The sequence below is a fragment of the Telopea speciosissima genome, chromosome 1 (genome assembly GCF_018873765.1).
Source record: "Telopea speciosissima isolate NSW1024214 ecotype Mountain lineage chromosome 1, Tspe_v1, whole genome shotgun sequence".
NCBI lineage: Eukaryota > Viridiplantae > Streptophyta > Magnoliopsida > Proteales > Proteaceae > Telopea > Telopea speciosissima.
The window spans coordinates 77,113,414-77,235,309 of NC_057916.1; the positions used below are offsets into that span (position 1 = coordinate 77,113,414).

Here is a 121,896-nt window from a genome sequence, read left to right on the forward strand (position 1 = left end):
CCGACCTAGTCCGACCCTTTAACTTGTAAACTTTGCTATGTGATTGGGCCCTGTTTAATTTATTGGCCCAAATCTGTTTATGACATCTTTCTGTTGGGCTGGGCCTGATGTATTGGGTAAATTTTTATGACATTAATTTTATGTTGGGCTGCTAGGCCTGAAGTATTGGGTATATTTTTATGATATGTTTTTTAGCTTAAATTATATCATGAGACATGAGCCAGCACAAGTTGCACTATTTCAGCCTATTTCTAATGAATCAGTTATGTTCGAACAGTTGGAATATTCAATTTTAATGAGAAAATACAGAAAAGAGGTGGCAAGATGGTACACCTCTTTGTAAAATTAAAATATTCAGTTTTAATGGACTACACCGTTTGAAGCCCGTTTTTATTTAAACAGGCCCATAGCCTGGTTTTGCACCGTTTAAGGCACAGTTAAGGACCGATTATATTACCCGATTATAGTCCAAAGCCCGGTCCGAATACTTACACGGGCAGTCACGGTGCAGGCTTTAAGAACTGTGAGGCCTGGCTAGGCCCGACCGATCCTGACCAAACCCGACCGGTTGACACCCCTACGTGCTCCCATTGCCCCCTACACGCGCAAGCAAGAGAGGTTACCGCTTGGAGATAATGGATTTAAACTCCAATCGGTAGCAACACATGTTTATTCATAGCAGGGATCATTACAAAACTTCCCTTAGATCACAAATAAGACTAACCGGCAAGGTTAGCAGCACATGTTTATTTATAATAGGGACCGTCGAACTTGTCTTCCTCCTCCGATCCTCTTCCATCTTTGCACATCTCTCTCTCTCTCCGAGCTTCCTCTGATGCCTCTCCGATAAAACCAGATTCTTTCTCTCTAGAGTATGTTTATCTATCTGTCAATATATATTCGGTATGAGTTTGCTGTGAGTGGAAGAGGAGGGAGGGTGCAAGTCGTCGATGGTGCGTGATGGTCGCCTCCCTCTGAGTTGCAGGTCTCCAACAATGAAGAGAATGGTTTATATTTGGGACTTTACCCTTAAGGATATTATGAGAAGTTCACCCTGTGGTAAGGGTATTTTTACCATTGAAAAGAGTTAACATTGACTTAATTGCATAGACCTAACGGAGTGGACTAAGTTGAAATAAAGTCATACTATAAGGAGTATCTATCATATTTTGATAGTTTTTGGGGTGTTCGTGATATATGATAAACTTATAGGGGGTGTCCATGAAATTTTCCCTTTCTTTTATTTTCTTCTCTTGACATCAAGTCATTAGGGCTATTAACGGATCGGATTCGGCTCGGATAGTGCTATATCTGCATTCGCATCCGATTAGCTATCGGACGGATTCGGATAGTGCTAAACGGATACGGACACGGATACGGATCGGATATTTTATCCGTTTACATGTAAATATAGCTTTTTGGATAGCTATAGTCTATCCGTATCCGCATCCATTTTGTCACGCCCCCATCCCAGACAAGGGATAAAATACATTATAAGGGGTGACTAGGACGACGCTTGTCATCCTACTAAGCTGCCAGGATCACTAACACGGTGTCCCAACGCACAGTCATAACTAATATTAAAACAATATAATATCAGAGTGCGGAAAGGGAAATATTACATTCCAAATGATCACTAGTTTTTGGAAGCGTATAAAATCAATAGTTACAAAATGATCAAAGTCTAGATGATAAATACGTAGTTAATCCATTTTTCATTACCATCTAATAATGATCAACAAGGATATAACAAGAATGTTTATACATGGGCCTACGCCTAAAATAAACAAAAGGGGGTACAAGTCCCTAGAATTCTCACGCCGTAGGCACAATCGTCACAAGGTCACCGTTGCCATGTTCCTCTAACACGACTTAGGCTCCTCTCGCATCATGATCTAAAAATTGTGTACACGAGGGGTTAGCTCCACGAGCGTGAGGGGATGGGGATGCACAAACACGTAATTCACATAGTCCAATGATGCATGCACATGTTAAGTCCATTTTTCCACCTAACAAACAACTAAGTCAATGGCATATGCTTCGTGACAACTCGGGAGACATGTGGGTCACTTAACTTATCGCCACAATGAAACCTCAATTGTCACGTGGGACCTACGCCGATCGAAGCCTCCAAGACCACTCGGTGGCGGACCCCGATAACCAATACTACCATGATCGGCCTCTCCCACCTCCACAGATCCGGTGTCTGATTACCCAACACCTAAACCCCTGTTGGTAAGGGTCGTAGCATAAGGGTGTGAAATCCTAGCCACAATATACTACATGCGGTCCTATCGTCCCGAGAGGTAATCCGGGCATCAACTTTTCATCCGGTTTAGTGCCCGGTTACCGTACGGACGCACGGCGCATCGATTCAACATGACATTCAACAAAATTTCTTCATAAATGTATATAGTGTTCGGGTTCCGGACTGACACCGAGACCCATCAAGGTATCACATTACCAATCAACATTATAACAATTTTATATAAGAGTATGCAATATGCACAAACATGCTTATTAATTATAATGATTACATAATATATAATGCAATAATAATAACAAGCCCAAACAACCAAACCCACTCACAATATGTGTTATGCCCCGATGTTATGAGTTGTCGCCGAAATCAAGTAACACGTCACAAGATGAAAACTTTAAACCTAAATAAAGAGTGAAAATAGGGTTAATTAAGTAAAGGGACGGATCCCCAAAAAGGTCTCCCATTAATCATTTAAGTAAAAGGTTTCAGAAGTGAAGTGGTTGCAGGTGTGGTTTCATGCCCAAATTCTGCAACCACATGTAAATCCTAGGAAACCCGGGGCCGGTGAGTTTTAGTCAAGGTCGGATGCGGATGTGGTTTTAAAACTGAATCCGAGTGTAAATCCTAGGAAACCAGGGGCCCAGGACAATTTTAGTCAAGGTCGGATGCGGATGTGGTTTGACAACCAAGTGAATCCGACTTCCGAGCTTTCGGAGGTAATTTGGTGGTTTTAAAACCAGGGCTTAGGATAGTTTTAGTCAAGGTCGTGGTGTGGTTTACGAATCCGAGTGTAAAACCACATGCAGAACCGAAAATTGAAGGGTTTCTCACTAGGGATTCATTTTCCAAGGGGTTTAAAGGTAGGGAGGCTTCAAGAAAGCTTCCTCCTAGGTCCATTAGGGTTCTAAGACCTCATTAGGTCCATGTAATCCCATGGATTTAAGAGAAAACCAAGAGGACCTAAATTAGGACATAATATGTTAGAAACCTTAAATTTCTTAAATGGAAAGAGATTACTTAGGCTTAGGGCTTGTAATGGAGTGAAATAACTCCACCATAGTCTAGGTTTAGAGGTTCCATCGATTCCTTGGGTTCCAAGAGAACCCTAGGTTGAATTTCTCCCATTTCCCAAACCTCAAAAATCAAAATAGATGAAGAGATGTGGGTTTGAATGACTTACCTACCCCCAATATAGAAGGCTCCATGTTGAGGCTCCAAGAAGTGCTCTTCCAACCTCCAACCAAGTTTCTCCACCCTTCTTCCTCCTTCTCTCCTTCCTTCTTCCTTCTTTCTTCTTTCTTCTTTCTCCTTTCTCTCCTCTTTCTCTCCTCCACGATTTAGGTTAGATGGGAGAAGAAATGAAAATGAATCCTTCTCCCCCCCCTTTGTCTTATTTATAGAAAATGGGCTTGGGTCCTCTAAGTTAGATGGGTCAAATAGAGTCAAATGGGCCTCTTAACTAAATGGGCCTGCCCACAGGTTTCAAATAGAAAAGAACCCACTTGGGGATGGGTCCATCCACTATGGGATTATAAGCCCATCACACGCTCCCTTAAATAAGTGGGACCCACAAATGGAATATTCCCAACTCAACTAAAATAGCCCGGGCTGTCCAAATCTTGACCCGTACTTCGAGGGCATCAAGAGAAAGGGTAAATAAATAACCTTAAGGGCTAGAACTTACTATTTCCTTGTCATGGTTTGTCCCCGTGACCCCGAATAGTTTCCTCCACGGTAAACCCGCTGTGGTCAATAATTTTGTAGTCGGGTTTGACCACCGGCGAAACACTCAAAGCATACGTGGGCGTGATAACCACACGTCACGGGAAGAAATAATAATTAATTATGATCCGGTGCGGGTGTAACATCCTCCCCACCTTACAAGAAATTTCGTCCCCAAATTTGAGGCAACTAGGGTCTTAAGTGAGAAGGGCTGTTGGATAACAACATCCCAAGTCACCCACATCTTGAACTAAGTCAAAGGTCGGGTCAAGATGAGGCGGTGCTCTACGTGGACAAGCAAGTCGAGTTCCACAATTCTCTTTTCCTTACAGGTCACATTACCACGGGGTGTGGTTCACAATAACCCTAGAAAAACAGGGTTCCAACTACTAAGTTAAGTCTCAAGGAACAGAGTTCCCTAAATCTTCCAGATCGGTGATACCATTCTAGCCTTCACTACTCTGGTCATTCTTGGGTTACAGGACTTAACCTTTCCATGCCCCAACATAGGGTTCACATTCTGAAGGCTTTCACATCTGGTTGTCTCATTACCTAACCCAACTTTAGAATGATTTGGAATATTGATGGAATCTCCTATTGTTCACTCCCAGTACGGAGGGAACGCATTTGGTGATCCATTACCCCATTCATATCGTCGTTGGAGAAGGTCTTGTTACATCCTTCGATTTTAGCTTTCACAACCTTTAAACCTACTACACGGTTATCCCACAGGAAGAATCCACATCAGTCCTCTTTCGAGAACCAACAACCTTTACTAGCTTTTGTCCAAGTCAACTCTTCAAGCAGTCTCCATAATTTAACCTATCCGGTCATTAAATTCATTATTCATTACCCTAAGGTTTGGTCAACCAAGGTCAGGGCTCCAACTAGTTTCACAGCAAGGTCGAGGTAAGTCATACTTGTAGTACCAGAGAATCACTCTAGTCACACAAGTCCAAGGTTCTAAGGTATATCTATATATATTTATCACACTAATATGTAGGCATAGATTCAATAATTACATTCAAATCCCTATGGACATATCGTCATCTAGGTCAATCCACAAGAACAAGAAGTTCTCAGTACGGTTCACTAAGTCTTTTTTTTTTTTTTGGAAAGTCAAATCACGGTGTAGGACTTTCTCTATGAGTCTAAACAAGGTTTGGATAAACCAAGTAAAGTTCAAATAGAGTCGTCACTAGCTTGAGGTGTTATGAATGACTTCCAAATACACGTGACCTTCATGGCTTACTCGAATAAACCAGTCTATTACTTTCCTTTCCTACGCACCCCATTGAGGGTCTCTACCCGTATAGGTTTAGGTTTCTCTATCCATAAGGTTCGGGTCTTTAAATTCATAGGATCGAAGGTCTTTATCCTCAAAGGTAACTCTTCTTCCTTTATGTAAGAGAGGAGTCACAGTGTTACCAATGCCTGCTACTTTTTATTAGCTGGCCCGATCGGTACAAGTCCTAACCTCTTTCAATTCAAGGTATTGACTAGACTTAGGTGGTTCCCACAAATGGGTCACACAACGGGTGTCCGATCTAGGGTATAGGCACATAATCATCACATATAAGTGTAGTCAAAGGTCTCCAAAACAAGCAAAAAAATCCTAAAAGAAATCGGGTGGACTCACGAGCGGTGTCAGTACTCTGGGTCCGTTCGTGGCTCCTCCGCGAAAATAGGGAGAAGCAGACTATCGGGCGGATGTGGAACGCGAATCCGTTCGTTTGTCCAATCTCAAAAGTCTCAATGGCCGAGAGGGTTTAAGTCAAACGGTTTACGGAAGGATGCATGAGTGTGGATCCGTTCGTTGATCCGCATGATTTATAATGATAATTTCAAGTTTTATGCGGAGCGGATTCACGATAAGTGGATTCGCTCGTTCGTTCATTTGCAGAAATTTAACATAACGAGCCGCGAGTTTTAAAACTCACTTTTGGCTCCAAAGAAAGGAACATAACCGCAGGAGAAAAAGCTCTACGGGGACTTCCGTTCAAGCTTCCCTCGGGTGGTTTTCTTGTAATCTTAAGCCTCAAGGTTTAACTCTCACTTGTTCAAGATATGGCTTTCTTCCCATTCCTACTTTCTCTTTTCTTGGATTTGGGATGAATCATCTCAAATTGTGATCATGTCTTGATTTTGCTTGTAATCCCATAGCCATGTACACCAAATCCATACCAAATCGATTGAGACTAGGGTTTTTGGGTGTAAATCAAGTCCTATTTGACCGATGACACTAAGTTGTTGGATCCTTGTTTGATTATTGCATCTTTTATAAATTTACAAGTCTTTGGAAATATTTTAGGGATTATTGCTATGTTCGTCATATCTAGTTGAATTTTACTTGGATTATGTTCAGGTTTTAGTTATAGTAAAATCCTCAATTCACAATATTTTGGGAAAACTCTCCAAGTTCAAATCTAATTCTTTTACATGCCATAAAATCTCATAGAAATTTATCACGTTGTCTTATCTTCAAGCATATTCTCTTGTATACATGATTATTGATAACATCTTTAGAATCTTTCCTTTTTTCATCAAATAAATAATTCTTGTCTCTTGTTGGGGTATTTTCATCCAATAACTTGCTTGTTTGATATTGGTTGGGATGTAAAGTCGCCAAAAGTATATGTTGTTCACATTGATCTCATTATTCACATCCACGCATTAGGAATCTCACATGGATTTTACATGTGCATTGATCTTATTCATTTCTCTTCACTCCAAACATCTTCCTATGGTTATCATGTCTCATTTCCCTTACATGCTCTTGTCACAATACAATTTTCACATCTTATAGGCATTTCACTTCTATACTTTTATTTGCCAAGATAAAGCTTAAGTTACCGGGGTAAGATATGCCACAAGAGGGGCGAGGGAAACATCAAATAGAAGTAATAAAAGCCTAACATAGGTTGGTTCATCAAGACAGGGCAAGAAAATCCTTTATGGCTTGGGCGGTTTTAGGTGTGGTTTCAGTAAGTTGCAACCACAGGTAAATCCGAGCTTTCACAGAACCAAATTTGTTATTAGAAATTCACGGATTCTCAGTCGGTTTCACAAAATTGAATCCACGGATGAAACCGCATGGCCCAAAATTAAAATTTTAAAACCCACGACTTAGAGGTTTATTTCCCTCCTTCAAAACACAACTCTAATACATTTGAAGAACCAAAAGCCGTGATCGTTCTTGCTCTCTCTTCCCTCGGTGGATTTTAGTGCTCCAAATTACTCCTCAACAACATCCAATCGCATTCAGGTAAGATCTTTCTCTCTCCCATCGAGTTCTCTCAAGGAGAAACCCCAATTTAGGTTTTGGAAACTTGGGGGTTTTGCTTTCTTTTGCTCAGTAGACTGTTCACAATCTAATCTTAACCATTTTCTCACCATAAGCAACCTATACAAGGGCTTGCATACGATCTTGGCATCTAACTCAAGGATTTAGGTTGGATTTTGGAAAAACCAAAACCTACTCGAATTTTCCTCTTCTCTTTTGCCATGTATGAATCGGTCTCACTAGATAGGGCTTAGTTTACATCCTTTGAGTTGTCACAAGCCAACTTTACTTGTTTCTCAAGATTCAAACTTCCAATCACAAAATCTAAAATTTTTTTTTTGAAGCCCAAGGCATGCTCCATGATCGAACAAGTCTACTTCTTGTTTGAACTTACTACTTTGTATAAAATATCATGTCCTAGGCATAATATGACCATGAATCTTCATTATTTATCATGTCATTCACATAATGGCCATGCCTTTCCTTTTTCCCTAACTTCTTAGATCACAATTGGATAAAATCAAAATTTTCTAGCCTAAGAATCCTGCTGAAATTTAATTTGCTTTGGAAGGAAAATCAAGGACTAGGTTTTGAACTTCACAACCTTACATTGATCATCTACTTAGGCCTTAGCATTCAAGGTACTAATTTGCTATCAATCTTAGCTTTTGGCTGCAGGTTAAAATAATCAATGGCTCCAAGAACATGGCGTGCATGCGTTGAACAAGTTGCACCAACTGTCCTAGATCCACTATGGTTTCAAAAGATAGAGGACCAAGAGCTTTACCAAGACTACTTCCGCTTCAAAAATATAGTGGAAGGGCGGGATGTAGTGTTGGATGATCTCAAAGCTTACATGGTGGGGCAGAGATTCGAGGCATTGGGGTGGACCAACATTCTCAACCTTCTTGAACCATACTACTTACAACTCATTTACCATTCTATACAAATCTGGACACCGAGAACCCAGGCATACAGAATTATCAGGTTGTTTCATCTGTCAAGGGGGTTCCTATAGCCTTCATTGCAGCACAGTTGGTCGGCGTTATCAAACGTGTCCATTGGAGGAGCAAGGACCTATTGTTCACTTAGAAGGAATCCCTATACCTTAATCAAGTGGGAGGTATTGACATTCGATGGCCATCGGCGGCTGAACTGCGAGTGGTGGATGGCTTCGATGAGGTCACGAAGCAACTCTCCAATCGGACTTGGCGCCTAGAGGGTATCGAGAGAGGGTAGTTGACATCAACACCTTTCTTGGTCGCGATGGTGGCGGTGGTGCAATGTCTAGCTCGACTTTCTCTCAACAATTAAAGTTATCCCGGATCGAGTTCTTATAGTTCTTATCTTAGGATAAACAACTCGGGAACTTTTAGAAATGGTAGACTTGTATATTTAATCGAGATGACAGAATCAAATGTTTTGAGTTGGAGCAGATGAGATCTTGCATTTCGAGTTGAGAAAGACACGATTATGCCAGGCGAGAGAATCGGAACAATCATGGTGTTTAGATAAGTATCTTTTGATTGAGCAGGATAGAATCACATGTCTTTATTGGAATAGATGAAATCATGAATGTTGAAATGGGAAGGATATGATTGCCTCCCAAGAAGATTTGGAATAATTGAATATTTGTAATTAATCTTACATGTATCTCTATGTATTTGCTTACTTCTTTCTTGTTTAAATCATTATTGATAATTATGCTTGGTTATAATTGATTCATTGTTGTTTATGGATTTTAACATATAGTCGCCCATTTATAACCTACTTAAGACTCAACCAAGCAATTACGTAGTTGTAGCTTAATGACCTATGGTTCAAGTCCTAAGTTCCATGTTGCCTATTATCTTCTAAGTTCTTGTTTCACCACAATCAGTCTTCTCCTATGTTCGCACACAATCATTTATGTTCTTGAAGATTTTTAGTTTAGAACCTAATTGTGGAGAGTAAATCAAGAGTCCGCGAGGCGTGGTCGGTGCAAAGCATCATTGCTCGATACCACTGTCACGCCCCCATCCTGACATAAGGGATAAAATACATTATAAGGGGTGACTAGGACGACGCTTGTCATCCTACTAAGCGCCGGGATCACGACACGGTGTCCCAACGCATACGGTAACTAATATTAAAACAATATAATATCGAGTGCGGAAAGGGAAATATTACATTCCAAATGATCACTAGTTTTGCGAAGCGTATAAAATCAATAGTTACAAAATGATCAAAGTCTAGATGATAAATACGTAGTTAATCCATTTTTCATTACCATCTAATAATGATCAACAAGGATATAACATAAGTAAATGTTTATACATGGGCCTACGCCTAAAATAAACAAAAGGGGTACAAGTCCCTAGAATTCTCACGCCCGTAGGCACAATCGTCCAAGGTCACCGTTGCCATGTTCCTCTAACACGACTTCCGGCTCCTCCGTACTCGCATCATGATCTAAAAATTGTGTACACGAGGGGTTAGCTCCACGAGCCGGTGAGGGGATGGGGATGCACAAACACGTAATTCACATAGTCCAATGATGCATGCACATGTTAAGTCCATTTTTCCACCTAACAAACAACTAAGTCAATGGCATATGCTCTTTGTGACAACTCGGGAGACACTGTGGGTCACTTAACTTATCGCCACAATGAAACCTCAATTGTCACGTGGGACCTACGCCGATCGAAGCCTCCAAGACCACTCGGTGCAGCGCACCGATAACCAATACTACCATGGTGGCCTCTCCCACCTCCACGGGATCCGGTGTCGATTACCCAACACCTAAACCCCTGTTGGTAAGGGTCGTAGCATAAGGGTGTGAAATCCTAGCCACAATATACTACATGCGGTCCTATCGTCCGAGAGGTAATCCGGGGCATCAACTTTTCATCCGGTTTAGTGCCCGGTTACAAGACGCACGGCGCATCTGATTCAACATGACATTCAACAAAATTTCTTCATAAATGTATATAGTGTTCGGGTAGACTGTACCCACAACGAGACCCATCAAGGTATCACATTACCAATCAACATTATAACAATTTATATATAAGAGTATGCAATATGCACAAACATGCTTATTAATTATAATGATTACATAATATATAATGCAATAATAATAACAAGCCCAAACAACCAAACCCACTCACAATATGTGTTATGCCCCGATGTTATGAGTTGTCGCGAAATCAAGTAACACGTCACAAGATGAAAACTTTAAACCTAAATAAAGAGTGAAAATAGGGTTAATTAAGTAAAGGGACGGATCCCCAAAAGGTCTCCCATTAATCATTTAAGTAAAGGTTTCGAAGTGAAGTGGTTGCGGTGTGGTTTCATGCCCAAATTGCCGCAACCACATGTAAATCCTAGGAAACCGGGGCCCGTGAGTTTTAGTCAAGGTCGGATGCGATGTGGTTTGTGAAAACTGAATCCGAGTGTAAATCCTAGGAAACCGGGGCCCGGACAATTTTAGTCAAGGTCGGATGCGATGTGGTTTGAACGAAACAAGTGTAAATCCGAAGGGAGGTAATTTGGGTGGTTTCTTGCAGTGCAAACCACATGTAAATCCTAGCTAATGGGGCTTAGGATAGTTTTAGTAGTGGTTGCAGGTGTGGTTAATCGAATCCGAGTGTAAAACCACATGCTGCGAGAACCGAAAATTGAAGGGTTTCTCACTAGGGATTCATTTTCCAAGGGGTTTAAAGGTAGGGAGGCTTCAAGAAAGCTTCCTCCTAGGTCCATTAGGGTTCTAAGACCTCATTAGGTCCATGTAATCCCATGGATTTAAGAGAAAACCAAGAGGACCTAAATTAGGACATAATATGTTAGAAACCTTAAATTTCTTAAATGGAAAGAGATTACTTAGGCTTAGGGCTTGTAATGGAGTGAAATAACTCCACCATAGTCTAGGTTTAGAGGTTCCATCGATTCCTTGGGTTCCAAGAGAACCCTAGGTTGAATTTCTCCCATTTCCCAAACCTCAAAAATCAAAATAGATGAAGAGATGTGGATTTGAATGGCTTACCCACCCCAATATAGAAGGCTCCATGTTGAGGCTCCAAGAAGTGCTCTTCCAACCTCCAACCAAGTTTCTCCACCCTTCTTCCTCCTTCTCTCCTTCCTTCTTCCTTCTTTCTTCTTTCTTCTTTCTCCTTTCTCTCCTCTTTCTCTCCTCCACGATTTAGGTTAGATGGGAGAAGAAATGAAAATGAATCCTTCTCCCCCCTTTGTCTTATTTATAGAAAATGGGCTTGGGTCCTCTAAGTTAGATGGGTCAAATAGAGTCAAATGGGCCTCTTAACTAAATGGGCCTGCCCACAGGTTTCAAATAGAAAAGAACCCACTTGGGGATGGGTCCATCCACTATGGGATTATAAGCCCATCACACGCTCCCTTAAATAAGTGGGACCCACAAATGGAATATTCCCAACTCAACTAAAATAGCCCGGGCTGTCCAAATCTTGACCCGTACTTGAGGGCATCAAGAGAAAGGGTAAATAAATAACCTTAAGGGCTAGAACTTACTATTTCCTTGTCATGGTTTGTCCCCGTGACCCGAATAGTTTCCTCACCAGGTAAACCCGCACTTGTGGTCAATAATTTTGTAGTGGGTTTGACCACCAGCGAGAACAGCTCACCAGCATACGTGGCAGTGATAACCACACGTCACGGGGAAGAAATAATAATTAATTATGATCCGGGGTGCGGGTGTAACACATTTAGCTTTTGGACGGATTCAGATAGTGCTAAACGGATACCGACACGGATATGGAAACGGATTTTGGCTATTCATTTACACACCTACAAGTCATGCCTTAAATCAAATTTGAACATGTAGGTTGTGTTTTGTGTGGAGTCTTGGATTGCATTATAAGTAAGGGTGTCAATCGGGGTACTGAAACCATTTATCGAACTGGTACCGTATCGAATTATCCGTACCATACCGTATCTAATACAATTCGATACGGTAATGGTATGAGAAAATGGTACCGTACTCGGTACGGTATGGTATTGATATGACGGTTGATATCGACAGTACATATAGATACCGTACCGAATTACTGAATACCGGTACCATACCATATTATCATAAAATATACTTATATATATATACTATATATATATATATATATATATATATACTAATTATATATATAATAAATAATATATATAAGTATATATACATTATATATAATAATAATTAATATATATAAGAATATAACATACTAAATATAATATATTTCATACCATATATACTAATTTATATATATAATATAAAAAACCCTATAACAAATATTGTATACCGTATAATATATATACCTAATAAAACTGTATACCATACTGATACTATACCATATAGTATCGATATGGGAGAATGGTGTCGTATGCGGTATAGTACAGTTCGGTATGGGATGTTTGGCTTTGGTACTATATCATATCGTACCGAATATTGGATACCATACCAATTGACACCCGTAATTATAAGTCGATTTCGCATTCTCGATAAAAACAACTATTTTTATCATCCGAGAATGCGAAATCATCCTAGAATGCATTTTAACCAAATACAATTGAGTCGACTCGGTTCTATTTCACTTTTGAGTCTATGAAAATTATTTGGGTTTGATTCGCTTTCGATTGACTCAAACCGGAACCGAAACCCGTCTCTTCCCTCTCCCCCACCCCGGGGTTTTCTCTCTCTCGTCTCAGTTCAGTTCTGGGTAATTTACACATACCACCCCTGAGGTTTGACGAAAGGATATTTTCACCCCCAAGTTTTGGAAAATTCTGCGTACCCCCTTGAGGTTTGCAAACGGTAACAAATAAGCCCATTCCGTCAGTTCATGACTAACACTGTTAAAAAGTAGACTTGAATTAACGGATTTGGCCTTACAGAAAAAAAAAAAAAAAACACACCTGCAACTCATCTTCCCAGTCGATTTTGGGGAAGATGAGTTGCAGGCTATAGATAGAAGGTCTGTCCATATCTAAGGGTACTTGAGAATGGTCAAAAGCTCCAATGTGGAGAAGCATAAGCAGTAGATGATTCCAAGCTCAAAAGCAAATACATCTTTCATTTCCGAAACCTCCATTTCCGAAACCCCCATCACTGACCCTCTCTCAAAACCCATCTCTGCTAAAACGGCCATCATCTCCACTAACCCCTAATTCTCCTTTCATCCCTATTCTTTTCTCTTTATTTTTTTTTATCATTTTCATTCTAAAAACCCTCATCCCACCATCACCGATTCTCCTTTCCATTTCTTTTCACTTCTAATCTAACCCACATCCTTGTCTAAACAAAACCCCAATCTGAATTCCAGCCATGACCACCCCCATCCTCAACTAATTTATCATTTCTGATCCCATCATGTCTTTGATTTCCTTTTCCATTTTCCCTCCCAATAAGCATCGGATCCCTATTTCTTTTCTTTTATTCCCATTTTTCCAAACCCAACACAGAATCATAATCCATTGGCTGCCATCATTTTTTTCTTCAAGCTCTCTGGAATCCATTGTCGGCTGTGGTGCAAAGAAATGTGGAGCAGAAAAAATAGAAGAAGATTAGGAAGAAGAAGAGGAAACCCGGGCGGAGAAGAAGAAGATGGGGAGGAAATTGTGCGGACATAGAAGTTAATCGAAGCACAGAAGAGACCCGAGAAGGTGTGGGTCAGATTTTTCCAGGTTGAATCGACCTGATCTTGGGGACATCGAAGACAGCCCACAACTCAACTCCAGGAGGTTTCGCATTTGCGCTTGATACAGGATCAAATCCATCCCATCGTTCGTAGTTCCAGCGACCTTGCGTGAATGACAACTCCAGCTCACGAATCCGGAATATTTTAACCTAATCAAAGCAGCATAAAATCCCATTAGTTATTACTCTTTGAACTTAAACTGCAGTTTTGAAAACGGTAACAATTAACAAACCCTAGATTCTGAACAGAAATAAAGCTGATCGTAGAGTTAAAAACAAGAGCTAGAAACACAGATACAAAGGGGTTAAAACCTAAAGCAAATGGAAGAGGGAGAGGAAAGAGAGTGAATCAGGATCGGTTCCACGGTGTTCCCTACAAGGATACCTGCAACTTATCTTCCCCAAATCGATTGGGGAAGATGAGTTGCAGGTTTTTTTTTTTTTTTTTTTTTTTTTTTTTGGGTTCTTCTTAGAAGGGCAATTCCATTAGTTCAAGTCTAATTTTTAATAGTGTTAATCATGAACTGACGGAATGGGCTTATTTGTTACCATTTGTAAATCTCAGGGGGGTACGCAGAATTTTCCAAAACTAAGGGGTGAAAATATCCTTTCGTCAAACCTCAGGGGTGGTATGTGTAAATTTCCCTTCAGTGTTTCCTCGTATTGTTCCTCACAAAGCAGCATAATCGGAAGGGAGAGGGCTTGCAATCCAACAACGTTAAAAACCATTGCCGGAAGACGTTTTCCAGGGTCCTACAAAAGGGTCTATGGAATTTCTCTGCCGAGACTTGCCCAATACATTCAATAGAGATGTTTAGATTATCTAGGAACTTGGGAGGACTGTAAATGGTGCGATGAGTTTTAAGCCTCAAAAGACTGACTAGTGACAAACTCATCCATGTACAGGGGTGATGAGACTGAATTCAAGCTTCTCTGAAAGATCGAAAGCCCTCAGGGAGATTGCATCTCTGTCCACGGTTGGATGGGCCTATGTGGGGCACTAGTGATGATGTAAGACAGTCTCAGTGCAGATTGCATTATACACCCGAGAAGGATGACCAGCAGTGGGCACCAGTGAGAAAGTTCCATTCTCTTCCCGATAATAACACCGTGATCCTATGCGACCTGACAATAACTTTCGAAACCACCGGTGTGACATGATCAAAGACTCTATCTCCTTGGCACACGTTATTCAAACCTACGCACGAACCAGACAACTAACCAGAGGAAAGCAGCTCCACGCTCAGCTAATTTGCAGTGGTTACCAGTTATGCATCTTTGTCTCCAATCATCTTCTCAACATGTACGCCAAGTCTGGAGAGCTGGACTTCGCGCGGAACATGTTCGACACAATGCCTTACCGAAACCTGGTTTCTTGGACCGCTTTAATTTCTGGACTTTCGCAGAATGGGAGATTCGCAGAAGCTTTGAGCACCTTCACTCAAATGCGAAATACTGGAGAAAAGCCAACCCAGTTCGCATTTTCAAATGTAATTCAATCTTCCGCCTCCCTGGGGTCACTTGAGATTGGGAAGCAACTACATTCCCTTAGTATGAAGATGGGTTTTAATGATGAATTATTTGTGGGCAGTAATCTTGCAGATATGTACTCGAAATGTGGGGCTCTGGCGGATGCTTACCAAATTTTTAGTGAAATGCCATACAAAGATCAGGTTTCATGGACGGCGATGATTGATGGGTACACTAAGAGTGGTAATTTCGAGGAAGCTTTGTTTGCTTTTAAGACGATGATTCATGAAGGGGTCACCGTCGATCAGTATGTCTTTTGTAGCACGTTAGGCGCATGTGGGGCGCTTAAGGATTCCAAATTTGGGAAGTCTCTTCATTCATGGATTGTGAAATTAGGATTTGAATCGGAGACTTATGTGGGCAATGCACTCACAGACATGTACTCAAAAGCAGGGGATATGGAGAGTGCATTTCATGTGTTTGGGATTGACTCTGATTTGAGGAATGTGGTGTCTTATACTTCTTTGATTGATGGGTTTGTTGAGACTGAACAGATTGATAAAGCTTTGAGTATTTTTGTTGAGTTGCAGAGACAGGGAATTAAACCTAATGAATTTACTTTCTCAAGTCTGGTTAAGGCCTGTGCTAGCCAAGCTGCGCTTGGACAAGGGACTCAGCTTCATGCCCAAGTGATAAAAACCCATTTTGATATTGATCCATTTGTTTCTTCTGTCCTTGTTGATATGTATGGGAAGTGCGGACTGCTTGATTGTTCGGTCCAAGTATTTGATGAGATCAGGAACCCAACTGAGATTGCTTGGAATTCATTGTTGGGTGTGTTTGCTCAGCATGGGTTAGGCCAAGAGACCATTAAGATTTTCAGTCAGATGATTAAAAAAGAAATTCAACCGAATGATATCACGTTTATTAGTCTTTTGATAGGGTGTAGCCATGCTGGCTTGGTAGAGGAAGGACTGGATTACTTCTATTCCATGGAAAAAACGTATAGTGTGGAGCCTAGACATGAACATTATTCATGCATTATAGATTTGCTAGGCCGAGCTGGAAGTCTCAAAGAAGCTGAGGATTTTATAAATAGCATGCCGTTTGAGCCAAACACATTTGGTTGGTGTTCTTTTCTTGCAGCCTGCAGAACCCATAATGACAAGGAGAGGGGTGAGCTTGCTGCAGCAAAACTGATGAGGCTTGAACCCAAAAATAGTGGTACCCATGTCTTGCTGTCAAACATCTATGCAACAGCAGGGCAATGGGAAGATGTCAGGAACATCAGGAAGATTATGAGAGATGGCCAGGTGAAGAAACTTCCTGGTTACAGTTGGGTTGATGTAGATAACAAGACTCATGTGTTTGGAGTTGAGGATTGGTCTCATCCCCAGAAGAGAGAAATATATGAGAAGCTGGAGAGTCTTTTCACTCGGATTCGGGAAGCTGGGTACGTTCCTTACACAGGTTCTATCCCATTTAATATGGAAGAAAGCATGAAGGAGAGGCTGCTCCATCATCACAGTGAGAGGATAGCTGTTGCATTTGCATTAATAAGCATGCCAACTGGGAAGCCCATCATTGTGAAGAAGAATATAAGGGTGTGTGTGGATTGTCATTCAGCCATGAAGTTCATTTCAAAGGTTGAGGGACGAAAGATCATTGTTAGGGATAACAGTAGATTCCACCACTTCGTGGATGGATCATGTTCCTGTGGAGATTACTGGTAGGAGCTTGAAGATAGTTAGAAGGAACCACTGCCAAAAATTCCTGAAAAAACTTCTTGAACCCTCCCCTCTGTCTCTCCTAACAGAAGAACCTTCCCCATCGCTTCAAATACACTCCTTTAGAGCAGCAAGTTGTTGCTCTTAAAGCCAAGTATCCTGATGTTCTCTTCATGGTCAAAGTGAGCCACAAGTACAGATTTTTTGGCAAAGATTCAGATATTGCTGGTAGGGTTTCTGGTGATTTATGCCCATGTTCTCTTTACGAGAGAGCATTCCCATGTTCTGGCGGAATGTTCATGTCCGGAGACTTGTCAGTTTTGGGCATAAATTTGGTGTAGTTAAGCAAATGGAGATTGTGGCCATCAAGGCTCATAGGACTCATTGGTTGGGGGCAATAACTAGGGCAGCAGAGGGGAGGAGAGTTGTGGGTCTAGAAGTTGTTATCTGCTTTGTGTTGTTGGGAAGAGAGTTTTGGTTGAGATTGAGGACTGTGGTGCAGAGAGTGGCTTAGACATCAGAATTGGGTTTTTATCTGTGGAAATATCAACTGGGGATTTTGTTCATGGGGAGTTCAATGATAATGTAATGAGATCAGAGCGAGAATTCATTTTTTTGAGCTTGTCTCCTACTGAGAATCTGAGATACTGGGCATCCTCTTTCTAGACAAACAGAGAAGGTTAATTCACCTCTAGAATTGTTTTTCTAAGAACAAGCAAAAATTAACTGGAGGAATTAAAACTATTTCAAAAAAAGGTTGATCAGCATAACTGGAGTACTGGAGAGAATGAAAACTTCATGTCAGCACCCATGAATGATAACGTTCGCTGGAATTGGATGCTGTGATTTCTTATTTATAGGGTAAGTGATGCAACAGATGGGGGAAAAAAAGGAAATGAAATTACTGGTAGCTGTCAAAACTCACGCTCCCCCTCCTTTCTTGTTTTTAACTTTTTATGGGTAGACGGGCTACATAAGAGAATTCATAACCATGGCAATTAAACACTTAATTATTAGCAGAGAGCCTTGAAAAATATGTCAGGGACAGTTAAGTATAGTGTGCCTTTCACAAGTTCAGATTCTTGTCATGCTTTAAAATGTCCCTTGGCAACATTAACCAAACTAGCTTATATCTTTCTTCAGTCTCCACCTGCACACTTACGGTATTCGCTTACCTGATTTCGCCTGTTTGTCATTCTCTCATTATCCTCTGTTGGATCTCCAGTTGTTGTTGGCCTATGCTGGGCCGACATCCAATGTCGTAGTTAAGTGTGCTTCATGCAACTGCTCTTTGATGGTGGGGCATTAACTGAGGTGATGTCTTTATATCAGAAAACATGGGATAAGGTGCACTTAATTATGTGGTGTTCTTTGAGTCCAGTTGTGCACAAACTAAAAGGTGTACTCAGTGCACTAGGCTCTCGCTACTGCAGGGTCCTGTACGCAGCCATACCCCGCTTTGTGGAGAGACTGTTTCCTGATTCGAACTCGCGACCACCAGGTTGCAATAGAGCAACCTTATTGTTGAGCCGAGGCCTACCCTTAAAGCTAGTAGTTTGTGTCCAAAGCTAGTAGTTTGTGCACTACTAGCTTTAAGTTTCATTTTGCTGCAACTCTTGCTGCCTTATGATTAGCATGTCATCTAATTATTATTTCAATGCCAGAGTTGGTTGTCCAAGCATTGGCCTTGACCAATCGTCATCTACAGCAATTTGATGTAAACAGGATTCTGTGCCTTGGTGCTTCATTTCATTGTTTCTCTAGGAACATGGAAATGGCTAAATCAGCCAGTGCCCCTAAACAACTACAGGTATTAGTGAATACTTTTTTCAGATGTGGCATAGGGAATATTATTGACCCGCAACAATTCTTATTGTCATGATTGATTTTCCAGGTTTGAACCATCCATAATGAGTAAAGTGCTAGAGGGCACAAATTGCTAAAATCAGTTTATTGTGGTTAACTCACACAGCTAATTTCATGATGAAAAAAATTGAGAAGAATCAGTTGTAGTAGTTATTCTTAGTATTAATTCCTGACATAAAAAGAAAATATCAATAGTGAAGGCTGAATCCCTGCTGCAACCAATAATGTCTTTGCCATTTATTCAATCCTGTTTTTCCATCATGGAGAGCATTTGAGATTTCTCTTTTCCTCCTTTTCACTGCTTTTCTTCTTCTTATAGTCATTCTTTGGGGTGGGTTGCAGATACTCCCAAAGTACTCCCAGATTCTGACCCTTATATTCTCCGGGTACAAGTCCTCGCGGGTCCAGGACTAGTAAGAATAGCAACTCTAGTATGATAAAAAAAAATTTCCTTTTTTAATGACAGTGGCACCAACACCATATAATAAGTCTTGGTATGCCATAATTTATTATTTATCTCATGTTCAAAAGGATTATACCTTACCATAGAGGAGGTCCTACCTCAAAAATTATCTATACCAACAATGAGCTTGATCACTTTATTGCTTGGCAGGGTGTCGGTTGACATAGATGGGGTTTTATACTGCTAAGTTGAGGCATCAGAAGTCAGCAACTTAGCGGTTAAAATATTTGTTTGTAATAGATGTTGAAGTTACAGCACTTAAATTTCTAAATGTATTTTACTTAGGTTCACATTTCAGTTGGCAAGGGAACGTGCCTAAATCGACATGCGTCCTAAGTTCGACTCCCCTTACCCCTTGGGGCCAGCCCCACGGCTTCTATGGTTCTCATAGGAACCAGTGCTGATCTAGTCCGTATGGCCGGGGGACTAGTTGGGCCGAAGGTCTGGACACCCTCATTAGTCTCCCCCCCACCCTCAAGGAAAAAAAAAAAACATTAACTAATTAAAACCCTCTACTTTTCCAAGCGATTAACTGACAATTGATACCCAGTGGCCACTAAAATTAGACCAGACACTTAAGAAGTCCCACAAAACATGATTTCAGACTTGACCTGAGGGTTGGACCTGGAACATAGTAATTGGAGCCTGGTCCATTGGGTAATCAGGTAGCTGGTACCTGTTGGCAGCCCTTTATCTTCTTTTTTTTTTGGTAGGGCATTAGACCCCTTTATTTTTGCTTGGCCTGTTTCTTGCATATTTTGGGTTGCCCCCCACCCCCCCTTTTGCATTAAATAGAACTTTTTATTTAGAAAAGTAAGTTATCAATTTCCTTAATAAGAGTATGCAATCTGAATGTTTAGCCCTGGTAGTTGATGGTCCAACTATCCAATCTGAATGTTCCAGACCATAACATCATACCTAAAATGATTAAACACCTGAGAAAAAGGAAACAAATGGTTGTGTCCAAATATCTTCACTAGTCCAACCATCCGAACTGTTATGAACTGATCTTGCACCCTTAGGATTAATGGTCAGAGGGATGAGACAGGTTGTCCAGGCTACATCTCAATGTGTTTATATGATCTGACTGCCCATTCTGACATCTATGACAACTACGATTTTAATTTTTCCTTCTCCTCATTTAGCTTTTTTATCATTTTTTTTCCTGTTTGTTTCCCTGTGATTTCTGTTTAATAAGTTGGTATATTTGTCTTTTATGTGTTGAAGAATAAGTTTGATGTGTCTGAGGCTGGATTGTTACAACAGTTAATGAATACAACAACCACCTCAACTCAGCCTTATCCCAACTAAATGGGGTCGGCTACATGGATCCTTTCAAAAACAAAGTAGAGAAAACTGAGGTCCTCACAAAGGGAAAGGAAAGTAGGAGAAACCTAAAAAAAAATGGGATAAGAAAGGTAAGTAATAGAAAATGAAAGATGAAAGTAAGAGGAAAGAGGATAGCCCAGGAATTCAGGAAAATCTCAGCTACATGGTGTCGATAACGTTACCATGTATATGAAGTCGCCTTACAGTCTGCTTTTGTTTTGCTTGCATTTCTTTCAGTATTTCATATAACTTGTGAGATTTATTGCATGATGCAGTTAACTCTTCCTTTGTGTGATAGAAGCTCTATATGTTCTCATCTTGATGCTGTTTCTGAGGTTGCAGAGTCATGTGACTATGTAGAGCGCCTCCGAGTTTTGGTGGCCTTATGAGAAGGATTCCTGTGTGACTGCACAGTCTCAGATTGTCTAGTTGAGTATTTGATTTCTTCATTTTTAATAACTTTAGGTAGATTGTCTGATAGTGTGGGATAACAAAAAATTTCCATCGGACATTCCCTGCATCGAGGTATTATGCCACCTTTTCCAAGATATATTGTGATACTACATCTACATGAGAAGGAGACTTCTTCCCCTCTGCTATAAACATGTGTGCCTATAAATTCATCTTTCCCTACCCATTTCTTTGTATATCTATCCATCTAAACTTGAAATAAGCATTATGTTCTTGTTTAAATAATTTCTTGCTTTACTAACCTTCCATATCCGTTGAAATTTTGTAAAATATGAATCAGCTTGATTCAGATACTTCCCCTTTTACTCTCGTGATTGTTGTAAGAAATGGTATGACTCACTTTTCTTCTCCTGGATGCAGTAGAATCTGTGCAATCTGTCTGGTTTGTAAGTAACACTAAAATATAAATTACTAAAATTTGGCCCTTAATTGTCAGAGGCTTTGCTCTCGTGTAAATAGTTCTTTGTTTCATCCTCTTTTCAATAATTTTTTTATTATAAATGTAAAAGAGAAGCAAATAGATTTTGTGCAGCTGCAGTTAAATTAAGTGAACTAATTTTTTTGTATGACAAGTAACATCTATAGTATGTTTAATATTGCAAAACATCTCAAATTGTTTATCTGGTGCTCTTCACCCCCCCCCCCCCCCAATAGATGTTTACCTGGTACATTATTGATTTTGCTTTTCTCTCCAGCTTCAGTATTCTGCTTTAATCTCTATTAAACTACTCAGGTTTAGTGGGGCAATCTATTTATTTAGTACAGGAATTGTGTAGGTTTCTCACATAGACTTTGCTTGATCCTTGATATTTCTAATGGCCAGACTTTGTCCTTCCCAACTATCTTCTTTTGCTGGAAAGGTTATTTCAATATTTATTTCATTAGATTTTGGCAGTGTTAATTATTAACTGTATATTTGTGTGATCATCAACATTATCGTCATCATACCATTATCCAGTTTGTCTGTTCACAAATCAGATCAGGGAAAAGGATTTGATAGAAATTTTCTGCCACCATCCAACCTGACAAGACCTCTATCTGCATTTGCAAACCCAAGCTCCATTTTAGAGGAGTTTAGAAGTTTTACTTTAAATTTATATATTAGAAAATATTACATGGATTGTCTTTGAATTTAGTGTTTAAGTGTTCATGTAATGACCCTAGATGTATGCATTTCATTTCTGATACTGGTATTTCGCTGCTCATGCATTTGTATCTGCTTAGTGGTCGGGCCATGAATTGTGCATTTCAATCAGTAATTGGGTATCCTGTTATTTCTTGAAAAAACAAAAAAATAAAATCCTCTTCTATAAATGAGGTGTAGTTAGAGAAAGCAATGGTGAAAGTTGTGGTTGCCATGCTGACAATCTTAAGTGTCAATATCGCTGCTTCAAAACTGGCTTTTCTAGGCAAGTAGGTGCTGATGCTTCCTAAATTAGTTTTTTATCACCAGCTTTCTGAGTTTGTAAGTTTCACCTGTCTTACGATTGTAAGCGATTTGAGTCTATTTGTCCTATTTTTCCTGAATTCTGTTATTTGGCAAAGTTTGCTTAAGTTTGTTTGCCCTTTAATGAGTTACTGGAATTTACCTCTCTGCAGCTACCTTCTTAGGTTGCGTTTGGTAATGGTCTGAACACCGTTCTTTGCCGTTCTTCCGTTCTTTAAAAACAAAAAAACATGAAAATCTGTTTGGGTTACCGGTTCGTTTTTATGTTCTTTTAGAACGAACCGGAGGGAATCTTTGCCTAAAGAACGAGAACGACTAGCAGAAGGCAAAAACCGACCAAAACCCGTGAAAACCCGTGTAGGTCTTGGTTTGGAGATACAACCTTGCGATCAAACGTTGGGAAGAGAAGGGGAAGAGAAGGAGAAGAGAAGGAGCAGAGGAGGAGACCTCTACCTGCAATCCGGCCTTCAAGGTAAGAACAACAAACCGCGATCTCATCTCTCTCTCGCTCTCTCTCCCTCTCTCTCCCTCTCACTCGCTCTGTCTCATTCTCTCTCTCTCTACCCTGCTGTAGACCCTCTGGTGTTAGGTCGAAGCAGTCGGATAAAAAGGAATGGATTTCAGAAGAAATTGAGCAATTTTAGGGCTTTTGGATAATGTAACATTCTCTCAGTGTAATGTATTGATTTAGTAATTCTTCATGTTTAAGATTTTAGGGTTCTTTGTTGAATAGATAATCTGTGCCTCAACATGTAATCCGTGCTTCAAATTTTTTAGGGTTCTTTCTCTATTTCACTATTTAACAAAACCCTTGAGGTGTTTTGTGTCCTAGATGGGTTGTGATTCTTTGTAGGTGGATGTGTAATGGAGAAAGATAACTCAATTGTGTTTTGAATATGTTGAAAAATTAAAAGTTATACGGAATATCCATCTCACAGGAATATCCCAGTTTCCTGCTGAATAGGATGGGTGAAATTCATTTTGCAGGAATATCTCCTAACACTACTAAATAGGACGGGTGAAAATCTGCTATGGGAAACAGTACCTCCATGTAAAGTACAAGCAGCAGCAAATGGACCAGATAAGCTAAAGTTCTTAGCAGTCCAAATTGAGGGTAAATTGTAAAACACACTAAATGCAAGTTTTGTTTGTATGTCTTGGAAAGTGTCTGTAAAACCAGTAATTTTTAGCAAGTCTTATCCGGTACTGTTTATTCTATATTTTGTTGATCTCAGATAGTATCATTCTATTGAACAGGTACCACCAAGCCTGCTACACACTTGACAAAATGTTTCTCTCTTTTTGGATTTGATTTCGTAAATGAAAAGATTGTTTACGGAGAAAAAAACAAATATGGATTCGCATTTATATACATGAAAATTATATAGGAACTTTCCTCTTTTTTAAACAAAATAGTAAAGTGATTCAAGTCCACATTATAAGCTTGGTAATCATTGGATGTTCATGTCTCCCATTCTCTCCACTATTTTGCTTAAGTTTTGAGGGCTTCTGGTACTTGTGTAAATAGGGTTTTGTGGTTGCAAAGCCCCCCTAGATACAAGCTAGTAGGCAATTAATCATTTCCTTCTGTGTCTTATTCAACTGATGAATCCGAATGGTAAAAAGTTTCTAGATCGATGAGGCTCTTCAATCTGTGGATCTGAATAGCAAAATGCTTGCTGAGTGGTGATCTAGAATTTGCAAACCTGTATATGAAATTTCAGTGCTAGATTAGGAAGTCACAGTACTTTCTAAATAACACTTCTATGGGTTTTGAATATGAAATTTCAGTGCTAGATTAGGAAGTCACAGTACTTTCTAAATAACACTTCTATGGGTTTTGAATATGAAATTTCAGTGCTAGATTAGGAAGGAAAATGCAAACCTGCATAGCCATATGGAAGAGAACATTGGATCTACCTCCCAACCAAAATTTCAGCTCCCTTAAGACCTGTCATTGACACAAACAGGCTATGCCCTGTTTTTTTAAGACAATCTTTTTTTTCCATTTCTAGAGGATCGGCCTGTAGTGGTACAGAAGCAATCCCCAATACCCATTTATTGGCTGCCAAATGGGGCTTCATAAGGCTGCCATGTGGGCTGTTGAGTCCCTTCCAAGTTATGTTTCACATTGCTGTTGCAATAATAGCACGAAGAGGAGGGAAATGACGAGGAAGAAATCCATTAGACTGTGATGTTGTGAAAAGTGCACTCATTCTATGTGGAGTGTCTGAACTCTGAAGTCCCAGGTAAATTTTCAAAGGGAAGATGGGAATCTGGAGTTTCATCTCTTTTCCTTCTCTCTTTCTAGTTATGCTGGTCTTTTTATTTTCTCCCTTTCTAGTCTCTCTACCCTAACTATATATGATAACAAATCAATCAAGGGTCTTTCCCTTTTCAATTGCTGCCTTCAAACCTGCACAGCTTTGGGGAAGATATGGAAGATGAGATCTCTTTTCCTTCTTGTGAATGGATGTATGCATAACTTCCCTCCTGAATTTTCATTTTCCTTTTTTTTTTTCAAGTTAGATGCATTTATGTTGACTCTATTTATTTCCCATTTTGATGAGATCATAACTCACCTGCTGAATTCCTATTTGGAAATTTTGCTTGTTAACTTTCTCATGCAAAGATTCATTTCATTGCGACTCTCTTGCTGTATTTCTGTTTTAGACCTTTGCTCATTTCATTTCTCTTGTGAAGATTCATGCTACTGTGACTTTTTTTGTTGTATTTCTGTTTTGGATCTTTACTTAATGGGTCTTTAGCTCAAATTGGTAGAGCACTTGGAATATGAGCATGTTCCAAGGGGATGGTGGTTCGAATCCACCAAGACCCTTTTTATTCAACTGTTCATAGTATAGTCAGTTATGGCACTAATCCACACAAGAACCCAATATTAATGGTATTTTTGAAATTTGACATATTTTTATAAGTGTTTTGGTTATGTTAATGAAATATTTTAATTTTATGCTAAGGTTGGTAAGAGAGAAAAGGTTTTTACAAGTATTTTTGGTATAATTTAGAAGGAAATGACATTACTGTAATTAATATCAAATTTGGAACAGGTTTTACCAAACACCATTTTCGTTCTGAACAGCATTCTTGAGAACGTTACCAAACGGTCATTTTCGGTCTCAGAACGCCGTTCTAGACCAAGAACGCAAAAAAAGGTTTCTATTCAAGAACGGGCGTTCTTTGTTCAGACCGTTACCAAACGCAGCCTTAGTGTATCTCATGAGCTGCTGTTTTTTATGCGAAGTTGGAAGAAGCGGTAAGCACATGAGCAGGAACCTGATTGGCATTTGGCGTATAAATTGCTGCTGGGGACACCACACCTCACAAATTCATGAAGAACATGAAGCACATGAAAATCTCTTTACATCTGACAATTGTTTGAATGGAGATGGATTTTCTGCTTGTTCTGCAATGTAAGGGATGAAGGGCGAATTTGCTGATCTTGATTAAAAAAAATCCATTGACTTGAAATCTGCATTAGCTGATGTGGACCCTGAGAATAGATACCAGTCCTTGAAGCATGCTAGGATCATTGCTTTGAGTGTATTAAACAGGTGAAACTGTTACTTTCCATGGAAAGGAAGGGGTTTTACTTGCAAAGAAACAAGAGAAAGGGTGGGGTTGTTCTTGTGAGCATCAACTCATGTGTCTGTAAAATTTTTAAGACAAAAATTGCAGCATATCTTTAAATGTGAAAAGAAATGAAAACTCCAATTGATTCAAATCTCTTCTCTGGATGAATAAAAAAGTAATATTAGTCTCTTGGACTTTTTTGATTTTGTGAGTACTGAGGAAGAAGTTTGCAACCCTACATGATTACTTGTATATTGCACTAATTCAAGTATTTAAATGCCAGGCATATAGTTATTATGGCTTACGCCTTACAGGCCTTGTCAACCGTAAATTATGGTTACCCCGAAGCCTAAGTATAACAGTTCTGCCCACTGTGTCATGTGTTTGAAAAACCCTGCAGGCTATACAGTCCATCTCTTAAAAGTTTGTACAGATCTCTATACTTCTGTTTCCTTTACAACATCTTATTATTCCTTTAGAACACTTTTATCTTTAGAGGATTAAGCTCCTGAGAACTAAAATGTATAGCCAGTGTTTGCTGAGAATCAGAAGTGTATGCCATTTACTTAGAAGCTCAACAGATTTTTTTTTTAAATTGGAATATTAAGTTAATGAGTCATGGAAAATTTCTACTTGTTGGTTGGTTGTGCTGCATCTGTAAGTTTGGGCATATATTCTCTCCCCATCTCCCACCTTTCCACCCAGATTATGGCATCTACTCTCCTTTTTTTCTTTTTTTTTTTTGGTGTCTTATGGAACTGAGAAAGCAGAAGGAAAGTCCTTATCTTGTTGGCCTGTTATTGATTTTTCTATTGTTTGACAGGAGAGATGGTTGTGGTGATCTATAATCCAAGCATCTTACATTTGACCAATTGACACCGCCATCAGGAACTGCCAAAGAGTTTCCAAATGTTAGTTCTAACCTACAAGAAAATATTTTATTCAAAACCTGCAGCCCCCCTCCCCCCTTCCTTCACTGGCTGCTACAGTATTCTTACAGTAACTGGTGTTGCTTAATATCTATCAGTGCCCAATGCTGCAATGCGCTGCCTGCCATGCTATTGGCTGTGCCGCCTGGCCTCTCTGAGCTTAACACCCCCCTCAATAGTGAAAAAAAAGAAGAAAAATAACCCCTTCCTTTCATATGGTAGCATTCCTCACTGGTGAATGGTTGGTGATAGTTTTTTGGTTTTTTAGATTAAGAGATTAAACTATTCAATCAACTTACGTGTGGGAGGAGGTTTAAAAAATGCTTACCAAGAACCAAAATGCTTGAAATGAATGTCCACATTATAAGTTATTTAGGTATACAATTCAAGGGAAGGGGCGTTGCGAGAATCGAACTCACGACCTCTTGCACCCAAAGCAAGAATCATACCACTAGACCAAACGCCCAATGTGGATTTAGAAATGCTGAAAATCTTATACATTTCCAATTTGGGAGGAATTTAACTATTAACAACACAACAGTGCTCGGAGGAGCTGGGGTCACCTATCTAACCGATGCTTCCCCTCCTCTGTTCCCAAATCCCAACTATAATGCACCTCTTTTACCAAACAAAAAAACTATAATGCACCTCATGGTATCTCCTGTTTCATAGTCCCTTTCAAGGAACTTATTATTCATGTGAAGCCCAATGAACCTTGGGGGTCCCTAGATGGCTGAACTTGGATTCCCTTACAGTTTGTATTAATAAAATCTTGGGGAAGGGTTTGGTACCCAATCATGTGGTCCTTGCAACAACACGAGGGCCAATGAGGGGCACACAGGGGCATCTAACAGGAGGGCCATAGTGGTCATTTTTGCCTCCTTGTGGGAAACGTGACCAGCCAATGTTCTTCCTCACCAAGGGCAAGGGGTCACTCCCTCGTTGAGTGGCCCCTGCACTAGCGCAAGAGCCAATGGGAGCGTGCAGGGGTATCAATCAAAGGTGATTTCTCATTTTGTAGGGGAATGGACGGTCATTTCAGGGAAGTTGTGCCTTGGTGCAAGTTGCACGCAACTAGACATCGTTCTTTTTCCCAGTAAATAAATAAAAGCTATTATTTTCTACACAACCTACCCATTAACGGCTTCTTGTGCAGCCTTACAACATGCAATGTGGCAGCTCATATAAGACCCAAATCATGTGGACAAAGAAGACCCCAAGGTCTCGTGCTCATAATTTGAAATTTCATCTCAAACAGAATTAACCATGTGGCAAAAAATGTTTTAAAAACCAAGGATTACCTATAAGGACTTCACTAAGAGGGGGGCAATGGAGATGATGCATGTCAATGCACTGGAAGATATTTGATAGAATTAGATTCTGGAATTTTACATGTTGCTAATCCAAATCATATTCTCTATAGTGGAATTGCCATGTCATCTTTTCACGTGGCAAAATGAGGTCCGCCTAATGAAGCCCTTTTCTAAGTGGATCAGTCAAAGGCTACCTTTCCACCCAGATAAATAATTAAATGGGAGAGGGATGGGTATGCTAGCACCCTATGTGTCTATCTCTCTCTTCCTCCTTTTAAATGATCCCTTACCCCTCAAAGGAAGGAAGAGAGACTACTGAGAGACATAGATATATAGGGTGCTAGCATACGGTATACCGCTAGCATACCTAGCCTTTTCCCATAATCAAAAAAGCAAAGTGAATCAATGATGGTCTATTCTTAATTATATATATCAACCTGTATATCACAAATCGTTATCCCCTCCAATTCCTCCAATTCCTCCAATTCCTCACATAGGTCTTCATGGAGAAAAACATTTTATTTTAAAAAATGCTGACTTTGTCAAATTGGTGAACGTCATGAGCCTTGGAACCTAATCACTTGCCTGAAAAATAAATTTTTATCGCCCTTTGCTGTGGGTTTCAATGTCCATTGTCATATGTGAATACTTCGAATAGGGAATGAATGATTTATGAGGTTAGCAAAACTCGACCTTTTTTATTTGGTGTGCAAAACACATGAGAGTTTTTTTTTCTCTGATGTGAGTAAAGGAAAAGTACAATCATATAGGGTCATCATCGCTACCTCTTACTATATAAAGACGATAATTACTTTCCCACTATTTCCAATACCCATCCCATGACACCCAAACCCATAGGTAACGGTGAAGGAAACTGCCTCCCAAAACATATTGCATAGCAAAGAAGAACTTTCAAACTTAATTGTCAAACAATGGGAATTCTTTTTCATGCACCGTAAGTGCAAAGTGCAAACTTGATTCTTGTGTGAGTGCTTTTATGTTGTAAAAAAAAATGGGAGAAAGTTCTCTGTCCGGGAGTGTGGCCTATGCCAATACTCACATGAGTCTATCTCTCTCCTTCCTATTTGAAATGACACCTCTACCCCCTTGTCTTAAGGAGGAGAGAGATAGACACATGGGAGTACTGGCATAGGCCACACTATCAGACAGAAAACTGCTTCCCAAAAAAAAATATATTGTAACCCACATCCTAAATTTCTTGGGACCTTGATCCTTGTTTATAACACATGAACAAGAACAACATGTAAAACATGCAAGGTCTTCTCACCTTTTTTTTCTTTATTTTTCCACAAAAACACCCTCACAATTAAAAGGAAAGTTATTAGGTAAAACCAAAACAAAAGAATGAGATTTTACCCGAAATTTTCGTTTTATGTGATTTTAACCTCAAAAACAATTTATTTAAAGAAACACATGTGGAGTTTAAATAAGAAAAGTTTGTCTAGACAGCCCAAACATTTACCATGCTTTCCTTTAGGGTGGACTTAGTTAGTAAGTACGCATATAATACGGGTATTATATGCGTACCCGAACGTTTAAATAAAAAAAATTCCGTCCCCGCATTTTCCCGTATTTTTACAAAAAAATGCGTTTTTTAAACGTTCGAATATTAAACGCGTATAATTAGCATATTATACCGTTTTTTTATTTTTTAAACCTAATGTTTAAAAAAAAAAAAAAACCCAAACAGAAATATCTATCGTTTCACTTTCCGTTTCTCCATTCTCTGTGATTTACGAACTGTCGAACTCGAACCCTAGCAGCTGCCCCCCCAATCTCCAATCATTCTCACCATCTCCGTTCAACAGCCACCGGCGATCATCAAATCCTCGACGGCGACGGCGATGACGACTACTTCTCTTCTCAATTTTGAAGGCCTCACGGTTCTCTTCTCTTCTCAATCTTCAAAAACAAGAGAGATACATAGCAGATTTGTATTTTTCCCTTGTTTGATCTCACGATTCCTATGAGTCTATGACCCATCTTGCAAAGAAAATTGTTCTTCCTAATTTGTACATGGTTTTAAATTTTGTGTGATAAAGTGTTATTACATCAAACAAAATCATGGGCTGAATAAAAGTGTCACTTGATTTTTCGGTCAAGAATATAAAGCTAGTGTGTAGGTGATCACACTAAAAATCCTCAATGATTAGGCATGAAAATATACCTTTTGATAGCAAATCGAGAACACGATCTTTGAATTGGAAAAATAGAGCCACCTGAATCCCAAAAGAAAAAGGGCTCACAGCTGATGAAGACGCTGGGAGTATTGTTGACCCCGCAACTGCAAAGTCACACCCATTTCGGAAACTTGGTTTGCCAACAGAATCCAAGTACGCATTTAGAAATGGTAGGTCCATGGCTTCCACTACAAAGAAAACAAAAAGAACACATGAAAATATATGCCCGTTTTTTTAAAAGTATTATTGCTGTCTAAGCCGTATTAAACACGTATTAAACGCATATCGTATTATTACTGTATGCGTTTTATTAAGCGGGATTTTTGAAAAGTATTATTGCCGTCTAGTCCGTTTAATTGCCGTATGTATCCGTTCCCGTTCAATTGCCGTTCCCGAACTTACTAACTAAGGGGTGGAGCAGCCCAAAATAATTTGGATAGATGCACATGAAGATCTGTTGCTCATATTTAACGGTTCTAGCCCAAATTAATTTGGTCGAATGGTAATTTTTTTTTTAAATTCCAATGAAAATTTTAAAATTTTGAAGATGGATTGAGTTTCCCTTAATTGATGAAATTTATTTTGTTTTTTTGTCAGGTCCAACCCTCACCAGAAGATGAGTCCTTATAGGGGGAGGGGCGATGATGTAAAACATTCGATTGGGTGTGGTGGAGTCGAACAAACGACCTTCTAGGACTTAGGCTAACCCTCAATTTCGATTGGCAACCACAACCATGCCAAGAGGCATTTCCCCAAATGAAGAAACTCACATACCCAAAAGTCCAATTATAGAGTCACATTATGGTGGATTGCTTGGTTATCAGAAATCTCTCTTTTGAAAATTTGATTGAAAAGAAGAAAATAGTTGCATATAAATGATACCATTGCTTAATATCTAAAGGGAAAAATAACACTGACAACAATATTCTTTTTATACTAAAATACAGGGCATCATGAAATGACCACCACACCCTTGGTTGGATGCCTATGAATTTTCATTGACGCCTATTCAGTGGCCACGCAGCCACACAGCCCGGCAGCGATCCCTCTCCCATATCCAAATTACCATATCAACTTGACACCTTCTATGTGACACCAACTAGATGTATTGTAAGATTCATCCTTCAGCTTTGGAGGAAAATACGTCCCATAAGATTATGCAGAAGGGCTATAAGAATCTTCCATATTTTAAGAATATCCCAATTCAACGAAACGTTCCATATTTAGCCTTTGATAGCGATTCGCTCATCAGAATGCGTCTAAATTGTTATTGACGCCGCCTGTGCGGTTCTCCGCCAATGAGAAATTTTCTCTCCCTTATTCGAAATTTTCGTCATTTGTAGTTGGGTTGGGAGTTGGGACACGTGGGATGAAACAAAAAATAATAAACGTTGGTTGTTTGTCTGCTCTACTTCTCAGTCCTCCCCACTACTCCTCATTTCGTGCATTTATTTATTTTCTTGGACCCTAATTTTGTTGAAATGCGCCATGGATTTCTGCAACTCGAGCTTCAAATTTACTTTTCATGATCGGTCAGTACTCCTCCACATCACTGTTTTACGTTCACTTTCTTTTGGTTCGTTCCTTGGTCTTAACTCTCTAGGGCTGCAAGTTGCTGTATTGCTTATTTGACTTTTGCTGTAATAATCAATTCAACTATCATAGTGTACAACTTCGAGTAGAGCAAATATACAGAATTACAGATTCATTTCACTGCTGTTTTGATTCTTTGTATGTGATATCTTCTTTTTAATTTATATGTTTTTCAAGGGGAGTTTTGATATGCTTAGTTTGAAACATCGGTGATGATCTTGATGTAAAACAGGGTTTTTGTTTTCAGTTTATTCATTTCGGAATTATCTTCATAGAAGTCTGCTAGAAAAAAGACGGGAGATATGGATTCTGCCTGTTGTTTCCGGCTGCCAAAGGTTATTCTTGGTGTTGATGGTTCAAGTTCTACGACGTTGGGGTGTTCTAGTTCGAGTCTGACGTATAGGTGCAGAAGTGTAAGTTATAATTTTGTTGGCCATCCAAATTTTGGTTCCAAAACATATGCATCGAAGGGTGTGAAGAAAATAATAAGTAAGCGTTACAGAGCTGATAATTTATTGCTGACTTCACATTTAAGGGGATCTCTGGACGCCAATGTGGGCAATATCTTGAAGGTGTCCAGGACAGTAGTGCGTTTACAATGTCAAGGCAATGATTCTTTATCATATATTGATGGCAATGGTCGAAACATTGAATTCATGGAAAGTTCCAATGGAGGAATGAAGAACTCTTCCTCAGAGAGCTCAGCAAGTGGGCCTGTTTCTGATGTAGAGTCAAATAGTCTGGTAGTGGAAGAGGAAGAGTTAGAGACACCTAGTACTGATCGTTTGAAGGAATTGCTTCAAAAGGCTCTCAAGGAATTGGAAGTTGCTCATCTAAACAGTAGTATGTTTGAGGAAAAGGCTCAGAAGATATCAGAAACAGCAATTGCCCTAAAAGATGAAGCAGCAAATGCTTGGAATGATGTCAATACCACCCTGAGCACTATTCAAGAGATTATAGCTGAAGAGGCTGTTGCTAAGGAAGCTGTTCAGAAAGCAACCATGGCTCTCTCAATGGCTGAAGCAAGGCTTCAATTGGCTGTGGAGTCTTTAGAGGTGGCAAAAGGAGTGAGAGCTTCTCCTGAAGCTTGTACAGGGAATGATGCAGAAAATGTAAGAGCCATGGAAGCATTGAGTTCATCGAGAGAGGAGGAAGAGGCAATTATAGAGGTGCAAGGTGAGATTAGCGAATGCCAAGTTACACTGACAAATTGTGAGGATGAGTTGAGACGCTTACAAAGCAAAAAAGAGGAGCTGCAGAAGGAAGTAGATAGATTGAGTGAAGTTGCAGAGAAAGTGCAGATGGGTGCTTTAAAAGCAGAGGAGGATGTAGCGAATATTATGCTTCTTGCTGAACAGGCTGTTGCTTTGGAACTTGAGGCTACCCAGCGTGTAAATGATGCAGAAATTGCTTTGGAGAGGGCTGAGAAAGTTCTCTCCAATTCTAATGTTGAAATGTCTGACAGTTCAACACATCCACTGGTACCATCATCACAAAGGCAGATGTTAAATGATGAATCCATTGTTCCAGAGGATGAGATGAGTCGAGGAGTTAGTGATGATATTAGTTTGGAAAGAGACAAAGATGGGTCAGTTGAAGATGCTTTGTTGGGTGGTGAACCTTCATTGGACTACCAATCTGATGCATCTGGGAAAAGCGTTGAGGATTTAAATTTCTCTGATGGCCTGCATGATCAAGAGAATGGGAAATTAGGTGTGGATTCTCATAGAGAAGAAGCCGAAGCCGAAGCAGAAAAATCGAAGAATGTTGGTCCAATGAAGAAGCAGGAAATTCAAAAGGATGTAACTAGAGACAGTTCACCTCTTATTGCTCCCAAAGCATTGTTGAAGAAATCTTCTCGCTTTTTCTCTGCGTCATTCTTTTCCTTCTCAGTAGATGGTACTACGCCAGCCTCAGTTTTCCACGGTATCGTTACCTTTGCAAGGAAGCAAGCACCTAGGCTGGTTATTGGAGTATTGTTTCTTGGGATTGGGTATGTATTATTATTAACCTTCGCCTTTCATCAGTTTGTAACTTCTTCACTTGTTTCTCTTTTTAACTTCCCATTAGCTCAGTCATCAAAGGCCTTAGCAATTTTGTGCTCTTTGCTCAACAAAATTTAATTTATGGTTGAAACTTTAAAGATAAAAACACTACTTTTGTTTCTTTTAGGATTATTGTCTTCTTCTTCTTCCCGCTCCCATTTTTCCCTCTCTTTAAATGAATATCTTCTTCTTCTTCTTCTTTTGGACTGGGAAGATCTACTGTATTTTGATAGTCTGATTTGAATAACCATAATTCAAATGCAGAATCCAAAGCAACGGTTGATTGAAACTTGAAATTTGAGTTCGAAGTAATTCTAAGATTTGAAAGTTATGTTATGCTGCTGAGTATTGGAAGAAAAATCTCCCAACATAACACACACAATTAGTTTTGATGGAAGCCTCGTTCGGTAATAAAAGATGGTTGATCTTCACTTCATGTTACCAACCCCGGCCCTCCACCTCCCCAGCCCCTATCCACATCCTCTCCCCCATCAGCACCAGCCATATACTGATATACCCCCCACTCCCCCTTGAACCTGGTGAGATCCCTCATCCGGAGGCTACCCCTCGTCCCCTCCTCATTCTCCCTAGTCATCTCCCTTGTTTGACACCTCGGCCCAATGGTCCTTGTTGCTGATCCCCTCCGGGATCCTTTGCTCTTTTGCCTTTTTACTGTCATTATTTCCATGACTCGAGCAATCATTTGGAATATAAGGGGTAGCAACACCCCTGCTAAACCAGTTGAATTCAAGCTTCTTCTCAGAAGGGCACACTCCTCCTTAAGCTTGTGTTGGAGAAAGAGGTTGTCAATATAATTAGCGGTTACGCACCCCAAGTAGTATTGGATGAAAGTAGTAAGTTACAATTTTGGGAACACATGAATGGATTAGTGCAAGAAAAGATTATTATAGGGGGTGATAGGAGAGATCGTAGAGGCTATGAAGGTGTACATGGAGGATATGGTTCTGGATAGAGGAATGAGGAGGGGACTTCAGTTTTAGATTTTTCTGTGGCTTATGATTTATCCATTGTAAACACATACTTTGAAAAGAGAGTGGAGCATGTAGTTACCTTCAAAAGTGCGCATCATAGTAGCCAAATAGATTTCTTTCTAACTAGAAGGTTCGATAGGCTGTTATGTAAGGATTATAAGGTTATACTAGGGGAGAGCCAAACCACACAGCATAGTGATGCAGATTCATCACCAAATAGGGCTTGTTTCATTGGGAATAAGGCTAGGGTTGGGTTACATACATGTTGGGCCTTTGATCCCATGGGTTTTTAATGTAATAGGCCACTTTTATGGGCCTAAAATATGGGTATATAGGTTGCATACGGGATTAGCCCAATACTTAGTTTATTTTTATGTTTTTTAATTGAACCGATTCAAATTGGTTGCATCAAATTGGTTCAATTTAAGTGATCATGTGACTTGGTTAAGTGGTCATGTGACAACTTAAGTGGTCATGTGATGTAAGTTGGGTTGGATTAGGACTCTATAAGTCCAGCTATGTTTTGAGTCTATTTCTTTTAGTATTTTAGTTTTCTAGTTAGTTTAAGTTGCCTAATAGGTTAAGGATTGGGTTAGGCCTTTCCTTTTTAGTGTGGGAGTCTAATTTTGAGTCTTTTATATAAGGTTGTAAGGGGGCCAAGTATGGAAGACGAATTTGATTAATAAAAATTAGCTTTATGCTTGCTGCCATTGCTGCTACTCTTTGTGAGTGTATATCCTTGTGGATCTCAAGGTGGATAGGGTGGGTGGACTCCTACGACTCCTTGCATCTGTCCAGTACCGGGAGGTTCTTCTTCTTCTTTAATCGAGCTTCTTCAAGCTGCTGCTGCTGCTGTCTTTGAAGGAGATCAAACCAGTAAGTAATCTTAGTTCCCTACATATATTCTTCCCCTCGTCATCCTCTAACCTAATCCACACCCCTGACCCCCCTCCATCCATCACACCCTAATTTCCATTAAACCTGCAACTCCTACCTTAATTAGGACTCCTTCATAATTTCAGATCTGTCCATTAATTCCAAACCAAACTTCTAGCCTATAACCCACACACCTCTCTCCACACTCGATCCAAAATCCAGTTCATAACTCCCACTCTATCCCCTCCATTCCTCCACTCCATTAAACCCAAAACCTGCAATTCAATTCTGTCCAGAATTGCAGGATTGTAAACTTAACCAAATCCAATTATTTTTATCCCATAATGACCTCCTAGACCTGCATATTAAAGCTATATAAGACCCATTCCCAAATTCCCATCCTAAACCCTAGAATTAACCTAAAACCTAGTGCTGTCCATTTGAACTAGCAACCCCTTTTGCTATTGATCCTATTATCTGGCTCTTAGTAGGTCTCCTACCTATCTAGGACTACATTACATAGATTAGTGATCATGGATATGTGTCATTACGTTGAATCGTAAGAAATGTGAGCTTATTTTCCCTAGAATAAGGTGGTGGGGCTTAAAAGGAGATATCTTGAAATCATTTACTGATAAATTGGTTAAACAAGGAAGGTGAGACTTTGATGGAGACAATAATACGATGTGGAATGAGATGATTGCTTGTATTAAGAAGGTTGCTAAAGATGTCTAAGGCAAATCGAAAGGAAAATATCATTCCTCTAGGGAGACTTGGTGGTGGGACTGGGATGATGAGGTTCAAGCAGCCATTAAGGCTAAGAAAACTAGTTTTAAGACATGGTAAAGGACAGAGGATGTAGAGGATCTAAAATGGTATGAATTTGCCAGAACTGAAGCTAAGAAAATTGTTGGAAAAGCAAGGGCGAAGAAATATGAAGATCTTTATAACAATCCGAGCACAAAGGAAGAGGAAAAATCTATCTATAAGATAGCTAAAATGAGGGAAAGGAAGAGTAGAGATTTCGACTATGTTAGTTGTATTAAAAGTAAAGAGGGTAAAGTACTAATAAGACTCATATCTTAGTGAACCAAGTTGACTTTATGTCGGGTAGATACACGACAAAAGCTATCTACTTATTGAGGAGGCTCAATATAGAGATAGCAAGAAGGATCTCCATACGGTCTTTATTGATCTGGAAAAAGCCTCCTATGACCGAGTCCCTAGAGATTTAATCCGGCATGTTCTAGTGAAGATAGGGGTATCGATTAAATATGTGGATATAATTAAAGATATGTATGAGGGCGTGGTGACTAGTGTGAGAACTGTGGGAGGTCAGGGCAAGCAATTCCCAATTACGACTAGGTTACATCAGGGATCAGCCTTAAGCCCTTATCGTTTTGCACTTATCATAGACGACCAAACCAAGAGCATTCAAGACAAGGTCCCATGGTGTATTCTCTTCACTGACGATATAGTTTTGGTAGATGAGACAAAAGCAGGGATTAAAGTGTAGATAGGGGTATCGAGTGATATAATTAAAGATATGTATGAGGGCGTGGTGACTAGTGTGAGAACTGTGGGAGGTCAGGGCAAGCAATTCCCAATTACCATTAGGTTACATCAGGGATCAGCCTTAAGCCCTTATCTTTTTGCGCTTATCATAGACGACCAAACCAAGAGCATTCAAGACAAGGTCCCATGGTGTATGCTCTTCATTGACGATATCGTTTTGGTAGATGAGACAAAAGCAGGGATTAACGCTAAGTTAGAGCTATGGAGATCAACCTTGGATACAAGAGGCTTTACGATTAGTAAAACGGAGACGGAGTTTATGATGTGTAATTTCAGTTAGACTATGATGGATACTGACATGGTGCGAATTGGGGAAAGAGAGATTCAGCAAGTGACTATTTTAGATATTTGGGGTCAATCATAAATAAGGTAACATAGAGGATGATGTTGCACATAGAATTAAAGTGGGATGTTTGAAGTGGAGAGGTGAGTCCAGAGTGTTGTGTGATTGCCATATTCGTGTAAAGTAAAGGAAAGTTCGATAGGACTATTGTACGACCAACTATGATGTATGGGGTAGAATGTTGGGCTTAAGAAGTGTCATATTAGAAGCTATGTGTAGCAGAGATGAGGATGTTAAGATGGATGATTGGAAAAGCTAGGAACGATAAAGTAAGAAATGAGCGGCTTAGAGCTGACTTGGGAGCTGCCCCGATCAATGACAAGCTTTGAAAGAGTCGTTTGAGGTGGTATGGTCATGTTTAATGGAGGTCTAGGGACGCCGTAGTAAGGAAGAGTGATATGATCCCGATTGATGGAGTTAAAAGAGCTAGGGGCAGGCCTAAAATGACCATAGGAGAAGTTGTGAAGAAGGACATGCATAGTTTAGGTCTTGTACCAAGTATGACCTTGGATAGAGCCTATTGGAGGGCAAGGATCTATATAGTAGACCCCATTTAACTGAGATTCTCCTGACTTACTAGGTTGTGCCTCGTTCTTACATCTTTCATTTTTCCTTTTATTTTCCATTTTTGCATTTCTCATCTCATTCCCCATCTCTTCATACCTCTGTTTTGTTTAGACCTCAGTTTTCCGTACTTTGGTTTTGTTTGGATCCATGTAGCTGACCCCATTAAGTTGGGATAGGGTTGTGTTTGTTGTTGTTGTTGTTGTAAAGTACTAATAAGGGATGAGGACATTAAGGAGATATGGAAAGATTATTTCTACAACCTCTACTAAATGAAGACATTTTGAATAATAATGTCCCGAAAAGCTGCATTACTCATCAAGACACCACATCCCGTAGATATATACAAAAATTAGGGTGCCTGAAGTAAAAGAAGCTTTAAGGAGGATGAAAGTAGGCAAGACACCAGGTCCAGATGGGGCCCCAATAGAAGTGTGGAAAAGCTTAGGAATTTGTGGTTTATCTTGGCTAACCAAGTTGTTTAATAAAAAAAATGAGCACAAGGAAAATGCCAATTGAATGGTAGTATAAAACTAATGAATCATATTATGAAATTATAGGAGAGAGTTATTGAAATTCACCTGAGACAAAAAGAGCTATTTACTTAAGAGACTAATGGAAAGATTTGGAGATTGCAAAAAGGATCTCCATATGGTTGTTATTGACCTAGAAAAAGCTTATGATAGAGTCCTTGGAGAGGTAACATGGTAAGTACTAGAGAAAAGAATATGTGGACATAGTTAAAGAGATGAATAATGGTGTGGTGACTAGTGCAAAAACTGTTGGGGGGGTCAAGGTAGTGAATTCCCAATTATAATTAGGTTATATTAAGAATAAAATTTAAGCCCTTGTTTGTTTGCGCTTATCATAGATGATTTAACCAGAGACATTAAGATCAAGTTCCTTGGTGTATACTTTTTTCTGATGATATTGTTTTGGTGGATGAGACAAAAGCAGAATTAACGCCAAGTTAGAGTTATGGAGATCAGCCTTGGAATCAAAAGGTTTTAAGATAAGTAGAATGAATGGTTTCAGTATGGTTTCATCTAACCATCTCTTCTTTGATTGCCCCTTCTCCTCCACGATTTGGAATGGTGTCCTATCTAGTTGTTGCCCTTTGAGCGAATGGATTTGGGTGGACATATCCTTTGTGGGTAACTCAGTTTGTGACCATGTGGGTAAGCTCGCATTTAGAGCCGCTATATATCACATTTGGAAGGAGCACAACCTCAGAAGATGGGCATCCAAATCTAGATCTTTCCATCGGATTTGGGCACCATTCTCTTTGATATCAGAAGTAAGTTGTCCATGGCCCCCTCTAGATGTGCTGACTCTCCTAGAAATAGGCTCATTGTTGTCTCTTGGGTCCTCCTTTACTTGTTCTAGTATGGGTTGGGCTTTGTATTGCTGTAATGTGTATTGTTTGATTTTCTCTCTTTTCTTCAAGGGGAGCCCTGTATCTCTGTCTCCTTTTGGTAATGAATTTTTTATTCACAAAAAATAAATAAATAAAACCAAAATAGAGTATATGGTGTGTAGCTTCAATTACACTAGTACGGATAATGAGGTGGTGAATATTGATGAGAGGGAGATTCTACAAAGTGATTATAAAAACGGTGAGATAGAGGATGATGTTTCACAGAGAATTAAATAGGATGGATGAAGTGGAGAGGTGCGTCTGGAGTGTTGTGTGATTGATGTATTGCTTTAAAACTTTAAAGGAAAATTTATAGGGCAATCATACAATCGGCTATGATGTATGATGCAGAATGTTGGGCAGTTTAGAAGTATCATATAGTTAAGCTCATGTAGCTGAGATGAGGATGTTGAGATGGATGTGTGGCAAAACTAGGAAGAATAAAGTAAGGAATGATCAAATTAAAGCTGATTTGGGAATAGCTCCGTTTGAGAGAGCAAGAGACTCTCAAACCTGCAAGAGAAAGAGGGACACGAGAAAGAGAAAGAAGAGAGAGACGTGAGAGGGAGAGAAAGGGAGAGTCGTGAATCAGTCAATTAGACCACCATGCCTCTTATTTATTCAATTGAATCAAACATAAAGAGAAGGACATAAATGAAGAAGTGATTTGTTCATCGAAGGCCTTTAAATGCTCCAGTTCGGAGGAGTGATTTGATTCAGATTGAAGGAACCAAAAGAGCCAGGGGCAGACCTAAAATGAGTATGGGAAAAGTGGTGAGGAAAGACATGCTTAGCTTAAGGGACTCCATTTGGATAGCTGCCCCTCCATCAGATGCTTCTTGGACTTGGACAAAGATCCTCAAGTTCAGGTACCTCGTTGTTGGGTGTATCACCTCTCGTATTGATGATGGCAAGGACACCTTGATGTGGCTTGACCAGTGGCACCCCTTTGGTGTTCTTATTTCCACCTTTGGTGACAGAATCAGATTCGACATGGGTTCCAACGGAATGGCTATAGTATCATTCATTATCAGAGAAAGAACTCTGCACCCCGGCTCCAGTTCCTCACCTAGCCTCATTGAAGCATGGAACCAGCTCCACAGTATCCCCAGAAGGACTAGAGGAAGTGGGGACCTTGTGCTTTGGACTACTTCAGCTTGGAACCTGATAAGATCCAAAAAAACATGAAGTTCCTTGGGCCGGTGTTATTGATTTTCAGGTTTCATCCCTCGTCACAACTTCACTGCTGGGGGATCTCTTACGTCGTCTCTTCCCACCAAGCTTTCCTTCTTTAACTAAGCATCACCATTCAAAATTTCTGCTTATGTTGGAATGCTGCCCAAGACATTGATCATCTTTTCTTTGCTTATCCGTTCACCAACTTGGTATGGAAAGGAATCATTCAAAAATGTTGGCCTACTTCTAGAGCAATTCGCCCCTTTGAAAGAGAATGGTTTTGGATCAAGAATAACTTCAAAGGCAAAAGCTTATGCAACTTGGTGGGAAGGTTGGCTTTCTGTGCAGCTATTTACCACATCTGGTTTGAGAGAAACAAAAGAAGATGCTCCAATTCCTCTCGCACCATCCGTCATATTTAAAATGCAGTTGGCTTCAACGTCAGACAGATAGTATTGGCAGCCCGGCCTTCTAGTGAGCTCCACAATGACAGAAATAGCCACATAGTCTCCTCCTGGGACATTCCCTTGTCTCTGTGTCCCCCCCTAGCTCTATTGTTTTTTATATATCTCTTTGCTCAAGAGCCTGTTTGTTTCTAAGAGAGCTTTGATATTTTTTAATTTCTGGTATTTTGTTTACTTCTTGGGATTTTTTTTTGGGTTCACTGAAGGCTTTTCTCCTCTCCCCACCCCATTCAACTTTATAGCTTTTCCTAGTTGTTGAGTACTATCATTGCATTTCTCTGATAGCAAGGGCTGAAACTTATGACAGGGTCTCCTTGCTGATTAATCGGGCTGAGAGGAGTACTCAGCTGCTTCAACAGCCAGATGTCATTACCACTGGTATTGGAGAAGTCTCTTCAAATGCAAAGCCTTTGATCAGAGAAATACAGAGGTTTCCTAAGAGAGTGAAGAAATTAATTGAAATGTTACCTCATCAACAGGTGCATGCCCTCTTTCCTTTTTAACATTTTACTTATGACTTAAAAGACCTAGCATACTTTCTGGATTTTCTTGAGCTTGTTGAGTGCCACTGTCTTCTTATTGTGGGAAAAGTATAAAAGAAATATTCTGGACTTACTACAAAAAGAAATTTTAATTTCTTACTATTCTGTAACTCTTCTTTCAGATAAATGAGGAGGAGGCTTCCCTCTTTGACATGCTGTGGTTACTCCTTGCAAGTGTTATATTTGTGCCTCTATTTCAAAAAATTCCTGGAGGTTAAGTTGATTCCTGTATTCTGTCTTTTACCTTCGGAATTTCTGTATGATATGCCATAGACATCTGTTCTATTTACTTCTTCTCTCCCCCCATCCAAAAAAGTCTGTAAACATAGAATCATAAAACAGAAAACTTTTTTAAATATGATTATTTTTTGTTCCTGGATTCCCTGCTGATTTTAGATAGCAAACAAGAGGTCCCAAGCTCGTTGCTTCATGAGTTTTCCATGATTAAACAACTGATGTCTACCTTTTGTCCATGGCAATGTAAAATTGTATTGCAGTTCTTCACAAGGAATTCATATTGCTCCCATTTCATAACTATTGCTGATTTATGAATTTCTTCAACTGTCTTATTTTTTTCTATGACCATCTTGCAAACTGGTTTGATTGTAGTTGTAACGGTTAATGATATGCTTGGTTTCTGGCTTCTATTCACCAAATGCACTCATTTAAAAAGGCATACCCAGTGGACGTGGCTCCTACCACTTCGGGGTCTGGGGAGGGTCATAATGTACGCTGCCTTACCCCTGCTTTGGTAGAGAGGCTGTTTCCAGACTCAAACCCATGTCCACTTGGTCACAACGGAGCAACCTTACTGATGCAGGAGCAATCCCATGAATCGGCCCAAACCTGTTGGGGGACCCATATGAAGACGAACCGGTTCCAATTAGGTTTTTGGGTTTAATTGAATATTTAGTTATTTATTTATTTAGATTTATTATTGGGATTTTCTCTTGTAATCTTTTACTTTGAATGGGTTATCTATTAGCGGTAGAGTCCTTTCTAAATTTTAATAGGTTAATTAAAGATAGAGTTGATTAGGATTTTATTTCAGTTATGAGTCTCAATTAGGAGTCTTTATTTTCTATTCACATACAAGTTAGAAACTGTTGTTTTACGAAGATTTTGGAATGAAAGTTTTGAATGGTTTTATAACCAGACTGGTACAAATCAGGTTGTGAGACCTCTCTCTTTCTCTCTCGGTTCTGATCCTCTCTCTCTAAATCTCTCTCATCTCTCTCTCTCTTTACTTCTCCATCTTCATCATTATTCTTCTCTCTCCTCTTCACTTCCCAGCAATCATTCTCTACTCTTCTATTAACCATTCCCTTTCTTTTATTTCTGTTCTTTAAATACCTATACTGTTACTCTGTTTCTGGCAGTAACAGCAGGTCCTGTTTTGGGCCTCCATTATCTCTTCTCTCCTCTCTTTTCTCCCTGTGATTAGGGTTGAAGAAACCCCTTTCCTGAGCGACCCAAACCTTGGAGTATTATTTGCAGAATCTTTTCTTCCTGAGAGAATCGAACTAAACTTCAGATCAGTTTTGTATTTGCATTAGACAATTGTTGCAGGCTATTTCTAGGATTTTTAGGTTGCTGAATTCTTCTATCGCGTACTGAATTTAATAGATGAATAAACCAGTAACACATCTCTTGAATTTTGAGTTCATCCAACTCGATTTGATTGAGTTCCAACTTCGAAGCCCATCTAGTATTTCCGCTTCTGGTTTGAGTTTAGAGGTTGAAGACGATAGCCTCATTGCCATGATTTATCCTCGCTAAACCCTTAATTCCTGTTATGCCCCCACCTTTAACCTTTAGTCCCTTTTGAGTGTCATTAATTTTTCTTCCAAGAATACCCCTCCACCTTACGTATTGTTCCATTCACTTTTTTCTTTTTATATAGTTTCCTTGTATATAGTTGATTCCATTAAATTACAATCCTGCCATTCCCTTATGAACTCCAACTTATTTACAGAATTGCCACCCCCTTTATAGATATTGAATTATTTACCATTCTGCCGCTAAACCTTGGATTTGAGTGTTTCCTTGCTTGGGTGGCCCCGCAAGCAACCCAATAAGGGTTATTCGAACCCGGGTTTGCATCACTTACCGTTGCACCAAGGCCCACCCTCTTATCACCAAATGTACTCATTTGTCAATCATAAATTCTGTTGTGGCTGATGCTGCTGTAAGCAGCAGTTTCTGAACTTGTATTTGAGTATGATAGAAACTACAAAAGAACATTTACAAACGTTCTGTAGTTCTATTGTCTGGGCAGTCACCAACAAGACTCTGCCTAAGAGCAAATTTGGGTGTGAAGGTGCTTGCTCAATTAGCTGTCACTGGGGTTGTTGCCTAGGCCTGACTAGGCAATAGGCATTGCCTTGATGACACTGGAGAAAGCGCGAGCTTTCATACCTGAAAATGCCACCAAATGCCTCGTGGCCCTATCATCAATTTATCAACAACCACTATCATCAATTTATCAACAACCACTGATAAACAAAAGCAGATACCAACCTGACCCACCTTGCTTTTGCGGATGACCTAATGATCTTCTCCAAGACCATCCCCTCCTCCATTGAGCACATTATGTCCTCCCTCCACCTTTTTCAGGATCTCTCAAGTCTTCGCATTAACCGTCTTAAATCCCAAATCTTCATTGCTGGGGTTCCTGACACGACCAAAGCGGCCCTCTCCACCATCACTGGCTTCCCCATTGCCACCTTACCTGTCCGCTACCTTGGCCTGCCCCTCATACCAGCTAGACTGACTGCCCATCACTGTAACCCCATCCTTGACCTTCTCCGCAAGAGACTTCAGCTTTGGAAAGCCAAGCTTCTATCCTATGCAGGTCGCCTTGAGCTCATCAGATTGGTTCTCCAGTCTTGCTATATATATTGGTATGGTCTCCCCAAGGCAACTATCAAGGCTGCCGAATCCATTATGTGTGCTTTCCTCTGGAAAGGTGTGGACTCTGCCAGGTTCCTCCACCCTAAGAGCTGGTCCTCTATTTGCCTCCCCAGAGCTGAAGGAGGTCTGGGTCTCAGAAGGATTAAAGATGTCAATCTAGCGGGCTCTATCAAGCTGGTTTGGAAGCTTCTCTCCAACAAGTCTAGTATTTGGACTTCCTGGGTGTATGCGGGGCCTCTGCATAGAGACTCTATTTGGACTGTCAGCTATAGCTCAGACTCTTCCTGGATTTGGCGCAAAATTCTTCAAGTGAGGCACATTGCCAAGGCTGCTATTTCTTGCAGGATTGACGATGGGTTGCAGACCTATCTTTGGCTCGATAATTGGCATCCTTCAGGTGTCCTGGCCTCTATAGTCAGCCCCCGTGCCATCTATGATTCCGGCTTGGACAGACTTGCCCCAGTGGCTTCCATCATTACCAATGGCTCATGGTCCCCTCCCACATCTCTCCCCCCCTTGCCGTCCTCTGGAGTTCCCTCCCCCCTATTCCTCCCGGTCATAGAGGCAGAGGGGACACCACCATTTGGCTTCCCTCCTCCACAGGCACATTCAGCGCCCACCCCGCTTGGGACATGGTTAGACATAGAGGGACCCCCTGTCCTTGGCAAAAAGTGGTTTGGTACAAAGGCCACATCCCTAGGCAGAGTTTCACTGCTTGGCGTGTCATAGCAAATTGCCTCCCAACTCAGGCCTTTCTCATCCACCGCCACATGCAAGTCTCCCCCAGATGCTGTCTTTGTTGGAATGGTTACGAAGACATAGACCATCTTTTCTTCACTTGCCCATTTGCTGCCTCCATCTGGAATCGGGTTCTCCGCCATTACTGGCCTGCTCGTAGAAGACCTCTTCCGCTTTCTCGGGAATGGGTTTGGATTCATATGACTTTTGGTGGGAACTTGCTTTGTGACACGGTTGGAAAACTTGCCTTTTGTGCTACTATTTCTCACATTTGGATGGAGCGTAACCTTAGAAGATGGACATCCAACTCCCGCTCTATGGACAAGATTTGGAAGGCCATCTTCTTTGATGTATCATCTAAAGCTAACTCCCTCCCCTTGACTAGTGTGACTGATTCCCCAAGGAACAGACTTATTGTTGTCTCCTGGGGTCTCCCATCCACTATTTTGCGCCCTACTTAGTTTTGGGCCTCTTGGCCTTCGGGCTTGTATATCCCTTCCCCCCCTTTTCTTTGCAATTAAATTTTTATTCATCCAAAAAAAAAACAAAAGCAGATGCAATATTCATCACAATGCCCTTAAACATCTATCTCACTTGGCTGTTCCAACCATAGTTTTAAAACTTGTTTCGGTAGGCCATTTCGGTCAGATCTAAATTAGCAAAATGCACTGAAAATGGTAAAATTTTACCAAATTTCCCCGCAACAATGCATTTATGTCTATAATTTAGACATAACAGAAATGACCGAAATTTCGACCGAAATGCGCGAAATTTCGGCGAAATGGTGTGCTGATTCTGGGTTTCGCCTTCTATTTAGTCTTGGACATGTAGCGAAGTTTTGGGGAGTTTTTGAACTATGGTTCCAACAGCTGCATTTCCATGATCAATAAAAATAATGAACAATGGAGGCCTGCAGATATTGTCCAACAAGATGACTATCAGGTGCTCAAACTAAACTGAATTCCAAATTTCATGCTTGTTTCGTTGGTCTGATAGAAACAATTAAAAGAAAAACAAAATCAACTGTCACACCCCGGCCTGGTTATTAAGGGCCAAGTGTGGCGGGATGTCTCTAACATCCAACCAATCCCCAAGGATCACAAGTGCAGTACCCTATTTACAATCATTGCTCACAGACATAGTAATCAGAGGCAGCGGAAACAATTTAATTAATAGAGATAACATCATTAGTAAGAGAAGTCTAAGTGATATTTCATTTATATAAATGATAAGGCTTGTGATACAACTATACAGTTCTCAAAAGGTACCACTGAGTAAAAGTATACAAGAAACTATACTATAACTATATAAAGCATTTATAAAGCATAAAAGAGTGGGCAGGTAGCCTGGACTATCAGGCCAAGATCAGGAGGTTGCACAATCATCACGTGCGCACAAAGTATCGTGCACTTCAAACTCAGCATGCAAATCCAACATTAGAAGTAACTAAATCATTGAAAAATAAGGATATCCACAGGGTGAGCTCTCAATGAGCCCATGAGGGGGTACAAGCATACAAATACAATAAATCCGATGATCGTGTGCTAAACTAACATTTTCCTAAGACAGATACTAAGTCTCATGGGGTATAAGTATTACTACTAGTGGTAGATGCTAACCTCGGTCCCGGAACTAACCCTTCGGTCACCCGAGCGAAACCATTCTACCACGGTGAGGACCCGCCAGTTTCGGAACTAACACATCGGACCCCGACAGACCCCCAAATGACCAACCCTGCCTATTTATTCCCACAGCGGAATTAGGGACCCGCTAACATGGGACAGAAGATGGCATCGCGGAACTAACACATTGGTCTCTGCCACGGGTTGTCGATACCTTTCCCCTTGTTGGTAAGGGCGCGATCTTGGGTAATGAATATCAACCTAGCCCGGTGCGCGTCTAAACATGATGAAATGCGTGATCCGAGTTATAAATTACCGAATTCCATCATCATAAATTCACATCATATAAATAATCAATGCAAATGCAATGCAGTATGTCTTTGTGTAACCTATTTTACATGCAGTCTAATGCATTAAATAAAAGCTAAAAAACTACATGCTCCAGGTATAGAGGTAATGATGCATGAGTATGGCATTCAGCATAAAGTTGAAATTAATGTGATAAACACGCAGGAAATTAAGGTCAAATCCCATTACCTGAGATAGTCGATAAACCTAGTCAGTTAGAAACCCAAAAGGCCAAGTAATCCTCACAAAAAATGGAGTAAAACAGTCTTAAATAAACATCAAAACATCATATATCAGTGAGGGTAATAGTTTAGGTCAAACCCTAAGGAATCAGTCCAACAATCACACAAAAAGAGGCAGCCGGATGCAGACTTCTAGTGAGCCGGTCGACCGCCCCTAGGCCTGCAACAGCATCCGGGTCAGTGTCCGAATTTGGGGGTTTTGCTTCAATTGGCCAGATCTTTGCATGCATGGCCCAAATTAGGAGTTTTAACATTAATTCAAGGTGGGTCAATCTATTTTGGGTTCCTATTTCATAATTAGTTAGTTAATTTAGGAATTTTTTCAATTAAACCTAAATTTCTTATCTAGGGTTCATGGACTAGTCATTGGGGACAGAAATTGGGCTTATTAGAGGTATTGCCATGGAAATTCAGGCATAATTGAGCCTAAATAGCATTAGGATAGCAAGCAATTGGGTAAGATTCTTATTACTTGAGCTCAAACTTAGAGCTTTAATGGCAGAATTTTTATTTCAGGTATACTTGGATTGAAATCCAGTAAATTAAGAGGAGAAAGAAAAGGAAACAGCAAGAGTTTTTAGGGCTTACCAGAAATTAGAGGCAGAACAGATGCTGGAATCACTTCTAATGGAGATTCAAGTTCAAGTTCAGTTGTAGGTGGTAAGCCCTCAAGAACAACCTCTAATCCCTCTTCTTCTCTTCTCTTTTCCCTTTTCTTTCTTCCTTCTCCAAGCTAGAACGGATTTTTCAGCTTCTCTAACTTGTTATGTGGTTTGTAAATAACTTAAGAGAAGTTATATATATATATATATATATATATATATATATATATATATATATATATATATGATACTTAACCACTAAGGGGCAGAATGGTCATTTGGTTATAAATTATTGCTAAAATTGATTCTTTTGTATTTATTACCTTATTCCAGCTACAGAATGATGTCATGCGACATTAGGGATGATCCGGATACGGGTAATTGTCCGGAATTACATTCCCCACTGGGGAACTGGGTCCTACAGAGTCAATTTTACTAAAATACCCTTTTAACCCTATTTGGTCGTACAAAACGCTATATAAATATATTTTAAATTATACTTACATTGAGTTTAATTAAGGGGGAGGTCCTGCAGCCTGTCTAGCCAGCAGACCCGACACAGGTAGCTCTGGTGCGGGGTCCCACTAGGTAAAAATTACTATTCTGCCCCTAATACACTAATTAATTAAAAATACAACATATATACATATAAAATGGGATTCTTACCTGGGATTCGGCCCAAGACAGAGAGAGGCTTCGCAGGCCATCAAACCAGCATGCCAAGCATAGGAAAAAGATGTGATGCTGCCCATAGCTTGAGGTTAGCATGGGAAATATTGAACCAAAATCTGAAATCACTCGGGTTCCAAAAGTTCAATATATATATTTTTTTTGCGGGTTTCACATCGACAACTCGATGGCTAAGAACTGCTTGGACGAATTTGAGAATCAGATTTCCCAATTTAAACTGTTACAAGAACAAAATTCATCTGAACTTCAATTTTTTACCAAACATGACGTGGTATCTCCCTCTAAAAAAAAGAGGCTGTGTGACAGTACTCGGGACTCAGGAGATAATCTTAGTTATTTTTCGCTTTTATAATCCAACAGAAACACCAAAACTGGAGCCTACAGTAACATTGAAGATAAACATTAGATGGATGAGACACATCTCAATGTCCAATCTTGAATTTAATGGAAACTGAAAGGCTACCAAATTGGGACACTTTTAGTCCTGGATTCATCAGACGTCCTCCATGACCAAAAGCTGCTATCCAGGTTAGAGACCATGGATGTTGCTTAACCAGAAACAATTTCAAACTTCAAAACCCAAAAGGAGAATTTGCAGGAAGCAAGATTGATGATTCATTCTCTTGTGTTAGTATGGTATAGAAAACATCCATGGTCAGATGATGTTGAACTCTTCTTGTTCATGAATTCCCCTTTGATGAAGTTGGAAAGTTGGATTGGATTTAGGGTTTATAGAACAAGCAAGAAGAAAAAAAACAAAGGAGAAGAAATAAAGAGAGAAGAGTGAGAGCTTTTGTGTACTCTCCTTGCACTTTATTCACTATTAACCTTGAATCATTCAGACAATTATGCTGTCAGTGAGAGAATGATGATTTTCACATATACAATAATCCCCAAAGAAGAAAAATACTGTTACATATAGCATCACACATATCAGAGCACAAATAGTGCCTTCTAAAGTTGTTTCTATGCGTCCATTTCTTCTAATTTTGTTGTTGAGGGCATGTCTTCTATTTGGTGCAATGTTTAGGTAGTCCTGTACTTGGATACCTGGCTGCTGGTATCTTGATTGGGCCGTATGGTCTCTCTATCATTCGTCACGTACATGGGACCAAGGCAATTGCTGAATTTGGAGTTGTCTTCTTGCTATTCAATATTGGTCTTGAGGTGGGGTTCTTGAAATCTTGATCTTAGTTTCCATGCGGACATGCTGTTTTTTTCCTGTGTATTCAATTGCTTTATTTCCCGAAGAATCACAGACTAGACCCATCATTCGTATTTTGCAGCTCTCTGTGGAAAGACTAAGTTCAATGAAGAAATATGTTTTCGGTTTAGGTTCAGCCCAGGTGATAGGCAAATTTATTTGCGCTTTCGTCCAGATGTTTTTCTTTGCATGTATCTGATGCATAATTTAACTTCTTGAATATGTGTAATGGAGTGCAGGCCTTAGTTACTGCAGTGGTTGTTGGTCTGGTTGCTCATTTTGTTTCTGGGCAGTCGAGTCCTGCAGCAATTGTCATAGGGAATGGCCTGGCGTTATCTTCAACTGCTGTAGTCCTTCAGGTGACAATCATGAGTTTTTTCTTTTTAGATAAATTATGAATTTATTAGTAGAAAAGAAAAAAAATCTACAGAGAAAGAGCCATCACATGCTCAAAACAGAGAAGCAAACAAAAGGGAAAGAGATCTTCATTCTCATGAAGGCAATTATCCACAGTATATAATCATGAGAAATTTTTCCATTTTGAATAAACAAAGTGGTTCAGATTACTGTCAGTTTTTGTCTCCAGCGTATGTGAAACTTCTTATTCTAGAAGTAAGATTTTCTTTACCACAGAGGCACATTCTGACTAACCTGGGGATGAAACTCTTACATTGTCCTTTTCCTTTTGTCAAGGTTATTTCTTTGATTGTAATGATATCTATCTTTATAGGAACCTACTAAGGTCAACGAGGGTTTGTTGACAACATCAATTTGTATGCTTTGGCATTTGACCGAAGGATTGATGATTTAACAATTGTGCTTCAAATTCTTAGGTCTATAGAGTGTAACAATTCTGTTGGGACGGCACACACCCAAATATGTCAAGTGGTTGTTAATTGCTCAAGGTCCATTGGGCTTGTTGGCTCATCCTGTGTCCATTGAGTCCATGACTTGATACTCCATCATTTATATTATACATGGCTGTGGGGTTGCATGGCCTTTTGCTGCCATTCTGCTTCTGGAGGCATGGTTGCTACATCAAAAGCGGTAAGGCCATTTCTGGTGTTATTTCTTAATGATGTTAGGTTCATGGATTTTGTAACCATCAACAAGGGTAGTGGTAATGTACCTTCATGTTGTGTTGTAACCTGTAATCAGTTTGCTGGCTGCTTCCAGCAGTTCCATTAGCTGTGGGACTGTCTGGAGTGGTCAAAGTTTCCTTCACTATTTACTGTTGTCCTATGAGCTCAATGTACAAGCAAAGTCGAGGTCATTGACTTTTTCACCAGCCATTTCTTTTGTCAAGTCTGGGGATTTTAGGATTTTGTGTCAGTGGTTTTAGCTCATGCAACCTGTTAGAGGGTCACTTGTGGCATATTTTGTTTAGCATTGTATAGATGTATGCATTCATTTTATTACCTTGTCAAAATAATAACCATACGTATGGTAGGGGGAGTTGAGCACTTTCTCACGCCGATTAAAAATTGCGACTTCCGAAGAACAATGCATTTCAAGGTTGGATATTGCATCTACCAGAGTTATGTTTCTCAAATCTGAAGTTTTCTAATGTGAATTTAGAATCTTTTGTAGATTTTTGGAGGGATATATTAGATGCTTGTTATTGATTGAGTTGCTTGTTTTACATGATTGTAGTTTCTATTGTATTCTATTGGATGGGATAGTTCTTAAGCTATCATTCATCGTCAAGTGCTGGCTGTATACATGCACGTGTGGTACTATACTACTATGGTGTCACATTAGATTGATATTACTAACAAAAGCAGCACGGATATGTATAAGAGCATAGAGACACAAGGACAATATGTTGTAGAAAATTCTATAATATTTCTGAATGAAATGTAGCAACATCAAGCTCTTGCATTGAAGGAATTCATTGGTTTGCATAGGGGTTCTTTAGCTTCCAATTGGTTTTTCTTGCTTGAAAACTGTTGTATAGGGGATCTACTTTTTATGAATGTTTTGTTTCGAGGAGTTATTTGTAAAGTGTGAACAATTTCCGATATACATGTACATGATTGATTTAGAGATGAATGGATTTTTTCTTTTTATTGCTGATTAAAAAAGAGAGAGAAAAGAGCTGTTAAATTCTTGTAAAGTTTTTTATTGCTGATTAAAAAAGAGAGAGAAAAGAGCTGTTAAATTCTTATAAAGTTTTTCCTTAATGCTTTACTTGCAAAGTATGTTGTAACTAAGTTTCAGCAAAGATGATTCAGTAAAAAGTAATTGATATTTCTGCTGAGGCAAAAGTAAATCAATACATTGGTAACCCTGGACTCTTCTTCAGGTGTTGCAGGAACGAGGTGAGAGCACATCACGTCACGGACGTGCTACTTTTTCTGTTCTACTTTTTCAGGTAGTACTTCCTTTCTGGGGTGAATGTTTTCTTCACAGGTTTTCTAGTGCACTATGCTACCATGAACTCGTCTGAGGCAACCTGTGTGCAACTATCCTCTGGTCACATACCTTGTGTTCAAAGAAAAAAAAAAGGAAAGATTAAAAGAAAGGGATAATGGGAGAGAATAGGTCTTACTTATGATAAAGCTGATAAACTCTTCATATTTTTGTTTCTCTTCCAACTATCTTCTTCAGAGTAAAATGAAATTAACAACATTCTTCAATATTTATTGTTTGCATATTTTAATGGGTAAAGTACACGTATCCCCCTATAATGCACCCAATATTCCTCGTACCCCCCTAAGGTTCTGAAAAGTCCATGTACCACCCCTGCAAATTCCACGTACCACCCCTACTTTACCCCCCTAATTCCAGATAAGTCCAAACCGTTAAGTTTAGCCGTTAAGTGCTAAAAACTTGACCATTTTACCCTTTTTTCTATGTTTATAAATTTGAAAAGACCTAATTGCCCTGGCCTATTTGTTCATAATATGAAAAGACCTTTTTGCCCTAACCTAATTTGATAAGACCCTTTTAGCCCCACTATTTGTTCTTAAGAACCTAACCCAACTTAATTACCAAAATGCCCTTGCTAGGGCATAATTACCAAAATACCCTCATCTTCCCCAAAATCCATCTTCCATTTCTGAAACTTCTCTCAAACTTCTATCAAATCATCAAAAGGGATCTATTCAAGTCCGGTAATGGAGAACGGAGATCAAGTCATCAAAAGGGGGCAAGGAAAGCCATCACACCTGCAAACGAAGCAAGCAAACAAAAATAGTGCGTTGAAGCACACATTCCACCTCTTCATTCACCTAATAATAATTAATTAAGGCCACAGATTGATAAAGATTATGTTTAGAACACTTAGAGAGGAGAGGGTTTCTTCCAGAGTCCAAGTTTTTAAACCAAAACTGTAATTAGTCATAATAAAACATGATTTGATGGAGAGGGTTTCTTCTTCATCATACCACTCTTCGAACCAATGGCTCCAAGGTTGAAATAAATTTCTGGAACGATTTCAGCATCATAACTTCTCCAATTACACTGTTAAGAGATTAGAAGAAAGAAAAAAACGAAGTAAGTAATTAATCCTTCGTTTTAAGTCATTCCAAAAAAATTAGGACTCCAAAAACAGATTGCACCAAGGGTTTGTTTAGATTGCCAACAATGAAATTAATTAAACACAGTATGAGTCTATCATTTGTAGGAGAAATGAGTAAATAGTACAAGATAATGCATGAAATCAGTAGGAAACAATAAAAATCAACTTCCCTTAAAACTAAACTCTGGAAATGTTGGGGAAGATATATTTTAAGAATAACAAAAGTAGATATAAGGAGAAAAGAGAAGGGGATCAAATAGACTTTTCCGATAAAGTTCGATCGATACGAACGCTGCGAAAGAAGGTGTAGTTCTAATCTTTTTGGGATCTGGCTCGTTGGGTTCACGACAGGACTCATCAAGAAGCCTCTTAGCCGCCATTCTTTCTTACTGCGGCTACTGAGGGGGACGGTATAAGAGTTAATTAGGCGGACAAGGACGATGATGATGACGATGACGACGACGGAGATGGATTTTGGGGAAGATGAGGGTTGGTAATTATGCCCTAGCAAGGGCATTTTAGTAATTAGGTTGGGTTAGGTTCTTAAGAACAAATAGTGGAGGTAAAAAGGTCTTATCAAATTAGGTTAGGGCAAAAAGGTCTTTTCATATTATGAACAAATAGGTCAGGGCAATTACGTCTTTTCAAATTTATAAACATAGAAAAAAGGGTAGAATGGTCAAGTTCTTAGCACTTAACGGCTAAACTTAACGGTTTGGACTTATCTGGAATTAGGGGGGTAAAGTAGGGGTGGTACGTGGACTTTTCAGAACCTTAGGGGGTACGAGGAATATTGGGTGCATTATAGGGGGGTACGTGTACTTTACCCTATTTTAATTTCAGTGCTTTCCTTCTTAAAAGTTGCTTCGAGAAGTAAGATGAAGATTTGCCCTTTAAAAAAAAATAAAGTTTCTTTTACTATGGTTTATAAGTAGTCCTAGTTCTAGAGTAATTTCGTTTCCACACTTTTTATTACTTGGATTAGACTAATATCCGGTTGTGTGTCCAACTATCAAACCCAGATTGGCATAACAAACAAAATCAAATACAGTGAAGCACTAAAGTTATCGGCTATTGCAGAAGGACCAGTGATTTACAATCAAATTAAACTAATGATGTGTGTAACAATAACAGAACCTGAATCAGTACATAGTCATAAGAAAGAACGAAGAGAAGAAAGGAGAAGAGATAAGTTGAAGAGAAGATGAGAGAAGGGAAGAGAACACAACCTATGGTTTGAGTAATGGGCATAATACTCAAACCTTGGGGTAGGGAAGTCTATTTATATTAATCAAAGAGCAATTACAACGAAAAGACTGGGTCCACACCCAGAACCGACTTAAAAGTAAAGACTATGACAACTATGACAACAGTACTCCTAACATATAGAACTGACACATACATCTAAACCCATAAAGTTGACCCACATAACTACATAACTTATCCTTCCCTTTAAGCTGGAGCATAGATATTACCCATGCTCAGCTTGGAACACCCTTGGAGAAATGCATTTTGAAACAAGGGTTTGGTAATCAAGTCTCAAAGTTGATTATTAGAGCTGACAAACAGAGTGAAAATCAATTTCTTCATCATTACATCCCGAACAAAATGACAGTCCACTTCAATATTCTTAGTCCTCTCATGATAAACAAGATTACCAACAATATAAATAGCTACCTGGTTATCACAGAATATGTCCATTGGTATACTGATCAGAAAACCAAGCTCCTGAACAAAGGATCTAAGCCACATCAACTCAGCTGCAGTGTGAGCCATTGCTCTATAGTCAGCTTCAACATTTGAACGAGCTATTGTAGTTTGGTTTTTACTCTTCCATGTAACAAGATTATCCCCGACAAAGGTTCAGTAGCCTATAGTAGATCTCCGATCACCATCAACACCAGCCCAATCAACATTAGAATAACCAATAATATTGGTGTGACCATTATGACGATAAATAAGACCTTTCCTTGGAGCACCCTTAAGGAATCTTAGTATATGACTTGCTGCCCCCCAATGAATCTGCTTAGGTGATTTCCATAAATTGACTAATCACACTGATATTAAAGGATATATCAGATTGGGTAACAGTAAGATATAAAAGTTTGCTGACTAACCTCTGATACTGATGTTTGTCTGCAAATTTCTTGTCATTAGGCACCCCAAGTTTGACACGAGAGTCCATAGGAGTATCTATATGCTTACAGCCTAACATTCCTGTCTCACTCAGAAGATCAAGAACATACTTCCATTGAGACCATTGAGACAAACTAAGCCCTTTCTTATTTTGAACAACCTTCGAATGAATATCGAGTAATCTGAGTAGCATTGAGAAAAGTCTCAACCAACAACAACTCTACTAAATTTATCAAACCATGCTCTCGGGGACTCTTTCAACCCATAACTTACTTTATTCAGCCTGCAAATTTTCTGAGAACTCTCCCCATGAGCAACATGCCCAAGAGGTTGCTCCATATCAGCCTCCTCAGGCAAATCACCATGCGAAAAGGCATTCTTGATGTCTAGCTGAAAAAAAGGCCAATTAAGATTAACAACCAAAGAGATAAAAACTCTCGCAGAATTCAAATGAGCAACAAGAGGGAAGATTTCAAAATAGTCTATCCCATAGGTTTGAGTATAGCCTTTAGCAACCAAATGAGCTTTGAGGCGCTTAACCAAACCGTTAGGGTTATATTTAATATTATACACCAAATGACACCGCACAAAATTCTTATTGGGAGGTACATCTACTGGGGTCCAAGTCTTGGAAGAACTGAAGATAGCAAGTCATCCATTTTCACATCCATGGTTGACTTCCACCCAGGCTGAGATAGAGCATATTGGTATTTTGTAGTAATAGCGTGGGAGATCAATGAGAGGGCAGAAAAAGAGAAATAGAAAGGTGAGAAATGGAAACATAATTAGCAATCAGATAGGCAACCAAAGAGTTCTTAGTACAAGAACAAGTACCTTTCCGAAGAGCAATAGGCAAGTCGTCAATGGAAGAAGACCCTCTAGGCAAAGAATCGGATTGGGAGAGCTGAGGAATGACTTGAGGTGGCGGTGACTGCTTGGGATGACACTTGTATACCTTCAATGGTACTCCTGCGGATTTAGGGTTAGAATCTTTCAGAGGAATGACTTGAGGAATACGTGGGAGACTAGGAGAAACAGGCCCTAAGTCAGAAATAGAAGCACCAAAGTAGGGAGTATTCTCAACAAATGTAACATTAGCACTAACAAACTGCTGACGAGTGATAAGATCATAACAACGGTAGCCTTTTTGGGTGCGAGAGTATCCAAGAAAGATAAACTTTATAGCATGAGAGACAGTTTATCGATGTTAAGACGAAGATTATGAACAAGACATTTGCATTCAAAAATACCGGGCGGTAAACTAAATAAGGGGTTGTTAGGGAAAACAACAAAAATGAAGATTTATTATGAAGAGCAGAAGACGACATCCGATTAATTAAAGTATGACAACTTTTCTGCACGTGTCATATCTTGAATGAGCAATGAGCATTGATTGGCTTTTGTACTGGTGTACCCTCTGGTATACTACCAAGTCACTGATTTGCTATTACATACTCTTGATGAGCATCTTTAGCATATCTGAATGGTATTTCTGGTTAGTATGCATGAATGATGCTTTGAATATTGCAATTGGGTCTTCGGCTTTTCTTTTTTAAATTAAGTGTGATCACCATCATTATTGTTATTGTTATGATTTCAAGTTATGCTGCTTGCTTTTCAATGTTTCTCCCCCCTCAATCTATTGCACCTTGAGTCATCAAACCTTGGTTTATTTGGTATTTGCATTGTGAATTTTGAAGCTGATAGGAACTGTTTCAACTTATTGTCTGCCTTTCTTTCTTTTGCCTTTTCCCTTTCCAGGACTTGGCGGTTGTTGTTTTGCTAATACTGATACCGCTCATTTCACCAAATTCTTCCAAAGGAGGGGTAACTTTTATTGAAATACCTTATGTTATTCCTGGATCTCTTTATTACTTTCTCAGCATTAGATCATCCCTGAGGAATGGATTCATTACATATCTATACCTTACATGTTTTGGAATTTGGCCCTTTGTATGTTACATGTGGCAACACAGGTTAAAATCCTAATGAATTTGACATTTCCTCTACCTCACCTTCTGTTCATGTGGAAAGTTCACTGAGATGGTTTTTCTCCATGTAACAAAAAGATATCTCTTTTCTCGTCATCTCATTATTTTATAAAACAGAAATTCAGTGGTTACTTTGGGCAGAGAAGTCCAAAACAGGATAGGACATGTGGCAGCATGGGTCAGAACCTTAATGAATTCAACATTTCCACCAACTCACTGTAATAAAAAGATACCTCATTTTGTGCCGCCTTGTTTATTTTCATATACTTGGGCACTATTGGGGTGTCCAGTTCGGAAAATTTCCAACAGATGGATGTTCTAGGTTGTCCATTCCATCCTTCCAAGTGTCTGAAAGAGAAGAGGGAGGGTGGCCTCTTGAAGAGACGCTTTCTATATGTGCCTTTGTATGATTTTTTTTTTCTCTTACCATTATAATTAATGCTCTGGTGGTGTTTGGACCAGCCTTGACGTGCTGTCTCCACATGCACACCCTGTTAAGAAATGAAGGTTTTTGTTATACACTTATACCATAGGGGTATTTTTGTAATGGTTTCTTATTATTTTGGTCTTGTGTTAAATATGCATAAGCCAGGGAATTTATTGTATTCCTTTTATTTTTAGTATTTATAAATACAATACATATCTACCAATTGGGAGCATAGTTATCAAGGCGGCAAGGCGACCATGGTGTTTTAGAGGGGCTAAAATCAAGGCGACACCAGCAAGGCGGCAAGGCGCCCAAGGAGCCTGGACGCCTAGGCGACGCCTTGATAACTATGATTGGGAGTATGCTCTCTACTCTTCCAACCAGTAGTTCTTTTCCTATTCTCTTTGTCTCTTCTTCTTCTCTTTCTTCGCCTTTGCTGGTTATCTTTATTTTGCTTTGTCACTTGGTATCAGAGCAGAGGTAACAAGTAACTGTATATCCATTGTTGCTGTTTTGAGAGTCTTCAAGGAGATATGTTTGGTTGGCAACAATCTTGCTGCCTGTGTTGCTGCAATGGTGTTTTCTTGATCTGCGGCTGGACTCTTTGGAGGTTTCTTGCTCCATGGTTGCAATTTTGGAGTTCTTGGTCATCTACTGTGGCTGTTGATGTTTTTCTGATATGGTTCATCTACTGCAGTTGTCCTTCATCTGCGGTTGCTATCCTTGATCTGCTACAAATGGTTTTTTTATCTGTTGTTGGTATTGAACTGCTGGTGATATATTGTTTTCCCTTGTGGTTGATGATTCTTCTGCTGTGCATACTATTTTTCATTTGTTGGTGCTGGTACAAGATCTGCTGCTGCTGAGTTAAAAGTACCATTGAAAAATTCTCTGCCCATGAAGTTTTACCTTGTTTCTTATGTTGCCCGTATTTGATCTGAATTCTTCTTTTATTGTTACCATTAATCTGCTCCTGTAGCTGGAAGATATGATCAGATCTACTTTAGTCTGATCTACTCTACAAGTTATATATGACCAGATCTACTTTAATCTGATTTGATGAAATCAAATATACTTTACTCTGAAACTACGACTGTTCTGTTTTTCCACTTTTTCATCTTGTCTTTGACTTATCTGAATTGCACCATTTAGCCATCAGAATTAAGTCATATTTTGGGATATCAATCACTGCCCTAAGAGGAGTAATTTGACCCTAAGCTGACCTATGGTTTGTCAGATCCGGAAGTTCCTAATTTTAAGGTTGCATTTGGTTCTGGAATTGTGTTCTTTTGGCAGAACTATCTTTTTCATTTCTGTTATTGAACTGTGTTCTTGATCTATATGAGATCAGCGTTTGGTAAATCTGTTCCAGAACTAGTTACAGAATAGAAAAAGAATAGCAATGGCATTTTGTAAAACCTGTTCCGGAACTACTAGTTCTTAACACTGTTATCAAATTTTATAGAAATGCCATTGCCATCATAATTATCCCAAATAATTACGTAAATGCCATTACCACCCAACCCACCTTTACCAAAATTTATGAAAATGCCAATACTATTCCACTTTCGAAAAATAATTATGAAAATGTCATTGTATCTAATTTTATTAAGCATCCACTTGAAGCCAACCGCAGCTGAGACATGCTCATGTTCCAGTTGAATAAATAGGGTCTTTGTGGATTCGAACCACCTTCCCTTGTAATATGCTTAGGACATGCTCATGTTTCAAGTGCTCTACCAATGTGAGCTAAAGACCCATCAAGTAGAGTTTGGAATTTACAAGTAACCATGATACCTTGCCACAAACCTTGCTTCTAAGCTTCTAAATTGCAGTTAAGATTTAAAGCATTGCGAGCCTATAAAAAAGAATGGCAATATCCATGGTATGTACAGACTTGTCCTTAGTTGCTGATATCTAGCACCCTAACATGCTTGTATTATATTCAAAAGTTGTATTTTCCTGGGTAAAGATACAAGTGTATAACATTGAGTCATGAACTATAGCTCAGTGAAGCCTACATTCAAGCAAGCTGACAGAACAAAATGAATACAACTCTGTCCATCAATTCCAAGCCCGTTAGGAAACGATTATAGAACTACTCATGTTCAACCATACAAAAGTGCATCCAACATATCCAGATCCAGTGTAGTAATTTCTGGCATGGACAACAGAGAAAAAAAGATTTGTAGGTTTAAATAAAAGAAAAATACAGATTTCGTCTGAGATATCAAAAAATATAATACCAAAAATACAGATTTTGTAAGTTTCAAGTTGGCGTTTGATCTAACACAGAGATGTCAAGAGAACCTGAGCTCATATAGATCCTTGAAAGCAACACTTTGGCATACACCATTCTTGAAGAATGATATCTCACTTCAGGCACAACAACACAAGCTTTGTCAAGCGAAGAACTCACCCAATTTAAGTATTCATAGGTTGATTGAATATATCAGCCTCACTTCATAGCTGGTGAGGTATGGAGAATTTTCATCAAACACTGAAAGACAAAAAGGATCCCTCTCAAGAAGATGGTACACCAAATTTCCCTCTATTGGGTAATGGTGACTTTAGATTTAATTCATAGCAGTTTCAAATCATCATTCAGTTTGAGTTCACTTTAACTAAATTGCTCATACAAGAGAAAAGGATGCATGGACTATTATTCTTCTCTAAGTCCTATAATCATTGGAAGAACAAGGACACGAATGCCTTTAGGCAAAAGGGACTGATTTTAAGAATCCATCTGCCTCTGATCAAGTTCTCCATCTTTGTACACAACTAACGTTGGCTCTTTCAGTCCTTGGTCAGTTTCCTAGATAACAAAGCAGACCCAAATCCACCAACCATAAGGATTTATAGAAACAGAGCCAGACCCAAACACCAACCATAAGGATTTACAGAAACAGAGACTCACATTATAAACTAAACCCAACTAAGCCACCAAAATTTTATAACAGAAGCTTTTTTTATTGAACAAAAAAACTTGCTTGATCGAGTTTAATTTCAAAGCAATTACCTGCCCTGTATTTCTGCATCCATCAAGAAAACCAGTCTTCGATCCCCCCAAATAGTTGGAAGTTAAAGAATGCAAGGGAACAAGGGAAAGATGAATGTAGGAGGTTGAAGGAGGAGAAGAATAAGAGAAGAAGAGAAAATGGTGCAATGTTGTGTGTTGGAGTATTGTTTCCACCACACCTATATTACTTCATTAGATAGAAGAAATTACATACACCTCCCTAGGGAGGTAAAAGGTAAAAACAGAAAATTACAATATAAGGGAACTAGTTAATTAACTAGTTCCTAAAGTACCCTTATAACATATAAACTCTAACCCAAATATCAATTAAACCTCCAGAAGATTTAATTTGAAAGAACAAATACTTAAAGTGCTAGATAAATCCTCAACAAGTTCCTTATGTGCTGCAGTTGCAGATTCACAAACGATCAAAGGATCCAAAACAAATTACATACAGAAAATTAAAGTAGAGAGAAACCCAGGAAAAAAAAAGCAGGAAAGGAAATTACCAGCCGGAGTGACATTGTTTAGCCTATTAACTGCTTCCAACCAACAATGGATGAGAAACTCCCTCCATAGGTTGAAGGCGGTGCGATATAAAGGTTCGGCAGGTGGAAGGGCTTACGGGTTTGCAGAGAGGGCTTGCGGGGTGAGAGGCTGAGGTTGAGGAGGAGAGGGCTGGGTTTCAGATGGGGGCCTTGCAGGTGAGAGGAAGAAGGGGGCTTGCTGGTACTCGTGATAGAAGGAAGGGGTGGCAGGGATTGGACTTGCTGGAGTGGGAGCTTTCAGGGGTTTGACTTGCATAGTTGTCAAGGCGTCACCTAGGCGTCCTGGCGCCTTGGACGCCTAGTTGCTGTCGCCTTATACTTTGGCCCTCTCCACCGCCTTGGGTCGCCTAACCGCCGTGACAACTATGGGTTTGAGGATAGGGATATATGGCAGGGATGTGTGGTGGGGGTTGGGTTTCAGGTTCTGGGGGATGAGGTTCTTGCGGGAGGGAGAGAAGGGGCTGCAATTGGGTTGCAGGCCTGGTGCTTAGTGGGGGTGGGGTTCTTGCAGGAGTGAGAAAAGGGGCTGCGATTGAGTTGCAGGTCTGGTGCTTGGCGGGATGGTGCGGTGGTGGGGAATGGAAGTGATAGAGAAGGGAGGGGTTCAGGTGGTGCTGGCATGCGGTCGTAGAAGGGGTGGTTGTGGGAGAGCTGAGAGAGATGTTGCTGGAGGAATGAGGGCTTAGCTGAGTGGCAACTGGTCTCCGGAGAGCTTCTTCATTGGCTTGCAGAAGGAAGTCGAGCTTGGAGGGTCGAGAGTTGACGGAGGAAGATGATGGGCGCTTCAATTCGTGTTGAGAAAGTTTGGGAGTTTAGGGTTGAGGAGTTTTTATCGAGAAAGTTTGGGAGTTTAGGGTTGAGGAGTTTTTATCGAGAACAACAGGAATTTTTTGTTACTTTCCTTCCACATAGTTCTCCATATGATGGTCTTTTGGGCTGAGAACATGTATTTTATGTTCTTCCAAACCTATTCTTAAGGCCATATTTGTGCCGGTTTGTTCTGCCAGAACACAAGAACAAGCCGGATTTACCAAACGGTTTTCAGGTGTTCTTGTGTTCCCGCAGAACAGAAGAGCAGAAGAACTGGTCCCCAAGATGTTTAACAAATGCAGCCTAAGGAACTCTCATTGCTATTTGTTAAACTGTCTGCAGAGCCCTATCAGGACGTTGGATTTCATTCATATTTTGGTGTTGTGTTCTCTTATTCTAGCACTACCTTCGATCGAAACTGCAAGCAGATCAGATCTATTGATGGTTACGGTTTTCATCTGAGATATTCTACCACTTGGATATCTTGTCTGACTTATTATATATTGCTAAGTGTTCTTTAAAGATACTATTTTTTTTAAAAATCCTGTGGGTTGCTGTTTGTTGGAGATAGCTATTCTAGTTGTTGTGTTATGGGTTGCTGTTTCAACCTATTGTTTGCTGCCTTGAGATCTGCAGTAGGGTTTTTGTTGTGATCTGCGTGGGCTGCTGTGATATGTTTTTGTTTGATTGAGAGGAATGATTAGACTGCCGGAGTGACATCCCTATTCTATTTATAATAAGTGACGTACAGGTACAAGTACAATAATGCCCCTATGGACAGATTTACCCATATACCCATATTACACCTAATATTACAACACTGCCCCTCAAGTTGGTGCATAGATGTCACACATGCCCAACTTGCATACAATAGGATGAAACAGCTTACTACTTAACCCCTTTGTAAAAACATCTGCTAACTGATCTCCAGATTTTTTTTTTTGGGTGAATAAAAGAATTCATTACCAAAGAGAGAAAAACAAAAAAAGGAGCCCCCCCAGGGGGAATTACAAGAGCAAACAGCCAGCCAAAGCCTCAGCTAATGGAAGCTGGAGCAACAAAAGAGACATTAGAGAGACCCCAGGATACAACAATAAGTCTGTTCCTTGGGGTGTCAGAACAAAAAGAGGGAGGAGCTAACAAAAGCTTTGAGCTGATTTCAAAAGAAATGGAATCCCAAATCTTTGATAAGAACGAGAATTGGAGGTCCATTTCCTGATATTACGCTCCATCTAAATATGATTGAGGCCAGTACAGAAAGCCATTTTCCCAACTGTGTCACAAAAAGAGGATCCGACATAGGTCATATCCATCCAAATCCATTCTCTTGAGAAAAGGAGAATTCTTCTATGGGCAGGTCAGCATTTGCTCAGAATACCTTTCCAAATGGTCTTCGAAGTAGGGCACTAAAAAAATAGGTGGTTTAAGTCTTCCACATTGTTCCAGCATAGGCAGCAAGCAGGGGAGACTTGGATCTGACGACACCGAAGAAAGTCCTGAGTTGGAAGACTTGAACTAACTTTTCTTTGATCTCCAGATTTTACAAAGGGAATACAAAGCAGTCCTTGATCTAACTTTTCTTTGATGAATGACGATCTATCTCCACATGCTTGGTGCAATTGTGCTGGATTAGATTGTGAGCAATACTAATCGTGGACTTGCTGTCACAATAAAGTATCATAGGAAGGGAAACGGGAAGGTCCAGGTCTTTCAAGAGACCTTGAAGCCACATCAACTCACAGATGCCATGCGACATGGCACGAAATTCAGCTTTAGCACTGGATCGAGCAACGACTGCCTACTTCTTACCTCTCCAAGTAACCAGGTTGCCTCTCACAAAAGTGTCATAACCGGTGGTAGATCGCTGATCATCTAGATAGCTGACCCATTCAACATCGGTAAAGGCCTCAACTCATAAATGACCTTGAGAAGAGAGGAGGATTCCCTTTCCTGGTGCAGACTTCAAGTAGCGCAAGATCCGGAACACAACTTCTAAGTGCGAGGAGTAAGGATCATGCATATACTGGCTTACCAGACTAACAACAATGGCAATGTCAGGACGAGTGGGATAGATAAATCAGCTTTCCAACCAATCACTGATATTGTCCCTTATCCACTGGATCACCAATCTTACTAGTGAGATGAACATTCGCTTCAAGAGGAGTATTTGAAGGCCTACAACCTAACATCAGTACATCACTGTCTCAGATAGAAGGTCAAGGGTATATTTCCGTTGAGATAGAAATATACCCTTTGTAGAGCGGGCAACTTCAATACCAAGAAAGTAACGCAGCTTACCTAGGTCTTCAATCTCAAACTTTTGACCAAGGTAAGTCTTTGGAAGAGAAATTTCCTTTGTGTCACTCCCAGTCATAGTTTAAGATGTCGCGATATATCGGTATCTCGGGCTTGTCTAGATGGCCGAAATATCGCCGAAATATGGTATTTTTTCTGCCATATTTCAGCAGTCCATCTCGGTGGGTTTTTGGCCATTATTAAGGCCTGATACTTCATGTACACCCTTATTGATGCAGATTCATCACCGAAATGGGCTTATTTCTTTAGAAATAAGTCTAGGGTTGGGATATATATATATGTTGGGCCTCTGATCCCAAGGGTTTTCTATGTAATAGGCCACTTTAATGAGCCTAAACTAGGGGTATATAGGTTGCATACGGGATTAGCCCAATACTTAGTTTATTTTTATGTTTTTTAATTGAACCGGTTCATATTAGTTGCATCCAATTGGTTCAATTTAAGTGATCATGTGACTTGGTTAAGTGGTCATGTGACAACTTAAGTGGTCATGTGATGTAAGTTGGGTTGGATTAGGACTCTATAAGTCCAACCATGTTTTGAGTCTATTTCTTTTAGTATTTTAGGTTCCTAGTCAGTTTAAGTTACCTAATAGGTTAAGGATTGGGTTAGGCCTTTCCTTTTTAGAGTAGAAGTCTATTTTTGAGTCTTTTATATAAGGTTGTAAGGGGGTAAAGCCTTGGAGACAAATTTTGATTAATAAAAACTCAGCTTTATTCTTGCTGCCTTTGTTGCTGCTATTGCTCCCTTGTGTGAGTGTTGCTTTGTGGATCTCAAGGTGCTAGGGTGAGTGGACTCTCACGACTCCTTGCGTCTGTCCAGTACCGGGAGGTTCTTCTTCTTCATCAATCGAGCTTCTTCAAGCTGCTGCTGCTGCCTTTGAAGGAGATCAAACCAGTAAGTCGATTTAGTTTCCTGCATATATCCTTCCCCTCTTCATCCTCTAACCTAATCCATCCTTTTCCATTGACCCAATCAAATCACTACAGCCAGCCTTTCATCCCCTCCATTAAACCTGCAACTATTCCTTCGAATTTTAGCTTGATCCCCAAGCATTCAACTTCCAACCATCAGATCTGTGCCAAACTTCCAGCAAACATCCCTCCCTCTCCCTCCTACACTCGATCCCAATTTGAGTCCCATCTAACCATCTAACCCTAATTCTGCAGATTTTCAAACTTAACCAAATCCAATTATTTTTATCCCATAATAACCCCCTAGACCTGCATATCAAACCCATTTAAGACCCATTCCCAAATTCCCATCCTAAACCCTAGAATTAAGTTAAAACCTAGTGTTGTCCATTCGAACCAGCAACCCCTTTTGCTATTGATCCTGTTATCTAGCTCCTAGTAGGTCTCCTACCTATCTAGGATTACATTACTTATTTAAGCTAAATAAACACATTTAAACCTTCATATTGCAAAACAATAAACTCAAAGTGGTGTTTTGGGTATGCACCCTTGATTGACAGTATACGGTCGCCGACCCTGATCTATAAATAATTAAATATACATTGTTGAAGTACTAAAAGACATAATAAGAAATTTAAACAAAGTAATGAAACAAAAATAAAGTCAAATGTAGCCTTTAGTTTAAACTCATAAAGTCCTAAGTGCATAAGTTCATAAGTCATAACTCATAAACTCCATAATAGTCAATAGTTCAATACTCAATACACGTAGTATTTCACCGAAATTTACCGAAATATGGTACTCAATACACAATATTTCTACGAAATTTACCGAAATATACCAAAATATACTGAAATTTACCAAAATTTCTATGAAATTTGAATTTTTTTCATTTCAGAAGCCCATCTCCTCTCGGTAGTGTCAAAATTACCGAAATTTACCGAAATTTCGGCGATATGTCGCGAAATTTTGAACCATGCTCCCAATAACAACAATATCATCAACGTACACAATGAGGATAACAATCTTGGAACCAGTCCGCTTAATGAACAGGGTGTGATCAGCATTGCTTTGAGTATAACCTACATACACCATAGCTTTGTGAAATCTCCCAAACCAGGCACGAGGAGACCACTTCAATCCATACAGAGCTCTCTTGAGATTGCAAACCTTTCCCTTGGTTTTCTGACATAAGAAACCATGAGGAATTTCCATGTACACTTCTTCCAGTTCACCATGAAGAAATGTGTTGTTAATGTCAAGTTGTTGTAAATCCCATCCTAGATTCACAACACAAGAAAGAATCAAACAGATGGTATTCATTTTTGCAACTGGTGCAAACATCTCCTGGTAATCTAGGCCATAAGTCTGGGTAAATCCTCTTGCAACCAGCTTGGCCTTGTACCGGTCCACTGTTTGCAACTGTGTCCTTTTCTGTGGTGGAAGAGAGACCAGATCCCAAGTACCATTTTTTTTAGGGCTTGCATTTCCTCAATCATGGCTGCCTTCCACTACAGTTTTGTGATAGCTTCCTGCCAATTCTGGGGAATGGAAATAGATGACAAGGAGGACACAAAGGTATGATATGAAGGAGAAAGAGAGTTGTATGAAACCACCTTAGCAATAGGATGTTGAGTACAAGATCTCGTTCCCTTTCGAATAGAGATGAGTCAGAAATAATAGGAGAATCAAAGTAAGTATTACTTGATCAAAAATTAAGACCTTGACAAGAGATGACGGCTGGCTAGGTGGTGGTGCAGGTGTCACAGGTGCCATTGGGGTGGTGTCTGTTTGCTGCTCACGATGACGACGGACATAAACTTTCATGGGCCGCTGAATGTGAACAGGAGAAGAATACCTCTAGACTAAAGAAATTGGAGAAGTAGAGTTGGAGCCAAGAATGGGAACAGTTGGAGGCACATCTTCACCAAACAGAGAAGCATTGGTTGAGAAGTAGAGTCAGAGCCAAGAATAGGAACGGATGGAGGCACATCTTCACCAAACGGAGAAGTATCTCTTCCATGAAGAGGTGTCGAGGAGTAGTAGGCAATTGACTCATGGAATACAACATCCATAGAAACAAAGACCCGACAAGAAGGGGGGTGATAACACTTGTAGCCCTTCTAGGTAGTAGAGTATCCAATGAACACACACTTAAGTCCCTGGTGTTCTAACTTGCCATGAACATGGTGATTCCGGACAAAACAAGCACATCCAAAGACTTTAGGGGGTATAAGAAAGGTGGAAGAACCTTGGAGAACCGCAATAGGAGCCTTGAAGTCAAGGACATGAGTCGACATCCGGTTGATGAGATAAGTAGTGGTGAGAACAGGTTCACTCCAATACTGACGAGAAACATTCATTTCAAACATAAGAGCACGGGCCACCTCCAACAGATGCCTATTTTTGCATTCAGCCACACCATTTTGAGCCGGTGTATCAACGTAACTGGTCTGATGGATAATCCCTTGAGTGGCAAGATAAGATTGAAAGGAACCCTCAAAATATTCTCTGCCATTATCACTTCGAAGAATTTTGATGGTATAGTTAAATTGGATTCAGACCATGGTGTAAGAACAATGAAACACTTCACTCTTTTGATGCATCAAATAAATACAGGAAACCTGTGTGTGACAATCAATAAAAGTCACAAACCAACAATAACCAGTAATGGAAGAACAACGGACTGGACCCCACACATCAAAGTGAATGAACATAAAAGGAGAAGAACTTCTATTTTTCAAATTGGAATAAGTTGCCCGAGTTTGCTTAGCCAAAACACAAGCGTCACAAAAGAAATCCCTGGGATTACAGTGCTAAAATAAACTAGGAAAGGTTTTAACTAAAGTGCCAACAAAGAAATGGCCTAAACGCCTATGCAACAGAAGTAACTCAGAAGCTATTGAAGGAGAGCCGGATAAGTGTCATCATCGAGAAAATAAAGACCATATGCACCCTACCATAGCCAATCGTTTTCTCCACCACCAGAGCCTAAAAGGCACAGTGAGAAGGGACAAAAGTCCCTTTACAATTCAGATCAGTGGTGAGACGGCTAATAGAAAGAAGGTTAGTTGAAAAATAAGCTCCTGCCACAGACTTCGCAACTCAGAATAGTATTGAGAAAGAGTTTGGTCCTGCTGCTTGGTTTCATGAAACTTCGTGCACAATTGAAGTTTATAAACCTAAGCATCATTCCCAATCAGGGAGTAAGTGTCCTGGGCTGCTTTCCAAATCTTGGCTGCAGTATCCAATAGAAGATAACCTCGAGCGATTTGAGGTTGTATGGAGTTGATGAGAAAGGCCATTACAAAGGAGTTATTAGAACTCCACTTCCTCTGTAAAGCATCAGTAGCAGTAGGCCTTGCAGTTTCACCCGTCAAATAACCCCGCATAGCCACGGGAATCAATGGAGAGGTAAGAGAAGCGAGACCACATCGGATAATTTCTCCCATGTAATCGAATAGAGCTAACAGGGAATGAAGGGAAATCATTATGTGTCCCACAACTTGACCCTTCAATTCCAGTGGATGTAGTAGAGTCAGCTGACATAGTTACCACTTGGAGTGATGCGAAGAACAATAAAAAACGGGATGACGTCATAAAGGAATCGATGATCATCACAAGGACCAACAAGAGGCCAATAGAAGGTTCAAAATACCCTGAAAAAAGCCAATTCAGTCCTTAAAAATCTGAAAAAAGTTGATCTCAAATCCCTGAAAAGTCAATTTAAAAAACCCTAAAAGATTGATCTAATTTCAAAAGCTAGAAAAATTGATTGGAACATACGAGGACTCTCTGATCATTTATTCAAGAAAGATCTGAGAACCCAATAGAGGAGGGGATGACCCTTGGAGGGTGAGAGAGAGAGAGAGAGAGGCGGATGCTAGGGCTGGGATCCTGAGGTGGATCTCAGCTCTGATACCATGTTTGATTGAGAGGAATGATTAGACTGCCGGAGTGACAACCCTATTTTATTTATAATAAGTGACATACAAGTCCAAGTACAATAATGCCCCTATGGACAGATTTCCCCTTATACCCATATTACACCCAATATTACAACAGTTTTTTGATGGAATCTTTTACTGCTGTGATCTACATGAGTTGCTGTGATTAGTATATGATAGTGAGCATGAAAAGTTATTAATTATGCTGTGGTGTCAAATCATAAAAGATATTGGCTCTTCATTGATTCAGATTGCTGATTCAAAAGTTATTAGTTCTACACTGCTGCGTCATGATCAGCTTGCTGTCTGTGATATTTTTTTAAGATATTTTTGGATCGGAATGATGTCTATCATATCTTTGATCAGATTTGAGATTACTGTTTTCCCGCAATAGCTACTGATATCAGATCTAACTGTGATTTGGTATTCTTTATAAATGGTCCTACGACTATTGTACTGTTAATATTATTGTTGCTTATTTCTCTGCTAAGATTTGTCTGGGATTTTAATTGCTGCTTCTGCTCCTTCAATAAGATATTGTTTATTTATGTTGATCCTAGTTATTGTTGCGATGTGATTTTCTTTGTTCTCCTCCCGTGTTATTTGTCCACGTGTAGTGCTACACGTGAGGGGGAGAGTTATTGAAGATTCTCCAGATTTCTCCCTAGTTGGAGTTCTTCTTGTTGAAGGTTTTCTGGATTGAAGGTTTTTTATATGTTATTTATATCTGTCTGGAGTTCTTGTTGAAAAAAATTTCTGGGTTTTTTGGCCTGCAGCAATGAGTTTTTCATCTTCTACTGCTGCTATGTTCTGCCCGTTGCTATTGATGTTTTCAAGCCTACAACGATGAGTTCTTCATCTTCACCTGCTGCTATCTTCTTGCTTGCGGCTGGTATTTTCTGCTGTTTATATTGTTCAAGGTTCTAAAACTCAGTCTCGGCTAGGTTGAGTTTTCCGAGATCTCAGCGCTGAGATCTCGGCGAGATAGTGTATTTTTTTATGTTTCGGAATATGTTTCAGTGGGCATATGGCCATAGTTGGCTCCAAAACTTTAAGGTAAGCTTGTTTTAGGCTTAATAAACATATTTAAAGGTTCAAATTGAAAAAAAAAACACCAATTTGGTGTTTTGGATTTGCACCCTTGGTTGGCAGTAAAGGCCGAACCCTTAATGTAATATTGCCTATTCTACACATTGTTTGAATGATATGAGACATAATTGGCAAGTAAAACAAGTAAATTATGCACATAATATTGAATAATTATTTAAGAAATAGTTAAAGACTTAAGTTTCTATTGCAAACCACAAGATACAATGAAGTGTTCACAATGCATATTACATAGACACCCAACCTAAGTACAATGAATAATACATAAGTCATAGACACCTTACTTCCCTAGTCTTCCATGTCTTAACTCCCAAGTCCCAACAATACAATGACTCTATGAGTATTGAAGAGGTCGAGATTTCACCGAAATTCTTGAAATATTCGAAATCTCGGTCAAGTTTTTCGAGGTTTTACATTTTTTTGTTTCGTATAATAACACGTCTCGAGAAGCTCTAGTTTCTCGAGTTTTCCGAGATCTCGGCAAGATTTTGAACTATGATATTGTTTGTTGCTATCTGGATTTGTTTTCTCGAAGAGTTCTCCCCGTTGCTGCTAATGTGGTTCTTTTGTTTGCCACATGTCTGGATGTGGTTGCTGCCTACCAGCCTACCATAGGGGTATTTTGTAATGATTTCTTATTATTTTGGTCTTGTGTCTATTAACACATAAGCCGGGGACTCTGTTGTAACTCATGTTTTTAGTGTTTATAAATACAATATATACCTACAGATTAGGAGTATGCTCTCTGCTCTTGAATCAGTAGTTCTTCTTTCCTCCATTCTCTTCTTCTCCTTTGCTGGTTTTCTTTATGTTGCTTACTTGCTTTGTCACACACCCAATTCTAAATTTAAGGCTAGTAACCTCTTCTGGTTCCAAGTTTTGTATGGCATATGTCAGAAGAATTGTAGATGAAATTGCAAACACAGGGGATTCAGCATCATCATGGGGGAGCATTTCTTTATCAATAACGGCTAATGCTTTGTGCTTCCCAAGTATATTAAATTACATAGGAAGTAAACTAGTTGATAAATAACCTTCTCTAAGCCTGTATAATTTATACTGTGAGAAACTTGTTGGCTGAACCCTTTTATTGGGGGGCCATTTGAACCATTATTTTGTATCCGAAACAGTATACATACCATTTCGCTACTACATGCCTTTATTTTGCTGCTGACTTGACTAATTATTTCAAGTTATGGAGTTCACTTAAAGATGTGGTTTAGGAAAGCTGCTGCAAGATTTCAAATTTTCTTGAAATTTTATTATCATTCAAGGGCTTTGGAATAAAAAAAATTGAGAATGTGCAGATGAGATTCTACAAGAAATTAAGAATTTCAGATAAATTTTCAATGAGTTTCAGATGAAGGAATATTTCATTTGTTTTTCCCATATTTTGACAAGTTACAATGGCATTTAATATTTTATTTTTACTATTTTTCACCATTTTTAGTGTTTTAAAAGCCACATTCCTGCGTAGTTCTGTCATGCATTTCCCATGTTCTTTTGTGTTATCCAGCATATCAAATGCATAGTTCCTATTTTAAATCCTTTTTCAAATTTAACAAAAGATTATTACTTTTGATGCTGCATGAATCTAGAATGTGTTATCCGTATGTGGTGTTGAAATTTAGGGGATTTTTATCATACCTGTGGGATGACATATCTGCTATTTTTAGGTTGGTTTTCAAGCCATAGCTGAGGCTCTTGGACTTGCAGCTGTTAAAGCGGTGGTTGCTATCACTGCCATTATTGCTGGTGGACGCTTGGTAATGTTTGCTTATAGACATTATATTAGTTTACTGTGATATAAAAAATTCATTGATTGATGTGTGCTACTTCTGTATTACTCTTGATTCCCCACTTATGTCATCTTGGCCTGAAACTATGAATGAGCTATTTTCCATGCATTTGTAAATTTGCCTTTTGGAAGTGAGGAATTGCTGCATGTTTTAAACAGCCCAAAGGAAAATGGCCACAAATTTAAGGTACTCTGGTTGAATTGCAGTGCATTAGAGGCACATTAAACAATTCTTCAGGATATTCAGAGGTTTTCTGTCTCTGGGATTCAGCTCAACTGTTGGGTTAGATTTTAGTTTCTCAACGTGCTTTGTACTGCAAAACAGATATGGTTTTACATAAAAAATGTCTGTGGAAATTGTAGAAAATGAAACAAATTTTACTAAATTAATATACTAACTACAAATTCTATTGTCACTTGTCAGCTAAAATAATATTATGAGGCCATTAAACAGGCTCTCACAAAGTTAAGAAAGGATTAATTTTTCAGAGTTCAGGGAACTTATGATTAACAACAGATATGGCTTAAAATCATAGTTGTCAAGGTGACACCTAGATTTTTTCCCTCTTCCAACGCCTAGACGCTGTAACAGCAATGCTTCAGATTGAATAGAATGGTGGGAGTATGGGACAGGATATCCTTTGTTGACTGCAAGCAATTGAGACTTGGGATAAGGTTGTGAGTTCTTAGGAATTTTACGCATGGTTTTAAATATCCTACCATGTTCACTAATTCTAACTGATACGCATCATATCTTTAAAGTACCGATACAATACGGTACCGATACTATACCTAAAAAAATGTATTGACTTTATCGGGTCGATTCGTGACCCGATAAAGATACATGGTCGATACCTGTTGATACGCTTGATACATCTCTTATAAACTATAGAACACGATCCATGACTGCAAAACTCTTGTAAGATATTCTAATCAAATTTTTTTTTTTGCAAAATCAACTCTATTCTTTGATTCTACTGCCAAAAGGCGACTGAATAGTGTTGATTTCCATCATCATTTAGGATTAAACAGCATGCAATCAAGGATTGAAACCAGATTTGTTCAAGAACATTTATGTATCAAAATTTTTAATTTTTTTGCTCAAATATTGATTTTTAGTGTCATTTTTTGCAATGGATCACTAGATTAGTGGAAAACAACTTGAATGATTGCATCAAACAAGGTTTTTTTTTTTGGCAATGATGTGTGCATCTAAACCCTAAATTTTCCCCAAACTGAAGTTGGATCTTTTTTGGTATTAGTAATTATAAAAAACATCAGCCTTTATACATAATCAATTGAGTGCACTTGTCTCGTTGTACTTTGTTCTCCTTTTTATACATGGTATATTTTACATATTACCTATTTATAGTGCTTATGTTGCATGTATCGTAAGCATTTCTATATGTTTCTTGACCATTTCCATGCATATATTTAGCATATCTTGCATCTCTTCGATACGATATGATTCGATACGTCTCTTAAAATACCCTTCTGATAAAATACCCGATGTAATGACCCCAAATAGTGGAAGACTTAACATTACTGGAGTTGGGATTAAGACTAATACATGACAACACACTCACACACACACAAAGCTCTTGTCTTTCTCACATCATAACTCCTATTGTTCACAAACACTTCTCTCAATCCTATTCCCTAGGTTGGTGTACCATGTACACTCAAAATCCAAAGAGTCTGGAGCTGTACACATCTCTCCTCTGAACTCGTCATCGGAAAAGAATATTTATAACAGGGATGAGCCAACAGCTCAATGAGGAAATTATGTTACAATACAGTCAAGTGTTCATGTGCTTTCATATCAGTGTCCAAATATGCACACAACGTTTTACAAAATCTTAGTCAATATTGTGAAATACCGATTGTGCACATAACAGTTGAGGTTAGCTTGACCTCACATCACCTATTCTACTCAAGTATCCTAGTCACTGCAGTTTGAGGAGAAATGATATGGCTTTTCTTGGATAGACCACATGACCATGAGGACATGCTCTATCATTAACTTTTCTAACTAGACCACATGTCTGTGAGGAACATGCTCTAGAATTATTTGGTTTGCACTAGACCACATGTCCAGAAGGATCATGCTCTAGAATTACCAAAGTATAACATTTTGTACTAGACTACATGTTCCAGAAGGAACATGCTCTAGAATTATCATCATATAATGGTTTGCACTAGACCACATGTCCAAGAGGAACATGCTCTAAAAACACCATCGTATAATGGTCTGCACTAGACCACATGTCCAAGAGGAACATGCTCTAGAATTACCATCGTATAATGGTTTGCACTAGACCACATGTCCAGGAGGAACATGCTCTAGAATTACCATCGAATAAAACCTCATCCAGTACATAACCCCTTGCTGGAAAGGGACAGTAGACATAGAGTATTGTTATTGCATTAACTTTCATTTCATACATTTCATTCTCCTTTCTCTTTCCATTTCATGCTTAAAACGTCACCAACATCATCTCATTTCATGCTTATACATCATCATCATTATCATGTCAATATGTACATATACATCATTATCATCTCTTCATTCCATACATTGCATCACATATTGTGGAAAACCTAGGACCTGTAACTAGTAACCTTAGAGTGGAGAAAAGAGAGAAGAAAGAAGAAGAGAAGAGTAGCTGTAAGGGGAGGAGCCGTATGTGTTGGTTTGCTTCCTCCCCCAATTATCTTATTTATAATAAAACCATTACAATCATAAAAGGAAAATGAAACTAAACCTAATCTAAAATAGGTAACTAACTTAGACTAGGAAACTGACTCCTAACAATTAAGGACATAAAACAATAGAGGAAACCATAATGGACTCAACCACAATAGGGACACTCCCCCAATCGTGGTACACTTCTCAACACTCCCCCTCAAGCTGGATTATACAAATAAGAGAAGAAGGAAAATCCAGCTTGAACTAAATAAATAATAAAAGAACTCCATAATAATGCTAACACTCCCCCTCAAGTTGGCGCATACAAAGTACTAATGCCCAACTTGAACAAAATGGGAAAAAAAACTAAGTTGCAGCAGAATCCAGTTTGACATATGAATGTAACTCCTAAATAAACCTTCAAGAACTTGAAAAATAGATCTTCAAAACTTGGACAGACATGATCAGTAAACCGGGACTGGAATGTCTTCTAAAAAAGGCAGCTTTCAACGATCTTCAATAGCTATCCAATGATGAATCTCAGATTGTCACAATGACATAGGATCTTGGAGTGAAATAACTAGAGCAGCAAGCACTGGAAACAAACTGAATCAAGCAGCGGAAAAAAAAAACTATATCAATCCAATTGAAAGTCCTCAAATAGACAACAACCAAATATCTTCAATACTCTTCAATACTTCAATCTCCCCCTTACGGCAAACTCAACCCAATAACAAAGGATACCCAATAGCAGTGGTGGAAAACACTCCAATAGCAATGGTGGAAAACAGTAATCTTCTATATTTTGCACCAATGTTCCTGCAAGTTTTGCGTTCTGCAATGTCTGCAGGTGTACTGTACATAATCCCCCCCTCATGTGTAGTACACGTGGACATAATAGAGATGATGTAAGAGATAGAGCAAAAATATAATATTCCAGAGTTTTCCAAGAGGTGCTAAGGGTAATGGAAAAGGAAGAAATGACAAATGAGAAAATACCATGAACTTCCGAAGGGGTTATGGACTTATGGGTATATGCCAAAGGTATGTTTTGGGATATGAAGGGAATTAGAATTATTGAAAGTGAACGGTGTTGGAAAAAAAGGATGGCATGACTGTAATTTGGTGGTAATCCACTTTTAAATACAATCCAAGCTAAAGGGCAAACTAGTAATAAACCAGAATTTTCAAGGGTCAATTGGTTGGGTAGTCAAATAGGAGAATGTATTAAAAAGGTAATGGCAGTTCCGTAAATTAAGTGAAATCCATATATATGCATAAGCAAGACCAGATTTAAGGGAGGAGTGGCAATCTGGTAATAAACCAGAATTTGCAAGGGGGCTATGGGTAATTGAAGAAGCAGTGGGACATAATGGGAATTAATTTATAGATTTAGGACTAACTTGGAAGAAAACAAATTAAAGGATAGAAGGGGTTATTGACATTATGGAAGGGTAAAATTGGAAAGTGGGGTAATAAAAGTAGAAAAAAAGAAAATTCTTGGAAGGGGAAATTGAAGAGGTCGTCTCCTACCTCTAGCACAAACCAGAGACGGAAAACCCAACAGGTTTATGAAGGAAAGAACTCCTTTGGGGATGCTCTGTTTATCCTAGGGTTTTAACGGTAAGTAGGTGATAGAAATACCTCTGGATTGCACCCAAACAGAGCTCCAATTGACCACCAGATTCTGAGATTGAAGGACTGGAGCTGCAGCAGGCGGGAGAAGTTGCAGCAGTTCAGTTGCAGGCTTCGACTCTCACAACTAAAGGAAAGTTTCGAAGGAAATCTTCAAAGACTTGAACCGTCTATGGGTAGGCACCCTTCAACCCAGATCTAAGAATCAATCAACAAGGATTAAAGATTCAGCATGCTTCTTCTTGGTTCTGGTAATACCGCCCAGCAGAGATAAAGCCTGGAATTTCAGCAGCAAATCGATATTCCTTAACAAATCTTCCGGCGGTAAATCGATTACCCAACGGAAAATCGATCATAGCAGACAACAATAGCAGCAAGATTCCGCAATCGATGCACACCCAACTTCAGGTATGATCTTCAGACACTATTTCAGCTTTCATCGAAACCAGTATGTGAAACCCTAGTTCCTCTTCTTCCTCTATGAACTAGGGTTTCCTTCTTCAAGCCAGAATTTAAAATCGACTCTCAAAACGGCAATTACAGTGATAATCAGGTATTGGTTACAACAGCTCTGATACCATGTAGAAAACCTAGGACCTGTAACCAGTAACCTTAGAGTGGAGAAAAGACAGAAGAAAGAAGAAGAGAAGAGTAGCTGCAAGGGGAGGAGCCGTATGTGTTGGTCTACTTCCTCCCCCAATTATCTTATTTATAATAAAACCATTACAATCATAAAAGGAAAAGGAAACTAAACCTAATCTAAAATAGGTAACTAACTTAGACTAGGAAACTGACTCCTAACTCCTAACAATTAAGGACATAAAACAATAAAGGAAACCATAATGGACTCAACCACAATAGGGACACTCCCCCAATCGTGGTACACTTCTCAACACATATCATTCTCATAACCATTCCCATAATTAACTCATAATACTTTCATTTCATTCAATACATCTCTTATGCATTGTCTCGCATTCTATAACATGCTTGAACATCATCATTATCATAATAACAATTCATTCTAGCTCAAACAATACATTGCATTTAAAGAACATTTAACAAACTCATCTGATCATTAAAAAAACCACATTCTTCTCATAATCTTTAAGTTTGTAACATATCCATGTTCCCTCACATATCTCTTAATAGTATCCAATCTACAATAAAAACACATATAACATTACTTATATGAATTCCTCACCTTGTTTCTTCTAGACACATACTATCACACTCATTAGCACTTTAGAAAATAGATATTCTTTGAAGGTTCTCCTCCACTCAAAATCTCCTTTCAATTTGAAGTTCTAGCATCACAGTGAATCAGTCTCCTCTTCAATTGATACCTCTTTTGAAGCAATAACCCAAACAAATTCTCAATATTTATCCACCACTTAAATCCATTATTAAAACCAATTGAAATTCTGAACTTGTACATACCTTAAGAATACTATATACAACATGATTTAGCTCTTCTATCCTCTCCCAATTTCACAAGTCCAGAACTAAACCCACATAGCCACGATTCACTCTCCTAGATTCTTAGTTCTACAATCCAAATCAAAACAACCCATCTCAATTCCAGGTTCAGCAGCAACCCACTCTTTCATTCTCTTCCTCCTCTTTTCTATCTTTCTTCCTTTTCTCCAAGTCCAAAACTCAGCAGCCTTAGGAATTCCTAGCAACTATATGACTGTCTCAGCCTTGCCACCACCTACTTAAGCATACACATGGTGGCTGCCTCTAAGGCCACCATGTGATGCACTAGTGTGTTTAGTCAAACCAGGTCCATGGCCACCTCCTCTTTCCAACCATGTGGCTGGATTCCTATTGCCACCACTACCTTGGCCATGCAAATGGAGGCTATTTAGACTTGGTCAAACAAAGTGGATGACCTTTGATTACACCTCACCCTTATGCCATGTGGCTACTAACCATGCCACCACCTCATCCTCTCCATGCACCATGTGGCAGCCCTAAAGTAGGACACATGGTCCACTCATGCTATGCCACCTCTAATCCCTCCCCCTAATAATCGAATTAATTTATTAATCAAATACTAATCAATATTTAATCACTAAGATTAATATAAGCATGCCACCTCGTGCTTGCACTATTAATCATAAATAAATAAAACAATTTAAAAGATACTAAAATAATAATAAATGATCCAACTCAATATTAAAGTATTATAGTAGAAATGCGGGGCATTACACCCGATACCGATACTTTAAACCTTATTTGTAGGAACTTTTGATTAATTAAGTCTACTAGGGATGGAAAGTACAATAAAGTTCCGCAAATGTAGAAAGTGAATAAGGCTCATCCAATGAATTTGATGGTAGTTGGAAGGAAAACCTTGGTAGCAATGAGTGGTATTGTTTGGAGCTACATTCATTATCATGCCTTTTAAATGTGTATTTAATGTGTTTACTATTCAAATAAGTACATGGAAATAGACTTGTAAATATTTTCTCTTAATAATGAAAATCTCTTTCATCTCAACCCCTCCCCACCCAAAAAAAATAAATAAAATAAAACTATTTCATTACCTATTAAAAGAAAACAAAAATGAAAACAAAAGAAAGAAGGAATCTGATTTTGATAGAATATTGGTTTATGACTTTTCCCTGGCTTGAATGGGGCGTACTGTCACGGACTTAGACCATTCTAAGCAATCGTGCCGGCACTTAGCACTCACACTAGCACTAAGTCAGCCTTTCCACATCTCTAGCAAGGGACTTGGGAAGAGAACTTAGAGAACACAAGAGAGTTTGAGAGAATAGAACTTGAATTGCACTAGTAAGCTTTAAGTACAATGCTTGAATGCTCACTTGCTTGCTTGGGTGGTTTTGTTGGTTGGTTGGGTCGTTGGGTGGTTGGTTGGATGGTTTCTTGGCCAAATGAGGCTACCTCTATTTATAAGGCAACCAAGAACCCAAAGAATGTCTAAGGTCTTGACATGTGTCATCTATCCAATGGCGGAGAACTTTCTAGCCTAAGAGACTAGAACCTTCCCACCTCCTTTGTGGAGAGTTCTAGTTACTTGGAGATCTCTAGAAGTCTCCTCCTTTATCTATTTACAAGGCTTCTCTAGAACTCCTTAACCATCCTTGCTTCTAGAGGTTCTAGAACATATCTAAACTCCCTTCAAGTGTAGAGAGTTCTAGGCTATGGACTTGGTCTTAGCCCAATGTCCAAGTCCATGGACTTGCAAGTTAGGCCCGTGGGCCTTTGTTGGGCGGGCCGTGACAGTACACTACCTTGTGCCCGTGAAGAATTTGTGCTGATGTGGTCCTCTCTCTCTCTCTCTCTCTCTCTCTCTCTGTTAGGTTGATTATTTTGATCAGGTCACACAATTTTAAGACAGTATTATTTTTAGGGAGTGTGATTCCTCTCCTCTCCTTAAATGTGAAAGGTAGTTTGGGCATTCTGGACCACTATAGTGGGGCCATTGGTATGTCCCATAGGCAGTGCCACAAGGCTCCCATTGTGTCGTATAGTCCATGATAGTTGTGTCTTGGATGCTGGAGCATAAGACGTGGCACAATTAATTAGGATTGATTCATTTTACTGTTAAGAGAACTTCACTGTGGGAGTAAACCGGTAAGAAATCATAGCGTTGACTATATTATCATTCTGGTTTGCAAACCATTGAAATTAAGACCACTTCAAAATGCTTCATCATAAACCCAATTCCTGCACAACTCAGAAATCAACTTTGAAGGGAAGCAGGTGGTTGGTTGCAGTTGGAGATACAGGAAAACTTTCACCATAAGCTCTCTCCCGAGTCTTTTTCCCACCAAAAATAAGTTTTGGTTGCAACAACTGATTCAGAGTGATAATCTTCCATTGCAAAGCACAAAATAATGTAGGCTTTGTTTTGTGTCCCTTATGAGAACCATATTTGGGGAGTTTCAACTTTCCATGTACCACACAACCAGACTACCATATTTATTATTTTTTGATAGCTTGTGTTAATCTTGTGCTTCAGATTACCCATTTTCCTCTGTTTTTGTAGTTGCTTCGGCCCATTTATAGGCAAATTGCAGAGAATCAGAATGCTGAGATATTTTCTGCTAATACTCTTCTCGTTATTCTGGGGACTAGTCTTCTTACAGCTAGGGTATGTGCATCCCTGCTATTCACTCCTTACATATCTTCTTTCAAACAGTAATTGATTGTTTTTATTGGAACAGGCTGGTCTTTCTATGGCATTGGGAGCGTTTTTGGCTGGTTTGCTTCTTGCAGAAACTGAGTTTTCCTTACAAGTTGAATCAGATATTGCTCCATATCGGGGCCTATTGTTGGGTCTGTTTTTCATGACAGTACGTACTTTGTTATTGCCATCCCTATTTGATATGTTCATTGATATGGATGGATAGCTTGGTTGTGCCGGTTTTTTTATGGGAGAGTCCGTAATTGATCACTCAAGTTTAAACTTTAAACACAATCCTTAAGTTCTATTTTATTCCTCTCTTTATATCTTCCAAGTAGTTAGTCCACCTGCTTTACACGCTGTCTTCTTTCTGCTGATTTTTTTGTGCTATCAGTAAATATAATTTTTTTAAAACATTTTTTCTATTGCTTTTCTATCACTTTTTCCCCTTTAGTTTTCATATTGAACTTTATGAATTTGAGTTGAGTTGTTGATTGGACATGTGAAATTGACAAACTTCATTTGTTGGGAGTTTTCAGGTCGGAATGTCTATTGATCCAAAACTTCTTCTTACAAACTATCCAGTTATTTTGGGAACATTAGCACTCTTAATTGGTGGCAAGGCTTTATTAGTAACTTTAGTTGGTCGACTTTTTGGCATTTCAACCATATCTGCTATAAGAGTTGGCCTTCTTCTTGCACCTGGTGGAGAGTTCGCATTTGTAGCTTTTGGGGAGGCTGTTAATCAGGTTTGCCTTTTAAAAAAATAATATATTGCTTGCAATCAGTATCATCTATTATTTTGAAATGAATATACATTTACTTTTATTTGCTAGGAGTTTCCTGGTAAGTAGCTCAGGCTCAAGTACATATGATTTCAGGATCTCTCTCTTAACTAATAAAAAATAGAAAGTCACTATTTGTTTAATTGGAACTAAAAGGCTTTCTGAGCCTTGCGTCAGATTGGATGAGTTTTTTAATTTGAGAAATTCTTTTTATAGAGAAATAGTTTTTTCCTTGAAGAATTTCATTTGTATCTTTTGACGCATGCTCTTTGTAGAGCCAAATCCGGTTTGCGAGACTGGGTCAGGGTCCGGAACCAGAAGTGGTAGTTGGTGTAATGACGCAGCAGATGGGCCTACCGCCTGAGAGTTAGAGCAAGAGCAGACTCCCGCTCTCGAGCAGTAAGCGGTTGAGCAGGGTGAGCCACCTCGTTTTCTGCAAGAGATTGGGGGACAGGTTCCCCCGAGCGTCCCCCCAAGGAGGCGAGTCTCAATTCGAGATCTCCTCTTCAGATTCTGAGGAATGTACAGATTCACGGTCAGAATCTGAATCGCGAAATGGAAATGCTAGACGCGGCTTGTCTGATTTTATCTGAATCAGATATTTTTATTTCACTGTAAACTTGATTATAGAATAAAAGAGAGTGAATATGAATGTGAAATTGGATTTCCTTTTCGTGCCATACACGCTTAGACTTTACTTTTGCCCCTTTTTACTTCCTGGTCCAATATTTGTTCTCAAAGGTCTTTGTTTCCGTGTAGAAGTAAACTGTTCAAAATTGTTATCAACCTTTCCTTCAGTGATCTTACAAGTTACAACAAACATGAGTTTTTCCATTGTAAATTCGTACGGAGCAATCAACGAATTCCAATGAAATAGAAGATCTACATAACCAAATTTTCCTATTCAAATGAACTTTTTTCTTCAGAATTCTCAATAGGAATGCATCAACAAAACTATCTCCGGTCTTCGGCCGGATATTCGTAATGAGGTCCTAGCTTTTCGACCTACTTCTCTGACTCATGCCGTGGCACTGGCTCGCCTTTAGGAGACGAAAATTTCTGAATCTTGCAGGTCCTTCGCTCTCATCGCCTCTCCTATTGGACCACACAGGACGTCAGCGTTGCCAGCTCCTCCTCTGTCTTTCGGCACCACGCTGCCCACTCCGAAGCCTTCTGCTCACTTGCCAATTCGACGTCTCACTCTGGCAGAGATGCAAAGCCGTCGAGAATGCGGTCTTTGCTACAACTACGATGAGCGTTTCGTTACTGGTCATCGCTGTAAAACGCATCAATTGTTCCTGTTGGATTATGAAGACGCTGTTGAAGATGACAACACTCCTGATTCCGTTGATCTCTTCGATCCACCAGATCCGGCTCCTAATCTGCACTCGGAGCTCTCATATCATGCTTTGGCAGGGCATTCGTCACCGACAACCATTCGCTTCACTGGTTTTGTCGCTGGCTGCCCCATCCAGGTCTTGGTTGACGGCGGTAGCACTCACAACTTTCTTCAAAGTCGGGTGGCGCGACATTTGGGCTTAACAATTCAAGAAACTCCCCGTGTCACAGTGCTCGTCGGCAATGGCGATCGTCTTTCCAGTGAAGGTGAGGTTACAAATCTTGTCGTCCAGCTATTATCTCATTCTGTTACTATTGATGCATATGTTTTACCATTGTTTGGGGCTGATCTGGTTTTGGGCGTGCAATGGTTGGCCAGTTTGAGCCCAGTTCTTTTTGATTACCACAATTTAACTCTTGAGTTTATGTCCTGATGGCACGAGGATCATACTCAAAGGGGACCCCCCTCAGTCTTACCCCCCTCTTCAATACCAGCACTTGCGTCGTATTGTCGACACCAATGCTTATGTGGCGTTATTCCAGCTTGAGGTTCAGAACTCTATAGTCTCATCTTCTACCTGTGACAACCCGGAACTACAGCAGCTCTTGACATCCTTCGCCTCTGTGTTTGAGATTCCACATGGACTGCCTCGCTCCATTGTGAGTGACCGAGATCCGCTCTTTACCAGTTCTTTTTGGCGCAAATTGTTTCGCCTACAAGGCACAACGTTGGCGATGAGTAGTGCGTACCATCCCCAGTCTGATGGTTAGACTGAAGCTCTCAATCGATGCTTAGAGATGTACCTTCTAGGGTTTGTGTTAGAAGAACCCAAGCTGTGGGTCCGTTATCTACACTGGGCAGAATATTGGTACAATACTTCGTTCCACACGGCCATCGGCATGCCTCCGTTTCAGGCCTTATATGGCCGGACACCACCTACCATCGTTCACTACCTTGCTAGCTCCTCCCCTAACGAGGCTTTAGACAGAGAGCTGCTGGACCGAGATACTATACTGCAACAGCTCAAGCAAAATCTGTTTCGCGCACAGGCTTATATGAAATCTCAGGCTGACAAGAAACGGACAGCATTGCAATTTGAAGTGGGTGATATGGTTTTTGTCAAGCTACAGCCTTATAGGCAGCATTCCGCTGCTCTGCGCCTTAATCAGAAGCCGGGTCGACGGTTCTTTGGTCCCTTTTGCGTTATTAAGAGGGTAGGACAAGTGGCTTATAAACTAGACCTCCCCGTCCAAGCACGCATACACCCTGTCTTCCACATTTCTGTTCTCAAGAAGTGCAATGGCCAGCCAGAAACGGCAGCTCCTCCTCCACTTGTTCTTCCGCCAACAGTACCCTCTCCATTAGCAGTCTTGAACTTCAGCCGCATTCAACGACAAGGCACATGGATCCGTCAAGCTTTGGTCCAATGGTCTGGGTTACCACTCGAAGAGACTTCGTGGGCGGATATTTCGGTGTTGCATCAGCTGTATCCTAACTTGAACCTTGAGGACAAGGTTCTCACATATGAGAATGGCAATGTCATGACACATGTTGACACATCAGGGGAAATCATAGAGCAACGTGGAAAGGCTGAACTGTCAAACGGTTTAGAAGCAACATCACCTATCCAAAGGAGTACTAGACAGAAGAGAACACCTATTGTATTGAAGGACTAAGTGTAAGAGTGATATCATGCTTATGGTGTTGATTGTAAATGAATGTACTAGGCCTGACAAGGCTATATAAGCTAGGTTGAACCTTTATGAAGAATAGAAAAGATTGTTACGTCTCTCTTTGTCTCTCTGTCTTCTCTCTCCTTCTACTTCTCCTTCATCTTCTCTAAATTCTTCTGCTAGTTCATTACAACTGCCCTCTGTTGGATCCGCCCCTAGTATATGTGAGTATGTTGGAGTTGTCAATTCTCTTCTGAAATTCACCAATAGTTCTCTGGACGGGAGTCAGCTCCCCCTAGTTAGGAACATTAACAACACTATTTTCTATGGTCTCCCCCTGTAAAGGATTCCCATTAGGTGAGGGAGGAACAGCCAGAGGACGTTGGGTATTAACCAAAGTAGGATGGTCAGCATCCAAAGTAGGATGGGCAGCATCCAAAAGAGGCTGGGCAGCAGCCGTGGGTGATAAAGAAGGCTGGACAGCAGCCGTGGGTGGTAAAGGAGGCTGGGCAGCAGCTAGAGGAACCTCAGGTAGAGGAATCTCAAAAGGCACATCTTCACTAGGACTTTCCCCCTAAAGAGGTGGCGAAGAATAATAAGAAACGGACTCATGGAAAATAACATCCATACTAACCATGGTACGGCGGGAAGGGGGATGGTAACATTTATAACCTTTCTGGGTTGGAGAATAACCCAAGAAAATACAATGGAGCCCTCGAGGTTCAAGTTTGCCTAGAGATTTGGTATCTCTAGCATAACACACACAACCAAACACCTTGGGAGGCACAATAAATGAGGAATTACCCATTAAAATATCAGAGGGGCTACGGGAGTTAAGAACCCGAGAGGGTAGCCTATTGATGAGATAGGCCGCAGTGAGAACCACATCCCCCCAATATTGAGATGGGACATTCCGCGCAAACATCAAAGCCCTGACCATCTCTAACAAGTGGTGATTTTTCCTTTCTGCCACACCATTCTGGGCAGGGGTATCAACACAACTAGTTTGATGAATGATGCCATGGTCAGCCAAATATTTTTTAAAATGGGGTTTTGTATACTCGGTTCCATTGTCACTTCTCAATACTTTGAGAGTAGCCTGGAACTGAGTTTGGACCATTTTATGAAAGTGCTGAAAACATGAAAAAACCTGATTTTTTGTGTGCAAAAGATACACCCAGGTGTTCCTAGAATGACAATCAATGAAAGAGACAAGCCAACGATGACCAGAAATAGATGTTTTACGACTAGGGCCCCAAACATCAGAATGCACCAATTGAAAACAAGAAGAACTCCTTTTATTTGAAAGTGGATAAGTTGAACGTGTCTGTTTGGCCAGAACACAAGCCTCACAAAAACAGTCATCCTTAGTACGAAGGGTGACCAAACTAGGAAATAAATGAGCTAAAATTCCTAAATGGGGGTGACGTAACCTAGAGTGCCACTAGTAGAGTTCAGAAGAGACCATGGAGTTTTGGTGTAGCGGAGAAGGTAATGGTGGTGGAGAGAAGCAACCGGCATCAAGCAGGTACAACCCACCGTGCACTTTACCCAATCCAATCGTCTTCCCAGATTCCAGATCCTGAAACACACAATGAGAAAGAAAGAAAGTGACTTCGCAGTTAAGATCACGGGTAATACTACTAATGGAAAGAAGGTTAGTAGTAAAGTTAGGAATGTGCAAAACAGAAGACAAGGGAAAAGAGGAAGTGGAGTTGATGATTCCTTTTCAGATATGGAAGAAAGGGAACCATCAACCACCTTAACCTTGTCTTTCCCAGAAGTGGGAGAATATCTATGAAACAAACCAGAGGAATCGGTCATATGATCTGTAGCTCCAGAATCTATGATCCAAGGATGGGAAGCTACAGAAGCCCAATGACCTCCAAATGGAATACCTGACCAGGCAAAGTGTGAACCTGAAGGAGCAGAAGAACTGGTAGGAGCTGATGTAGTAGAGGCAGCAGCAACGGAAGACCTTAGCACACGTAGGAATGCCTGTAGATCATCCTGGGAAAGACTAGTGTCAGTAGTAGGGGCTGTAGTAACAGTCTCAGTCTGATGGGCCTTGGTCTTTGTCTTGGCAGCCCTTTTAGCTTCAAATTCAGCTGGTTTCCCATGAAGTTTCCAGCACTTCTCCTTGGTGTGATAGGGTTTGTGACAGTGCTCACAAGCAATAGTCCTTGTAGTAGAATCACCAAGAGAAGCAGTGCCACTAGGTGTAGGAGTGGCAGGGGCAACAGCCTTGAGAGCTGATCTGTCAGTAGTAGGAGGGTGCAACATGGCAGCCCTACGGTTCTCCTCAGAGGACACCAAGGCATAAGATTGTTCGAGTGTGGGAAAAGGCGTATGGCCCAACACTTGAACACGAATCTGATCATACTCCACATTTAAGCCAGCCAAAAAATCATAGACCCTGATCTTGTCCCCATGCTTCTTGTAGGAAGCAATATCAGCAACTGTAGTCGGGTGGAAGTCAGAGAAGTGGTCTAATTGTTGCCATAGACTGCGTAGAGGAGCATAATACTTCGAAACTGAAAGATCATCTTGAGTGGTATGAAGGACCTTCTTCCGAAGTTCATTTACTTGGGCATCATTACCAAGCTGCCCGTAGGTTTCCTTGCAGGCAGCCCAAATCTGTGCAGCTATGTCTAGAAGAAGAAAGTTATGCTGCAAATCTGAAGTCATAGAGCCAATCAAGTAGGACATGAGAACACGATTATTGGCAAGCCACCTTTCCTGAGCAGGGCCTTGTTCGGTAGGCATAACACTGGTGCCATTAATATGGCTGGTGAGATCACGGCCAGCAATGGCAAAAGAGGCAGATCTGGACCATAACAGGTAATTCGAGCCATCAAGTTTAATAGGATTTGGTGGGAAGATGTGGTAGTCTGTCTTGTTGTGACCTTCATTAAGTGGCTGATCTGAAGTAGCTGAAGAAGTGATAGAATCACCCATACTGGCAGCAAATAAGCCCAATATTAACTTCAAATTAAGGGCTGAATCAACTCTCCAAAAAATCAGAAACAGCAGCAAAGGAAGAGCCCTATATCGATATTGTCAGGGTTTTGAAAAAACCCTGAATTGTTGAGATCAATAAAGGAAATAAAGAGGGACAAAAACTGCAGAAAAGTGGCTTCAACTGAAGTTGATTGACCCTATATAATGGAAGAAATAACCTGCAAAAAATCAGGTCCAATGGGCAGCAGCAACCCTAAGATCGATAGGTGTCAGGGTTTTGGAAAAAAACCCTGTAATGGTGGAATCGATGTCAAGGAGGTCTTCAAATCTGTGGGATAAGAACTGAACCAATGAAAAAGAAATCCTGCAGCAGGTTGTGGTCTTCAAAGAGAGGAGTTGATTCCTTATAGTTGTTGTAGAAGCAATCTCCAAAAAAAACTGAAGAACCAATATCGCAGGCAGCTCTGGTCTGTTCCTATCGAGCCGAATTATGGGGCATAAATGAGGTCATGGGGGCAGCAACTGGATCGCATGATCACCTCATTAATGCTGCCCTATATGGGGATGGAGAACAAGGGAGAAGAGAGAAAGAAAGAGAGGGAAAGAAGATCAAGAGAGAGAGAGGGAGAAAAGGACTGAAATCGAAGGTTGTTGGTCCCTAATTCGAAATCTGCTCTGATACCATGTAGAGAGATTTAAAATTAGGGAAAGGCTTGGATGATTAATTCCATCCCAAGCACCTCTTTATTTATAAGAGTAATAAAACAGTAAAATTATGTACATAAGCAATGTGGGACTAAACCACATACAAAACAAATAAAATAACAAAGGGAAAAAGGTCCAGAATACCCCCACGGTATTCTGGCCCATATATCTAACATTTACATCACATGAATTGAAATGAAACAACCAATTGTTATTCTTTTGACGATTAACCACTCTGGTACAGACTATACGGAGTCAATTTTTAGAAAGTGAACAGTCAGTATCGTACTTCAAACTCCTAACTGTGGCATGTGAAAACAGTCCTTTTGGTTTGAAGCCTTTATTCTTAATGTCTGTATAGCTCAGGAATGCTTATGTGAAACCCAGACTAGCGGAGCACTATATATATACACAAATTTTGAAAACCCTACTATAAAAAATAAAAAAATATTTTTAGAAAATTTTATTTATTCGTAGTTATCTACCTCTATTCATAGTGGTCTTTTTTTTTGTTTATTCAGTTAACTATAATTTTTTTTTACCTCAAAACTTTAGGGCCCTAAAATTTTTGTAGAGGCAAAAGTAAAGGCTACAACCGAAGGGAGGGAGCTGGGTTTGGCTACCAAACCTTAAATATGAGAATGGCCCATACAAAACTAGACTGAGATTTAGTCCAGTAGAGAAAGGTGGATCCATCTATCACAAAATGAGCTATAGTTGTTGCTTGAGGGAGCTCAGCAGTAACCATAGTTGTCACGGCGTCTCGGCGATCCAAGTTGGTGGAGGGGTGTCACGTCAATATATTGACATGTCGTCCACCATGGCGTTGCCATGGCAAGCATGTCGACCATGTTTTATTTTTTATTTTCTCTATTTTTAATGTCATTTAGTATGCTATAATATATGTCCTATAACATAAAAAATCAACATGAAAGTGTACTACTAATATACTATGGTTTAATTCATGAAAGTGTAATATCCATTAGTGTATATGAAAGTATGAAAATATAGATTAGCCTATCAAATAATTGAAAGCAATAGTAAAAATCAAATGATAGGCTAAGAAGCCTGCAACTGCAAGGCAAGAAGCAGAAACAAAAAACCGAGAGGTTGTGTGCATGCCTGCAAGGCTGCAAGTGCAAGGCAACAAGAAGAAAAAAGGAAAAAAAAAAAAACTGAGAGGTCTGCGACTGTAAGCAAGCCTGCAACTGCAAGGCAAGAAGAAGAATAAAAAGAAAAAAAAAACAGAGAGTACCATGGCTGTAACTGGAATAAATCCCCCCCCCCCCTCTGTCTCTCGACTATCTCCCTGTCTCTGTGACTGTACAAGCAGTTGCGAAGAAGAAAAAAAAGAGAAAAAGAAAAAACCGAGAGGCTCCCCTCTGTCTCTCGACTATCTCCCTCTCTGTGACTGTACAAGCAGTTGCGAAGAAGAAAAGAGAAAAAAAATAAAAAAAACCGAGAGGACTACTAACTGAAATAAATCCCCCCCCCTTCTGTCTCTCGACTGTCTCCTTGTCTCTGTGTGTGTAACGGCGTATGTGTGGCTGTGCAAGACAAGAAGGGAAAAAAAAAAAAAAACGATACTACTAGTACTGGCTGTAATCACTAATCATTACCGGAGGCTGGGAGGAGAAGAACTGAAGAAGAAGTTAAGAAGAAGAAGAGGACTGCCTGGGAGGAGAAGAACAGAAGAACTGAACTGAACGATCAAGTTGCAGGAGGACTGGGAGGAGGAAGAAGAACCAAATTAAACAAAATAATAAAAACTTACGTGCCTAGAGTCCTGGAGGTTGCCGGAGGTGTTCGCAACTTCGAACTTCGAAGGAGTGAAGAACTCTCTCTGCCGAGAGTTGCAGGAAGCCAGGAACTAAAGCCAAAGTCGCCGCTTGCCGGAATCTCGATCCTCTGTCTCAAGAACTGTTCCTCTGTCTCGACGCTCTCCTCTCTCCTCTCGAACTTTTTTTGCCTTTTGCGATTTCTATTTCCCCCCAATTAGGGTAATATGTTTGATGTTTTTAATTTTTATGATAAATTGATAATGTGTATTGCAGGTGTATATTTTCAAGTTACACCTCCAATAGACATTAACAAAAAAGCATCTAAGCTATTAAATGGTTTTAAAAAAAAAAAATTTAAGTTACATTCAAATGTACAAATATCGACCGATATGCCAATATATCGTGGTATGGCGTCCATGGCGACGCCATGGAAGCCATATCGGACGATATTTTTAAATTCACCATGGCGTAGCTCGATATGTGACTTCCCCCAGCGCTAGGACGCCATGACAACTATGGCAGTAACAGTAAAACACCTCTCGGAAAAAGCTCCGGATGCCTGTCACCAAGTTTATCCACAAGACCAATAGCTTGACTTCATGCTTTTGGATAAAATAGAAGACGTGTTTGGTTGGTACATGTTTCTGTGGCCATGACACTTCTTGGACACGTTAAGACTCTTGTATGAGTAGTTGTTTTCATCTATTATTGATTTTTTTATGGTCCCCCTCCATGCATGCATGCATGAAAGAAAAATACTATTAATTGACATTTCTGCAGCTGGGAAACATTTTGTAGTAATGTATGTATAACCATGAATTGTTTTTGTGTTAGATGCAGAACTTGAACTTCTTTGCTAATATATGTTCCTTAATATATCTGTTGAAATTTAGGGATGTGGAGGTATGCAAATTTACAGGTTCAACATTCTTTTTAGTGGCGGGTGTTTTCTCTTTTGGTGTTTGAGATTGCCTGATGTGTTTGTGTCAGTTATGTAGTCAGGCATATGTGTGTTGTGTCGACCGACACATGAGTTTTATTTGTTTTACAAAATTAAGTGCAGGAATTTACGTTTGCTATGAATTAAAAAGTGATTCTATCCAATTACTAAGGCTTAACAGGCTGTAGCTCCTGTTACGTAGATTTCTGAGGGACTGGAAGCAAGCCCTGGGTGGAGGAATTTGGCTTAGTATCATTGATCTGACTTCTAAAAAAAAACTCCTTATACAATATAAGTTGTTCGAGTTATCGGTCAAGATGTAGTTAACATTTGTATAGTAGAATCTATCACAGAGATTGAAATAGATCCTTCTACAAAAAAGTGATTCTATCCAATTACTAAGGCTTAATATCATTGATCTGACTTAAAAAAAAAAAAAAATTCCTTATACAATATAAGTTGTTGGAGTTATCGGTCAAGATGTAGTTAACATTTGTATAGTAGAATCTATCACAGAGATTGAAATAGATCATTACAAAAAAGTGATTCTATCCAATTACTAAGGCTTAATATTATTGATCTGACTTTAAATAAAAAACTCCTTATACAATATAAGTTGTTGGAGTTATTGGTCAAGATGTAGTTAACATTTGTATAGTAGAATCTATCACAGAGATTGAAATAGATCCTTTTACTCTGTTTTCTATTACTAGGTGTTGCTGCTTTTGGCATCATAAAAAGTAGCCATTCAGTGTTAAAACTCATTGATTTATTGTCAATATGGTTCCTTGTCACGTTTCTCTCTTGTGTCTAGCATACCTGTGTCTCGTTTATTGGCTGAGTCACTTCGATCCATGATATCTGGTTGCAGGGTATACTGTCTCCTCAACTCTCATCTTTACTATTTCTGGTTGTGGGGATTTCGATGGCGCTCACACCTTGGCTAGCAGCTGGAGGCCAATTAATTGCATCTCGGTTTGAGCAGCATGATGTGCGGAGTTTATTGCCAGTAGAGAGTGAGGTGCGACTTCAAAAATAAGTACTTATTGCTCTCAGTTGCAAATGTTTCTGTTTCATTTTCTAGTACTGATCAATGAGTTACTTCTGATACACAATTCTAGCAATAGAGATTTGTTCATGATTATGCAGATTACATATTCAGCTTTGATGCCCTTGACATAGCTGGTCCTCAAAAAGAGCAACAAAGCTCTGTTTGTTTAGTTATTTTAAATTTTTAATTGTAAATTTTGAAAGGACCTGGATTTCCTTAATGGAACTAGGTGTGCCTTCCATCCTAAACAGCCGTTGTACTAAAAATTTTCCCTCTTTGGGGCCTTGAAATTTCTGTTCCTTACCTAGTTTCTTTAGTCATTTGAAATGTAATGTGTTAGCTATTTCTGAGATTTATTTCTGGTCCCTATTAGATTGTTCTGTTATATATGTGTATATTCTTGGTAAATCGCTTGGAGTTTTGCTGATATCATTTTGACAATTGTAAAAATACCAAGGATGTGAAACACTGAGAACATGTTGACAAGTTGCTTGTGAATAGTGGAATATCAGGATGCATTTGGTTTTTTCTGGCCAATGAGCCCATTGTAAGAAAAAAAGGGTCATTACGCAGTGTTGCTCCTGCCTATTCAGGGTCCCGGGAGGTGGTGAGTTTGGAGTCGGTCCTAACCTTTGGCATTTTTGTACAAAGTGATCACCCTGAAGACTCGAACTGGGCATTTGCCCTGGCAGCCTTTTACCATTGCTGCAAGCAATGGCCCCAATGAGCCCATTGTACCCATTTTTATAGTTCAAATTAATTTTGACCTTAAAAGTATTTTTCTCTTGAATAACTTTTTTTGGTTGGATTTATATATACTTAGACCTGAATGGGTTCATTAACTCTGGAACTACTGATGTGCCAGTGTATCAAGTCTCCATACGGATCAGGCGTCTCGGCCCGATATGTATCGCATGTCTGGGTACCGCTATGAGACAAGCCTGACATGAAATGGGAAATAAAATTGTCGTATTGACCTGAGACATGAGTCATCTTGACAAACCCCTGCAACAGGCAATTGGTAAGCAAAAACATCGGAGCAGCTCCAGCAGCCACGGGCAGCAGCAGCAGCAGCCACCATCACTGCGACGATGAAGGCAACAGTAGTGGTGGCAGCAGTGGTGATGGTAGCTTTGGCAGCAGCGGTAGAGAAACCCCTCTCCAAGACATTGCTTCCCCCTTTCTCTTCCCCCCCCCCCCCTCCACCCCTACTGCAGCCTGGTTGGAAGACACGGATCGGGAGAGTCAAACACACGAACACAAGGAGAAAGACATCACAATGGGTTTAACGTGATTCTTCAAGGACACGGGAAAATTGCAACTCTTCAAGGATGCAATGCAACTTTCCAGGGTTACAGGGGAGAACACTTCAAGGTTTTAAAATACTCAATGGAGTAAACTTTCATTAATCAATTCTTCACCACTGAATGAGTATAGCTCTTACATATTTAAAGAGAAAATAAACCTAATTCTAATCTCTAAGACTGCTAAATCCTACAGCTAAGATTAATTGTAAATTACATCAAAAGAAAATTAAATATCAAAGTAAATCTTAATTAAAGCTAAAAATCTTAATAATTAAGAAATACTAAAATTAATAAAACTAAATTAAGAAAGGCTGGCCGTTACTCTTCATCAAAACACACACTCTCTCTCTCTCTCTCTCTCCTTTCTTCAAAATCGTCTCCCATAGTTGTGGATTCCTTGGCTTAAAAGATATTCCAAAATTAAAACCAATTAAATAGGAAAGAACTTAAAACATCGGTTGGGCTGATCTTCCTCAATCTCCTTTGCTATTAAGTAGGAAATATCCTCTTCAAAGTTATTTCCTACAAAATAGGAAAGTAACAATATATCCTAAACATTCTCTTCCTCAAATAATAGGAAAGTGATCGAGTGTGTTCACACTTTAGAAACCAAATTTCAATGGCTGATGTGGCAATGTTGAACAGGCCTGCATCATTCCCTCCAGGTTGAAAAAGAGTTCGTCCTCGAACTCTTGCGCCAATCAATGGTGTTTGTCGTCCACCAAGATCAAATGGAAACAATTTGAAATGAACCTTGGTCTTGTTGATCGTACAAAGATACTTGCACATCTCAGGTACGAACAAAATTGGAACACAAATGTGATTCCATTTTCTCACATCAAATTTGTCGAACAAAACTTCCTTTGAAGCTGAAACCAAACTTGATCTATTCCCATTGTTGACGACTTGAAGAAATTGACATTCAAATGGCAATGTCATCACCTTAAAAAACGGGCCAGCATACGTTCTAATAGTGCTAATGCATCAGATCACTTGACTGTGTATTTCTAGGTAATATGAGTTGAGTGCAACTACCTCATTGTGATACGGGTAGAAATTTTGTTGTGCTTTCGAAACGAAATCTGGTTCAAGACTTTCGAAACCACCGTGTTCATCGATGTACTCATTCAGGTACTCATCGAAAATTGGGGGTTTACTAAAATCAACCTGAACAATGATTCGTTCGTCTGCAACATCATCCATTTTCGTATGAACTTCACTTGTATTGATGTCCTCCACAGGACTTGTACGACCACCTCTATGCCTGGGTGTCATCACAACTTCTCGCTCTCCTCCAAAGCTCTGATACTAAATAATGCAGCCTGGTTGGAAGACACGGATCGGGAGAGTCAAACACACGAACACAAGGAGAAAGACATCACAATGGGTTTAACGTGACTCTTCAAGGACACGGGAAAATTGTGACTCTTCAAGGACACGGGAAAATTGCAACTCTTCAAGGATGCAACGTAACTTTCCAGGGTTACAGGGGAGAACACTTCAAGGTTCTAAAATACTCAATGGAGTAAACTTTCATTAATCAATTCTTCCCACTGAATGAGCATAGCTCTTACATATTTAAAGAGAAAATAAACCTAATTCTAATCTCTAAGACTGCTAAATCCTACGGCTAAGGTTAATTGTAAATTACATTAAAAGAAAATTAAATATCAAAGTAAATCTTAATTAAAGCTAGAAATCCTAATAATTAAGAAAGACTAAAATTAATAAAACTAAATTAAGAAAGGCCGGCCGTTACTCTTCATCAAAACACACACACACACACACACACACTCTCTCTCTCTCTCTCTCTCCTTTCTTCAAAATCATCTCCCATAGTTGTGGATTCCTTGGCCTAAAAGATATTCCAAAATTAAAGCCAATTAAATAAGAAAGAACTTAAAACATCGGTTGGGCTGATCTTCCTCAATCTCCTTTGCTATTAAATAGGAAATATCCTCTTCAAAGTTATTTCCTAAAAAATAGGAAAGTCACAATATATCCTAAACATTCTCTTCCTTAAAATAATAGGAAAGTGATCGAGTGTGTGACTGTGTTCACACTTTAGAAACCAAATTTCAATGGCTGATGTGGCAATGTTGAACAGGCCTGCATCAACCCCCGATCTTAAACCCTTGATTCCTCTCCTTAAGAGGGCCAACACCCAATGTTGGGCCATGTAAAATTGATCTCTACACTGTTGGTCTCCTGTCCTTGGATCAAACTCCTACCATAGCCAAGCCATCATAAAAAGACAATAGTATTAGCTCCATCATCAAAAGGTTGGTCAGTAGCCAAATCTGGCAGCTGAGAAAGGATCTGGATGGAAATACCATATCTGAACCCTCATGTAGTCTCAGACCCTTGGAGTTACCCAACTTGTGTATGATTAATAGTTCAGAAGAAGAGATTTAGGGAGAATAGACTGGCCTGTCAAATAGTGACAGAGGCCCTTATTATTTATAGATTGGATACGGATTACAAATATGTATGCTGAGTCACAATACAGTCACCTCTATATACATTGAATCTAGATGGATATGTAACCCTTATCCTTAATAGTCCCCCTCAAGTTGGTGCATAGATATCTTTCATGCCCAACTTGGGATACAACTGAATGGAATGACTTAGATGTCAATCCTTTTCCGAATACATCAGCTAGTTGATCTTCTGAAGTGATGAATGGAATGCAGGTCCAGTCTTCTTCTAGTTTCTCCTTGACGAAGTGTCTATCACTTTCAATGTGTTTGGTCCTATTGTGTTGAACTGGATTATGGGCTATACTGATTGCAGCCTTATTATCGCAGTAAAGACGCATAGGTCCTTCATGAGTTACTCCTAGATCAACAAGTAATACTTTGAGCCAAATGAGTTCATAAGCACCCTGTGCCATTACTCTATACTCTGCCTCTGCACTCGATCTGGACACTACAGATTGCTTCTTGCTTCGCCATGTGACCAGATTTCCTCCAAGGAATGTACAATACCCTGAGGTTGAGCGGCGATCATCAACAGAGCCCGCCTAATCAATATCAGTAAAGGATTCCAACTTCAAATTACTATTGTTGGAGAACAAAATGCCTTTTCCTGGAGCTGGTTTTAAGTACCTCGGAGTCCGATATACTGCCTCGAGATGAGCTGTCTTTGGATCATGTAGAAACCGGCTTACAACTCTCACAGCATAAGCAACATCTGGCCGGGTATGAGAAGGGTATATCTGTTTTCCTACAAGATGCTATCACTCCCTATCCACTAGATCACCTCCTTCACTGCTTAGTTTATGATTAACTTCAATAGGCGAGTTTGCAGGCTTTGCATCCAAGCATCCCTGTCTCATCAAGAAGATCTAGGACATACTTCCTTTGGGAAATGAAAATACCCTTGCTGGATTGGGCTACCTCAATTCCAAGGAAATATCTAAGTAGTCCTAAATCCTTGGTTTCAAATTCAATTGCCAACTGAGTCTTCAACACAAAAATCTTTTTATCATCATTGCTAGTTATAACTATATCGTCAACATAGACTATAAGAGCAGTAATTTTACCTTCCTTGCGTTAGGTAAACAGGGTACGATCAACATGACTTTGTTTGTACCCAAACTTTTGCATAGCGTTTTAGAACCTGCCAAATCAAGCCCGAGAGGATTGCTTAAGGCCTTAGAGGGATTTTCGTAGTCTACACAACTTTCCCAGTTGTGGGTGGTGAGTCATAGGGAGGAGGAATATCCATATTCACTTATTCTTCAAGATGTCCATCGAGGAAGGCATTTTTCACATCTAATTGCTGAAGATTCCATCCAAGGTTTGCAGTATAGGATAGCAATGATCGAATGGAGTTCATCTTTGCAATAGGGGCAAAAGTGTCTTGATAGTCAATGCTATACGTTTGGGTGAAGCCCTTGGCAACCAGTCTTGCTTTATATCTTTTAATAGTCCCATCTGCCTTCTGCTTTCTAGTGAATACCCACTTGCACTACTAATTTCTTTCCTTTGGGATGAGGAACGAGCTCCCAGGGATCATTTTTCTTCAAGGCCTGCATTTCCTCTACCATAACATTCTTCCATATGGGGTCTGTGATAGCTTCTTTCCAGCCCTGTGGAATGGACACAGAAGATAGTCAAGAAACAAAAGGCATGGTAGAAGGGAGATAACGATTCATAGGAGATAAAGTTAGAAATAAGGTGTTTGGTACAGGTTCTGACTCCTTTCCTAATAGCAATAGGAAGGTCATCAGGAGGAGGAGGAGATTCATTACCTGGTGTTTGGGTTGATGGAGCCAGCTCATGGAGCATAGATGGACATGGTACGTCAGGAACCGTCTTTTCCTTTAAAGCAGATCTTTTTTGTTTCAAGGCAGCGAGGTCAATCTAATCTGTTTCCTCTCCCTGAAGTCGAACATTATCAATGATAAAAGGACTCGAAGGATCTTTTCCTCAATAGTCTCCCCCTGAAGAGAAGGCTGGTAATATGGTTCATCCACATGGTAGGTTACATCCACCATGATGAATAGTTTGTGAGAGGGAGGATAAGAACACTTGTAACCCTTTTGGGAAGTAGAATTCCCCAGGAAGGTACAATAGAAGACCTGTGGGTTGAGTTTAGATTGAGAAGGGGATAAATTGTAAACGAAGCAAACACATTAAAAAACATGAGGAAGATAGGAGGCAATAGAAGAATCGAGAAGCTGATTATTGGAGGTTTGAAGTCGAGAATACTGGAAGGGACTCGATTAATAAGAAACATGGCAGTACGAACAACATCACCCTAATAGAACTTAGGAACATGAGTGGTAAACATCAGAGACTGGGTGACCTCCAAAAGATGGTGGTTCTTCTGCTCTGGAATACCATTTTGCTTAGGTGTTCAAACACGGGAAGTTTGAGAGAGGATGCCATGTGTATCAAGATATTAAAGAAAAGGGTCATCAATGTACTTGGTCTCATTGTCACTCTGGAGGACTTTAACCTAGGCATTGAACTGAGTTCGAAACATTGTGTGGACAAACTGGAAACAAGAAAAGGCTTTGGAGTTGGTTCAGAGAAGATACACCCAAATCAGACATGTACAATTATCAATAAAAGTGATAAACCATTTAAACCCACCCCGAGCAACGGTCCTAGATGGACCCCATAAGTCAGAGTAAATAATAGAAAAATGAATAATGCTTTTATTATCACTAAGAGAATAAGAGGACCTAGTGTGCTTCACAATTATCACGAGTAAAACGGTCCAAATTACACTGTTTAACTAAAGAAGGAAACAAACGACTTACAAAATGAAAGGAGAGGTGACTGAGACGACAATGCCATTGATGTAGCTGATGAAGAACCCTATCTTCCCGAGAAATATGAGCTGAAACTGGAGACGGAGCACTAGTGAGACCCAGATCCAAGTAATAAAGGCCATCCCGTACCCTACCATATCCAATCGTTGTTGTGTCACTAGATCTTGAAAAACACAATGGGTAGAATTAGTGAGCACAACAATTGAGATCAACAGTAAGACGGAAAATAGAAAGCAAATTGGCACGTAGGTTAGGGACATGCAAAACATAGGATAACGAGATAGGAGTGCAAGAGATGGATCCTTTACCAGAAGTGGCAAAGAGGGAACCATCAGCTACTCAAACCATGTCCTTACCCAAACAGGGGTTATAGGTGCGGAACAAGTCCGAGGAGCTGGTCGTATGATCAGTGGCTCCGAAATCAAGAAACCAAGAAGAGCCATAGTGGGAGGAAGCAAGAATATACTTTGACTGAGCGAGATGGGATGCAGGTGAAGTGGAAGAGGACATGGTAGGGGTTACAGTACCAAGTTGAGTCATCATACACTGAAGAGCAGCCAATTGTTCAGATGAAAATGGAGCAGGAGAAATGCCATCTGTGGCCTCAGAGAGATGAGCCTGGGACTGAGTAGAGTTCTGTTTCCCACCATGCCCCCTTCCTTTAGGGCGGCCATGAAGCTTCCAGCATGTCTCTCTTGTGTGGCAAGGATGCCCACAATAGTCACACTTAACTGGGTCCTTTGTAGATGAACCGGGTTTAGTGGTATAGCTAGTAGAATTTGAAGTTGGAGAAGCTTGAGGGGTAGTCACAAGTGTTCAATGAGTAGGGACAGCAGGGTGTATCGTGACTGAACGACGCTGGTCTTCATGCTGAACAATATTATAAGCCTGGAGAAGGGTAGGAAAAGTGTCTCTGCTAAGAACTTGGATACAAATTTGATCATACTCAGGGTTGAAGCCAGTAAGAAAATCATAAACCCGTTCCATTTCATGCTCCTTTTTGAACGTGTCAGCATCGGAGGTGCAAACCATGGGAATCGGGTGATAAAAATCCACTTGTTGCCATAAAGTGTTGAAGGCAGAGTAATAGGCAAAAACAAACAGCTCCTTCTGAGTAGTTTTGCGAACCTGACAAAGCTCATAAATCTGTGCATAATTGCTAGTCTATGCATATGTATGTTTAACGGCATCCCACAATCTTTGGCAGAATTTAACAGTACAAAGCCAGGACTGATGGTAGGCTCCATAGAGTTCAACAAGAAAGACATATCAAGAGCATTATTAGCCAACCAAGTATCCCTAGCAGAGGCCTCAGTAGGCATGGGGGTGTCACCAATGATATATTTTGAAAAATGGTTGCCACAAATAGTAAGGAGGCAAGCCCGTTACCAAGCAAGATAGTCCCATTCAACTTGGCGGTCCTGGATGGAGAGAGGATGATGGTAGGGAGTTCGAAGATGATTCAGGTCGCCACCCCTAGTTCCACCCTAGGAAGTACTGGTACTCTCCATCACAGAGCCAAAATAATCACAACAACAATGAGAAATACCTTCACAAGAATAGATTAGAACATATCAGCAAGGTATAGACATAGAGCAAATTCGGCAAGAGGAGGCAGCAAACAGCCAAGGCCACGACACGAGGGGCAGCAATAAATAGGGAAGCACAAGGGGGGTTGCAAGGGGCCACACGGGGCCAGGCTGGAGGGCTGGGTTGGTCGCAAGGGCCACATAGGCCAGGTGGGAGAGAGGATGGCATGCACGGGGGCCTTGCGACCAGTAGGGAGCACAGGGGCCTGGTAGATGGCCGGCGGGAGGTGCAGAGGGTTGGCGAAGGCCCAGGGTGGGAAGCACAAAGTCTTGGCGGTGTGCCAAGGTCAAGCGGTGGCCTGAGATGGGACTGACAGGGGTCGGCAACGGTGGACGGTGGTCCAGGGAGAGCCAATAGCGATCGGTAGAGCCAGGGAGGCCTTAGGTGGTGAGCGGCTCCACGATGGTGGTCATAGAAGAAAATAGCGAGTAGAGATGGTCAACGGTCAATGAGGCGTTAGTGATGATTAGCATGTGTGACATGCAGAGAGAGCATGTTCAGTCGACCATGCTTACCATGGGAGGCCAAAGACTTGGCGACGGCGATGGAGAGCTCCTTCTGTAGTGAAGAAAGGAAAAAAAAAACCTAAAGAGGATTGGGCTCTGATACCAAGTTGAGAAGAAGAGATTTAAGGAGAATAGATTGGCTTGCCAATAGTGACAGAGGCTCTTATTATTTATAGATTGGATACAGATTACAAATATGGTATGCTGAGTCACAATACAATCACCTCTACATTCAATGAATCTAGACAGATACGTAACCCTTATCTTTAACATTAATGACCCTAAGAAGTAGGGTAATCATACTCCTTTTAGATTGACTAGAATTGGAAAGATTCCATTTTTGGCCATCTTGTTGGCCCAAATCAGATATCATAAAAAAACCATCAAATGATGGGAGTGAGATCAAGGTCTCAAAATAACAGATAAACAGGGTTCTTGGGGCATACTTGTGCACAAAATATGGGCCCTAAATGATCTGCCACATGGCAAATATTGGGTCTGACCATCTAACTTCCTATGATTGGACCTAATTATTGCTTATTTATGGTGTATTATGCTTCAAAACAATATTTTAATGTGTATCTTTAGCAAATCCATAGTTCAAAATTTCACGATATATTGCCGATATATCGGTATATTTCGGAAATCTCGACACTACCAAGACGAGATGGGCTTCCGAATTTAAAAATGTTCAAATTTCGTGAAATTTTGGCATATTTCGGTATATTTCGGTGTACATCAGGGTCCGACCATATACTGTCAATCAATGGTGCAAACCCAAAACACCACTTTGAGTTCATATTTTTTTGCAATATGAAGGTTTAAATGTGTTTATTTAACTTAAATAAGGGTGTACATGAAGTATCAGGCCTGAATATTGCCAAAAACCCTCCAAGATGGAGTGCCGAAATATGGCAGAAAAATATCATATTTTGCCGAAATTTCGGAATATTTCGGAAATTTTGACCTGCCCGACATGGCGAGACGAGATGGAATTTCGAACTATGAGCATATCTCACGTCTCTTGATACGATTCTGGATCTCAGCCCACAAAACCGGTTCGGTAGGTGAGGGTGCCCAGGACTATATTAGCCCACACCAGAGTTCATTACTCTCTGATGTGGGATACCCATCAGAGTTCATTACTCTCGGGTGGGACAGCAAGATCGTAACATTCCACCACGCTTCTAGACCGACGTCCTTAGCGGCCCACTCCATGGCGGCTTTCACTCTGGACCCCTCGAGCACCAGGTAGCCCTTTCCATAGGTCGCCCCTGCCAGTGCCCCGACCCGTAGACATGGCAGCCCGCTCTGATACCATTGATACGATCCTGGATCTCAGCCCACAAAACCGGTTTGGTAGGTGAGGGTGCCCATTAGTTGTGACGTCGTCACGGCGATCCAAGTCGGTGGAGGGGTGTTACGTCGATATATCGACATGTCGCCCGCCATGGCGTTGCCATGGCGATCATATCGACCATGTTTTATTTTTTATTTTCTCTATTTTTAATGTCATTTAGTATGCTATAATATATACCTTATAACATAAAAAATTAACATGAAAGTGTACTACTAATCTACTATGGTTTAATTCATGAAAGTGTAATATCCATTAGTGTATATGAAATCATGGATTATCAAATAATTGATAGCAATAGTCTTGCTAATAATAAAATTGAAAAATCATGAGAGTTGAGATATGATTCATAAGAAAGTGACTACAAAAGTAACAAAACAAAAAAACAATTACAAGAACATAATTATATTGAGTGAATAAAGCTAATAAACAACCCATCTAAATAAAATAAAAAATTGCTGATGTGAATATGTGATTGTGTATTAGTCAATAGTGTATTAGTGTTTTCTGTTTGATGTTTTTTTAATTTTTTTTATGTTAAGGAAAAAGCATTAACATAAAAAATGGTTAAAAAAATTATTGTTAAAAAATTAAATTTTATAATTTGAAACAACCATGTGGCCCGATATGGCCATATGTCGTGGTATGGCGTCCATGGCGGCGCCATGGCGACGACATGGAGGCCATATTGGTCGATATTCATATAGGTGGTCGATATGCCCACTTCTCCAGCGATATGACGCCATGGCGCTGCCATGACAACTATGGGACTGCCCAGGACTATATTAGCCCACACCAGAGTTCATTACTCTTCGATGTGGGATACCCGCCAGAGTTCATTACTCTCGGGTGGGACAGCAGGATCGTAACACTCCGATACATCTTTTAAAACCACCCGTCCCATACGCTGACTGATACCGATACACGATACCTTGTGTCAGACTGCCACCATATGATTTGGTCATCATTGATATGTGATGAATCATGTGATGGAAAAATTTATATTGTCATAGTTCCTGATTTATTTGCTTGTTCAAATGCTTGACGTAAATATTTGCAAAGATGCTCTGGAAGTTTCTTGTTGTGTGATAATCTTTATATTCTATGCATAGAATTGGTCATTATCATTAGATATGGTGTGTTCTGCATCTCAAAGATGTGTGTTCTATTCAACTGTTCGTGCACTGTGAACTCATCCTCATTGCCCGTTGATGCTTAGCATTGTCAACACAATCATTTGTGGTAGGACTGATACTTTGTTGAATTCCACATGTCCATGTCTCAAATCATTTAAAACTGCTGTTCATTTTGTGAGAGGTTTTTTGGATCTATACCCATGCTTGAGGTTGTCTTTAAAGGGCGTACCCAGTGCACAAGGCTCCCATCACTGCGGGGTCTGGGGAGGGTCATAATGTATGCAGCCTTACCCCTGCTTTCGCAGAGAGGCTGTTTCCAGACTCAAACCAGTGACCACTTGGTCACAATGGAGCAACCTTTACCGTTGCATTAAGGCCCGCTTTAGGTTGTCTTTACTAACCAACAATAGGACTATTTTATATTCTAGGTAATGATCTAGTTTCAATTGAAATAGGGATACTGCAGCTCAATATTTACCGTTAGTTTTAATCTTTCTTTCATTTGTTGAATTCCTATTTTCAGACAGATGATTTGCAAGATCATATTATCATATGTGGGTTTGGACGTGTCGGTCAGGTATTTTCCCTATCCACAATTCTCTTTCAGCAGACTAGTTTAAGACTGTTTAGAAGGTCAAATTAGTTAATATGTATGGACCATGAGATTATCTTTGTTTTTTCCTAAATTTGATATTAGTTTTTGTATTTTTTCAGATCATCGCACAGCTTCTCTCTGAACGTCTAATTCCATTTGTTGCTCTTGATGTCAGAAGGTTAGTGTAGGATGAGTTGTCTAGTAATTTGATTTTTGAATCATGTTTAAGCAATGGTGCCAAAGGAGTGAAACTTCAATGTAGATCTGCATATTTAGCTCTAGTTACTTTCTTATGTGATTTCAGTGAGCGAGTGGCAATTGGGCGTGCACTTGATCTTCCTGTGTTTTTTGGAGATGCAGGTAGCCGAGAGGTAAACAAAAACAAGTTAAAGGTTAAATACACATACTGCCATGTGTTCTCTCTGACATGCTTCTTTGTATGCTCATGCGTAGGTCCTCCATAAGGTTGGTGCAGAAAGAGCATGTGCAGCTGCAATAACTTTAGATTCTCCAGGTGCAAATTATAGAACTGTTTGGGCTCTGAGTAAATATTTTCCAAATGTGAAGACATTTGTTCGTGCCCATGATGTTGATCATGGTCTCAATTTGGAGAAGGCGGGGGCAACAGCGGTATTTATTTGATACCTTCTTGCAAATTTCTCATTTCCTTTTCTATCATGACAAGAGTGAAACCAATTTGGGATTAAGAAGTTCTACAAACTCATTTTTTTCTGGCTTTATGAATCTAACATTAAACTCATTAAACTACTAAGGTTATTAATATATTTATATATACATAACTGCTTAAAAATGGCTAAAAATACTGATTATTGAGTTTTGGTTTTACCTCTTCGACGTTGAACAATAGTCTAACAATCATGCATAAAATGAACAGGTTGTACCAGAGACCTTGGAACCAAGCTTACAATTAGCAGCTGCTGTTCTCGCACAGGTAAACAGAATAAGTCACCTAGGCTCTGTTTGGTTAGCTGTGAAGTGAAATGAAACTTTCACAGGTAAAATAAAATGATTAGAAGTGAAAATAGCCCAAGTGAAATCAGCACAATTTATGTTGAAAATAAATTTTCAAATATTCAATATGATGCAAATTTTATACGCCCTACATGGTCTCTTCTTGTTGGGTATTATTTTCACCCAAGTGGGTATTTTTCATTTTCTGCATAAATGCAAATAACAACTTTTCAACTCTTAATTTATTATTCATTTTACTTTACTTGGAGAAACTTTATTTTAGTTGACTTCGCTACTGACCAAACAGAGTACAGTCTTAGTTATAATGAATATGTTGTCTCTGCTGCTTCACCAAGTAACGGAAAGGATGATTTTATCTCCTCCATATTGAATTATTACTATATTAAGACGTTATTGATCTCAACTAAATGGTTCACAAATCATTCCGTAGCAATCTTTTCTGTTTTGCTAGGTGTACAACAGAGTATTATGTAGGTAGCAGAGATCTTATGGTCCTTGGCATAGCTCAATAACAACAACCACTCAGCCTCATCCCAACTAAATGGGGTCGGCTACATGGATCCTATTTCAATAGATAGCAACAGATTTATTGATAGAAGAGAAAGGTGCCGAATCCTGAATACATATACTTTCATAACACCGTATAGAAGCACTGAACAAAACTTAGTAAAGTACAAACAATCAACAAACAACAACTCAGCCGTAACTCTACTAAAAAGGGTTGGCTACATGGATCCTTGCCCTCCATTCAGCTCTATTTGAGGTCATATTTGAAACAAGGCCTAAACTAAGCATGTCTTTCCTCACTACTTCTCCTAGGGTCACTTTAGGCTTGCCCCTAGTTCTTATAGCTCCTTCAATCTGAATCAAATCAGTCCTCCGTACTGGTGCGTCCCGAGGTCTCCCTTGAACATGGCCATGCCACCTCAAATGACTTTCTCGGAGCTTATCTTGTTTCGGGGCAACTCCTAAATCAACTCTAATATGGTCATTCTTGGAATAGCTCACAGATTTTTTTTTATTGTAGGATACAATAAACTTTAAAGTCCGGAATATTTCTTCCCTTGACTGAGGATCCATCATAATTGGGTTTACATGCAAGCGTTCTTATTTCTGCTGCCTCTGTACCATATTTACAGCATGCAATAAAACTCCTGATGTTAGGTGTCCATATTCCACCAATCACTCATGCTTGGATATACAACGCCATATCCTAATTAAATGGGGTTGGCCACATGGATCCTTTTTATCCAATCAGTTCTATTCGAAGTCATACCTGATACGAGGCCTAAGCTATGTTTTTCTCACCACTTCTCCAATGGTTAATTTAGGCATGCCCCTGGCTCTTTTAGTACCTTCAATTTGAATCAAATCACTCCTCCAAACTGGAGCATCCCAAGACCTTCGTTGAACATGGCCGTGCCACCTCAAACGACTCTCACGTAGCTTATCATGAATAAACACTACTCCCAACGCAGCTCTAATATGTTCATACCGTGCTTTATCCTTCCTAGTCTTGCCACACATCCATCTCAACATCCTCATCTCCGCTACACTTAGTTTATCTATATGATGCTTCCTAACTGCCCAACATTCCACACAATACATCATAGCCGGTCGAATGACAGTCCTATAAAATTTTCCTTTAAGCTTTATAAGGATACTCCGATCACACAACGCTCCGGACGCATCTCTCCACTTCATCAATCCTATTTTAATCCTTTGGGCATCATCATCCTCTATATCACCTTCTTTATTTACGATTGAGCTTAGGTATCTAAAATAATCCTTTGGGCAACGTCATCCTCTTAGCACTCCTTTCTCTCATTGTATCTATCTTATAAATAGCTTTCCCCCCTTCCTTTGTGTTCAGATTATTATAAAGATCTTCATGCATGGATATACAAGAGTACAAATTCACCATGTGTTGGGTGGTGTGATTCAGTGAGCATAAAAATAGATTTATTAAGTTGCCTAGAAAATAGCATTCATGTTTTAATACTGAGATTTCTTGTGATCGTACCATTCATTATCTATTTAACTACTTATAGTGGGAATCTTCCTGTTTTCTGAGAGTGGCTTTTAGGTCTATTTGATCTCTGTTATCGTGATCTTGGTATTAGCAGAGAGAGCTAATACCGAGAGCACAGTGAGGAGGGTATATTAGTCTATTAGTTATTAGGTTGTTTCTTTTATTTATTTAGGTGTTTACTGTTTTATCCTTTAAGTGATTACATAATGAAGGTTTAGAGGTGAGTAACACATATCGTGAAACTCTCCCAATTCTGCAGATTCTCTTCTCCTCTTCTCTCTCGGCTTCTCTTCTTCTTCTTCTTCCTTTTTCTTCATTAGTTTACATGGTATCAGAGCTGTAAGGACTGCTACAGATTTCGTGGATCACTGCCTCCCTTATCTACAGCATTCGATTGAAGTTTTAAATATTTTTTTGAAGACTTGAAGGATTGCGGTTTCTTCTATTTTTTGTTTGAAGGGGTGCAGCACCCTATGCTGTTTTTTGGATTTGTTTAGAGACTAGTTCATGCTATGAATTAAGAACTAGGTCTCTCTTTTTGTTTGAGGAATATTTGAAGGAGTTTTTCGATGAAGTGAAGATTTTGTCAGGGTTTTGGTTGAGGAGATCGATTGCTGCCTCCACTGTCTGTATCGGATTTTGTCAGGGTTTTATCTGAGGGAATTGATTGCTGCCTTTTGCTGCCTCTATTGACTTCTATCAAGGTTCTTTAGTCTTTATCGATTTCTGTCCCTGTTTTCAGCATTCTTCATTCTATTTTGTCTTCACTTCATCAAGTAGATCATGGGTGATGAGTTGAAATCTGTTGAAGGTTCAAAGTCAGTAACAACAGAGATTTTTTCTTCCTCTTCCAATCGTATTACCAAGAAGAAGTTGGAAGGGGTTACCAATTTTTTGCAGTGGAAGAAAATTGTTCGGCTAGTTTTAACTAGCCGTGATCAGCACAAACACCTCTTCGACACTAAGCCTGAGAATGACCCTTCGTGGGAGACAGTTGATGCTCGAATCTTGGGACAGATGCTGAATTCTATGGATCACCAAATTGTGGACTTGGTGACACACATTGACACAGTGAAGGAGTTGTGGGAGTATCTTAATGTTTTGTATTCTGGACAAAACAATCTTTCCCGCATTTATGACTTGTCCCAAGAGTTCTACAGGGTTGATAGGAAGGGTCGTACTTTGACCCAGTACTTTGCTGATTTTAAGAGAATGTATGAAGAGCTTAATTCCTTACTTCCTATCACTGCCAATGTGGAACAGATGCAGAACCAGCGGGAACAACTTGCTGTTATGGGTTTTTTGGGAGGTCTTGGGAAGGAATTTGACTTTGTTCGCTCCCAAATTCTTGGTGGTGACAAGGTCGCCACTTTGTCTGAAACCTTTTCCAGGGTTCTTCGTGTTTCTCGGGAACACACTACTGATGGTGATACTTCAGCCTTGGCCTCTTTCCCATCCAACCGTGTGCCCAACAGTGGGGCTGGTAGTGGTGGTAATGTCAGTTCTGGTGGTGGCCGTGGTCGTGGTGGTGGGGCTGGTGTTTCTAGTAAGGCACCTACCTTGGGTACTCAGGGTACCTCTGATGTTTCTGGTGGTTCCGTGCACACTTGTCATCATTGTGGTCGTCCAGGACATATCCAACGTTTCTGTTGGAAACTTCATGGCAAACTAACTCAGCAACAGTTTGCCAATTCTGCTACAACTGATTCTCCTGTTTCTCCACAGCCTGAGGGTAAGACTGTGAAGATGTCTGATGATGAATATGCCCATTATACACAGTTTCAGACAGGTAATGCCACTGCATGCCTTTCGACTGTCTCTTCCCGTCCTTGGATCATTGATTCAGGGGCCTCCGAGCACATGACTGGCGTTTCAGGTATACTTTCTTCTTTTCAGCAATCCTCTTCGAGTGTCACTTTAGCTAATGGTTCCTTGGCTAAGGTGACTGGTACTGGTACTGTCCATATTACACCTTCACTTTCTTTATCTTCCGTTCTTTATGTTCCTGGTTTTCCTTTTAACCTTTTCTCTGTTAGTCGGTTTATTAAAACCCATAACTGTTCTGTAACCTTTTCTTTTGACTCTTGTGTATTTCAGGATCCTCCGTCGAAGAGGATGATTGGTAGAGGTCGTACATCAGGGGGACTTTATATACATGAGGACACTTCATCTATGGCACGTACCGGTGTGGCGTCAACCCACCAGATTCATTGTCGTTTGGGTCATCCTTCGTTGGAGAGTTTGAAGCTTCTTGATGGTCGTTTTCGATCAGTTTCTAGTTTTAATTGTGAGTTGTGTCAGTTTGGGAAACTCCACCGTGCGAGTTATCCCCCTAGAGTCAATAAACGGTATGACCAACCACTGTCTTTAGTTCATTCATATGTTTGGGGTCCATGTCCTGTCATTTCCACTTTGGGTTTTCATTACTTTGTAACTTTTGTTGATGATTATTCCAGGGTTACCTGGATCTATTTAATGAAAAATCGTTCTGAGTTATTTTCTATATTCTATGCATTTGTGAATGAAGTAAATAATCAGTTTTCACACTCTTTGTGTTTTCTTCGTAGTGATAATGCTAAGGAATATTTTTCTGCTCCTTTTGCTGATTTTATGACTCAGCGTGGTATTATTCATCAGTCCTCTTGTGCCTACACCCCCCAGCAAAACGGTGTGGCTGAGAAGAAAAATAGATATTTGATGGAGGTTACTCGTTGTCTCTTGTTTGAGATGAAAGTGGCTAAATCCTTTTGGGCAGATGTTGTTTTATCCTCGTGTTATCTCATTAATCGTATGCCGCCTTCAGTTTTACGTGGTGGTATTCCTTTTTCTTTGTTGTTTCCTTTTGCGCCACTGTTTGCTTTGCCACCACGTGTGTTTGGTAGTGGTTGCTTTATTCGTGATCATCGTCCAGGTGTTTCTAAGTTGGATCCCAAGGCTCTCAAGTGCATGTTTGTCGGTTATTCTCGCACTCAAAAGGGTTATCGTTGCTATTCTTTTGACTTGCGAAAATATTTTGTTACAGCTGATGTATCTTTCTTTGAGTCTACACTGTTTGTTCATTCTTCTAGTACTGTGTCTCACTTGGATGATGATATTCCTGTTACTGTTGTTCGGTCTACTGTTCACCATGCTCCGCAAGCGACCTCATTACCGGCACCTCAACCTAGTATGTTTCAACGTTACCAATGGAAAGTATGTCCTTGGACCCCTGCTACATCGACTTCTACGCCATCTACTTTGCCAACAGATCCTGTGATAGGTAATGATCCTCCTCCTTTGGAACCTTCTTCTGATCTTGATATTCCTATTGCTCGTCGTAAGGGGGTTAGGGCCTGTACCCAACACCCCATTTCTAACTTTGTTTCCTATGATGGTTTGTCTTCCACCTTTCATTCTTGTTTATATACTGTTGAGAACCATCCTGTTCCTAAGTCTATAGCAGAGGCATTGTCTAGTCCTGGTTGGAGGGCTGCTATGGGTGAGGAATTATCGGCATTGGAAGAAAATCAGACTTGGGATCTTGTTCCCTTACCTTCAGGGAAGACTGATATTGGTTGTCGCTGGGTGTATGTGGTGAAGGTGAATCCTAATGGGTCCTTAGCTCGCTTGAAAGCCTGTCTGGTTGGCAAGGGGTATGCCCAAGTATATGGTGTGGATTACTTGGGTACCTTTTCTCCCGTGGCAAAGCTTACTTCTGTTCGTATTTTGATATCTCTTGCTGCTACTTATCATTGGCCCTTATATCAGCTTGATGTCAAGAATGCATCCTTGCATGGTGATTTGCATGAAAAAGTTTATATGGAGCAATCTTCTGGGTTTGTTGCTCAGGGGGAGTCTGGCTTGGTGTGTAAATTGAAGAAATCTCTCTATGGGCTGAAACAGTCTCCTAGAGTTTGGTTCGGCAGGTTTACTGAAGTTGTGTTAGAGTTTGGGCTGACACGGTGTGATAGTGATCATTCTGTATTTTTCCGCTGTTCTGAAGGTGGAAAATTGTTTCTTGTGGTTTATGTTAATGATATAGTCATCACAGGAGATGATGTTTTTGGAATTGATAGTTTGAAGGCACACTTGCAGCAGAAATTTCAGACCAAGGACTTGGGAAGGCTGAAATATTTTTTGGGTGTGGAAGTTGCTCAGTCAAAGAAAGGGATCTCGCTCTCATAGCGGAAATATGTTCTTGATCTTCTGTCAGAAACAGGAATGCTAGGTTCTAAACCTCTAGATACTCCTATGGATCCTAATTTAAAACTTGTTGTAGAGGATGGTGAGATTTTAGGTGATCCAGAAAAGTATCGGAGGCTTGTTGGAAAATTGAACTATCTCACAGTGACTAGGCCTGATATAGCTTTTCCGGTTAGTGTGGTGAGTCAGTTTTTGTCTGCTCCTCGGACATCTCATTGGGAGGCTGTTGTGCATATTTGACGCTATCTTAAAAAGGCTCCTGGACGTGGTCTTCTCTACAGTGATCATGGTCATGGGCGGATAGTAGGCTTTTCAGATGCTGACTGGGCAGGATCTCCAGTTGATAGACGATCTACTACAGGTTACTGTGTATATGTTGGTGGAAATTTGGTGTCCTGGAAGAGTAAGAAATGCATGCTTGTTGCCCGCTCCAAAGGCAGAGTCGAATACAGGGCTATGGCACATATTACCTGTGAGTTGATGTGGGTAAAGCAATTAATGACTGAACTTGGCTTTGTTGATGGTGCTCCAATGAAACTGTGGTGTGATAATCAAGCTGCTGTCCATATTGCTTCAATTCCGGTGTTTCATGAGAGGACGAAACACATTGAGGTTGGCTGTCATTTCATTCGAGAAAAGCTACAACAAGGTTTAATTTCTCCTGGCCATGTCCGTACAGGAGAACAACTCGCAGACGTGTTCACAAAGTCATTGGGAAGTGCAAGAGTGGATTATATTTGTAACAAGTTGGGCATGATTGACATCTATGCTCCAGCTTGAGGGGGAGTGTTATCGTGATCTTGGTATTAGCGCAGAGAGCTAATACCGAGAGCACAGTGAGGAGGGTATATTAGTCTATTAGTTATTAGGTTGTTTCTTTTATTTATTTAGGTGTTTACTGTTTTACCCTTTAAGTGATTACATAATGAAAGTTTAGAGGAGAGTAACACATATCGTGAAACTCTCCCAATTCTGCAGATTCTCTTCTCCTCTTCTCTTCTTCTTCTTCTTCCTTTTTCTTCATTAGTTTACAATCTCCATACATGCAGTTTTGCTTCTTCTATAAATAATGCTTGGCGGATTATAACTGAGGCAAATTCTTTCTCTGGGACACAATCATGTCAAGTCCTTGCAGGTTCAGTCTTTAGTGTCAGGCTTTATCACTTTCTAGACTATTTAAGACCTTGCATTCTATTCAAATTTCTAAGAGCGAAAAGCAAAAAGGAATAAAATTCGTCAGCAGTAATGGATATTTGGTTGCTTTCTGGACAGATTTATGGGTTTTCTCTGCTTCTTTTACTGAATGCTTCCCTCTTTATGACGCTCGCATGCAAATTCTCCCTCCTGTATTTCTGTTTGTACTTAATGACCCATTCTTGGCAACTGCAGGCTGTTAATCATCTGCTTATTCTTTCTACCATCCTCTCCCGCGTTTTTTTTTTTTTTGGGAATATTTTTCTACTACCTTTTGATTCATCCAAGTAGCACCCTATAGCCTGATTTAATTATGTTGGAGGTTCATCCTGCAAAGTTAGTTTTTTCATATCGTGCCTGCCATTTGTTGCGCTTGGGCACAGGATGGATGAAATTCTCATCCTCCTGCGCTGACACCTATATTCTGTGATTATAATCTACACTTAATGCTCACTGATAGACGACCGTACTTGCGGTTAACATGTTAATGTCGACTGAACTTTGGAATCCATGTGACGAGTTATTCTTGATTTTATAGCTTCAGTAATATTTGATGTCTGGTTTGTTTTTTGGTCCCTGATCATGAAGATGAAGGTTAAACTTTGTCTTGACAATTATATGGTCCATTCTATGACATGGAGTTTGCTTGGCATTTCTCGGATCATAGCGTTTCCTGTATTTTTTTTTAACCTTTCTTGTTTGTACAGGCTAAGTTGCCCATGTCAGAAATTGCAGCAACAATCAATGAGTTCAGGACTCGTCATCTCTCTGAGCTTACTGAGGTATTCAACCAAGGATGTTTAACCACTTTTATATCATCTCTCCTTAATCCTTCATAAATTTCTGGACCAAATGCTTCCACTTCTATTTCCAATAGTTCTACATAAGCTGCACATCTGGACAGAGTCCTTCACAAATTGGTTGATTTATTGACTTTGTCTGTATGCAGCTCTGTGAAGCTAGTGGAAGTTCTCTTGGTTATGGATTTTCATGAATCATGAGTAAGCCCAAGTCTCAGGGATTCCTCAGATGACAACAAAGTCACCAAAGGAACATTGGCAATATGAACAAGTATTCCCATAGAATTCAGGCTGAGAAAATCGAAATCCTTGAAAATTGTATTGTGGGTTATACCATTTGTTCATTATTAACATCTCAATTAATTTTTTATCAACCTTTCCTTAGGGATTTTCTGTTGCCTTTCCTTTTCCTCTTTTTCTATTCTGTAAATTGGAATTTTATTCTCAAGTCTGAAAGGGTAATCAGCAATAAATTTCTATACTTATCAAAAATATACTAGGCAACTTTGAAGTTCAAAATTCAGATGCAAGTATACTCCTGCTTTGTGATCAAAGGACTGCCTAGGACAGCTCTGCGAGAGAGGTTTTTGTGAAGCTTGGAGAGGTAAAATATCGCAAGAAGCAGTTCGATGGGATGACAATTCTGTTTTCAGTTTTAGAATCCCAACCCTCAGTTTTATTGTAGGCATGTGTTCGTAGTTGAAGCATTGAAGGAGTTTTACAGAGAAGATCTAAAGAGTATCAAGTCGATGGGTGGGGTTGCTGCAGGCAGGGGCAGCGGAAGAGAGAGAGAGAGACGCAACGACACTCGATGCAGAGGCAGTGGGGGACAAAGATATGAATTGAACGGTGAGAAGTTTATCATCCCATCCAACATCAATAAGATGCTAGTGCTAGTGTGAAAAATTCCATTCTATACTTTAGGGTGTAGATCCCTCTCCCTATTAGCAGTTCAGTACACTCACTACTTGTTAGAACATGCATAGCCTCTCTTTAATCCTTTATATCTATGCACCTCCTCTTTTTGTTTTTTGGGTATAATTATATCTATGCACCTCTTTGCGAAAGTAGGTGTAAGGTTGCGTATATTATTATAATCCTCTTCAGACCCCGTAGTGGTGGAAGCCTCGTGCAGTTCGTCCTCTTTTTTTTAACATCTATGCATCTCATGCACCTCCACTATAAGCATGAGCACCCTCTTTAATCCTGGAATTTTTTTTTTGCCACGTGACAAACCTGGATTAGACAAAAACTTAACATGTCAAGAGAAGACCTTGAGATCTATTTATTCACAAATTTTAATCTCATCTAAACTACCACATGGCTAAATCAGGGAGATGGTTACGATCTAATTATTAACTTACATGGTTACTAGGTGAAACTCCTTTTAAATAACACATGCCACACCACAACTAATTTATAAGGCTATTAAGGAATTTGCTCCGCATAGGTTGGACCAACACTGGGTCATTACTGTGTTTTTTTAGGGAGAATGTTCTCTGTATCGAGGGCGCAGGCTGCATCAAGACACATGTGGATGGATTTAATGATCATCTTGCCCTCTTGAGTGACAGGCCCATTTGTTTGGGCACAGCCCGCGCTGCAGCACAGAGAACATGAGTCCTTTTTTTTAATAACGTTTACTCTTCAACCATAGATATAGTTCACACTTGATGATGGCATTAGTCGTTGTTGATATTGATACCAATACATATCAACCATATCAGGTCTTATCGGCCCCGAATCCAAATTATTACTATGCTTTCGAATAAAAAATTGGAAAAGTTTCGCTCTAGTCGGGTTTCTATTTTTTTATGTGGAAAAAGTGGTCATTCCCAAGGCGGCTAGGCGGTTGCTGTGTCTATGCATTGGAGCCACGCTTAGAGTGCAACCGATTAACGTTCTTAAACCCTAAAAAATTATATCTGTGCCATATCATCCAAGTATGACCCATGTCCCACTTCTCAGACCCTAGGTCCAGTGTCTTTATTGATGTTCTGAACTAAAGAGGAAAACCAGAAGGCCTTATCAATAAAATAAGTACCAAGAGTTTTACCCAAGAAATAGGAGAGGACATTTTTTATTCCTCAAGGCCAACTTCTCTCGTTGAACATCAAAGACTATAAAGTGGTGCTTTGATCCAGTTAAATTATTAAGACCAACCTGTCTGTTTCTGTTAGACTGGGATCATTAAGCACTGTCTCCAACTAACCACTAAGCTATGGCATATAATAACCAATAACTAGAAAATAAAAACATTTTAGTCCATAACCTAGAACTTAGACATGATGTAACTACTGCACATCAGCTCGCGAGATATGCACAACAGAACTATTTTCAAGGAGATGTAGTAGACGATATTTATGTTTTTATCTAATGCATTTTCTTTTATCATAAAAAAAAATAAAAATAAAAATAAAAAACCCATCTGTTGCTTGTAAATCAGAAAAGAACAAAGAAAGTTATTCCATGGGACCTAAGCCCTAAGATTATTGGGCTAGAGATACTTTTTATCTTTTCATCAGAGCAAAAAAAGATAAAGACTAAAGTTTTCCTTCCCCACTAGATGAGGAAGAATTCCTTTCTACTGTTAATGTGATCCTAGATTGGACTTTTGGTTCGTCATTAACTTTAACACCGTAATGTTTGTGATCACAAATACCCCTTCTTGGTTCAATGAGAAGGTTTAAATTGTCGTGTTAAGAGGATTATTTCTAGAAAACTTGCTCTAGAATCGGTTTAATCCATTAGTTCAGGTATCATGAGCATGGTTTGAGGAATTGGTATAGTATCTCGTGAATCGAGTAATTCTTATCGGAATCAACAGACGATGATACTGATTTTGGGGCAATCTTATCTCGATGGATCGGTACGGATCAAGGGTAAAAAAAGATTAAAAAAAAATCCAGTTTTTTAAAGTAAAATAGGGGTGAATTCGTCTGATTTAGGGTAATCCAGATCGATAATAGCCAAGACCAATCCCGATACTAATTACTAAAACCATGATCATGAGGGCAAACTATATGAGACATTAGGAATTGGGTGGAGTATGAATCTTACAGTTCAGGCATAGATACAGCAGCAGTTATTCTCTACCATATGATTGATCTGATCCTGATCAGACCGGACCGGACCAGATCTGTTTGTAATTCACTTGACCATATTCTTTTGGTCCAAAGAACCTGCGACGATTCGCTCTTCGTTATGGTCTGTGACAAACATTCAGGATAAGGAAGCGCAGTCATTGCTTTAACCCGACCAGTCTCCTGTATACTGTGAACCACGTGACTTCCCTTTCATATTGACGGAAGTACCCTTAGTTCCTCTCCTTATCCCTATGTAACTCCTTACTCGTGCGCTTCGTTTTCTTGCAAGTGCCGGACTGCCACTTCACAATCCTTTTAAATTTTTCTGACAAATCACTCTTCCAAACTAGATAATCTCTATTGAACTCCCAAAATCTCCGATCTCTCTCTCTCTCTCTCAGCTTTGAACTGAGAAGAGAGAAAACATGGCAGGAACAAGTACCTTTGTGATCAGATGGATCAACTTTCTCACTATGGTAAGCTTTTAATCTTCTTCTGTTTCCCTTTTCCTTTTGGGTATACTGTGTGACGTTCTTTCTTTCTTAGAGTAATTTCTGTGTTACATTGCTCCTTGGAACCCTTTTCGCCTTGCTTGAAATTATTTTGTAGCTCCCCTGTTTCCTGCTTATTCCAAGTATCTCATTACTGGGTTTGTTTCTACTGTTGTTGGATTTTCTTGCTTCCTTCTATCCATATTTTCATAGATTTTTTCTATTTTCCCCCTCTTTCCTCGCTTAGTTTCACTATTTTCTCGCGTTGATTTAACCTTTTGGTTAATTTTCACTTGGATACACCCGTCTTTTATTCTTACGTATTAATGGTGTTTCTGTTTGTTTTTCAAATGTTTCATTTGGGTCTTCCTTTTTTTTTTGGGTGAATAAGGATTTTTCATTTTTTTTGCCTTGCTTTGCTAAGAAATACTCAATTACCAATAAAGAAGAAAAAGGAACGAAATAGAGATTTGTAGTATTTTGTTTTAATTGTGCAGCTATTAGCTGTAGCTGTAATTTGTTTCGGGGTATGGATGAGCACTCACCATGATGGTTGTCGAAAATCCCTCACTCTCCCTGTTCTAGGCCTTGGTGCCTTAATCCTTCTCGTGTAAGTTTCCACTATTCTTTGCTTTGAAACTGAAGCTTTTTTTCCCCCTCTTATTTATCTGCAATAATTTCAATGTGGGTTTTTTTGACTTACAGATCTATAATTGGTTTTTTGGGCGCATTGAAGGACGTCTCCATTTTGTTATGGATGGTATCCTACTTGAATAAATTTATGAAGTATATGATTTTACATTGTTGATATATATATTTTTTAAAGAATCTGGATTGGCCTTGACCCTTGTTCTCTCAGTATTTGGTGATGTTATGCTTGATCTTGGTGGCAATTCTGGTATTCACTGTTCTAGCGTAAGTACTGTGGGCGGAAAAGCTGAAATTTGTTCTCCTTTTGTTCACTCAAATATAAATAGAGTTGTCTATATCTTTCCATAGGACTTGAAACTGCCAAATGGGATTCACTATGTGAGTCACTCACAGATTGGGTGCAAGGTTAGAAATGAAATATTTTATTTAGTAGAGAACTGCTACGGTTTCCCTTTCTTTGTTGCCAAATATGCCATCTTCTTTGCTTTGCTTTCACCAAGTCATGTATTGATTTTGTGGTGGTGTAAAATCCATTCTTGTGAAAGGCCTCTTTGTGTTGGTGTTGGTACCTGTAGTAGGAAAAGGAATGGCATAGGAAGTAACTTAGGATCTTCAGTTCTAGTCACATTATCCTTAAGGTACAGCTAATGATTAAAACCGATGTTTTGCTTTAAAAATCCGACAAGTTGAGTTGACTGAGAGTTGGGTTGCAGGGACTAAATGCTTGTCTTGAAAACCTGAAAGAGTTATAAAGCCCCTGACAGTTGAACCTAAAACTGTTTTATAATTGCTGCAAAGTCAAAGTGATCACTGAAGTTGACATTGCCTATTTGGGGCATGGAAATGTTGCTTAAAGTATGAGTTGGGGAGGCATGCTTTTTATGCAGATATCTCCCCCAACCCCCTCTTTTTTGGTGTGTAAGCAGTACTTGATCATCCAATTGAGCTTTGGGCTGAAGCTCTGCTATCAAAATCCTTTATTATTTGATGCAGAGGAGTAGGCAACACCATTGAATGCCTGATACCAAATTGTTGTACTGGATAATTTTTTCACTTCCATGAAACTTTTCTTCTTCCCTTGTTTGTTCATTGTTCACAGAACTTCACTAGAAAGTTTTTCCCCTCAATATTTCTCCCACATGATTCATTGCAAATGCTAAAATCTGATTCTCTGTCTTTTCACTCTTTTCTAGGTTCATCATAACAAACAATGGATCTGGGCATACAGTGGCTGGTCTGAGGTAAGAGCAGTCACTATTCAAGTGATTAACTCTGAACTTTTTTTTTTGTTGCCGTTGGAAGTCCCCCTCTCCGCCCCCCCCCCCCCTACAAGGTGTACTTCCGAGCAACAGTAAATATTTGACCTAAAAAGGTATGGGTCAGAGACATGATTAAACAACAAAAGGAAAATGTTGACTCTCTGTCTGCGTATCTGTCTTGTTCTGTTTTCCTATCTTTCTGTTACGCTAGGATTTGGAAATGGATGAAATATCTTACGAGAGGAATTTTTGGTTATCAACCATTCATCTTGTAGTTTTATCTGATTTTTTATTTCAGGTACAAGGAATATCAACTTCGAGATTACAGTTCCTGGTTTATAAAAGAAGTAAGGCATGCCCACTTGTGATTAACAATTTGAAATTTTAATTCCGGACTATCAACTTTTATTTTTGTTAATATTTTGTTTCTGTTCTAGTTGAACAACACCCGGAACTGGAAACAATTGAAGAGTTGTCTTGTGAAATCTGAAGACTGCAATAATCTGCCCAAGAAATATAAGGTCATGTTTTCCAACCTTTAGGCCATCTTTTTGTAGATGTATTTGATATCCATGTTGAAATTTTCATTAAATTTTTGCAGACCCTTAAACGGTATAAAATGGCAGAACTTACGCCCATAGAGGCTGGTTGCTGTCGACCACCATCGGAGTATGTGCCTTCCCTACACTAAGTTGCATCTAAATCTTAGTTTTGGCAAAATACTATTTGAAGATTGAATTTGTAACCATGAGTTTTACTTCATAACTGGCATCTCATTGCCTGGGAGTCTTTCTTTCTCATTTTTAGGTGTGGCTATCCTGCTGTAAATGCTTCATACTATGACTTGAGTTTCCACCCCGTCAGTTCTAACGAGGACTGCAAACTTTACAAAAATGCGAGAGCTATCAAGTGCTACAATTGTGATTCTTGCAAGTAAAGACCCACCATTTTCCCACATTCTCTTTCTTGCTACTCTCTATAGAACTCTCCACATTACTAAGGTTCTCTTCCTTTATCTTTCAGGGCTGGGGTTGCACAATACATGAAAAAAGAATGGAGAGTGGTTGCAATCTTTAATTTGGTTCTGTTTGTTGTTTTGGTAAGACACTTCCTCTTATTGAGTTTTTGTCACTTAGGGGAATTCCTTATATTTTTCGTGAGAACTGAATTCATTAGGAAAATTGAGAAATTGCCCTAGACCTCACTATTTGCATTTTAGATTTGATAATTGTTGAATCAAGGGAAGAAAATGATCAAGTACCCTTATTAATTTGATCACCAGCAGTTTTGCATTTGATTGGTCTTATGTCATAAAGCCCCTCTGTAAATCATAATATCCAGTGCTTTTGCCAAGCATGCCAAATCAAGAGTATGTCAAAAATCCAGTTTTTTAATGCGGCGATCAACATATAGAAGCCCTCAAACTGTTAAAACTCAGTTTAGGTCCTATCATTTTGCTGCAAATACAATCTGCTATATGATGATTGTAACTTGTTTCATTTCAAAGTGGAAATTCCTGTATCATTCGTTCTTCTTTATTACCCTTCCTGCAATTGTATTCTCATGGCTACTTGTTTTCTGTGGCAAATAGTCAATGGTCTACTTTGTGGGATGCTGTGCAAGAAGAAATGCCGGCGGGAGCCGTTCATCCAAAAGTTGAAATGACCCCCCCCCCCCCCGCGGCTGCAAAACTTTCTGAGGAAGTGATTTTCTTTTTAAATGGCAATCAGAGTATACATCAAGTTGTGAAAAGAAGACTAGGGAAGGAGGCAAAAACCTTGCAGAGGAGACTACAGAAGAAGGCAAAAACCTAAGGCTTCAATTGGTTGCAAGGGAAATTAAAAGGAAGGGAAGCGAAAATTTTCAAACCTAAAATGGAAACTTCTATAATCATTACCCAACACCAAATTTCTTACCATATTTAGTAATGATATCTTTTAGATGTAATTTTTATTTTACTTTTCAAATTAAATGAATTTAGTTGTGAAGTAAAGTGGAATTTAATAACCAAATATGGAATGATTTGGAGTCAGTTATATAATCATGTGACATAATCATTACAGAAGTTTCTTTGGTAGGCAAGTCTCAAATCATTATCTAACCAACTCCAAATCATTCCATAGTTATACAGATAATCTGTTTCAAAAGATTTTAAACTTTCAGCTAAATTACAGATGAATCTTTTTGTGATTTTTATCACATTAGGCTGATTTTTTCCACATATGAAACTTAGTTTGTGCAATCTTAGCATTGACTGCAAAGTACTTTCCCTTCTCATCGTGTTGTGAGTTTTTATTAATTCTACTTGCTGAATCTTTAGCAAAAAAGAGTTTGTATCTGGTATTTTTTGTATTGTGATTTATCATATCAGGCTGAATTAATACAGAAAATACCCCTTAAAGCATCTAGGCTATCTATGTCAATACTTGTGATTGGTACTATATTACAAAAACATTTTTTT

The 121,896-nt window shown here is 39.7% G+C and overlaps 3 protein-coding genes, 3 long non-coding RNA genes and 1 other non-coding gene across 8 annotated transcripts; 4 read left to right on the plus strand and 3 right to left on the minus strand.

The window, feature by feature from the left end:
- Nucleotides 1-3,579: 3,579 nt before the first annotated feature.
- LOC122649169 (pentatricopeptide repeat-containing protein At4g33170-like) lies at nt 3,580-17,550 on the plus strand. The gene is made up of 2 exons (XM_043842545.1): nt 3,580-3,594; nt 15,090-17,550. Exon 2 carries the CDS (start codon nt 15,123-15,125, stop codon nt 17,166-17,168), a length of 2,046 nt encoding a protein of 681 aa, XP_043698480.1. The 5' UTR covers nt 3,580-3,594; nt 15,090-15,122; the 3' UTR covers nt 17,169-17,550.
- Nucleotides 17,551-26,195: 8,645 nt separating this feature from the next.
- On the minus strand, nt 26,196-41,486 carry LOC122662665. The gene is made up of 3 exons (XR_006333070.1): nt 41,474-41,486; nt 31,175-31,177; nt 26,196-26,279 (listed from the first exon to the last, which is right to left on the minus strand). It is a non-coding gene; the product is annotated as an uncharacterized LOC122662665 (long non-coding RNA).
- Nucleotides 27,653-27,724, minus strand: TRNAP-UGG. Its single transcript has one exon. It is a non-coding gene; the product is annotated as a tRNA-Pro (tRNA).
- LOC122662585 (K(+) efflux antiporter 2, chloroplastic-like) lies at nt 32,188-114,295 on the plus strand. Its single transcript, XM_043858254.1, has 21 exons — nt 32,188-32,304; nt 32,598-34,358; nt 42,125-42,296; nt 42,482-42,572; nt 50,545-50,681; nt 50,801-50,860; nt 50,958-51,077; nt 53,024-53,092; nt 58,139-58,204; nt 73,133-73,222; nt 81,600-81,704; nt 81,778-81,906; nt 82,277-82,486; nt 92,793-92,942; nt 104,676-104,729; nt 104,867-104,925; nt 105,052-105,118; nt 105,201-105,377; nt 105,643-105,699; nt 113,856-113,930; nt 114,098-114,295. Exons 2-21 carry the CDS (start codon nt 32,668-32,670, stop codon nt 114,140-114,142), a joined length of 3,624 nt encoding a protein of 1,207 aa, XP_043714189.1. The 5' UTR covers nt 32,188-32,304; nt 32,598-32,667; the 3' UTR covers nt 114,143-114,295.
- On the plus strand, nt 36,798-39,120 carry LOC122662658. The gene is made up of 3 exons (XR_006333068.1): nt 36,798-37,340; nt 38,326-38,329; nt 38,971-39,120. It is a non-coding gene; the product is annotated as an uncharacterized LOC122662658 (long non-coding RNA).
- LOC122662673 lies at nt 107,108-116,071 on the minus strand. The gene is made up of 3 exons (XR_006333072.1): nt 116,061-116,071; nt 109,187-109,189; nt 107,108-107,460 (listed from the first exon to the last, which is right to left on the minus strand). It is a non-coding gene; the product is annotated as an uncharacterized LOC122662673 (long non-coding RNA).
- A 1,294-nt stretch (nt 116,072-117,365) lies between these two features.
- LOC122662629 (tetraspanin-10) lies at nt 117,366-121,114 on the plus strand. Of its 2 annotated transcripts, none has more exons than XM_043858320.1 (11): nt 117,366-117,510; nt 118,023-118,135; nt 118,231-118,285; nt 118,385-118,440; nt 119,370-119,417; nt 119,734-119,782; nt 119,873-119,956; nt 120,037-120,104; nt 120,243-120,368; nt 120,459-120,534; nt 121,027-121,114. In XM_043858320.1, exons 1-11 carry the CDS (start codon nt 117,460-117,462, stop codon nt 121,093-121,095), a joined length of 795 nt encoding a protein of 264 aa, XP_043714255.1. In that variant the 5' UTR covers nt 117,366-117,459; the 3' UTR covers nt 121,096-121,114. The 2 variants fall into 2 exon arrangements, with proteins under 2 accessions (XP_043714255.1, XP_043714265.1); XM_043858330.1 differs by having other exon boundaries at nt 117,400-117,510; nt 118,030-118,135.
- Nucleotides 121,115-121,896: the final 782 nt, after the last annotated feature.

Excerpts from the sequence above, each read along its gene's own strand:
- LOC122649169 (XM_043842545.1), top strand. The coding sequence starts at position 15,123 with ATGATCAAAGACTCTATCTCCTTGGCACACGTTATTCAAACCTACGCA.
- LOC122662585 (XM_043858254.1), top strand. The coding sequence starts at position 32,668 with ATGGATTCTGCCTGTTGTTTCCGGCTGCCAAAGGTTATTCTTGGTGTT. Across the intron at positions 34,359-42,124 it reads GTATTGTTTCTTGGGATTGG|GGTCTCCTTGCTGATTAATC; the intron begins GTATGTATTATT and ends AACTTATGACAG. Across the intron at positions 104,926-105,051 it reads GTTGCTCTTGATGTCAGAAG|TGAGCGAGTGGCAATTGGGC; the intron begins GTTAGTGTAGGA and ends ATGTGATTTCAG.
- LOC122662629 (XM_043858320.1), top strand. The coding sequence starts at position 117,460 with ATGGCAGGAACAAGTACCTTTGTGATCAGATGGATCAACTTTCTCACT. Across the intron at positions 119,418-119,733 it reads CATACAGTGGCTGGTCTGAG|GTACAAGGAATATCAACTTC; the intron begins GTAAGAGCAGTC and ends TTTTTATTTCAG. Across the intron at positions 119,957-120,036 it reads ATCTGCCCAAGAAATATAAG|ACCCTTAAACGGTATAAAAT; the intron begins GTCATGTTTTCC and ends AAATTTTTGCAG.